Here is a 144179-nt window from a genome sequence, read left to right as displayed (position 1 = left end):
CCCAGCTAGTTTTTCTCTTTTTAGGGGAGAAAGGGTCTCACTCTTGGCCAGGCTAGCCTTTAACTACTGAGCTCAAGCAATCTACCCACCTTGGCCTCCCAAATGCTAGGATTACCACACATGGCCTATATCTGAAATTTAAAAAAGGGAGAAAAACCTACATGTATCAGAATGGCTAAATCTCAGAAACATAATTGAGTAAAAAAAGTTTTTTAATAATATACTATTTATGTATATTAATAAAGTTATAGTATACATTGTTTATAAAGGCATACATGTACATGGGAAAGACATACAAATTTCAGGTTAATGGTTACTTCTAGGGAGGAAGATAAGGGGAAGGGAAGGAAAGAGGTAGGTATAAAGGAAGAAAGGGGAAAAGATAGAGGAACAAGGTTACAGCTGTTTCTGTGACATTTTATTAAAGAGTTTAAAGCAAATAGGCAAAATGATTTTTTAAAAAAAATAGCTTTTTAAGAGGTGAAGAACCAAACTCCTGCCCCTCCCAAAGCCAAAGGAAAGGCTTTGATGAAGGCCATGAAGGCAGTACAGAAAGAAGTCCACAGCCACGAAAAAAAGGTCTGCAGTTCACCCAACTTCTGGTGGCCCAGGACTCTGAGACCCTGGAGGCCACCCCAATATCCTCAGAAGAACGCTCCCTGGAGAAATAGGCTTGACCACTATGCCGCCATCACATTCCTCTGACCATTGAGTCCACCATGAAGAAGATAGAAGACAACATACTTGTGTTCACTGTGGATGTCAGAGTTAGCAGGCATGGGATTAAACAGCTTGTGAAGAAGCTCTGTGACATTGATGTGGTCAAGGTCAGCACCCTGCTCAGGCCTGATGGAGAGAAGAAGGTGTATGAGTTCAATTATCTACTGATTATGCTTTAGATTCGCCAACAAAATTGGGATCACTTCTCAGCTACTCAGGAGGCTGAGGCAAGAAAATCACTTCAGCCCAAGAGTTTGAGGTTGCTGTGAGCTGTACGCCATAGCACTCTACCGAGGGTGACATAGTGAGATTCTGTCTCAAAAAATAAAATGAAATAGGGCAGCATCTGTTGTTCAGTGAGTAGGGTGCTGGTCCCATATACTGAGGGTGGTGGGTTCAAACCCAGCCCTGGCCAAACTGCAACAAAAAAATAGCCGGGTGTTGTGGCAGGCGCCTGTAGTCCCAGCTACTTGGGAGGCTGAGGCAAGAGAATCACCTAAGCCCAAGAGCTGGAGGTTGCTGTGAGCTGTGTGACGCCACAACACTCTACCCAGGGTGACAAAGTGAGACTCAGTCTCTAAAAAATAAATGAATAAATAAAATAGCTGATTAGTTAATCACAGCACATTTGTCCAGCAAAGAGAGGGGAAGAAGAAAGCTCAGCAAGCATAAAAATATAAACAGAAACTAAGTATTATATCTACATGGACCTTATTTAAAAACAGGAAAGAAACACTCAGTGTGTATGTGGATCTTATTATTCCTCTTCTGACAAGAAGCTGGAAGATGGATTGTTGGGCCCTTCTGCATGCAGGGAACCACCTACTCCCACCCATCTGTTAAGCTAGCTCCATATGTTCTATAAAATCAATGTAATTTTTTCGTGAAAATTTCTCCAATTAAGAAGAGCATGCTTTCAACCCAATTTTTCTGCAAACTCATTGTAAACACTTTTATGATTATATTTGTAATATTTAATGTGTTGTAAACCATATGCAAATTAATATTGACTAATCTTAATAATTCTTTTCTATATAATAAGTTGACATTAACATAAAGTCAGAAACAATAAGCCCCTCCTGTTTGCTAGGTGTTAATAATACACAGCTGAAGAAGACATGTTTGGGATTGAGCTTTTTAAAGATTTTCCACATTTAGACTGAAATAGATTTTTGCTATCATTTTTTGATACCTTCCTGTATTTCCTATAGAATTTTGAAGGAATACATGTTTTTAGAAGAAGATGAAGCATGTGATTCTTTAAATAATAGATTACTGGGAAAATGTTCAATAACTAGTTGTCTTGAAAGAACATTATTATTACATTTTTCTGAATTATTTAAAAAAAAGAATTGATCAAATTAAATGATACTTGACTTAAACTTCAACAAATATTATGACATCATCTACTGATAAAAGCAGGAATAAGATTTAAGAAACGATCTTCAGAAGGAACAGAGAGCACCATTTCTGGGCTAAAATACCATTTTCGTATAAGAACTATAAATGAAGGATATAACAGGATTCTGATTTCATAATTCCTAAAATGTGAGAATCATATAAAAGAAGAAAACAGTGCTAAAATGAGGACCAAAATTTAACTGTAAATAATAACCGTTCTGCAAAGTGGGTGTCATTCCAACGTGCTTTTTGTATATGACTGAATATGCACCTTTATTAATTTGCAGCCAGCAAATCTATTGGCATCAATTTTAGTGTAAAAAACAAGTACTCTAGAAAAAACTTGGAGAAACTCCGTATACTTGTGGAGAATTAGTTATTTCTTAAACAAATTCTATTACCAAGAAAATACATGTTAACATATGATTATACAAAACTCAGTTTCCTCAAAAATGTGCAGAAATAAATGAGTTATTTAAAGAATTGGCAGGATAAGGATTTATGACTCACGTCTAAGAGACCGTCCACTTCAGCTGTTAGGAGCCATGCCTGCCTCTCTGTTGACACATGGTGAGCTCACCACTGTGTCTCTGCAAGAGTTTGTAAGGAGAGAAAGTGACATTTTCCTTTGTACTAAAGATGGAATTTCAGTGGTGAAATTTCAGGGGTGCCTCACTTTGGAGCAAACTTAATATAAAAATTACAAACTTATGGGGCAGCGCCTGTGGCTCAATGGAGTGGGGCGCTGGCCCCATATGCCAGAGGTAGCGGGTTCAAACCCAGCCCTGGCCAAAACTGCAAAAAAAAAAAAGTAAAAAAATTCCAAACTTATGAAATAAATATGTTTGGGAATAGTTTCTCATTCAAGGTAAATCACCAGAGCTATAAATGTAGATACTTTGTATTATGTGCATAAGTATCGATTATAAATACGAACTCAATACACAAATTTTCACATTCATACCCATGATTTAGGATTTGGACTTGGGGTCAGACATGAGATTATTGTCACAACTGGCTGTGTGACTCTACAATTCAGTTATAGGACATTATTTCCCAAACTATACAGTAAGAGGAATTAGCTTAAAGACTCTTTTAAGTCTAAAATTGTATGATTGTCTGATTTCTTCCTCTATGATAAGCACTCTGGTGCATTAATTAGGTTAAAAGTTCATAGTTTCCTTATATATTTTTTCCCCAAATGTCCTATTTTGAAAAGCTATTTGGCCAAAGCTCTAGGAATTATACGAATAGTGGGCTTTCCATGGTTCTGGAACTGTGACAACCTTATGTCTGGATTTTTGGGGACATAGAAATAAAATAATAAAATAAACTTTCAGTCTCCAAACACCAGCACAGAATTGTCCTTAAGTACAAAAGTATACTACAGCTAAAATGTAATATTTGTTGTCTTTTCTAAAATCTTTGAGAAAATAAGTTAATACATATAATTTTCCCAATTTCTTGTGTTTCTCCTATGTAATTTCTTAAATTTCTAATGCCTATTACCACTTGTGTAGGAGTGAGGGTCACACTGTAAACATGTAGAAAATTAACATATCTGGATAAACATAAAAGACCACTTCTATGTCTTGCCAGTCCAAAACTTAGACAATTAGAGATAATACTTAAGTATGAATGAAACACAGTCAAAATGTAAACTCCACAAGTGGTACTGACAGTTATCTTGTTATTGGAAAAGGGGAAGATGAAGTTAGTCTCGTTCACCATTTTGAATCTGGCTTATCGTGACTCACAGAAAACTATCTTTTCTAACTCCTTTTCCTTTTAGTCACTGCTGTTTATAACTTCGCTTTAATTCCTTCGTCTCTCTTCACCAAGTATTCCTATGACTCAGAAGGGTCTCTTTTGCACTTGAGGCAGATTATTTCAGAACACTTAATGTCTGATGTTCCCAAAATTAATGTTCAGATGTGTTATTGAGTACTTACGAATCTTGAAATTTTCCTTGCAAGGAAATAGTTTTCCTATAATGTCTTTTAACAGTGAAGCACTTTCTTTTTTCTTTTTTTTTTTTGTAGAGACAGAGTCTCGCTTTATTGACCTCAGTAGAGTGCTGTGGCATCACACAGCTCACAGCAACCTCCAACTCCTGGACGAAGCACTCTCTTTATATAATAAAGGGAGTAGTACATATTGTAAAATAGAGGAAAATACTATTTGGGAGAGACAAAGCCTCAATTGATTGCCAGGGTAGGCAATAATTAATAGGCATGTCCTACAGAAAGCAGTGCAAATTTCCCCCCCCCCTTAACAAATAACGGGAGGGAGAGTGAAAGTACAGAAGGTCACTGACAGTTGTCAGGTGACTTCCTTTGCCATAATTATGATAAAGTTCCCAAACTCGGCAAGATCTGGGGCATTGACAAATTGGAAGCAGACCACGACTAGTCATGATTTTCACATTAATTCTCATCAATATTAAGTGCAAACTTTGTACCGTTAAGTGATGAGGGAAGACTAGGTGGGCTGTGAATCATGTGAGCCACTTGCTTTAGCTCCTTCTTCTGATAATGATCTTCCACCTGACTGACTGAACACCTTGGGGGTGAGAGAAGGAAGGAGTGGGGATAGGATATTATCTCCCGTTTGGTCTATTTACTTTTTGTTAGAAGTACCAAGAGAAGGGAACAGAGGTTGAAATTAATGAGGTGGAAATGAGATTTGGAATTATCAGTGCATTTCAATGATCTCTGCTCACCCTTGCAGGTTGACTGCACTCAATTTCCTTTTGACTTCCCTAGATAGAGAGTTCTATGCTTCCGAGCAAGAATTACCTCTCTCTGCTGGAAGTTCTGTTATTATTCCTCTATTATTTTTAAGGAAGATTTTAAAACATAGGGATGTCTAAGAAAAAGAATTTCCACTATTTGTTACAAAAGCCCCTTTAAGACAATGTTTTTGCTAATAGGGAAAGGGTTTTCTCTAGTGTCTTTTGAGCATGTTTCTGAAAAGTCTCTCTGTGTTGTTTCTCTGCATATGATGCCCAGAGGACAGCCATGTAAGTAACATAATCTATACTGTGTGTACTGATTCATTCCTCAGTCAGCCTGTCCTTGCCGAAGAAATAGCTTCCATTCTTTTGAATTGCTTTTAAATTCTAACATCCAAGAACTGCAAAAACCAAATATGAGCTTAGGTTGATGTGCAGTGGATTGAGAAGTTGAAATAACATACTGCCTGGATGCAACAGCAGTGAAAAGTCCATCAGTTATGTTTGGGTACAGTAAACAGTGATGAAAGTCAGGCAAAGAATTCATAACATTATTAATTTTTTCTTTAGGAAAAAGAAAAGCATAGCCAGGAAAGAAAAGGCTTTTGTCTGTAGTTGTCCAGCTAGCTCAACTTTTCTATAAGAAATAGTAAAAAAAAAAAAAAAAAAGATGGAGACTTTCTTTTGTATTTACCCATGTATGCAACACTAAGTTGAAACTAATAGATGAACAACTACAGGCCCACTTGAGAGAAAAACATAATTAAATTCAAGAAGGGGGGAAGGGAAAGGAGGTTAGGTAAGCTCCCTCCTAACTGTACAATGTATAGGTAGATGGCACACCTCCTGGGTGAAGGACACAACTGCCACTCAGACTTTACCTTACAAATGCAGACAATATAACCCAATCCTATATACCCTGGTATTAATCCAGGAAAAAAAAAAGGAAACAGTGAAAATTGTAGCAACTGAGTGATGGCATACAGAAAGGAAAGGGTCACGGGAGTTGAGATCTTTTATAGAGATGAGGCTATTTGAAGACTCTGGGGCTAGGCCTGGAAGAGGTACAGGGCTGGATTCAAGAGAGGAGAGAGAAAATTCCAAGATGAGTTTGAAAGAAGCACGGAAGTCAGCATGAGTACAGTGGTGGTGGGGCAGCCAGGGAACTGAGGAAGACTCAGAAGGTTCAGGCAGGGAACTGCCATGCCCAAAGGAGGGATGGCCTCAGCGGAGATGGATATAAGTCTTCTCTGAGGGAGGGTCAGCAACAGGCCTCAGCGTGACTGGGTAGTGGCCTGCACTGGTTCTGTTTGGCTGAATGCCTTCTTTAAGAACTTTTGAACTGCTAAGGAAATTAGTCCCCAATTCAGCCAAATTAAAATTCAGTCTTTCTTTTTTCTTAATCCCCTGTGTCCACTTAAAGAGTCTGTCCTTTTACCATAAGATCTTTAAAGTTGCTGGACTACACTTATACACTCTGAGAAATACATCATAAAAATAAACAAATAAAAGGTGAAAAATGCTGGACTAATGGGCCAGGCAAGAAAAGGTTAATACTTTTTCCTAAACAATTTGTGCATGCTATTTGAATAACTACTGTTCTAATACTCTCTTAATTTGTTTTGCACTTAAATTTGAAAGGAGACTCATAGCTACTCCAAACAAGGACATATTTTGGAATCCTTTCTCTCTCTTTCTTTCTCTCTCTCTCTCTCTCTCTACACAAACAAACACACACACACAGTCAAAGTTATAACCTATCTTCGTCACCTACAGTTTCTAGTAGGTTCTGACCTGAGGCCCATTTAATATAGCTCTATATGGTGAAGGCAGTGTAGAATACCTGGCTCATACTAAACATATGGCCATGTATATAAGCTGCAAACGAAAAAAGAGAATTATCATATTACTTGGACACCCCCCCCCAGCTATTTTCTCCAGGAAAAAAAAATAATCAGCGCCGGTTCAAAAATCATACCATCTTCTTCCTTCTTTTCCTCTTCCTCTCTTCCCCCATCCTCTCCTCCTTTTTTTTTTCAATTTTTGGCTGGGGCTGGTTTTGAACCTGCCACCTCTGGTATATGGAGCCAGTGCCCCACTCCTTTGAGCCACAGGCACAACCCTCCTCCACTTCTTTTCTTAATTCCTGAAATTTACCTAGACTACCCCAGGGAATGTCTAAGGTTTTCCAAGTTTGGTTCTTGGTTATTCTGAGACACTCCCTTTCTGGGATACACACAGGCTGTGGATCTTTGTTAGATATGATCTTAGCTCTAGCTCTTCCTGCTCTGTTATCTTCAAGTGAAATCCAAATCTCTCAGAGAAATTTTTTTTTTTTTTAATAACACCTGGCCTGGCACTCAGAACCTTAAGGGCTGAAAGCCATGGCACATTGTCCAACTATAAGAATCAAACCATTCATTGTCTGGCCTTGGGGCCTGCCAGCCAAGAAGGAACAGGAAGTTCGCTTGTGAGTTGCAGGAGTATGGAATGAAAAACTCCAAGCAGTTACTTGCTGTGGTTTTAAGTGTTGTCCTGGAAGCTAAGAACAATGTGAACCTCTCTTCCAAATTTCCAAATAGCATTCTAGTCAATAAATACCCACTTGGCACCTAAAGTCTTTGAACTCATTGTAGTGTGGACCTTTTACATAATATTTTAACACCATATTAGTTTTTCAAGCAAATCTAATATGGGAACCAATGGACAAATTGCCCAGATTGCCTGGCTGATGAGGTTGCTATTTAAGACTGAGCAGATCAAATATCCTCTCTAAAAATTCTTAGTAGGCATTTTAGTGCTTTATGTATACCTCAGCCAGCTACAGGACGTTTCTCATGGGTCACATTGGATTTATAGTTTACCGGTTTGTACAGGGGCATGGGTGGGGTGGCATTTGGAGTGGAAGGGTCTGAGTTTCCCATGAATAACACATAGGTGCGTTTAGACTATATGCTTGCTGGCGATCCAATTTACTAGCTCATTTTCAAATCCTTTCTTGGAAAAGGAATTCAGATTACATAATCATGAAAAACAAACCTGCTGCCACCCAGCAAGAGCCAACACGTTACAGTACTTTATGGCCTAAGGTTATTCAGCCAGCACCCAGTCTCATGTGCCAGAGTGAAGATTAGAAAAATAAAAATCTGCTAGATTTGTTAGAATTGTGCCACTTTGTAGAAATGGCAATAGACAATTCACTTTTCCTTGAGTTAGCTCACAATACCTTCAGAGACTTTAGGTTGATTAAATAGGGGCTTGTTTACTGCTAATTAGGGCTGTATGATCATTAGCAACTTGAACGCCTATTAGAGCACTTACTTAGATTCATTCTCTGTAAATAAGTGGTAGGGAGACCTGTTGGCTGTTCCTGGTTATCCTCAAGATTCCCAGCAAATGTGCTTTCTGCTGCAAAGCTTTCCTGGACCCGGCAGCGCAGGATGAGTGAAGTAATGAACTCTGATCTGGCCTAACTGCCACAAACACAAATTGCCTGTTGATTCATCTGGAAGAATTCTTATGCTCTGGGTTTTGTAATTTCTTGCTTTAGGAGGGCTTTGACTTAAGAGAGCCTGAGTTAAAATCTAATCTATACTGCCTGGTTTAAGAGTTATACACAGTTTCTGTCCTAAAACACCTGTTAGATTCACAAAAGAAATTTGTTATCATCAGCTGTGGGACTGGATAGGTGGCCGGAGAATAAAGGGCCTGTTTCATTTTAGACAGGTAACCAAATAAGAAGGCTTTTCTGCCTCAGGCAAAACATTGACCTAAATTTCTATTTTCAACACAGAAGTGAAAAAGGAAAACAATCTAACTCATCAACTCAAGCAACAACCAACCCAGCCTATAATCTTCCCTGTGGTTAATAAACCTTATAAACTTACCGTGAGGTGTAAAAGTCACATTCATTTTTCCAGTAGAAATTACAGGTGATTAGATGACCCAACCTATCCAGAGCAGAAGGACCAATACCTGTTTTTTGTGTACTCACCAGGTGATGTTGTGTTGAGAGTCTTTTACATAATCCTCATAACAGCCCTATTAGGTGGATAAGGGTGAAAAGAAGTTGAATAATTTGCCCAACATCTCACAGCTGGTTAAGTTGTAGCGTTGAGAGCTTTTCCTGGGTTTGACTTCCATACCCAGGTACGCTTCCTCCTGGATATCAGACTATACAGGGATCCAGAAAGTAAGAAAAGCTGTGGTTAACAGGTCACCTTTACGTATCCTCAATACATACTCTGCTATATTTGATTTTTTCATAAAATAATACCTTTTCTCTTGGTGACTAAAAAATCACACACAAATCTAAAAAGTGTCCCTGTTTTCTGTTTCTAGAATCCGCACTGCAAATCCTCCCCAAATGAGACATAAGGGATAATTTATAACCTTTTTTTCTCAGGGATCTGGCCAGCTGACACCAACCTCTTAAAAGAGAAAAGCTAGGTTCCTTCAGTAATTCCTCCCCCAACTTCCAACCTGCAAAAGAGACAGAAATCAAGTTTTCCTCAGTTTATTTGTGACTCATTGGTCCTTGACCTTGTCCAGGGCTCCTGGATGGGGCAAAAAGGGAAATGGTTATTATTCAACCTTTTCTTCCTCCTCCTCCCGCGACAACTTACTTTCACCAGATAGCTGAGAGAGTAGAGTTGGATGATTTTCCAATATTTGAGGGCCTTTGATCTAGCATTCACAAATTCTGCATGATGTTTTTGAAAACTCACTGTGTGCCCAGTGTGCGAGTGGGTGCCAAGTTTCGGAGCGCAGCTTTTTTGACGGGTACACTGAGAGATGGTAGCCCTGAAGTCATGCAGGCCCCAGATGCTGTTCCAATATTGCATCTACGCTGAAAAGCAGGGCTAGTTTTAGGGTCAGAAGGGTGAAGAAGCTGGAGTCAGTATCTTCCTGAAAACAAAGGAGAAAGAAGTGAATGACGGTAAGATATTTGTCTAGGGTTCTTCTGGTTTGAGTAGTGAGGACTGGAATATGGAGTCATAAAAGTTACTAAAGGCAATGAGCACCTTTTCTGAAATCATAGCTTGGAGGTGTAGTACTCATGACATTCCTTCTCCACAGCCAACTTTTTTTTTGCAGTTTTTGGCTGGGGCCAGATTTGAAGCTGTCACCTTCTGTATATGGGGCCGGCACCCTGCTCCATTGAGCCATAGGCGCCTCTCCTTATTCTTTTGTTATTTTAGGGTATAGGACATTGAAAAAATAACCAGAGAATGTAACATTTTAAATCCATCTCAGGTGATTCTAAGCAAAATATAGCCCTTCACATCAAGGTTGCACAGGAGTAACTAGTTAAATTTTAAGGAGCAGTTAGAGTGACTGATGTGACATATATGCTCAGGACGGAGAGGTTTCGGGGGATGTGAGACTTCCAGTGCCAAAACGGAGAAAGTTCCAGACAAGTCAGGAATGATGGTCTCCGTCCATCTCCTACTTGAATTCCACTCCCCATCTGTTTAGGACGGTCCCAGTTGGCTGTGGAGAAGGAATATCATGAGCACTGCACCTCCAAGCTATGGTTTCAGAAAAGGTGCTCAAAATGCCATGAAGGCTATGTTAACAAGTTCGATGAAAATATTTCAAATTGTATATAAAACCAGCAAATTGTATGCCATGATTGCATTAATCATGACACAGCTATGATTTAATAAAAAAATTTATAGTTTATGACATTTATTAACCAACAGAATTTTATATTGTTAGATCTATAAAATACTTCCATTAAAAACCACTTCAAAAATGCAAATTTTTCTTTAAAACATATGATCCATATATGTATATTAAAGCAAAATTGTGAAATAATTACATTGATTATCTGAATATAAAAACATAATAGAATAATTGTTGTTGGTATATATTCATGTACTTTTGATTCAGTTTCTTCGCTGTAACTTTTTTTGGCCCATACTTTGTTATTGAGATATTTTTATAGAGTATATTCTTTCAGTATGGTCTTATTGTTTTAATATTTTTTTTATAAACTTTCCAGAATTTTTTTCAATTGACTCTACTCTGTAGCTCCCAGTATTTTTAGCTGAGAAATTATTCTTTCTTCAGGTGGTAAGACTCAGGGAAGAAATTCTCAATACTGTTCTTTTGATTTTAAATATTTCATTGTAAGTATTTTCACAGATACCTCCTCATTCAGAGGAGATTTCTTTAATGAATCTTTTTCTTTTGTTTTGTTTGTTTGTTTTTGAGACGGAGTCTCACTATGTCACCTTGGGTAGAGTGCTGTGGCGTCACAGCTCACAGCAACCTCAAACTCTTGGGCTTAAGCAATTCTCTTGCCTTACACTCCCAAGTAGCTGGGACTATAGGCACATGCCACAACGCCCAGCTATTTTTTTTTTTGTAGTTGTCATTGTTTAGCTGGCCCAAGCTGGGTTTGAACCTGCCAGCTTCTGTGAATGTGGCCGTCGCCATAACCACTGTACTACAAGCACCAAGCCATTTAACAAATAGTTTAACAAGACAAAACTTGTCAGTGAGTTGTCTTTCTTTATACTTCATTAACATATTTTGTAAATAGATGCCTCACAATTGTTAGTGTTAGTAATTTCATTCCATTCTGGAACAGAATATAAATTTATGAAATAAAAACAGGGAACTTCATCAAAAATTACAAGTCTAGATATTCTAAGGCACAGTTATAGAATTACAAAATTATGTATTCTAAATTGATTAAGCTCTCCATATTTAATTTATCCAATTTTATGGGTTAAATTTTAACATATCCTGTTTCCAAGTTTTGTTTTTAATAATTGCAATTCTCTCAAAGCTTCTAGAACATTTCTGCTTTATAAGCTTCTTATCTGGCAAGAAATTTATTGACTAGAAATGTAATGTACGGTAAATGGTAAATGGTAGATGTATGTACCATCAGAATCTGTAGTCACACATTCCCCACAAAACAAATAATTTTCTATTCAATGTCTGAATAGACAGTTGTGACTGAATTAGCAATAACAGTCATGATAAGGTCAGATGAACTTTCAAAGGCTTTGAGTCCATGAATTTTATAAAAAAAACAATTATTGGAATTAATTTTTAATTTGAAGCATCTGGTGACACATAAAACAGGACTCATTAGTTGTCTGCAGAGATCCGGTAATTAAACTAAGCACAGTAACAGTGATTGCTTCATATTTCAGACCTAAGAAAATCTTAAAGTAACATCCAAGGTTTAAAGTAAATTCTTGAGCCTCCTTAGCATACTTATGTCCCCTAATTTTCATTACTACAGACCCCAAGGGGGATAGTAAATGTCAGCAAATATTTCATGCATGTTATATGTTCATCATCAACTTTATGAGAAATGAAACTTCTGTCTTTAATTTTTCATTAAACATGGTTTTCATTTTTGTTTTTGTTTCTCGAGCTCTTTGCTGCTGAGAGAGTTCATTGCAAAATTTTTGAAAAGTATTACCAAACAGTAAGGTAAATAGTTGATGTGCCCTGTCTAGTAGATGACAAAACTGTTTTAGCTGGATTGTTCACCCCACTTTATGTAAGTTTTATGGTAGGCGTGCTTAACCTTTATTTCACATTTACAGAATTTCTAATATCCCACTTTTCATGCTGACCCCACTACTGGCAGACTGGCAGTCTTGTGCTTCATCATCTTGCAACCCCCATCTGGGACCAAGGCACAACTCATGCACCAGCTAGCAAGCAGGGGCAGCAGCAACAAACATTTCTCCCATGTCCCTTAGAAGCAGAAGTTAGTTGTTTCAAGCCACTGCACTTTGTTTTTTTCAGCTTATGTGCTGTAGCTATCCTTAAAATGAAGGTGTTGGTTACTTGTGTCAAGAAAGATTTAGCAGAAGTGAAAGGAGTTCTCTCACTGATAGTTCAGATTTACCCACTTGTTAAAAGTTGAACTCTGTTTACTACACATGTACCTCACACACTACTTGAGAAAACTATGGTACAATATGGAAGTACAAAGTGATCTACTGAACCTGTCCTGGCTTATTTTAAAGTAATGATTTCCTTCCTTCCTTCCTTCCTTCCCTCCCTCCCTCCCTCCCTCCTTCCTTCCTTCCTTCCTAAAATAATATTTTGTTAAAACAACACAGCAACAGGGCGGCGCCTGTGGCTCAGTTGGTAAGGCGCCGGCCCCATATACCGAGGGTGGCGGGTTCAAACCCAGCCCCGGCCAAACTGCAACCAAAAAATAGCTGGGCGTTGTGGCGGGCGCCTATAGTCCCAGCTACTCGGGAGGCTGAGGCAAGAGAATCACTTAAGCCCAGGAGTTGGAGGTTGCTGTGAGCTGTGTGATGCCATGGCACTCTACTGAGGGCCATAAAGTGAGACTGTCTCTACAAAAAAAAAAAAAAATAATAAATAAAAAAAATAAAAAAAAATAAAATGTTAAAAAAACAACAACACAGCAACAACTTTAGGACACATGTTCAAAAAAAGTGGTGTCAGGAAAATAGAGTTCAACTAGGCAGTAAGTATATATTACCTATTCACTACACAGGTGCTTCAAAAATGGATTTCCATAATCTACCCCAAACCTACCAGAGTTAGGGATAGCCTTAAATTAAGCATTTAAGAAGTATTTCTACATTATTCTTAGGAATACTAAAGTTTTATTTCTTGGTTTAGGGAATTCTTTCACCTTTATTCCAAGATGTCAAGCCACTTGGTCGCAGAGGTGAGGATAATCATACATTTGACTCTGTGGTTGATCTAATGCCTGGATCAAAACTATTGCTGAAAATTACAGAGAGACAAATTGATCTTTAACTCAGTCATGTAATGATAAAGACTGTTATCTCCTTGAGAAAACTTGTCTTGCCAGTTGAGAGGTTTGTTTTTGGCTGTATCATTGTCTTTTTGGAATCTTGGACTGGCATAAGACACTGCCTTTGAGGATCAAATTTCCAACCAAGGAAGGGAAAAATATAATAAACAATGATTTTAACACTTTGGAAGAAAGAAGCACTAGCTAAGTATTTTTTCCCTAAGAAATGCTAGTGATATTTTAACAAATACATCAATTATTTTACTTCATTCATAAAAATTACTGTTGCAAGAATTATAAAAATGTGTTTTAAATTTCTCTGATTCCAGAACAATGATGTCTTCTCTTTTTATTCATTTAATTATTTTGCCATTGACTGGTGGTGTGACTTTTTAGAAATACAATTGATGCTTGAACAAAACAAGTTTGTATTATGCTAGCTCACTTATTCATGGATTTTTTTCAATAAATATATAGAAAAAGTTTTTGGAGATTTGTGACAATTTGAAAAAATACAAACCATGTAGCCTAGAAAAATTTAAAAAAGAAAATATATTTTATGAATGCATAAAACATATGTAGGTAACTAGTCTATTTTATCATTTGGTAATATAAAATACATGTGACTTTATTATAAAAAGTTAAAATGTATTAAAACTTATGCACACAAGTACAGCCTGACTGTACATGGTATCATTCCCAGTCAAGAGAAATGTAAACCAATGTAAAGATGCCATTTTACATCAGAACTGCAAAAAATTAACGGGAGGATAGGCTGTACTGCTGTAATACTTTTGTAGACATTTCTTGTCCCTATTGCAGTGGGCTCAAGTGTTTCCAGTAACTGCTTAAAATGGCATGTGATGCTAACTGTCTCTGAGTGAGCAGTTCTTCTCCCCAGTAAATTGTGCCTCACAGTAGAAGGTGATCTCTCATAGTTCTCGTGTATGTTCTGTACAATACCATAAGCCTTGAATAACACTACAGGACCCAGATCCATGCCTGTAGCTCAGTGGCTAAGGCAATAGCCACACACACCAGAGCTGGTGGGTTCGAATCCAGCCTGGGCCTGCCAAACAACAATGACAACTACAACCAAAAACTAGCCGGGCATTGTGGTGGGCGCCTGAGAGTCCCAGCTACTTGGGAGGCTGAAGCAAGAGAACCGCTTAAGCCCAGGAGTTGGAGGTTGCTGTGAGCTGTGATGCCATGGCACTCTACCCAGGGTGACAGCTTGAGGCTCTGTCTCAAAAAAACAAAACAAAACTACAGGACCCTACAAAGTGCCGCTAATGATGCCAGAAGTGCAAAGTCATGACATTACAAAAAGTTGAATTGCTTGATATGTGCCATAGATTGGAGTCTGCATCTGTGATTTCCCGCCATTTCAGATAGATGATTCATCTTGTACAGATGACATATGCTTACAGTATCAGCAAATGCAATACAGTGCTGTAAATGTATTTTCTCTTCCTAATGATTTTCTTAGTATTTTTTCTAGCTTACTTTATTAGAAGTATATAATATACTACATATAATTCTATAGCATATAAAATATGTGTCGATTGTTTATGCTGCTGGTAAGGCTTCCAGTCAACAGTAGTATATTAATAGTTAAGTTTGGGGTAACTCAAAAGTTACATGAAAATTTTCAACTGCACGGGGATTGGTGCCTCTAACACCTCCTGTTGTTACATGTCGGCTGTATCTTAGTCTCACTGGCTTCAGCTAGACTAGGAGATGTCCAATGTTTATTTCAATCTCCCATATTTATCTTTTATGTCTTTTTAAGTGTTTGGAATTTCTTATATGTATTATTATTTCATGATCTTTTTAATAAGAAAGATTATATAAGTAGATTATGTAAGTAAGATTATGGGCCATTGTTTTTCCTACTTTAAACAAGCAAACATTATTCTAAACTGAGAATGGACAAGAACATTAGATACACTGAAGGAAAAGACAAAAAGATAAAAAGAAGAGAAAATGCAGTGGAGGTTATTTTCAAAGACTTTCTTGGGTATAGAGAATCACCTAGTGGTGGGAACAGAAAAAACTTGTTAAAAGCTGAAGATCCTTTTCTTATGCTTTGGTTCCTCTCTGAGTACTACTTGTATGGTATGGTTTGTCATCAATTTATTTGAAGCATACCAAGATATTGAATATTATCTTTGTAATCAGATTGATTTCAATTACATTAACATGTTGAATTTTTTTTTTCATTGTACAAAATGAATGTTAATTTTATTTCGTGTTTCTTTTTTTTTTTTTCATGTTATGTATTTTCTTTCTTTTTTTTTTTTTATTGTTGGGGATTCATTGAGGGTACAATAAGCCAGGTTACACTGATTGCAATTGTTAGGTAAAGTCCCTCTTGCAATCATGTCTTGCCCCCATAAAGTGTTGAATTTTTAATATTTATCTCTAAGACTCTCTTTCCTGGAGGGACTCAAAATCCCCCAATGTCAAGCTTTGAAAATTAATTCTTGTCTCCAAGAATGTGTTAAAGTCATTATTCTATAATCAACAGAAGTGCAAATATGTACAAAACAAGCTTAAAAACACGGCCATTATTGGCTCGACACCTGTAGCTCAGCGGCTAGGGTGCCAGCCACATAATACCGGAGCTGGCGGGTTTGAACCCAGCCCGGGCCTGCCAAACAACCATGACAACTACAACCAAAAAATAGCTGGACGTTGTGGTGGGTGCCTGTAGTCCCAGCTACTTGGGAGGCTGAGGCAAGAGAATTGCTTAAGCCCAAGAGTTTGAGGTTGCTGTGAGCTGTGATGCTACAGCATTCTACTGGGGGCAACATAGTGAAACTGTCTCAAAAAAAAAAAAAAAAAGGCCATTATGTAACAGAAACTCCTGGTCTGGAACCACCAGTGCTAGACAAATCTCATTATGATTACCCTTTTTTTTTTTTTTTTGTAGGTTTTGGCTGGGGCCAGGTTTGAACCTGCCACCTCCTGTATATGGGGCTGGTGCCCTACTCCTTGAGCTACAGGTGCTGCCCATGTGATTACTCTTTTAATTTCACAGATATGGTAACTGAGGTTGCATCTTCATAATAGAAGATTTTTTAATATTTGGGATATCAAGATGGATTTTTCACTTGTCAAAAATTATACGTCATGTATATTATATAGCACTTTTCATTAAATTTGGGTTCTTTCAGGAGCAAAGATGCAGATAGACTCAGTGGATGTGGTTTGTTTGGTAGTTTATTTGAGTGATGCTTCCAGGAAGCAAAGTGGTGAGGGAAAGGGAGAGCGAGGCATCTGTCACAGTAGGTGCCAGGGGCTTGATTCCATGGGATCCCGCAGAATTGCCCAGGTGAAGGATGGAACCCTGGGGCATTAATTCACCCATTTGTTGAAGATTGCCCTTGGAAGCTGCAACTGTCCCCACACTTCCAGGCTGTGGCTGTGTGCTTGCTAAGCAGGCTTTCCTTATCTTCAGAGAAAGTCCTGGAGCAGAGACACTAAGAAACCCGTGATCACACTGAAGGCAGAGAGAGTCTGAGCCTATGGTCTGCCATGCAGATGTTGTAAAGTCTTTGCTAGTTTACTTCTTACCCTGCTCAGATCAACTTGTTCCCAATGACTTGTTCTACTCTTACGTTTTATTTTCATGTGGAGGCCATAACCTCTATAAAAGACTTTACACAGGAGAATTGGTGGGATAAGCAGTGGTCCTTGCTACCATAACTGGTCCGAAGGCTCTGCCTGCTGTTTATCAGCTCTCTTCCACTATCCCATCCTTGACCAGCATTAGTTGCTGTAATTTATTTGCCCAGGTAGGGAATCCCAGAACTTCCTCCCAGAGGGTCTGGTCTTGGTTGCCTTGCCCTTGTTGGACTGTGATGGCTGAATTTGCTTGTTCACTGTTTTCACCAGACATGAAAGCATATAGAAACACCCTCCGGGAATATCCTGAGTTCCAGACATATTCTTCCCTGTTGCTATATGTAGCAGTAAGCTCAGCTTCTCATGATAATCAGGGTTGATTGACTTCATTAGCATTATATGATAACACCTTTCTTTACCAGCTGGTCCACCCACATAAGGAAACCAAAGAGACTAATTATAGCACCAGGTTTTGTGGAACCCTCTGTGTCACTAGGGATAGTGTCCACACATTCCACTTGACCAGGTAGAGCCTAAGATAGAAGGAATGGGAAACACAAGTAGGCTATTTGGAGTGTTGGTGAGAAGGGCAAATTCTTCTTCCATTTCTTGACTTCTGAACTTGTATAGTTTAGCTACTGGGGACACAGCTCTCTATATTGGTTCAATGCTGCTAGTGCATTTTGGAGAACAGTTACCCCATTCTACAAGCTGAACTTGTGCCTTGGGTAAGCTATTAATATGCTATTCCAACAGGTTATCTATATTACTATATTAGTTTCTGAGGGCTGCCATAACAAAGTACCAAAAAGTGAGTGGCTTAAAACAACATGAATTTATTGTCTCATGGTTCTGGAGGCCAGAAGTCTGAAACCAAAGTGCTGACAGAATTGGGCTGTGAGGAAGAGGAATGACTCTTCTAGTTTCTGGTGGTTCACCAGCAATCTTTGATGTCCTTTGCTTGTGGCAGCATAATTCTATCATGTTCTCCCTGTGGTTCTGCTTCTGAGTTCACACTAAATCTCATTTTAACTTAACCAATTACATCTGCAGCTACCTTGTTTCCAATTAAGGTCACATTCTGAGTTGCTGGGGATTATGACTTCAAAATACTAAGAATTCAGAATATGAAGTTATTAGGGACACAATTCAACCCGTAACAGTGGTACATCAACTACTTTCAAGAAATAGGTAGTATATGGTAGAACCAGCAGATCTCATGGTCATGTACACCTTTCTCATTAACTATGTCCATTGGTCCAAAGCATTCTTATGCAGGATACCATAAGAATGACATAAGACACAAGACCCACACTCTTTGTTCTCATTCTCAAAAGGCCTGTCCCTACTCCTCATCTCTAAATCTCTGTCTCCAATAATTTAATCCTGCCCCTTCCAGGTCTCTGATGTATAAGTTGAACCAATTTTCCAGGAGTATGTCCTGAACTTGCACCAACTTGTAGTGGTTAATTTCTATTTTTTTTTCTATGTAGGAATAAGAAATAGATAATCAACTGTTCTGCTCTCAGGTCTGCCCACTGGAATCCCCCCATAGTGTGATGTAGGGAGTGGCAGTCTATTTTCAGAACACACCAACACATTAAGCCAACCCATCTGTGAACAAGAATCTGGTATTTTTCTCCTCTGTGGGTTAATTTTGGGGAGCCCATCAAGGCTAAGTCCTGGGTGAAACAGAGTAGATGGCATATGGCCACCAGGTGACTTATTTGTGACTTTTGGAGCTGCTCAGTCTTCACGTTAGAATTGTTTGCTGTTGTATTTACTAGAACCTCTGACTTTCTAGATCTGATAATACTCAGTGATGGACTGTTCTAGTTATATAACTGATGTTCCAAGGTTAGGTGCTCAGTCTCTACAAAGGGTCAGTAGCACCATAGGAACTGCTTTTCAATGGCAAGTCATTTTCTAGTGGAGACAACATAGCCTTGTTCAGAATGTTAGAGATTCTGTGTAATGAATCTCTCACTGAGGTTTGCCAGAGGGTGGGCCTTATTTGCCATGGTTATTGCTACCATTGTTAGATCTGCCAGCTGATACAGCCAAGTGCAAGACGCTCACTTATTTTGTATTATCGTAGCTCTTAGCTTTCTGTGGGGCTAATACAAGAGTTTTTTTCGGTTATCTAAATCGAGCAAAACCAAGTGTGTTAGCCATCTATCTCTCACCCAAGAACATAGTAGTCTATCAGTCATGGCTACAGATACCCAAATTCTGGTTTCTACTCCAGCTGTGCTGTTCATTGTAGCAATTACTTTCACCTTGCCATTGACAAAGTGGTTAATTTCTGGCCCTGGCCTAGGCCATTCTGGAAACCCATACTCCATACCAATGCTGTGGATCCCTGTTCCACAGTAGCATCTCCTGATATTAGCCCTGGCCCACAGAGGCCACCTACCACTGACCTTCTTGAAGATGCCAGTGTCCCCTATCTAAAAAATTATTTATTATCTCAGAGAGGCAATATCCTCTGGATCCTTCTAAAAATGAAAATCTGGTAGTAGTCTTATATAATAAGTCCATTCTAACTCTCTCATAGTCTTAAGACTTCTAATCCTATCCTCAATACTTGTAAGGATGGTTCTGTCATATCAGTCTCACTAAAGGCTGTCATATTCAAACTTCAGGGAGCCATCTTGGTAGTACCTGCTCCAGATGTTCTTGCCAGGATGTTAAATCCTGAATCATGAACAAGTGTTCTAAGCCCTGGCAGTCTCAGCCTTATATTCTGTAAGCCCTCTCCTCCCAGCCTCCCCAAGATCTACTCCCAAAGAATGTTTGCCTGGTCTCTGCTGGTACATATTAGCCAAGTTCTGCAATTATTTTGGTGAGGAAACTATTTCCCCAAGAGTAGGAAGAGATGTGGAGACAATTAGGGGAGGTGGAGGTGGGGGCAGCGGGGTCTTGACAGGGAAATTATCATGCAAGTTCTCCCTTAGGTGGACCCATGTGAATATCCTTTTTTTTTGACAGAGAGAGTCTCACTCTGTCACCCTGGGTAGAGTGGTGTGGCATCATGATAGCTCACAGCAACCTTAGTGTCTTTGGCTCAAGAGATCCTCTTGCATCAACCCGAGTAGTCCCGAGTACTACAGTCCTGAGTAGCTGGGACTACAGGCACCTGCCACAAGGACTGGCTGGTTATTTTTTCTAGTTTTTAGTAGAGACAGGGTCTCGCTCTTGCTCCGGTTGGTCAGGCGGTACACCCACCTCAGACTCCCAGAGTACTAGGATTGCAGGCATGAGCCACTGCACCAGACCTGAATATCCTCATCTTATCTCTCAGAGTTCCATCAAAGCTCAAACTCTTTTTTTTTTTTTTTGCAGTTTTTGTCCAGGGCTGGGTTTGGTATATGGGGCCTGCGCCCTACTCCTTGAGCCACAGGTGCTGCCCTCAAAGCACAAACTTTTGCAAGGAAACTTCTGCTGTGAGACCACATAGGAAGCTGTTGCGGTAATGAAGGCAAGAACTGATGGTAGGCAGGACTAAGTGTTGGTCAATGAGAATGAAGAGCATGAGACAAATTTGGGAAATGTTTGTGGGAGTTAGAATTGATAGTATATAGAGGAAGGAGTCAAGGCCAGGAGCTAGAGCAAGACTCTAAGGTTTCCAGCTTGGGCATTTGAGTGAATGGGGATATTATTTACTGAAATGGGGAAGTAGAAAGATGAGCAAGTGTGGAAGGAATTCTTATTAAAAATGCTGAGTCTGAAGGTTCCTTGAAGTATTCATATAAAGATATCCAGGAAACAGTTGAATACACACATATAATGTGAGGAAGAGAGAAGTTACAGAGACAGATTTGAGAATTAAGTTTCTCGACGGTTATTTAGATTACAGGTGTGAGATGACCAAAGGACAGGACACAGAAATCAGAATTTGGAGGAGGCTCAGGAAACTAAAATTTATAGAAAAGGAGGACCAGAGATCAAATTCAAGAAATCTCATGTTGGTCTCCTTTAGTCTTTGAGTATCTAATTCATAAGGTGAAACCACATGAGATTGGGAAAAAAGTGGAGCTGTAAGTCAAACAATTCTCAGAGCTTTTCCAGGGCCCTAAATTGTCTGATTTCCCATAAAGCAGAGTGGAAAAACAATGCAGAATACATGGGGAATTCTGCAGAGACCTAGAAGGAGCATGCCTGATAGTTTAGGGACTAAACTATCTCTGGAAGAAAGACTAGCCCTAGAGCAAGTTGTTCTCAACCTTCCTAATGCCGCGACCCTTTAATACAGTTTCTGTGGGTCGCGACCCACAGGTTGGGAATCACTGCCCTAGAGTATTTTCCATAAAACTCAGTAACAATCCACAGAACAATCAGACTGAACCATAAGTAACATAACTGCTTGACAGAATTATGTGTAATACTCTCGCAAGCAATACAACAAAATAAAAATGTAAAATTTACAATGACTGGCATCTATATACATAGGAAAACCCAGGACATGTGACCTATAAATTAGAAGAAAATCATCCAATAGAAACAGACCTAGAAATGAGAGTTATGATGAATTTATCAGACATAGACTTTAAAACAGCTTCTGATCAGGCATGGTGATAAATGCCTGTAGTCTTAGCTACTTGGGAATCTGAGGTGGCAGGACAGCTTGAGCACAGGAGTTCAAGTCAGTCTAGGCAACACAATGAGACTCTGAAAACAACCCCTGGAACCCCCTAATTAGGAGCATGACAACTAAATGTAACAGATGATTCTTGATTGCATTCAGGATAAAAAACCCCTAGCTCTTATAATGTTCAACATACTGAAAATTCAATAGAAAACATGCCATTTTGAGAAAAAAAAAAGGGAAATATAAAAGAGAACCAAAAATTGCTGGAGATAAAACATGTAATAGCTGAAATTAAAATTCACTGGACATGTTTAAGAGTAGTTAGATGTTACAGAAAAGATCAGTAAATTTGAAGATGCAGCAAACAGGTTCTATCTAAAATGAAATACAGAGAGAAAAAAAGAAGGCTGGAAAAATAAATATAGCCTCAGTGACCCAAAAACCACATTAAATAGTCTTAAAGAGACATGCAGTGGAGTACCAGAAGCAGAAGAGAGAGTGGGAGACAAAAAATATTTTTGGACACTATTTAAATAATGTTCAAAAATTTTACAAATTTGACAAAAACTAAAAATGTCCCTCTTGAAGAAACTCAACTAGCTTCAACCAGTATAAATACAAATAAAACCACATTAAAACATATATTTAAAAACAGGATAAAGAGAAAAACTAATGCAGTCAAAGTAAAATAGCATGTTATGTAGGAAGGAATAAAAGTATGAAAAGTACAGATCTCTCATCAGAAATGATATAAGCTAGAAGAAAATGAATGACATCTTTAAAGTATGGAAGACACAAACAAACCACTGTCAACACAGAATTCTTAGCGTAAATACCTTTCAAAAATGAGGACAAGAAGGATTTCAGACAAGCAAAAGCAGAGGAAATTTATTTCCAGATAAAAGAATTTCTTTAAGCAAAAGTAAAATAATAGATTGAAATTTGAAATGAAGTTTTCCAGACATGGCAAACATTTAGGTTAACATGACACTTAGTTTCTTGTAATTTTAAAATTTTTCTTTAAAAGATACTTAACTGTTTACATAAAAAATAATAACAGCATATTATGGAATTGATAATATATGAGAAATAAAAGCTAAATCACAGTGAAATAACATCCACCTTGATTAGAACGGCATACACTGTAAAGACTGAGGATACCAAGCCTTGGTGAGGATGTGATTCAGCTGGACTACTCAGGCATCAAGGTTATGTAAGATACACAACCAATTTGGAAAAGATTTGGACATTTCTTAAAAAGTTACCTATCCATTTACTATTTGAGCAGCACTCTTCATTGTTTCCCAAAATAATTGGAAACCTTTGTCCATGCAAAGACTTGCATATAAAACTCTACAAGCTTTTTTCATAATAGTCCCAAACTGGAAATGACACAAATGTCAATCAGCAGGTTGATGTATATTATATCTTCATGCAAAGAATTCCTTCATTGCTAAGGAATTAGAAAAGAATAAACATAGTCATGTACCCAATAAGGATGCATCTCTGAAACACACTGAGTGAAAGAAGCAAACACAAAAGAAAGCATACTATGCAATTCTTGTTAGATGAAACTCAAGGAAAATATAAATGTAATGCATAGTTACAGAAAAGATACCAGCATCTGCCTGTGTCTGGGAGTTTTTGAGGTGAATAACTGAGAAGGGGCACAAGGATACCTTTTGTTGTCAAAAAAACGTTTATACCCTTATTTTGGTGGCACATACAGAGGTATATATATTTCAGATTTCATTGCACCATACACCTAAAATGGGTGTTTTTATTTTATGTAAGTTATATCTTTGTAAATCTTTGTAAGTTTTTTAAAGCTAGAGATTCAAAAAATGGGATAAAAACAAAATAAAATCATGTATTGTTTATGAGAGAAGCAGAGACACAGAAATGTTGGAAATAAGATGGAAACATATATTTCATCTAATACTAGCAACAAGAGTTGATTCCAAATCAAACCCAAACAAACCAAAAAACACCTACCACTGCCCAAATAGATTTTTTTCTTCATGTAACTGACATTACATTGGAAAAGACAATCTCATAATTATATAGACACATGTATAATTATATGTTTTAAGTTCTAATATTGCTGAAAAATAAATATGAAATGAAAAATAAACTGCTGCCTAAAATAAGTTATATAGCCTTCATGATTCAGTAATAGAAATGTCTTTCATTTGCCGCGCGCGGTGGCTCATGCCTGTAATCCCAGCACTGTGGGAGGCTGAGGAGGGAGAATCGCTTGAGCTCAGGAGTTCGAGACTCGCCTGAGCGACAGTGAGACCCCGACTCGTGAAAAAAATGGAAAAACCCAGCCGGGTGCCGTGGTGAGCACCTGTAATCCCAGCGGCTTCCGGAGGCTGAGGCAGCGGGGTGCCCGCAGCCCGAGTCTGAGGTTGTGGTGATCTACCATGCCCACTGCTCAGGGGCATAGGGTGGGACCCTGTCTCAACAAAAAAAAAAAAAAAAAAAAAATGTCTTTCATTTATAGAAAATACTCTTATGGAGTTTTTTGGGAGAAGAAGAATTGATTAAAAGGAGTATGGCAACTTAGTCAAATTTAAAAAGGGAGTAGGATGTGAGGAGAAATATGATGATTGCTGGAGAGGAATGTGGGATTGAGAAAGTGTTTCTGTTTTTAGGGAATGATTTGAGCAGTTTAAGTGCTTCTACAAAGACTCGTGGATGTAGGAGCAGTTAAAAATTCTTGCTTGCAAGTTCATAATTCAGAGAATGAAGTTCCTGAAAAACTGGGTACTCCAGAATATAAAGTGGTAGGCTGGTGTGGTGGCTGCTCACACCTGTGATCCTAGCAGACTGGGAGGCTGAGGCTGATAGATCTCCTGAGATGAGGAGTCCAGACCAGCCTAAGCAAGACTGAGACCCATCTCTACTAAAAGTACAAAAACCAGCCAGGTATTGTGGTGGGCGCCTGTAGTCCCAGCTGCTCAGGAGCCTGAGGCAAGAGGATTGCTTGAACCCAAGAGTCTAAGGTTGCTGCGGGCTATGGTGATGCTCCCACAGCATTCTACCCAGGGCAACAGAGTGAGATTCTGTCTCAAAAAAATAAAGCAGTTGTTCAGTCTTAGGTGTAGTCAGAAACACGTTTCTCATGGTTGTAACAGGAAAAAGAGAGGAAGAATTGGTATGGATTTTGCCAAGTTTGTACAGTTGGGTGGCAGTGATACAGGGCAAGTGAGTCCCAGCCAGCTGTGTGGAGCTGGGGTCGGGGGACTGTCAGTGCCATTGTGGCACCCGTCACTCTGCAAATAAAACAGCCCAGACACAGATTAGAAGTACATGCTTGCAAGAAGTGGGCTTCCTGTTGGTGCAGGAAAAGCCCCGAGTAACCTTGGCAGTGGCCTTTTATTGAAGCATTATACAACAGGTGTGAGGGACCCACGCACAAGGATTGCCAGCTCTTTCCCCATGGGCTCGACTCCCACCCTGTTGCACCACAAATGTCCAAGGTTCAACACCTGCTTGGTAAGGAGCCACCAATTTTGTCTCATTAACACATGCAGTTGTTTGAGGGCTTGTCTCTAGGCTGCAAAACATTTCCATGCTAGCTAGTCCCACAAGGCCCTCGGTAGTTACATTTAGTTACATTTAGCGTGTCTGGAACAGTTTGTCTGGAACATGTCTGGGTCATGTCTGGGACATTGTGTCTGGGACATCGTGTCTGGGACATGTCTGGGACAGGTGACTGGGACATCGTGTCTGGGACATTTCTGGGTCACGTCTGGGTTGTGTCTGGCTACAATCCCTTTTATTCCCAGGCCTAGGAAATGGGGCCCCCTTGTCTACTCTCCAGCCCGCTGGTTCCACTGCTCGCTGCCACCGCACCAACCAACGTTGCTAACAAGGAAGCCGGTCAGTGCCCCCTAGCTCCACGAGCTGGCTGGGATGCCACTTGTCCTGTATCAGCAGCATCTGGCATAAGTTTTTCTTCCCTACCTGCTCCCTTCCCTCCCCTTGGGAATTTAAGAATATTAGAGAATAAGGCCTTTCTCCAGATGGCAGTTTTACCTTCCGAGATGATCTGGTTTTTAAATTATTATATATAGAGTTACTAGGGATGTGAAGATGAATTGAAACAGATTTTAGCGTAAAGAAATTTCTGAGTCTGATGGAGAGATCCAGATGGAGATAAATACAAGATATGGCAAAAATCCTAAAAGTGAAGTATAAACCAAGTTCTAGGAAAGATACAGGAAATAATTATTTTTAAAGGGTGGAGAGTAATAGGGAGGTTTTATGGAGACGTGGCATTTGAATTGGGTGTTGATGGATGAGTAGAATTTCAGTGAAGGTAAGTGTCAGTAGGCCGCAGGAATAGTCTAATGAAAGGTAAAGCGAGGGGTCTGAAAGTTTGGTGCCTGTAGAGAGGGAACATGTCCTTAGAGATTTATTACTTTAACAATTCATAGCTTTGTTCCAGCCTTTAGAAGCTTATTTATAATTGAACAACAAAAATAAGGAGTATATAAAATATCTACAAAACTAGTAGGCTTCATAAAAAGAAGAGATTATACCCACTTTGGAAGAGTTTTCTGAAATTTTGAGTCTGATGCAGTTTCCTCCCCTTGATTCCCAGCCAGTAAGTGTTCAGAATCACCTCCTCAAAGTATGATCAATAGAGACAGCACTTAAGAGTGACATCTTGCATTGCCTGGAAGCACTTTTTTTTTGAAGACAGAGTCTCACTTTGTTGCCCTCGGTAGAGTGCTGTGGCTTCATAGCTCACAGAAACCTCAAACTCTTGGGCTTAATGGATTCTCTTGCCTCACTGTTGTCATTTTTTTTTTTTTTTTTTGAGACAGAGCCTCAAGCTGTTGCCCTGGGTAGAGTGCAGTGGCATCACAGCTCACAGCAACCTCCAACTCCTGGGCTCAAGCGATTGTCCTGCCTCAGCCTCCCAAGTAGCTGGGACTACAGGCACCCACCACAACGCCCGACTATTTTTTTTCTTTTTTTTTTTTGGTTGCAGCTGTCATTGTTGTTTGGCGGCCCGGGCTGGATTTGAACCTGACAGCTCAGGTGTGTGTGGTTGGCGCCTTAGACGCTTGAGCCACAGGCGCCCAGCCACCGTTGTCATTCTTAACAATTCTTTGAAGAAAGTATTATCTTCACTTTATTTAAAAATTAACTGAGACACATAAAAGCTAAGTCTTTTTTTCTTTTTATTTCCTTACTTTTTTCCTTTTCCTTTTTTTCTTTTTTTTGTCCTGACAGGGTCCCACCCTATGCCCTGAGCAGGGTGCAATGGTGTCATAGCTCCCTGGAACCTCAGACTCAGCTGTGGGCATCCTGCTGCCTCAGCCTCCCAGAGCCGCTGTGATTACAGGCATGAGCCACAATGCCTGGCCTTCTTATTTAAGTATAGTTAATTTAAAAGGGCATCCAGGCCGGGCACAGCTGCCTGTAATCCCAGCACTTGGGAGACAGAGGCGGGCGGACTGACTGAGCTCACAGGTTCGAGACCAGCTTGAGCCAGAGCAAGACACCCCCCCCCCAAAAAAAAATAGCCGGGCGTTGTGGCGCGCTCCTGTAGTCTCAGCTACTTGGGAGGCTGAGGCGTGAGAATAGCTGGAACCCCAGAGTTTGAGGTTGCTGTGAGCTGTGACATCAGAGCACTCAACCCGAGGCCGATGGAGATTGTCTCAAATGAAAATAAATACAAAAACCCTTAGCTTCTATGTGTGTCAGTTAATTTTTACATAAAGTGAAGATAATACTTTCTTCAAAGAATAGTTACGGATGACAACGGATGAAGAATGCATGACGAGCACAGCATTTAGAATCTTCGTCCTAAATCATGTACTTAATAAGTAAGTAGATTTGTGTGTGCAGTTAAGTGCGCAGCCTGCAGCGCCCTGCCCCTCGCGGTGGGCGATGAACCACAGCCGCAGTCAGCGGGCCAGTTGCCCGGGCTTTTGGGAAAACAGCGCTCCAAACCCTGTCTCTCTCCAGCGACAGCCCCCGGGCCCGCTTCCTAGCAACAGAAAAGTCCAGAAACCCAGGCGCTGGCACCTTCATAGGCGGCTTGTTTTAAAATCTTTCCAAAAGGGCCAATCAAGGGCGGCAGTCGAGTGAGGGACGCGGATTGGCCCTCAGCCGCTCGCAGGCACCAATAGGCGCAGACGTGAGTTGAGTCGCGCTCGGAGGCGGGCGAAAGGGTCCCGGGCGGCGGCCGCGGGCCGTTTGGATTGGAATCTGAGGTGGCGTGCGAGCCGGACTCTCTCAGAGGCTTTTCCCCCTTGTCTGGCGGCGGCGAGGGAGCGAGGTGAGCGTCCTGCCGGGGGCGCGGCTGTGGCGGCGGTTGGCGGAGAGCCGCTGGCTTTCTGCCCGCGGGTGCGGGGCGGGAAGCCTCTCGGCCGTCGCTCCGGGACGCTGTCGGTGCCGGGGACCTCCGCTCCCGACTGGAGACCCTGCCCGGGCGTGAGGTTGGTCGGCACCGGAGACCCTGCCCGGTCACAGACTCGCGTTTGGGGATCTCTTTACTCCGCCGCAAGGCGAAAGAATCGGAGGTGACCGGGTTTCTCCCCGGACCTTGCGAGTCGGGGGTCTAGCCGGCCCTCTTTGACATGCGGACCCTGGGCTTTTGTTTGAGGAAATGCAAGCTTGGCTTTTGAACTCGGCGACAGAGTGGCGTCTCCGCTGTTGGTCTGAAGCGCATTTCGCTCTCTCCTGGGTTCTTTTCCCGTCCCCGTTTCTTTGGTGGGCCGGTGTGCGCCCTGCCTTTGAGGAGCGCGGTCTGAGGAGGAGGCGGGGGTATCATTCTCAGCGCAGTCGTGGCACAGCAGGCGGGGACTGGGGATTTTGGGTGGAGGAGGGATTCAGTCTAAACAGGTTGGACACCAGCCTGAGCCTGAGCGAGACCCGGTCTCTAAAATAGCCGGGCGCTGTGGCGGGGGCCTGTACGCCCAGCGACTTGGGAGGCTGAGGCGGGAGGATCGCTTGAGCCCAGGAGTTGGAGGTTGCTGTGATCTGTGACGCCACGGCAGTCTGCTGAGGGCGGCAAAGTGAGCTCTGTCTCAAAAAAAAAGGAAAGCGTGCAAATGGGGGACAGTAGTGCAAGTGAGGGATCGTGCAGGAGCTGCCGTGGCGGACTTTAAGGGGTTGGATGGTTCACATATGAAGAGTGTACTCCACATATTTTAGATAGGAAGATAGAACATTTTCTGAAAAGGACACCAGTTTTGCAAATCCATCTTGCAGGAGCTTTTGCATCCAGGGCTTTTCTTCACATCACCTCACCCCATTCCCTGTCCCTTAAGTCTTTCTTTTGAGGCTTACCTCCTTTGTTCTTTTGCCCCAGTGGCCCAGTAGGATGGCTGATCGCTGATCCCTTAATGTGTCATAATCTTTAATCACAATTAGCTTGAGTCTGGTTAATTGCTTTAAATCTAGCTATCTTAGACTTTGAAATGGAAAAGCTTTCAACTTGCTGTTCCTTCTGTTTATTTCCTTTATTTTATCCTCTTTCTAAATTGGTGTTTTAAATATTTTGTTGGCTATGGCACCTTGATGAAATGATTTTGATGGCTGCCTGAATTGTTAGGAAAGTTACAGCTGTTAGTATAGATTATGGTAGTCCGACTCCTGAACAAACAAGCTAGATGGGAATGGAGGGTATGATCCATTGGGACAGGATAGGTTGTCCTTTGTTTTTGAGAGGTATGAAACTTCTTTTAGTAGTTTGGGGGGCAAATGGGAATTGAGTTTAAGATGTGCTGTTCCAAGAACTGAGATCTATAAAAAGAAAATTAAACTGGCAGTGAAAACAGCTTGCTAAGGTTCTGATATTTAACCTATATATTGTCCAAGATCTTTGCTTCTCTCCCTTAATTAAAAAATCTTTTAGTATCATAGTTACTTGGGAGACTGAGGCAGAAGGATCACTTGAACCTAGGAATTTGAGATTGTAGTGAGCTATGATAATATATCATTGTATTGTAGCTTGGGCAATAGAGCTAGACCTGTATCAAAAAAATCTCCACCAAACTGGGGCCTGGTGGCTCATGCCTGAAATCCTACCACTTAGGGAGGCTGAGTTGGGTAGATTGCTTGAGCTCAGGAGTTTGAGACCACCTGATCTCAAGCAAGTCTGTTTAGTAAAGATCCAGTCTCTCCTAAAAAATAGAAAAACTAGCCAGGTTTTGTGGCTTGGAGCCTGTAGTCCCAACTACTTGGGAAGTTGGGGCGAGAGGATGGCTTGAGCCCAAGAATAGGTTACTGTGAGCTATGACGCTATGGCACTCTATCCAGGGTGATAGAATAAGACTCTATCTATAAAACAAACAAAGAAAAAAACCTATCAAAACAGCCCAACAACTTTTTATTCTTAGAATTTTCATGAGCTGTTTATGAGTTGTTTTGATAAATATTTCATGGATAAAGTTGATTGAAACATAGCACTAAAATGGTTGTAAACTTCATTTAGTAAGAAATTCTTACCTTCTTCCCAAAATAATTGGAACATGAATGATTTTTCTTTCATTTACATTTTGAGGGCTAAAATAATGATTGCCATACTTTTCTCCCAGCTGATATATATTTCTTATGATGTGACTGAGAAGGAGGTAGGTCATTTTGCTCTTTGTAAGCTGACATACGTAAATGAAAGTGTTTTCAGAAACTTATACGTGTGTGATAACTAGCTTATACGTGTGTAATAACTAATACGTATAGAAAGCTTACCAGGAGAATCTGTACTAAGGTCTTAAGAAGTTGTTGTCAGGGTGGTGATGGAGTAGGGCGCCTACCCCATATATTGGAAGCAGCAGGTTCAAACCCTACCCTGGCCAAAAACTGGAAAAAAAAAAAAAAGTTGTCATCCTTATTGTCCTCATTTTACAAATGAGGAAACCAAGACACCCAACAGTTAAATAAAATAATTTGTTGAAAGTCACATATCTTGTAAGTGGCTGAGATGGGTTTGAATCTCTTTTGAATTACTAAGGCTGAACTGTGTACTTCTTTCTTGGTCGAGGTCTGTCTGGTGCATGACTTTACCACCTTATGGAATAATTCTAGTACTAATAATGGCATTCACTCTTCATTCATGCATTAATTCAACAAATGATAATTGCTTAGAAGGAGAGAGGATATCGGTACTGTGAGAAGCTGTGTCAGAGAGCTATGGACCAGCTGGGGATCTTAGAAAAGATTTTCTAGAGGAAGATGGGCCAAGTATGGGTGGTGATTAGGGCTGTGAAGAGGGAGAGAAGAAAAATTTGCAAAATAACGTGTCATACATTTTGTTTATAGACCCTATTTCATCTGGAACCCTTATAGTAAAATATTCATGTTTTATATAATGAATACACACAGTGAGCAGTAGAAAGCAGGTAGCTGTGTAAGAAATCAAAACTGAGAAATAAGAAAAACAGAAAGCAAGGGGAAAGCAAACACCATATCATATACTTCATAATCAATTATTTGGTAGTTGCTTTTCAGAGGATGAAAAATATAGATATTGGTTATCTTTTGTAATGTGATATTTTGAAGCTTGGTTCTTAGAGGTGGTTAGGTAGACTCATTAGTCTCTGAAATTGTTTACTTTTACTGTAGTAAGACCAACAGTCTGGTTATTCTCTTCAGTTTATTTACAAATGCTGGTATAATAAAGAAGAGAGAACAAGATGAGCTGGGCTTTGGAAGAATGGAAAGAAGGCCTGCCTACAAGAGCTCTTCAGAAAATTCAAGAGCTTGAAGGACAGCTGGACAAACTGAAGAAGGAAAAGCAGCAAAGACAGTTTCAGCTGGATACTCTGGAGGCTGCACTGCAGAAGCAAAAACAGAAGGTACCCCTAAACCTCTGGTATTTCTAACTATTCACTCATCACTGAACTGCTGGTATTTAAAACAGTTCACTTATTCTTCAATTAATTCTATTACCTTCTGTAAATGTAGAGAAAAGTGGTTTTGCTGTCTTCAAGTGATAATCCTCTGCCCCTTGTTTGAGTCATTTTTATTTTAATTGCCTGTAATTTTCTCCATCCTTTGTCCTCACTTGTGCTTACCTGCTAATGTTGAGGGCTTCTAAGTTCCATTTAAACTTTTTTGGGACTAAGAATTAGGAAATGCTTTTACATTGAACAGTAACAAGGTCAAAAGTCCTTGAATCTGGGGATAGCGTTAGAGGTTTGGCTTTCTGAGAGAGGACATTTTATCTTTGTTGTCCTGAACCTCTTCAGGACTAATAAACAACAACTTAAATAGTACTTCCTCGTTACCTCTGCATCAGCCAACCATGTAATGATATACTCACTACTTCTAAAATATTTTTTGCTTTTGGCAGAATTTCTGTTTCTTTTCATAGCTAACTTTACTAGCCAAACTTGAAAATAAATTGCTAAGGGATATTTATAGATTTGTTTTTGATATTTTAATTCTTGAAAGGATATTAAAGCCTTCCTTTCTAGGATAAGTATTTGTAGCATTGACTCATGATGTAATGCATAACTTTGAGGAACTAGTTCCTATCTATAGTCTATCTATAGTCTTCAAAATGTGGTCATTTAAAATTTCTGTGTTTATAAAGCACAGATTTCTAGCTTATTATAACCATATCTCAGAAAATTAGTCCGTATTGGATTTAGGTCTGCAAGTAATGGTTGGTAAATTTCTGAAATAAGGGGTCTGTTTCCTTCTCAACAATTCTCATTAGGTTGAAAATGAAAAAACTGAGGGGACAAACCTGAAAAGGGAGAATCAAAGATTGATGGAAATATGTGAAAATCTGGACAAAACTAAGCAGAAGATTTCTCATGAACTTCAAGTCAAGGAGTCACAGGTGAACTTTCAGGAAGGACAACTGAATTCAGCCAAAAAACAAATAGAAAAACTGGAGCAGGAAATTAAAAGGTAATTTTTCTAGTGGTAATTATATGGATGTTGTTTGTGTGTTTTCATCAGATGCATTTATTGTTTCTTTTAACAATGCAATTATTATATCATAAATTGTATATATTTTTTTCCTGGTGGCGAAAGCAATGATTCAATTCTATCATTGCTTGGCTCAGGACTACATAAGTGCATCAAATGGTTGCTTGCTTATTCATTTATTTACTCAATATGTTTAGTAAGCTGTTCTGTGTGCCAGACACTGTGTTCGTTACTGGGTGATAAATTAATAAATGGTACTAAAACTATTGACAGTGGTTACTGAAAATATGGAAGGAAGTTGAAACATACTGATAGTCATATTTTCTCTGGGTGGACAAGCTGTTGTAGAGAATGAGAGGTAGAACTGGAGAAATATAGACTGATCAAGGAATACTGAGGGCACAGTTGTAACTGGAGACAAAGAATTTACAGTAGGACCGATGTGTAGGGTTGTATGATTTTTATTTTAGAATTTTTTTCCTTTAACATTTGGGATGTAGAATGCTGATAAAAGTGAACAGGTGGGTTGATTTAGGTTGTTTTTGGCCAGGATAAGGGGCAGGATACTGTAGAATAATTGAGGATACTGAGAAGACAGTGGCTGAAGGAAGGTGCCAAGAGGCTGAGGCAGGAGGATCACTTGAGGCTAAGAGTTCTAGACCTGTCTGGGCAACACAGCAAGACCCTGTCTCTCTATATAAAAAAAAAAATGGCCAGGTATTGTACAGGGTTATAGTCTCAGCTCCTTAGGAGGCTGAGATGAGAGGAGTGCTTGAGGCCAGAAGTGGAAGATAGATTGAGATATGATCCAGCCACTGTACTGCAGCCTGGGTGACAGAATAAGACCCTGTCTTGCAGGGGAAAAAAAAGAAATAAAAAGCAGTTCCCACACAGATCCCTGTCTGAGATCCCCATCTTACACTTTAACCATTATGAAAATCAGCCTATTTCTTTGCCATATTTAAACAATAAAGAAGTTGTTTATTACTACTACTGTCTATTAAACAAATAACCCAGACAGAGGTGTTAATCAAAATAAATTTAATGGGGTCTAAACATTGCTAGCTTATAAATGATATCTCCTGTTCTAACCATGGGATTTTGTTAAAGTAACCAGGAGTGATAGCTAAAAGGACTTCAGCAAATTGCCCTGTTGTTGAATCCACAAATGTTACACCCCAAAATTATAAAAGACCTTTTTATTTTGAAATGACTTTAGATTTGTAGAAAAGTTGGCAGACATGCTATCAAGAGTTCTTATATGTCTTTTGTTCAGATTCTTCAGTTGTTAATATCTTATGTACAAAAGACCAAACCAGGACTGTTCAGATTCCATGTCACCTTCCTTCAATCACCTGCCACCAAACCAAATCAGTACTGTTACTAAATTATAGACTTTATTAGAAATTTACTGGTTTTTCCAGTAATGTCTTTTTTCTGTTCCAGAATCTGAGGGAAGATTCCACGTTGCATTTGGTTGATGTTTTCTTCTAAGCTATCTTTTGTGACCTTAACCTTTTAGAAGAATACTGGTCAGTTAATTTGTAGAATTGCCCCAACCTTGGTTTTGGCTGATGTTTTTCCTCTGATTAGATCAGTGTTTCTCACACTTACACCATTGACATTTTGGGCTGTATTATTTTTTGTTACTGAAAGCTTGATTTCTGTATTGTAGAGTACTTAACAGCTTTCCTGGTTTGTAACAGGATGCCAGTAGTATCCACCTTACCCCAAAGTTGATGACAATCAAAAATGTCTTCAGACATTGTCAAGTGTCTATTGGGAGGGAAAAATTGTCTCTGGTTGAGCTCTCTGGGTCATATTGGAGTTACTAAGTTTTGGCAAGAATACTGCCAAAGAAATGTTGTTCTTAGTGCATTGTCTCAGCGGGTACATGATTTAATATGACGTATAACCTTAATCACTTAGTTTACGTTGCTCTACTATAAGTTGTTTCCTCTACTGTGAAGGTCTTAAGTTTCTCCGCTATAAATGCCTATTTTTCCTTTTGTAATTAATACAGCTTTTTTCCTCTCTTTTTTTTTTTTTTGTTTTTTGAGACAGAGTCTCACTTTGTCATCATCCTCGGTAGAGTACTATGGCGTCATAGCTCACAGCAACCTCATACTCTTGTGCTCAAGCAGTTCTCTTGCCTCAGCCTCCCAAGTAGCTGGGACTATAGTCACTTGCCACAATGCCTGGCTAGTTTTTAGAGACAGGGTCTCATTCTTGCTCAGGCCGGTTTTAAACTTGTGAGCTCAGGCATTCTACCTGGCTCAGCCTCTTGGAGTGCAGGGAGTACAGGCGTGAGCCACTGTGCACTGCCAAGCCATTTTGAAATTACTCCTATTTGTCTTTCTATGAACATGATAATTTATATGCCTAGAAATCTTTTTCTCATTTTGTTTGCATGTAGGAATGCAGCTATCTATAAGTAGTATATTACAATAAATAAACTTATATCTTGTTGAGTTTTTTATGTTGATGTTTATTATCTGCCATCCCAAGTTCCAGAACAGGGACCTTGTCTTTCTTGTTTATCATTGTATCTATAGTACCGAGTAATTGTAGGCCCTTAGATTATAGTTTTGGAAACCAGGTGCTAGGAAAGTAGGAAGCTCATCGAGTGTGCTGGAATAATTATTTCTTTGGAAAGCACCTTTTAGGTGCAGGTTTTAGAAATACTGGTTCTAATAATTTAGGCAGAAATGTTTGTATTTTTGTAACATTTCAGGAAAGATAATTTTGTATATATGTCTGTATTTCACTGAAGAGTGCCATGTGATAACAAAACCTGCAGATATAGAGTACCTAGGACTGTACAAGACACATAGCGACAGTTAAATGTTAGCTTTCTTATTCTATTGTTATCAATTATTATTAGTTGTATTTGTCATCATCATAGGGCTAAGATACCCTCCATAGTACATTATGTTTGAAAATGTTCTTGCCGAGATGGTGCCACACGCTGGTAGTCATGGCTATTTGGGGAGATAAGGCTGGAGGATCGCTTGAGCCCAGGAGTTTCTTGCTGCAGTGAGAAGATCATGCCACTGCGCTCCAGCCTGGGTGGCAGAGCAAGGCCCCATCTCTTAAAAAAATTTAATAATACAATAATATTAATTATGTATATATTCTCATCTGTGATATGTATAATACACATTTATAAAAGTTTGTAAACTCTAGACTACAAAAATGACTGAATATGGTTTTAAAATTCTCACCAGTAACTTTCAAATGCAGTGTATATAGAAAGTTGTGTTCTCCATTAATGGTCACTGATTAGGTTTCAGAAAGGTCTCAACAAGGTAGGTTGAACCATTTGGAATGTTTCCAAATTGCCGATTTGGGAAATTTCTCTCTTTCTCTCTCTTTTTTTTTTTTTTGCAGTTTTGGCCAGGGCCGGGCTTGAACCCACGACCCCTGGTATATGGGGGCTGGCGCCCTACTCCTTGAGCCACAGGCACCACCTGGAAATCTCATAGTTCAACCTAGAAGACAGCTTTTAGCTTTTAATGCTTTTTGTTTTTGATGGTGGTGTTTTGTGTTTTTCTTCCTTGGGGGAGAAACAAAAGCAGGGTATATTTTAATGTTTAAAATCAGTATTTTTTTTTTTTTTTTTAAGAAAGGAAAGGGAAAAGGGATAAGATGTGAATTTAAGAGGGAAAGGAAACACAGTTTTGCAATGTTTTTTAAAATTCACATCATTAGAATCACCAGTCTTATTACACCTCTGGCAGTCTGTAGACATGCACTTTCTTTTCTTGTTTTTTTTTTTTTTTTTTTTTAGTTGTTAAATCATAGCTGTGTACATTTGTGTAATCAAGGGGTACAATGTGCTGGTTCCATATACATTCCAAAATATTATCATCAAACTGTTCAACGTAGCCTTCATGGCATTTTCTTAGTTATTGTATGTAGACATTTGTATTCTGCCTTTAGTAAGTTTCGCCTGTACCCATTCTAAGATGCACCGCAGGTATGGCCCCACTCATTACCCTCTCTCCACCCTAACTTTCCCCCTCCCTTCCCCTTCCTTGGCCCTTTCCCCATAGTCTTGTGCTGTAGTTGGGTTATAGCCTTCATGTGAAAGCTATAATTTAGCTTCATAGTAGGGCTGAGTACATTGGATACTTTTTCTTCCATTCCTGAGATACTTTGCTAAGAATATATTCCGGCTCTATCCACGTAAACATGAAAGAGGTAAAGTCTCCATCTTTCTTTAAGGATGCATAATATTCCATGGTATACATGTACCACAATTTGTTGGTTCATTCGTGGGTCCGTGGGCACTTGGGCTTCTTCCATGACTTAGCAATTGTGAATTGGGATGCAATAAACATTCTGGTACAGATGTCTTCGTTATATTGTGATTTTTGGTCTTCTGGGTATAAACCTAGTAAAGGAATGAATAGGATCGAATGGCAGGTCTATTTTTAGGTCCCTAAGTATTCTCCAAACATCCTTCCAGAAGGAACGTATTAGTGTGCATTCCCACCAGCTGTGTAGAAGTGTGCCCTTTGCTCCACATCCACACCAACATCTCTGGTTTTGGGATTTTGTTATGTGGGCTACTCTTACTGGGGTTAGGTGATATCTCAAAGTAGTTTTGATTTGCATTTCTCTGATGATTAAGGATGATGAGCTTTTTTTCATGTGTTTGTAGATCATGCGTCTGTCTTCCTTAGAGAAGTTTCTCTTCAAGTCCCTTGCCCACCCTGAGACGGGATCATGTGTTCTTTTCTTTCTAATACCTTTGAGTTCTCTGTGGATTCTGGTTATTAAACCTTTATCGGAGATATAACCTGCAAATATTTTCTCCCATTTTGAGGTCTGTCTGTTTGCTTTATTTACTATGTTCTTGGCTATGCAGAAGCTTTTTAGTTTGATCAGGTCCCAGTAATGTATTTTTGATACTGCTTTAATTGCCTGGGGAGTCCTCCTCATAAAATATTCACCTAGGCCGATTTCTTCAAGTATTTTTATAGTTTCATGTCTTAAGTTTAAATCTTTAATCCAGTGAGAGTCTATCTTAGTTAATGGTGAAAGGCGTGGGTCCAGTTTCAGTCTTTTACAGATCGCCATCCAGTTCACCCAGCACCATTTGTTAAATGGGGAATCTTTACCCCACTGAATGTTTTTAATTGACTTGTCAAAGATCAAATAACGGTAAGTAGCTAGATCCATCTCTTGGTTCTCTATTCTGTTCCAGACATCTACTTCTCTGCTTTTGTGCCAGTACCATGCTGTTTTGATCACTATGGATTTATAGTACAGTCTCAGGTTTGCTAGCGTGATTCCTCCTGCTTTGTTTTTATTGCTGAGTAATGTTTTGGCTATTCGAGGTTTTTTCTGATTCCATATAAAACGAAGTATTATTTTTTCAAGATCTTTAAAATATGACAATGGTGCTTTGATAGGAATTACATTAAGATTATATATTGCTCTGGGTAGTATAGACATTTTAAGAATGTTGATTCTTCCCAGCATGAGCATAGTATGTTTTTCCATTTTTTTTAATCTTCAGCTATTTCTTTTATTAAAGTTTCATAGTTCTCTTTGTAGAGATCTTTCATGTCCTTTGTTAGGTATACTCCCAAATATGTCATCTTCTTTGGCAGTACTGTGAAAGGAATAGAGTCCTTTACTGTTTTTTTTTGGCTTGGTTATTGCTGGTATATTTAGGCTACAGATTTATGGGTGTTGATTTTGTAGCCTGAGACATTGCTGTATTCCTTGATCACTTCTAAAAGTTTCATAGTAGAGTCCCTAATGTTTTCCAGATACACGATCATATCGTCTGCAAAGAGTGAAAGTTTGATCTCTTCTGACCCTATGTGCATACCCTTGATCGCCTTTTCTTCCCTAATTGCAGTGGCTAAAACTTCCATTACAATGTTAAAGAGCAATGGAGACAATGGGCAACCTTGCCTGGTTCCTGATCTAAGTGGAAATGATGTCAATTTAACTCCATTCAGTGTGATATTGGCTGTGGGTTTGCTGTAGATGGCCTCTATTAGTTTAAGAAATGTCCCTTCTATACCAATTTTAAGTGTTCTGATTATGAAGGGATGCTGGATATTATCATAAGCTTTTTCTGCATCAATTGAAAGAATCATATGGTTCTTATTTTTTAGTTTGCTTATGTGCTGAATGGCATTTATAGATTTACGTATATTGAACCAGCCTTGAGACCCTGGGATAAATCCCACTTGGTCGTGGTATATAATTTTTTTGATGTGTTGTTGGATTCTGTTTGTTAGGATCTTATTGAGTATTTTAGCATCAATATTCATTAGTGATACTGGTCTATAATTTTCTTTTCTTGTTGGGTCTTTCCTTGCTTTGGGGATCAAGGTGATGTTTGCTTTGTAGACTGTGTTGGGTAGTATTCCTTCTTTTTCTGTATTTTGGAAGAGGTTTAGTAATATAGGTACTAGTTCTGCTTTAAAGGTTTGGTAGAATTCTGATGTAAAGTCATCTGGTCCTGGGCTTTTCTTTTTAGGGAGATTTAGTATAGTTGATGGTATTTCAGAACTTGATATAGGCCTGTTCAACATTTCTATTTCGTCTGGCTAAGTCTTGGTAGGTGGCATACTTCCAGATATTGGTCAATTTCTTTCAGATATTCATATTTCTGAGAGTAGAGTTTCTTGTGTATTTGTTAAGGATTTTTTTAATTTCTGAGAGGTCTGTTGTTATTTTATCGTTACCATTTGTGATTGATGAAATTAGGGATTTTACTCTTTTTTTCCTGGTTAGGTTGGCCAAAGGTTTATCTATTTTATTGATCTTTTGAAAAACCAACTTTTGGATGTATTGATCTGTTGTATAATTCTTTTGTTTTCAGTTGCATTTAATTCTGCTCTGATTTTGGTTGTTTCTTTTCTTCTGGGTTTGGGTTTGGAATGTTCTTCGTTCTCCAGTTGCTTGAGATGTCCCAATAAGTTATTAACTTCCTCTCTTTCCATTTTCTTGAGGAAGGCCTGCAGTACCATAAATTTCCCTCTTAGGATTGCCTTTGCAGTATCCCAGAGGTTCTGCTAATTCGTGTCTTGATTGTTGTTTTGTTCCAAAAATATGGTGATTTCCTTCTTAATCTCGTCTATAACCCATCTATCCTTCAGCATAAGGTTGTTTAGCTTCCATGTTTTTGTATGGGTATGCAGGTTCCTGTTGTTATTGAGTTCAACTTTTATTCCATGATGGTCTGAGAAGATGCAAGGAATAATTTCTATTTTTTAAAATTTTCTGAGGTTAGATTTGTGGCCCAGGATGTGGTCGATTTTGGAGTATGTTCTGTGGGCTGATGAGAAGAATGTGTATTCAGTTTTGTTGGTATGAAATGTTTTGTAGATGTCTGTTGAGTCCAGATGTTGAATTGTTAAGTTTAAATCTAAAATTAATTTGCTGAGCTTCTTTTTGGAGGATCTACCCTATTTCCCCGAAAATAAGACATTCTCCGAAAGTAAGACCTACTTACAGGAAAGATAAGACGCCCCCTGAAAATAAGACCTAGCGCATCTTTGGGAGCACACCTTAAAATAAGACACTGTCTTATTTTCGGGGAAACAGGGTATTCCAGCACTGCTAAAGGGGTGTTGAAATCTCCATCTACTATGGAACTGGAGGAAATCAAGTTGCTCATGTCTGTTAGAGTTTCTCTTATAAATTGAGGTGTGTTCTGGTTGGGTGCATAAATATTAATAATTGAAATCTCATCATACTGAGTATTACCTTTAACAAATATGAAGTGTCCATCCTTATCCTTCCTTATTTCAGTTGGTTTAAAGCCTATTGCGTGTGCGAATAGGATCGCAATGCCTGCTTTTTTCTGCTTTCCATTTGCCTGGAGTATAGATGACCATCCCTTCACCTTGAGTCTATATTTGTCTTTTAATGTAAGATGCGATTCTTGGATGCAGCAGATATCTGGCTTGAGTTTTTGTATCCAGTCAGCCAACCTTTGCCTCTTTCGAGGACAATTTAAACCATTCACGTTAATTGAGAGTATTGATAAGCCTTTCGAGAGTGCAGTGGACATTTTTAATCCTTTTGCGACTGTGGAAGTTGGAATTTGATCAAAATTTTCTGGGTGGGTTTACTTTTGTGGTGGAGGGTTGCGCTCATCTTTATGAAGGATAGGTCTGAGGATATCCTGGAGAGGTGGTTTAGTTATGGCAAATTTCTTCAACATGTGAATGTCATTGAACTACTTAGTTTCTCCATCATAAATGAAGCTCAGTTTAGCTGGGTACAGGAGCCTAGGTTGAAAGTTATTTTGTTTTAGGAGATTAAAAGTCGATGACCATGCTCTTCTAGCTTGAAAGGTTTCAGCAGAGAGATCTGCAGTTATTCTAATATTCTTGCCCTTGTAGTTGATAGTTTTCTTTCATCTGGCTGCTTTCAGAATTTTCTCCTTCAAATTAACTTTAGTGAAATTGATTGTGATGTGTCTGGGGGATGTCTTATTTGGGTTGAGTCGTGCTGGAGTTCTGAAACTGACTGCTATCTGAATTTCAGAATTTCTTGGCATGTCTGGAAAGTTCTTCATAATCTCATGGAGAAGAGACTCTGTGCCTTCTGAAGCCACTTTGTCACTTTTGGGGATCCCTATAAAACCAATATTGGTTTTCTTTGAATTATCCCAGAGCTCTCTGAGAGAGTGATCTGTTTTTGCCCTCCATTTTTCTCCCTCTTTGAGAGTTCGGGAGCGTTCGAAAGCTTTATCTTCAGTGTCAGAAATCCTTACTTCTGCTTGCTCCATTCTGTTACTGAGGGATTCTGCTGTGTTTTTCAGATCTTTGAGGGCTGCAACTTATTGTCTCAGTGTGTCAAAATCTTTGGTCATTTCGTCTTTGAATTCGTTGAATTCTTGAGATATCTTTTGTGTTACTGCTTGGAATTCTAATTCGATCTTATTTGCTATCCAGATTCTGAATTTGATGTCTGACATCTCAGCTATTTGTGCGTGGGATCTTGTGCTGTGTCTGCCCCATTGATCCTTGGGGGAGTTGATCTACTCTGATTATTCATATTGCCAGAGTTTTTCTATTGATTTCGCCTCATGATTATTTTTCACCATTGCCTCTGGCGGTCCTCAGAGTTGGGGAGGTGACTCTCTAAGATTAGACCCTAGTGGGATCACTCTATTGTTGCTGGATCTTTGTAGGGAGTGACCCTGTGTGGTTCGTCTGGGGCTACCCCAGCCAAGGAGTTCTGGTTGTGGATGCAGCTCCGGAGTGTGACACACCTGGATCCAGCAACAGGGCGGGGGTTCGTGCACACGATTCTGGGAGTGCCTGGTGCCCAGTGACTTTGGCACAGAAAGCCCAAGGCTCCAGCAGTCTTTGGCCAGGGGAAGGGCTCTGCACAGAGGCAGGGAGGGCTCCGCGGCTACCAGAGTCCCTGGCCAGATGAGCGGGCGGTGTGGAGGCAGGGAGGGTACAGGAGGGAGGACGCAGGATTGTGCGACTCCTGCAGTGCCTGAGCAGTTCCTGGTTAGGGGTCGTGGCGCGGCTCTTACAGAGGTCTGGGCCGGAGCCAATCAAGGTCGCTGCACAGCGGGAGCCCAGACATACACTTTCTACATCACTAGTCACTGGTTCCATGGGGTTATTGAGTACTTAAAATGTGGCTGGTACTAACTGAGATGAACTGTAAGTACATTAACAGATTGTAAAGATTTAATACAAAAGAAATTATTTCATTAATCATTTTTTATTATAAATTGTAATAATAATATCTTGCATGTAGTTAAATAAAATATTAAAGTTGATTTTGCTGTTTCTTTTTGGTGTTTTTAATATTTGCAGAACATTTTTTTCTCCCTTTTTTTTGAGACAGAGTTTAACTCTGTCGTCTAGGCTAGAGTGCCATGGTGCAATTGTAGCTCACAGCAACCTTAAACACTGGGGTTCAAGTGATCCCCTTGCCTTGCCTCTGAGTAGCTGGGACTACAGGCGTGAGCCACCATGTCTGGCTGTTTTTTCTTTGCTATTTTTAGTAGAGATGGGGTCTTGTCTTTGCTTGGGCTGGTCTTGAATTCCTAAGCACAAGGAATCTACCTGCATGGGCCTCCCAGAATGTTAGGATTATAGGTATGAGCCACCACGCTTGGCTAGGACATTTCTTTTTTTTTTTATTGTTGGGGATTCATTGAGGGTACAATAAGCCAGGTTACACTGATTGCAATTGTTAGGTAAAGTCCCTCTTTCAATCATGTCTTGCCCCCAGAAAGTGTGACACACACCAAGGCCCCACCCCCCTCCCTCTATCCCTCTTTCTGCTTCCCCTCCCATAACCTTAATTTTCATTAATTGTCCTCATATAAAAATTGAGTACATAGGATTCATGCTTCTCCATTCTTGTGATGCTTTACTAAGAATAATGTCTTCTACTTCCATCCAGGTTAATAAAAAGGATGTAAAGTCTCCATTTTTTTTAATGGCTGAATAGTATTCCATGGTATTATATACCACAGCTTGTTAATCCATTCCTGGGTTGGTGGGCATTTAGGCTGTTTCCACATTTTGGCGATTGTAAATTGAGCTGCCATAAACAGTCTAGTACAAGTGTCCTTATGATAAAAGGATTTTTTTCCTTCTGGGTAGATGCCCAGTAATGGGATTGCAGGATCAAATGGGAGGTCTAGCTTGAGTGCTTTGAGGTTTCTCCATACTTCCTTCCAGAAAGGTTGTACTAGTTTGCCGTCCCACCAGCAGTGTAAAAGTGTTCCCTTCTCTCCACATCCACGCCAGCATCTGCAGTTTTGAGATTTTGTGATGTGGGCCATTCTCACTGGGGTTAGATGATGTCTCAGGGTTGTTTTGATTTGCATTTCTCTAATATATAGAGATGATGAACATTTTTTCATGTGTTTGTTAGCCATTCGTCTGTCATCTTTAGAGAAAGTTCTATTCATGTCTCTTGCCCATTGATCTATGGGATTGTTGGCTTTTTTTCATGTGGATTAATTTGAGTTCTCTATAGATCCTGGTTATCAAGCTTTTGTCTGATTGAAAATATGCAAATATCCTTTCCCATTGTGTGGGTTGTCTCTTTGCTTTGGTTATTGTCTCCTCAGCTGTACAGAAGCTTTTCAGTTTAATGAAGTCCCATTTGTTTATTTTTGTTGTTGTTGCAATTGCCATGGCAGTCTTCTTCATGAAGTCTTTCCCCAGGCCAATATCTTCCAGTGTTTTTCCTATGCTTTCTTGGAGGATTTTTATTGTTTCATGCCTTAAATTTAAGTCCTTTATCCATCTTGAATCAATTTTTGTGAGTGGGGAAAGGTGTGGGTCCAGTTTCAGTCTTTTACATGTAGACATCCAGTTCTCCCAACCCCATTTATTGAATTAGGGAGTCTTTCCTCCAAGGTATGTTCTTGTTTGGTTTATCAAAGATTAGGTGGTTATAAAATGTTAGTTTCATTTCTTGGTTTTCAATTCGATTCCAGCTGTCTATGTCTCTGTTTTTGTGCCAGTACCATGCTGTCTTGACCATTATGACTTTGTAGTACAGACTAAAATCTGGTATGCTGATGCCCCCAGCTTTATTTTTATTACTAAGAACTGCCTTAGCTATACGGGGTTTTTTCCGGTTCCATACAAAACGCAGAATCATTTTTTCCAAATCTTGAAAGTACGGTGTTGGTATTTTGATAGGAATGGCATTGAATAGGTAGATTGCTTTGGGAAGTATAGACATTTTAACAATGTTGATTCTTCCCATCCATGAGCATGGTATGTTCTTCCATTTGTTAATATCCTCTGCTATTTCCTTTCTGAGGATTTCATAGTTTTCTTCATAGAGGTCCTTCACCTCCTTCGTTAGGTATATTCCTAGGTATTTCATTTTCTTTGAAACTATGGTGAAGGGAGTTGTGTCCTTAATTAGCTTCTCATCTTGACTGTTATTGGTGTATACAAAGGCTACTGACTTGTGGACATTGATTTTGTATTCTGAAACATTACTGTATTTTTTGATGATTTCTAGGAGTCTTGTGGTTGAGTCTTTGGGGTTCTCTAAGTATAAGATCATGTCGTCAGCAAAGAGGGAGAGTTTGACCTCCTCTGCTCCCATTTGGATTCCCTTTATTTCCTTGTCTTGCCTAATTGTATTGGCTAGAACTTCCAGCACTCTGTTGAATAGTAAAAGTGACAGAGGACAACCTTGTCTGGTTCCAGTTCTAAGAGGAAAAGCTTTCAGTTTTACTCCATTCAGTAAAATATTAGCTGTGGGTTTGTCATAGATAGCTTCAGTCAGTTTTAGAAATGTGCCACCTATGCCTATACTCTTCAGTGTTCTAATTAGAAAAGGATGCTGGATTTTATCAAATGCTTTTTCTGCATCTATTGAGAGGATCCTGTGATCTTTATTTTTGCCTCTGTTAATGTGGTGGATAACGTTTATGGACTTGCGTATGTTAAACCAGCCTTGCATCCCTGGGATGAAGCCTACTTGATCATGATGAATGACTTTTTTGATGATAAGCTGTAATCTATTGGCTAGGATTTTGTTGAGAATTTTTCCATCTATATTCATGAGTGAGATTGGTCTGAAATTCTCCTTTTCGTTTGGGTCTTTTCCTGGTTTTGGTATCAGGGTGATGTTTGCTTCATAAAATGTGTTGGGGGAGATTCCTTCTTCCTCAATTTTTTGGAATAATTTCTGCAGTACAGGAATAAGCTCTTCCTTGAAGGTTTGATAGAATTCTCGAGTTGAGCCAACTGGAGCAGGGCATTTTTTGGTTGGAAGATTTTTTATTGTTTCTTTGATCTCAGTGCTTGAAATTGGTCTGTTCAGGAGCTCTATTTCTTCCTGGCTGGGTGTAGGGAGAGGGTGTGATTCCAAATATTTATCCAGTTCCTTCACATTGTCACATTTCTGGGCATAGAGTTTTCGGTTGTATTCAGAGATTATCTCTTGTATCTCTGGGATCAGTTGTTATTTCCCCTTTATCATTTCTGATTGAGGTTACTAGAGATTTTACTTTTCTATTCCTCATTAGTCTGGCCAATGGTTTATCTATTTTATTTATTTTTTCAAAAAACCAACTTCTTGTTTCATTAATTTTCTGAATGATTCTTTTGTTTTCAATTTCATTGATCTCTGATTTGATTTTGGATATTTATTTTCTTCTACTGATTTTAGGCTTAGATTGTTCTTCTTTTTCCAATTCCATAAGATCTCTTGTGAGATTGTTGATGTGCTCTCTTTCTGTTTTTTGAATGTAGGCATCTAAAGCAATGAATTTTCCTCTCAAAACTGCTTTTGCAGTATCCCACAGGTTTTGGGGCTAGGACATTTCTATATATTGCTGGTTCTTTGTGTAAGCTCAAGTGTGATGATTAGGTTTGTTATTATTGTTAGCTCACACATTGTCTCTTTCTTCCCAGATTGAATTTGGAGTTGGTTGGAACTAAGGGCACTGAGTTACTTTCTTCACTCCCTCTTTTGAATAATATGCCCATGACACAGAGACTAGTGCATACCCTCAGCCATTCTAATGGAGTATTTATCTTATATTAAGTTCAAATCCAAGATATTAGAGACTTGCAATAATTGAACCCTATTTTAATGTGTATTTGGTTGTGAAAGGTGTTTAGAACTTTCTTGAATGATATGTTGTTTATTATATATACATTATCTGTATATATGTATATGTAACTTATTTTCTCCATTTGAGTAATTGAACCCTATTTTAATGTGTGTTTGGTTGTGAAAGGTGTTTAGAACTTTCTTGAATGATATGTTATTTATCATATGTACATTACCTGTGTATATGTATATATAACTTATTTTATCCATTTTTTCTTAATTGTTTCCAGCCATATCTTTTCTAGATATATTGTATTAACTTAATCTTTTTTTAAATGTCGTATAATTCATGATCAGTATATCAAGTCTGTGTTTTTGTAATGACTAAATAAGGAATGTGATTAGCAATTATGAATTGCTAATGAATTAGCCATTAAATACTAATCCTTTGGTTTGTCCATTCTCATGATTTGAGCCCATGCTTCAGTGGCATTACTTTCCTTCCATTTCTGAAGTTCTAGGTTCTTCTGTATCTCTGGGCCTTTGAGTCAGCATATGTTTGCTTGGAATATATCTCTAACCCCTGAATTTTTTGCTGTTTTAGTAATAATTATAGATCTTCATTATAGCCTTAATAACATGGTAATTAGTAGCTTCTATTTCTGTTTCTCTAACTAGACTGAGTTTCTTTGAAGGCAGGGGATGCATTTATAACCTGGCACATAGCTCTTACTAAATGCTGCTGGATAAATGAAATGGTTAAGAGTTCTTAGAGGATGATTTCCTTTGTAAGTTTATTTTCTGGGAATGTATGGCGTTGGTATTCTGTAGCCTTTGTTCTAACTTATTTGTCTTCCTCTTGGGTCCTTTCTGACAGGTGTAAATCTGAACTTGAAAGAACCCAACAAGCTGCACAGTCCGCAGATGTCTCTCTGAATCCATGCAATACACCACAAAAAATTTTTACAACTTCGCTAACACCAAGTCATTGTTACAGCGGTAAAGATTTTTTTTTTCTTGGTATAAATAGCTCTTTTATTGAGATTTTTAATTCTCTGAAAGAAATGAATTAATTCAACTTTGAATTAAACTTTTAATTTGGGTGTTTGCTAAGTATCCATTTGCATATATGTTGAATTATGTTGAGCCGCTGGCCTAAGCGTTTAAGCTTTTCAGTTTATCCTTCTATGGTGTTTGAAAAGAAGTTCAGTTTTTAAATATTCAAAACACCTGTATTTCCTTGTATTTTTATATTTGAGCAACTTGATCAGTATTGTAATATATTTCCCTATCCAAAATGTTCTATTTGGTGTAATATTTTTAGCCTAGCCTTAATCCTTTTGATTTGTGAATTCCGTCATTAAATCAGTGATTTATATAAAACTGTATTGTATTGTTTGTTTTAGGCTCTAAGTATGAAGATCTAAAGGACAAGTATAATAAAGAAGTTGAAGAACGAAAAAGATTAGAGGCAGAGGTTAAAGCCTTGCAGGCAAAAGTAAGTTAACTATGAGGGCGGCGCCTGTGGCTCAGTGAGTAGGGCACCGGCCCCATATGCCGAGGGTGGCGGGTTCAAACCCAGCCCCGGCCAAACTGCAACAAAAAAATAGCCGGGTGTTGTGGCGGGCGCCTGTAGTCCCAGCTGCTCGGGAGGCTGAGGCAGGAGAATTGCGTAACACAGCAGAGTTAGAGGTTGCTGTGAGCCATGTGACGCCACGGTACCCTACCGGAGGGCGGTACAGTGAGACTCTGTCTCTACAAAAAAAAAAGTAAGTAAACTATGGACTTTATAATGCAGTATGCAGTTACAGAAGTACTTTGATGTAAGATACAATAGGTTAGAGAAAAATCTGTTTTACCTAGATTTATTTTTCTTATCCTGAGAAAAAGTTCCTGGTTCATTGTGGATGATTATTTTTTAGTTTTAATAATAGGTAGGAGTAAGTAAAGTGGGGTGGTTCATTTATCCTCAGTGTTCATGGAATTCTACAGAAACAATTGCCACGCAATTATTTCCCTTTTAAGATCTAATGATAAAGAGCATGTTTGAAGAGGGTGAGACCAGAGAATTCCTGAGGCTCACTGGCTGGCTCTGCACTGGAAGCAACTGCTTCTAATGCAGTCCTTCAGATGGAAAATGGTGATTACTACTGGGGATGTGGGCTTTGCGGGGGATCTTCTTCTTTTTTTTTTTTTTTAAGTGAAATGTTTATTTCAGAGGAGAATATTACCAACAACATAATTTCTTCAATTCTTTTAAATAAAGTGCTGCCTGGGCACCATGGCTCATGCCTATGATCCTGGCATTCTGGGAGCCTGAGGTAGGTGGATTGCTTAAGAGCAGCCTGAGGAAGAGGCCCTGTCTCTACTAAAAATAGAAAAACTAGCCAGCCTTGGTGGTGGGTGCCTGTAGTCCCAGCTATGCAGGAGCCTGAGGCAAGAGAATTGGTCAAGCCTAGGAGTTTGAGGTTGCTGTGAGCTATGACACCCTGGTGCTCTACCCAGGTTGGCAGAGTGAGACTCTGTCTCAAAAATAAATAAATAAATAAATAAATAAATAAACTGCTGATGTGGGTTTTAAACTCCATATTGATATGATAAATAAACAGAAAGGCAGAGGTGGAAAGATTTGTTTAATGTCAACAAACTGAACAAAAATGCAGGTTTCTACATCCCAAGTGTCTAGTTCAGGGAATTGTCCTGAAAATAGCTGTTATCTATTGAATTTTATGTCAACTGTTTCTGTTTATATGGTGTTATTTGCTAAAAAAACAAAAAAAACAAAAAAAAAAACCCCACTTTGGCACTTAATAGTGCCTTCCCACTGAACTAAGGCCAGGCATGGTGTCTCACACCTGTAATCCTAGCACTCTGGGAGACCAAAGCAGGTGGATTATCTGAGTTCACAGGTTTGAGACCAGCCTGACCCAGCTTGAGACCTCTTCTCTAAAAATGACCGGGCATTGTGGCGAGTGCCTGTAGTCCCAGCTACCTGGGAGGCTGAGGCAAGAGAATCACTTAAGCCCAAGAGTTTGAGGTTGCTGTGAGCTGTGATGCCATAAGCACTCTACAGAGGGTGACAAAGTGAGATTCTATCTCAAAAAGCAGAACAAAACAAAAACATAATTATTCGGCAAACAATTTAAGGCTGATGGGGCAGTGCCTATGGCTCAGTGAGTAGGCTCACCCATATACATAGGGTGGTGGGTTCCAACCCCACCATGGCCAAACTACAACAAAAAAATAGCCAGGCATTGTGGCAGGCGCCTGTAGTCCCAGCTACTGGGAGGCTGAGGCAAGAGAATTGCCTAAGCCCAAGAGCTGGAGGTTGCTGTGAACTGTGACACCACCCTCAGTGGAGTGCTGTGGCATCACAGTTCACAGTAACCTCAAACTCTTGGACTCCAGTGATTCTCTTGCCTTAGCCACCCAAGGGACTACAGACACCTGCCACAATGCCCTTTTAGAGACAAGGTCTTGTTCTGGCTCTGTCTGGTCTTGAACCTGTGAGCTCAGGCTCTGGTCTTGAACACCTGCCTTGACCTCCCAGAGTGTGAGGAGTATAGATGTGAGCCACCATACTTGGCAATATCATGGGCTTTGTCACCTAGCTCAGTCATTTGTACCATTTCTGCCTCTGACATTGGTTCTCAGAGTTATTTTATAGAGAATGTAAGTCTCTGTAAACATGAAACTTCTACTTATGGGAAGAAAAGTGCTTGCTCTAAAGAAATTTAATGTGACATCTACACCCAAGTCTTGATACTTTTCAGAATGGGAACACAGAGAACAGATTATCTAATACAAAGCAATAGAAAATCCACAAATGTATGTTATGTGAGATACCTAAGAAATATATGACCTTTTTAGGAGTAGTAGTATGGTAGAAAGTGAGGTTATTGAAGTAATTCATTAGGCTAATATTTAATTTTTAATTCTTTTTTTGCAAAGCTAGAGGGGTGGTGACCAAGAACAGGCAAAGTAAAGCCAATTTTAGAATTTCAAAATTATAGTGAATATTCACATATGTTTAATGGATTACAGAGGGATACAGAATAAATACCAAGATTTAGCCCTGTTTAAATAGGTTGAGTCTTGGATGGTAGTAGCTTATCTCTTCAGTTCTGAGAAGTCTGACCATTAGGGAATTTCTTCACTGGGACTTGGGACTTCTGGTTTCCTTAACTTGGCATACAGTGCAAGTGTTAAGTTCTTGGTAGTATGGCTTTATGTTCTGTCTAAAAATAAATAGCCTTGAGCATTGAGATTTCCAAAGGGCTCTAAAGATTTCTATTTATACAGAAAGTGAGCCAGACTCTTCCCCAAACCACCATGAACCACCGAGACATTGCTCGACATCAGGCTTCATCATCTGTGTTCTCATGGCAAAAAGAGAGGACCCCAAGTCATCTTTCTTCTAATTCTCAAAAAACTCCAGTGAGGAGAGATTTCTCTACATCTTATTTTTCTGGAGAACAAGAGGTGACCCCGAGTCAATCAACTTTGCAAATAGGGAAAAGAGATAGCAGTTTCTGCGATAATTCTAGCAGTTCTCATCTTTTGGATCAATTAAAAGCACAGAATCAAGGTAACTTCTTGAGCTAAATTTAAGTTAACTTCTCCTGAGATAATTTCTCAGGTGATTCCCCATATTTTTAATCCCAGAAAGTATGTATGTGTTTTATTAGACACATCAGTGTTCAGCATCTCAGGCTGGTTGTATGAAAAACTGCCTTTTTCATGATGGTAAAAGATACGACAGTTTTGGAATGTATTGAAATGCTTGTGTCCTGAAACTTTTGAAAGTAGGTTGAGGGACTTTGACTTACCTTTCCAGAAACAGAGTGAGTAGATTGGTTTTAGTTTGTACTCCCCCCCCCGCTTCTCATCTGGCTCTTTTTATGGCCTATAGAACAAGCCTGTGATCTGACTGGCTTTGGCCAGAGGTTATGCTTGTATCTGCAGAATAGCTTTGTTCTGCACTGCCAGGTTGTCCATATGGGAGCAAACCTGTAACCTTGGCTGCTGTGCTGTGCTACATCTGACAGCCAAGGGTACCAGGTGGTGTTTTGGAATCTGCTCTGTAGAATATGATAATTTCCAGTGCTATGATATATTGAAAATCATCATCAGTGTTCACTGGTGAGAGCTGTCACAGTGCCAATGCCATTGGTATCAGTGTCAAGTGTATGTGGGAAAAAAAAAAAAAAACATTGTTAATTTTGGCAGTATAGTAGGTTCACACTGTCTTGATTTTTACTGGAGGTAAAGCTACCAGAGGATACAGGAGGGTGAACTTTTCACTACTTAGCCCTAATTTGTATGGATATGGGCATGGAACAAATACTAAATTTGCCAGTTTGTAAAACCAAGAGGTAATTTTAATGAATTTGGTGTTATATTTGATGTACTTTTTGTAGCCCCAATAATGTAGTATTCTTGATTTTAGAAAAACATTTTCTCTACCAGGTTTCTTTGTGAAAATATTAGAAAATCTATTTCTCCTGCCCTATTGAACTGTGGTTTTTGTTTGTTGTTTAAGACCTAAGAAGCAAGATTGGTGAGTTGGAACTGTGTCTACAAGGACAAGAAAAAGAAATGAAAGGCCAAGTGAATAAATTTCAAGAAACCCAGCTTCAACTGGAGAAAGCAAAAGTGGAATTAATTGACAAAGAGAAAGTTTTGAACAAAAGTAGGGATGAACTAGTGAGAACAACAGCACAATACGACCAGGCATCAACCAAGGTATTTGACTTTTCGTGAATTATTAAGAAATCCCCATCTTTTCATACAGTTCTCTGAAAAAGGTATTTTATGCTTAAGTATATTGAAATAAATGTTCGTAATGATCTTTGTTAATACATGGTAGCACTGTTGATGGGCTTGAACTAGAAAGCTGTTTTAGAGTTGGGCAGATCTGGGATTAATCCTGGCACCACACTTTACCACTAAGTGACTTTGGTCAAATTATTGATCTCTTGTATCTTAGGAGGTATTGGAGAATAAAGAAAATGTATATATAGCATCTGGTATGGTATATGGCACATAGAATAGACACTTAAGGTAAAAGTTTCAGGACATATGATAGGATTTAATTGATATATTCTTAGATTCAATATGTTAAATATATACATTGGCTCTCTATCTATATGTTCTGCATTTGTGGATTCAACTAGTTGTGGATTGAAAGTATTTAGAAAACAGGGCGGCGCCTGTGGCTCAGTGAGTAGGGCGCCAGCCCCATATGCCGAGGGTGGCAGGTTCAAACCCAGCCCCGGCCAAACTGCAACCAAAAAATAGCTGGGCGTTGTGGCGGGCGCCTGTAGTCCCAGCTGCTCGGGAGGCTGAGGCAAGAGAATTGCTTAAGCCCAAGAGTTAGAGGTTGCTGTGAGCCGTGTGACGCCACGGCACTCTACCGAGGGCGGTACAGCGAGACTCTGTCTCTACAAAAAAAAAAAAAAAAAAAAGAAAGTATTTAGAAAACAAATGGATGATTGCATCTGTACAGAACATGTACAGATTTTTTTCTTATTATTCCCTAAACAATAAAGTCTGACAACTATTTATTAAGCATTTACATTGTATTGGGAATTATATGTAATCAAAAGATGACTTAAAGATTATAGTAGAGTGTGTAGGTTATATGCAAATATTACACCATTTTATATAAGGGACTTGACCAACTGCAAATTTTAGTATCCTGGGGGGTGGAGGGGTTCCTGGAATTAACCCTCCATGGGTAATGAGGGACAACTGTAGTCCTCCCATTGAATCTTCTAAGGATCCACCTGAGGTCAAGCTTCGTAGCCAGTCACCTGAGTGGCCTAAGCCTACCTCTCTAGTCTTTTATTCTCTTGTGTTTTAGCATTCACTCCTTCACTGATTCATTTCAGTTTACAGATATTTACTGCTGTCTGCAATATATCAGGCATTATTCTAGGACTAGGGCTGGAACAGTGATAAACAAAAATCATTGCCCTATGGAGCTTTGCTTTAATAAGAGGAGGCAGAAAATAACAAAAATAAGTAACATAGATAGATAGTATGGTATGAGGTAACTAATATTTCAGAGAAAAAAGAATCATCTTTTAAGACCAACCATGAGGATTTGGTGTTTCCCGAATTTAATCTTTCCCTGGGCCCAGTGTTTTTTAATAAACTCTTTTACTATCTGTTTTTTAAATCCGTATATTTAGGCCATTTATATTTACTGTAGTTATTGATATCATGACTTAAGCCTGACATTTAGTTTTTTTTATTTTTTTAATTTTTTTGTGGGTTTTTTTTTGGCCGGGGCTGGGTTTGAACCCGCCACCTCCGGCATATAGGACCGGCGCCCTGCTCCTTGAGCCACAGGCGCCACCGCCTGACATTTAGTTTTTAATTTTTTTGTTTATTTTTTTCATTTTTGTTTTCTTTTTTCCTGCCTTTGTGAGTTACTTGAAACATTTTTTTAGAATTCCCTTTTTATTTATCTATACTACCCCGTTTCCCTGAAAATAAGACATCCTCCGAAAATAAGACCTACTTACAGGAAAGATAAGATGTCCCCTGAAAATAAGACCTAGCGCATCTTTGGGAGCACACCTTAAAATAAGACACTGTTTTATTTTCGGGGAAACAAGGTATTTTTGAATGAGTATCTTTGTAGAACTTCTGTAGTGATTGTTCCAGATATTACATACTTAATGTACAGTTTATCACAATCTGTTGGTGTCTTCATTTTACCAGCTCTAATGAATTTTATTAACCATTTTTCTTTTTTTATCCTTTTACCCTCTCCCATAAATAATTGTCCTAAATGTATTTCTGCACATACATTTAGAACTGTTTTGCTTAACCATTGAATGCATTTTTAAAAGCTGAAGAAGAAAAAGAAAGTCCTTTATAAATATACCTTAGAAATGTAACATATTACCATATAAATATAACAAGTGGCTTACCTTGTTCTTCCTCCCTTCTTAGGTTCTTGCCAAAGTTTCTTCTTTCATCATTTCTTTTCCACTTAGAAAACTTTCTTTAGTGATTCTTTTAGACTAGGTCTGCTGGCCATAAATTCTGTTACTTTTGCTTCAGTTGAGAATATCTTGATTTCCTCTTCATTCTGAAAGGATTTTTCTGCTAGGTATATCAGATCATTTTTATGTTTTAATATAATTTTCAGAATTTTTTATTTGTTCTTGGGAGGAATAGAGAAGTCAGATTCATTTTTATATATTCCCCAAGTGCAGTGAAATTTGGAGAAATACTGATTAGGTGTATGAAGGAGCTTTGAAGTGTCAATGAAGCTATGACCTCCCTTGATCCATATATTAATTTCGTCATGTAGTCTCAGTTTGCAATGGTAATTTGATCTTCTGAGGTGGAAGGACTTGGATTTGTACCGTGGCTCTGCTACATCCCAGTTGTGTGGCTTTTGGAGCTATTCAATGAACTTCAGAGCCTCAGTTGCCTAATCAGTAAAATGGTGTTAATAATAATGCCTGGGCTCGGCACCCGTAGTTCAGTGGTTAGAGCACTGGCCACATACACCGGGGCTGGCAGGTTCAAACCTGGCCTGAACCTGCAAAAAATCCCAACAATGACAACAACAGCAACAACAACAACAACAACAAAAATAGCTGAGTGTTGTGGCGGGCACCTGTAGTCCTAGCTACTTGGGAGGCTGAGGCATGAGAATTGCTTAAGCCCAAGAGTTTAAGGTTGCTGTGAGCTGTCATGCTACGGTACTCCACCGAGGGTGACATAGTTGAGACTTTGTCAAAAAAAAAAAAAAAAATAATAATAATAATGCCTGTATCAGAGGGTTGTTGTAAAGACTGAGATAATTTTTAGCTTACTACCTGACACATGGTCAACTTATTATAATAGCAGCCGTTATTATCATGGCTTATTTTTGAGTTCCTAGTCAACTAAGCTAATTTTTAATCTCTAAGCTAGGACTTCTTATGTCTAAGAAATTAAAAAAAAAGAAGATAAAAAGAATTACATTTATCTTTTTATATTTTACCTTATTGGTTTTGGTATGACAAGCTCACCAAATCCTTGTTCCATCTGACATATTTGGTGAGTTTTCTTCTCATCAGATCATGAATTAAATTTTTTGATTGGGACAATGCCGAGAATACACCCCTGGCTTTCTTTTTATTAGAGACTTACCTCTAGGTTGTTAGGATTTGTTTGTCCTGTGCTTTTTGGATTCCTCTTTTCCAGTGAGCTACAAATCCACCTAACTGAAAATTCTGTCTGCCTTTCTCTGTCTTATTCTTCAGGATAATTTGACTTTGTCAGATATGTTGCTGAAATAAAATTGAGCTATATCTGTGCTGTTTCGTGATCTGCCATTAGAATTACCTGTTAAAAAATTGAAGTTACTGTAACAAAAATTAATACCATGTTCTTCTTTTTTTTTTTACTAAATCATAACTGTATACATTGATATGATCATGGGACATATTCACTCGCTTCATAGACCATTTGACACATTTTCATCACAATGGCTAACATAGCCTTCCTGGCATTATCTCAGTTACTGTGCCAAAACATTTACATTCTACATTTACCAAGTTTCGCAAACACCCCTGTAAGATGCACCACAGGTATGATCCCACTGATCCCCCTCCCTCCCCTCCCTTTCCCACTTTCCCCTATTGTTAGGTTGTAACTGGGTTATAGCTTTCATGTGAGAGCCCCAAATTAGTTTCATAGTAGGGCTGAGTACATTGGGTACTTTTTCTTCCATTCTTGAGATACTTTATTAAGAAGAATATGTTCCAGCTCCATCCATGTAAACATGAAAGAGGTAAAGTCTCCATCTTTCTTTAAGGCTGCATAATATTCCATGGTGTACATATACCACAATTTATTAATCCATTCGTGGATCGATGGGCACTTGGGCTTTTTCCATGACTTAGCTGTTATGAATTGGGCTGCAATAAACATTCTGGTACAAATATCTTTGTTATGTTGTGATTTTTGGTCTTCTGGGTATATGCCCAGCAGAGGAATTATAGGATTGAATGGCAGATCTATTTTTAGATCTCTGAGTGTTCTCCATATATCTTTCCAAAAGGAATGCATTAATTTGCATTCCCACCAGCAGTGCAGAAGTGTTCCCTTTTCTCCACATCCACGCCAACATCTCTGGTCTTGAGATTTTGTGATATAGGCTAGTCTCACTGGAGTTAGATGATATCTCAAAGTAGTTTTGATTTGCATTTCTCTGATGATTAAAGATGATGAGCATTTTTTCGTATGTCTGAAGGCCGTGCGCCTGTCTTCTTCAGAGAAGTTTCTCTTCAAATCCCTTGCCCAGCCTGCGATGGGATCCCTTGTTTTTTTCTTGCTGATGCGTTTGAGTTCTCTGTGGATTCTGGTTATTAAACCTTTGTCAGAGATATACCCTGCAAATATCTTCTCCCATTCTGAGGGCTGTTTGTTTGCTTTACTTACTGTGTTCTTGGCTGTGCAGAAACTTTTTAGTTTGATCAAGTCCCAGTAGTGTATTTTTGAAGCTGCTTCAATTGCCCGTGGGGTCCTCCTCATAAAATACTCGCCCAGACCAATTTCTTCAAGGGTTTTCCCTGCACTCTCCTCTAGTATTTTTATAGTTTCATGTCTTAAGTTTAAATCTTTAATCCATTTTCTTCAAGGGATTGGTCTGGGTGAGTATTTCATGAGGAGAACCCCCCGGGCAATTGAAGCAGCTTCAAAAATACACTACTGGGACTTGATCAAACTAAAAAGCTTCTGCACAGCTAAGAACACAGTAAGGAGAGCAAGCAGACAGCCCTCAGAATGGGAGAAGATATTTGCAGGGTATATCTCTGGCAAAGGTTTAATAACCAGAATCCACAGAGAACTCAAACGCATCAGCAAGAAAAAAACAAGGGATCCCATCGCAGGCTGGGCAAGGGATTTGAAGAGAAACTTCTCTGAAGAAGACAGGCGCACGGCCTTCAGACATATCAAAAAATGCTCATCATCTTTAATCATCAGAGAAATGCAAATCAAAACTACTTTGAGATATCATCTAACTCCAATGAGACTAGCCTATATCACAAAATCTCAAGACCAGAGATGTTGGCGTGGATGCGGAGAAAAGGGAACACTTCTGCACTGCTGGTGGGAATGCAAATTAATACATTCCTTTTGGAAAGATATATGGAGAACACTCAGAGATCTAAAAATAGATCTGCCATTCAATCCTGTAATTCCTCTGCTGGGCATATACCCAGAAGACCAAAAATCACAACATAACAAAGATATTTGTACCAGAATGTTTATTGCAGCCCAATTCATAATAGCTAAGTCATGGAAAAAGCCCAAGTGCCCATCGATCCACGAATGGATTAATAAATTGTGGTATATGTACACCATGGAATACTATGCAGCCTTAAAGAAAGATGGAGACTTTACCTCTTTCATGTTTACATGGATGGAGCTGGAACATATTCTTCTTAGTAAAGTATCTCAAGAATGGAAGAAAAAGTACCCAATGTACACAGCCCTACTATGAAACTAATTTGGGACTCTCACATGAAAGCTATAACCCAGCTACAACTTAACAATAGGGGGAAGTGGGAAAAGGGGGGGGTGGGTAGAGGGAGGGGGATCGGTGGGATCACACCTGTGGTGCATCTTACAGGGGTATTTGCAAAACTTGGTAAATGTAGAATGTAAATGTTTTGGCACAGTAACTGAGATAACGCCGGAAAGGCTATGTTAACCACTGTGATAAAAATGTGTCAAATGGTTTATGAAGCGAGTGTATGATGCCCCATGATCATATCAATGTATACAGTTATGATTTAATAAATCTTTAATCCAGTGAGAGTCTATCTTAGTTAATGGTGAAAGGTGTGGGTCCAGTTTCAGTCTTCTGCAGGTTGCCAGCCAGTTCACTCAGCACCATTTGTTAAATAGGGAATCTTTTCCCCACTGAATGTTTTTAATTGGCTTGTCAAAGATCAAATAGCGGTAAGTAGCTGGATTCATCTCTTGGTTCTCTATTCTGTTCCAGATATCTACTTCTCTGTTTTTGTGCCAGTACCATGCTGTTTTGATCACTATCAATTTGTAGTAAAGTCTGAGGTCTGGTAGTGTGATTCCTCCTGTTTTGTTTTTATTTCTGAGTAATGTCTTGGCTATTCAAGGTTTTTTCTGATTCCATATAAAACGAAGTAATGTTTTTTCAAGATCTTTAAAATATGACAGTGGAGCTTTAATAGGGAGTGCATTGAAATTATATATTGCTTTGGGTAGTATGGACATTTTGATAATGTTGATTCTTCCCAGCCATGAGCATGGTATGTTTTTCCATTTGTTAACATTTTCAACTATTAATACCATGTTGTTAAGTGCACATATGCTGTTTATGTAGTCTTTTCCAAGTATTTAAAAACGACATTGTTTACCAGGCTTGAATTCATGTAGAAACAGAGGGTTGAGCTGGCAGCAGACCTGGAGTTCAGCCCTCATGCTTCACAGATGAAAAGCTCAGGCCAGGGAGCTTAAGGGAGTGTGAGTATCCAAGGTGATATGCTGCATATTTTCAAGGTCTTGAACTCCAGATAATACACTGTTTTAGAGTATTAATGGAGCATTCATAATACCTAGTGGTCTGCTACTCTTACATGAATCATACATCTTTGATAATGATTTTTTCAAAATTCTAAATAAAATGCAAATACCTTTTAAAGACTCTCAACCAACTGTGTCTCTCCAGGAAAGGACTGCAGACTCTGAGATCCTACTGGGATGTATTGCAGTTGGAAGGAGTGCCGTTAGAGGGAGCCAAGGGTTCTTTCATTTACTCCACACTGTGAGGTGTTGCCGCCCCCTACAGTTTGTCAGCCATCAGAATTTTTTTTTTTTTTGAGACAGAGTCTCTTGCTGTCACCCTAGGTAGAGTACTGTGGCATCACAGCTCACAACCTCAACTCTTGGGCTTAAGTGATTCTCTTGCCTCAGCCTCCCAAGTAGCCAGGACTACAGGTGCCTGCCACAATGCCCGGCTATTTTTTGGTTGTAGTTGTGATTGTTGTTTGGCAGGCCTGGGCTGGGTTTGAACCCACCAGCTCTGGTGTATGTGGCTGGTGCCCTAGCCGCTGAGCTACAGGCGCTGAGCCAGCCATCAGAATTTTGGACCATCTTTTGGACAGTGATTGTTGTCTGTATTGCTTATTGTTGTACCCTCAGTGCCTAAAACAGTGCTTGACATATAGCTGGTTCTCAGTAAATATTTGTGGGATTTACATTTATTGTTATAAATAATCTCTAATACTTTTCCTTGGGTATTTAAAAATTTAGAGACAATAAAGATAATGACAAAGATGTCTTAATGTCCAACTGATTGGATTAATTTGAACTACTGGCTGAAAATTTTACCTTTTGAATTCAGAATTTTTAAAGTTCTGATATTTGCAGCATTAGTTAGTTATTAATGACCAAGTGGCCCTTTTTATCTGTGATTAGTTAATAATTGGTAACCAACTGGTCTTCCAGCAAAGTATTATGTAGTATTGTTTCTTTTCCTCTGAATTCTCAGTTTAATTTCTAATATTTCTCACAGTTTTGGGAGTGGGGAATTCTTTTCCACCAATATGGAGTTGTCTTACTGTTCCCTGTGTCTTTTGAGTTGTTTTACAGGACATTTTAAGCATTTGAGTCCATAAGGAGGATTTAGAGGGATGGGTTTTAGTACGTGAAGAATTAAGACCATTTTGTTCCAATCTAATTGTAGAAGAGTATTCTAAATTTTCATGTAGTTCATGTTTTAAATATTATTTCAGGGATTACTGACTATGTGAAAAGGCAGTAGAATGTTCTTTGTGTTTCTTATGGTAGCCTGATTAAAAACCAGTTGTGATATTCTCTGGAGTGCCATCAACCTCCAGAAATTTAAAGTGGCATAGCGGGAACATTGTGGAAAGAAGCATTTTAATATTTAAAATTTCTCACAAAATCCATTATTTTTGAACTAGATTATCATCTGTGGGTAATGGTCACCCTCTGATTGTTATACAGCCTTTAAATTACATAGGTTAATACCACTGCATTTTAACCTCTCATCTCCCGTGCAACAACAAAATATTAGATGAATCATAAGACATGCTGATTTCTTTATGCATGGCACAAATTATGGACTGTTTATTTAAATGGACTAATAATGCCTTACATTCTTGCTAATATTCCCCAAATATAAATTGTGTTTGAAAATAATTATAGTAGCTTTTTGGTATAGTGGTATTTGGTATTCACCTTCTATGAAATAAAAATATCAAAGTACTGGTAAGTTTAAAATAGATCTTGGGATTCATTTTTCTGCACCACAAAATATTTGCTTCTTAACTTGAATCATTTCCATTTTGTCTTGAACATTTTTATTTGTTGTTAGTGTACTGCATTGGAACAAAAATTGAAAAAATTGACTGAAGATTTGAATTGTCAGCGACAAAATGCAGAAAGTGCCAGATGTTCCCTGGAACAGAAAATCAAGGAAAAAGAAAAGGAATTTCAAGAGGTGAAGTACATGGCTCTTTATGGGCTTCACATAATTTAATCATTCGGAAAGGGAACTGTTTATTATAATTTTGGAAATTTTATTACTAGCATATAATAATTAGCAAATGTTATGTGCTTTGTGACCTAAAAGTTCACTTTACTTTCCTTTACACTTTTTTTTTTTTGGAGGTTGAGTCTCAGTTGCCCTAGGTAGAGTGCTATGGCATCATGACTCACAGCCATCTCAAATTCTTGGGCTCAAGCCATCCTCCTGCCTCAGGTTCCTAAATTCCTGGGACTACAAGTACCGACCACAATGCCTGGCTAGTTTTTCTGTTTTTAGTAGAGACTAGGTCTCTACTAAACTTCGAAAAGTCTCTACTAGACTTTGGTCAGACTGGTCTTGAACGCCTGAGCTCAGGCTGTCCATCTGCCTTGGCTTCCCATAGTGCTAGGATTATAGGAGTGAACCACTGTGCCTAGCCCTTGATACATGGTTTTTAATGTTTTAAATGTTGTTTTTGAGTGTGTTTGATTCTCAGCTGAGTTGTGACCATTGCAGCTTAGCTCATCTCTCTTGCTCCCTATCCTTTAAGACAGTGGTTCTCAACCTTCCTAATGCTGTGGCCCTTTAATAAAGTTCCTATGGGTCACTATTCAGGTTGAGAACCGCTGCTTTTAAGACATGATAAATTTAAAAGTGGGGCTGAAACAGAAACAGACTAGTTTCCATGTGGTCAACTGATGGACTACTTTCATCAGTTGGAATTTGATTACTGGGCCCAGTGTTGAAGATGATTATGTTTATCACTAAGGGGAAGGTCATCTTGGCTCCCTGATGTCTCCTGCACTCTCAGGGCAGCATTGCCTGTTAGGATGTTTGTGTCTCACTCTGGAATCTTCCTTGCCAGCCATTGTCATGCTGATGTGCATGCCCTTTGTTTTTTAGGAGCTCTCTCGACAGCAACGTTCTTTCCAAACACTGGACCAAGAGTGCACTCAGATGAAAGCCAGACTTACCCAGGAGTTACAGCAAGCCAAGAACACACACAACATCCTGCAGGCTGACCTGGATAAAGTAGGGTGCCCGTAATCCTTCCTTTTCCTCAGACATGTTATTCTCTTTCATGCTGACATGTGATACTTATAGAGGAAACATGTTCTGTCATCACTTCCCTTACCAAAGTGGAGAGCAAACAGAACCTTCTGGCTCTCAGTTTTCTCGTCCAGAGGGTGATGAATTAGGATTTCAGATCTGAAGGTCTTTAGAAATCTCTGATACTCTGGTGGCTCTTGATGTGAGCTGTCCTAAGCAGTTTATGTCTCCAAATAGTTAAAGCCCTGAAAATGATAACCAATTTGCTGACTTAAGACTCATTCCAAAAGTGGTGTCATCCAGTTTTCTGGGCTTACATATCTATATGATGATGATTTTACATCCATTTTATATCCCTAGCCTAGGTGACCACTCTGGACTGAAGTCTTATCCCACTTGTATATCTAATAGACATTTCACATACTCATGATTGAACTCCAGCTATTATTTTTTCAAACCTGCTCTTCTTTGAGTCTTTTTTAGCCTAGAAACGAGCAGTTCCATTCTCCACATTGCTCAGGCCAAAACCTCTATGTCATCTTCAGTTCTTTTTTTTCAAGGCAGAGTCTCACTTTGTCAAATTTGGTAGAGTGCTGTGGCATCAATAGCTCACAGCAACTTCATACTCTTGGGCTTAAGTGATTCTCTTGCTGTAGCCTCCCCAGTAGCTGGGAATACAGGCACCTGCCATAATGCCCAGCTATTTTTAGAGATGGGGTCTTGCTCTTGCTCCAGGCTGGTACTGACTATCTTTTTGTTTTCAATCACACACACAAACACACACACACAAGTGTTTGTATATCTACGTGTATATATCTGTATGCATGTGTATATTTATCTGTGTGTATATGTAGCATACCTAAACTTTTTTGCGTTGAAATACGAAATCTATATAGATGGAATAAATGTATACTTGCTGGCATGCTCTCTTATAACCATTCCCTATGTCAGGAGGTAGAATCTTGTCAGATAGCCCAGATATCTTTCTACCTTCCTGCTAAGAACGAGCCTGACTTTTATGTCTCTCTTTATGTTTGTATTGACAGCGACTGTTTTTCACCTTATCTGGTGCCACCCCTGGTTTAAGCTAGCATCCTTGCTCTCCCCTGGGTTGCTTTCCCAGCCTCCTCACTGGTCTTCCTGCCCCTGTGCTTTCCCCGTGTGATTTGTTCCCAGCGTCAGCCGAGTGAGCCTTTTAAAGTCATATCATGGAATTCCTCTGATCAAAACCCTGTGATCACTTCCTGTTTTTCTCAGATAAAAGCTGGGCTCTTCCACAGGCTGGCAGGACCCTAGGCACCCTACCCTTACCTTGCTGGTGGATCTCCTCTCCTGCTCAGCTCTTCTGTCAATGCTCTTTCTCCAGATAGATCTGCAGGGCAGCGTGCTCCAGGCTCCTTCTCTTCCTTGAGGTTTCTGCTAAGATGTCATCTTTCCAATGAAATTGTCTCTGGTCACTACTTAGATCCCTGACTTCAAATACTTTCTGTTTTTTTACTTGCTTCATTTTTCTGCATTGTGTATATCCTCAGGCATATACTATGGTTATGTGCTTATATTGTCTTCCTTCTTTCACTCGAATCTTTCCATGAGAATGAGGTTCTGGCTTCAGGGCCTGTGGGACAGTGTTTACGGTGCCAGCCACATACACCGAAGTTGGTGGGTTCGAACCCAGCCCGGGGCAGCTAACCAACAATAAAAACTGCAACAATAAGAAAAATAGCTGGGTGTTGCGCCTGTAGTCCTGGCTACTTGGTAGGCTGAGGCAAGAGAATCACTTGAGCCCAAGAGTTTTCAGTTGCTATGAGCTGTAGCACTCTACCCAGGGCGACATAGTGAGACTCTGCCTTAAAAAAAAAAAAAAAGAAAGAATAAGGTTCTGTCTGTTCAGTTTGCTATTCTTTCCACAGCCCTTACGCACTGAATGTCTGCAGCTTTAGAAGGCAGAGCATGTAAAGCACAGTAGCTCATTCTTTTCTTGAACCACTTTGCTGGAGAGCAACACATTTTACACTGGATATATTCACCTGCTGTTAGACTTAAATTCTTTTTCCTAGTGTTTACTTCTTTGTTTAGTTTCTAAAGTTGAGGATTTGCCATATAAGTAGAGTCTCTTTTACTTTATGGAAAATGCAGCTTAAAATTCTTAAATTTAAGGTATAACAGAGGTAGAACATGTTGATTCCTCTTAGTAGAGGAATCAGAAATGGGGAAGTGCAGCTGTGATGGTGAGAGCTAATAACGTTAATTGACTTCTCTAATATTTGAAGAGCTATGTGATATGCTCATAATATGACACGTCTGTCTATCCCACTATCCAAGTTTGGTAAAAAGAAGAATGGATCCTCTTTCCCTTTCCCCTACCCAGGACAAATTGTTACTAATAGTTTAATGGGTGTTCTCCAAGACTTACTTTCTTTCTTTCTTTTTTTTCATAAAAAGCTATACATTTACCCATGTATAGTTGGAGTTTTTGTTTTTATTATAACTAAAAGGGAACATTCTGTTATTATTATCTGAGCCTGGCTTTTACTGGATTTTGTAGTTACTTCAGTCATTCCTTCACTGATGGATATTTAGGTTTTCAGCATCTTCACTGGAGCTCTGTTTATATTACTGGGCACCTGTATCTGTGTGTATGTGTGCTGGTATTTATATAGGACAGGTTTCTGGATGTGAAATTGATAGTTTGAAGGGCATATGTGTTCTAATATTTAGTAGAGTCTGCTATATTGCCCTTCAAAAAAGTTGTAGTAGTTTACTCTCCCACTTTTGTTATTTTGATAAATAACAAAAGCATAATCATGATGGATGAAGAATTTCTTGATTTAAAATTTTTATAAAAACATGAAGTAATTGTAGATAAGAAAGGGCCTATTTCTTCTCATCCTTGGAGAAAATTTTTCAATTTAAAATTTTGCAAACTAAGGAGTGAAAAATGTTTTATTGTTTTTGTTTGTTTGTTTGAGACACAGTGTTACTTTGTCACTTTTGGTAGAGTGCTATAGTGTCATAGCTCACAGCAGCCTCAAACTCTTGGGCTCAAGTGATCCCATGGTCTCAGCCTCCCAAGTTGCTGGGACTCCAGGCACCTGCCACAATGCTTGGCTATTTTTAGAGGTGGGATCTCATTCTTGTTCAGGCTGGTCTCGAACTCATGAGCTCAGGTGATCCAACCACCTTGGCCTCCCAGAGTCCTAGGATTACAGGTGTGACCCATTATTCCTGGCTTTATTTTTGTTTTAATTCACATTTTCTTCATTACCATTGAAATTATTTCTTTCAGTAAACACTAGTACTTTTTATAAAAATTTTCTGTTGCTATCCATTGCCCTTTTTTAAAAACTATTTCATCTTTTTAAAATTGAATAATAGATGTACTTTGTATGTTGTATTATGTAATCTTTTTATTCTGTAAAATAATTGAAAATACATTTTCCTATTCTGTTTCTTATCTCAACTTTTTTTTTTTGGTTGTTGTTTATTATAATCTAGTTTTAATTTTTTGTGGTTAGAGTTTTTTTCCTTTGTAAGTGATGTTACAGTTTCACATTATGGTACCTTAAATTATACATTTAGCTGTGACTCGTATTTTGCATCAAAATAGATGGCATCAATTCTTATACTCCATAACCTTTGTATTAAGAATAAATGAATATTGGAAAAGTAAAGAACATAAAAATGACATTTTGCCATTCTCTTTCCCTCTTTATAGGTCACATTAGTAAAGCAACATCTAGAGAACAATTTGGAAGAGTTTAAGCAAAAGCTCTTCAGAACTGAACAGGCATTCCAGGCAAGTCAGAACAAGGAGAATGAGCAGAAGAGAAGTGTCGAGGTGAGTGAAAGGGAGAGCTGAGTATTAATTTCTGTGAAGGACCAAGTGCAAGGAGAAAAGAGAATTTCTCTACTAGTTGTCAGTAACTTATCTTGATGGCATTGTTTTTCTTTTCTGTTTGCCAGAAGTAAGGATTTTACTGTTATGTACATCACTTAGGCAGAATATGAATGTTAATTTTTCTACTCTCCATTCCTACATATATACTCATATACATCTAGCAATTATAGGAAAATATGACTTGGGTTACAAACATGTACTTGTTTTTAAAAGATTGTTTTGTTTTGTTTTTTAAGACTTTTTTTTTTTTTTAAATCTTTCAAGGTTTCCTTTGCCAATGAACTTACTACAGAATCCTATCTCCTTAGTGATAATCTTAGATCCTCAATATTAATTAGGATTTATTTATTTTTTAACCTACCCATGTATACCCTTCTATTAATCTGAAGTTTAAAAAATAATAAAAACAACAAAAGAAAACCAAAAGTAGTTACTTAAATCTTTAACAAATATTATCACTTCCTTAAAAATCATTTATGTCTATACAATTGGTAACTTTTTTTTTTTTTTTACTAAATCATAGCTGTGTACATTAATGCGATCATAGGGCACCATACACTGGTTTTATAGACTGTTTGACACATCATCACACTGGTTAACATAGCCTTCCTGGTATTTTCTTAGTTGTTGTGTTAAGACATTTACATTCTACATTTACTAAGTTTCACATATACCCTTCTAAGATGCACCGCAGGTGTAATCCCACCAATCACCCTCCCTCCGTCCCCCTCCTCCCTCCCTCTCCTCCTTTTCCCCCTTCCTCCTATTCTTAGGTTATAACTGGGTTATAGCTTTCATGTGAAAGCCATAAATTAGTTTCATAGTAGGACTGAGTACATTGGATACTTTTTCTTTCATTCTTGAGATACTAAGAGAATTACTAAGAAGAATATGTTCCAGCTCTATCCATGTAAACATGAAACAGGTAAAGTCTCCATCTTTCTTTAAGGCTGCATAATATTGCACAGTGCACATATACCACAATTTATTAATCCATTCATAGATCGATGGGCACTTGGGCTTTTTCCGTGACTTAGCAATTATGAATTGGGCTGCAATAAACATTGTGGTACAAAAATCTTTGTTATAATGTGATTTTTGGTCTGCTGAGTATATGCCTAATAGAGGAATTATAGGATTGAATGGCAGATCTATTTTTAGATCTCTAAGTGTTCTCCAAACATCTTTCCAAAAGGAATGTATTAATTTGCATTCCCACCAGCAGTGTAGAAGTATTCCCTTTTCTCCAAATCCACGCTAACATCTCCGGTCTTGGGATTTTGTGATATGGGCTAATCTTACTGAAGTTAGATGATATCTCAAAGTAGTTTTGATTTGCATTTCTCTGATAATTAAAGATGATGAGCATTTTTTCATATGTCTGTAGGCCCTGCGCCTGTCTTCTTCAGAGAAATTTCTCTTCAAGTCCAAGCCTGCGATGGGATCACTTGTTCTTTTCTTGCTTATACAGTTTCTCTGTGGATTCTGGTTATTAAACCTTTGTTGGAGACATAACCTGCAAATATCTTCTCCCATGCTGAAGGCTGTTTGCTTGCTGTACTTACTGTGTTCGTGGCTGTGCAGAAGCTTTTTCGTTTGATCAGGTCCCAGTAGTGTGTTTTTGAAGCTGCTTCAATTGCCTGGGGGGACCTCTTCATAAAATACTCGCCCAGACTGATTTCTTCAAGGGTTTTCCCTGCGCTCTCCTCTAGTATTTTTATAGTTTCATGTCTTAAGTTTAAATCTTTAATCCAGTGAGAGTCTATCTTAGTTAATGGTGAAAGGTGTGGGTCCAGTTTCAGTCTTCTACAGGATGCCAGCCAGTTCACCCAGCACCATTTGTTAAATAGGGTATCTTTTCCCCACTGAATGTTTTTAATTGGCTTGTCAAAGATCAAATAACGGTAAGTAGCTAGGTTCATCTCTTGGTTCTCTATTCTGTTCCAGACATCTATGTCTCTGTTTTAGTGCCAGTACCATGCTGTTTTGATCACTGTCGATTTACAGTATAGTCTGAGGTTAGGTGGCGTGGTTCCTCCTGCTTTATTTTTATTTCTGAGTAATGTCTCGGCTATTCAAGGTTTTTTCTGATTCCATATAAAACGAAGTATTATTTTTTCAAGATCATTAAAGTATGACAGTGGAGCTTTAATAGGGATTGCATTAAAATTGTATATTGCTTTGGGTAGTATGGACATTTTAACAATGTTGATTCTTCCCAGCCATGAGCATGGTGTTTTTCCATTTGTTAAAATTTTCAGGTATTTCTTTTCTTAGTGTTTCATAGTTCTCTTTATAGAGATCTTTCACGTCCTTTGTTAGATAAACTCCCAAATATTTCATCTTCTTTGGCACTACTGTGAATGGAATAAAGTCCTTAACTGTTTTTTTGGCTTGACTATTGTTGGTATATATAAAGGTTACCGATTTATGAATGTTGATTTTGTAGCCTGAGATGCTGCTGTATTTCTTGATCACTTCTAAGAGTTTTGTAGTAGAATCCCTGGTGTTTTCCAGGTATACAATCATATCACAATCATATCATCTGCGAGGAACGAAAGTTTGATCTCTTCTGACCCTATACGGCTACCCTTGATCGCCTTTTCTTCCCTAGTTGCGATGGCTAAAACTTCCATTACAATGTTAAAGAGCAGTGGAGACAATGGGCAGCCTTTTCTGGTTCCTGATCTGAGTGGAAATGATTTCAGTTTAACTCCAGTCAATACGATATCGATATCGGCTGTGGGTTTGCTGTAGATGGCCTCTATCAGTTTTAAGAAATGTCCCTTCTATACTAATTTCCTTAAGTGTTCTGATCATGAAGGGATGCTGGATGTTATCAAAAGCTTTTTCTGCATCAATTGAGAGAATCATATGGTCTTTGGTTTTTTAATTTGTTTATGTGCTGAATTATAGTTGTAGATTTACGTATATTGAACCAGCCTTGAGTCCCTGGGATAAAACCGATGTGGTCATGATGTATAATTTGTTTGATGTGTTGCTGGGTTCTGTTTGTTAGGATCTTGTTGAATATTTTTGCATCATATTCATTAGTGATATTGGTCTATAGTTTTCTTTTCTTGTTGGGTCTTTTCCTCATTTGGGGATCAGGATGATGTTTGCTTCAAAGAACGTGTTGGGTAGTCTTCCTTCTTTTTCTACATTTTGGATCAGGTTTTGTAGTATAGGTACTGATTCTTCTTTAAAGGTTTGGTAGAATTCTGATGTGAAACCATCTGGTCCCCGGCTTTTCTTTTTAGGGACATTTTGTATGGTTGATGCTACTTCAGAACTTGATATGGGCCTGTTCAACAGTTCCACTTGATTCTGGCTAAGTCTTGGAAGGTGACATGCTTCCAGGTATTGGTCAATTTCCTTCAGATTTTCATATTTCTGAGAATATAGTTTCTTGTATATTCTAAGGATTTTTTTGAATTTCGGAGGAGTCTGTTGTTATTTTGTCTTTGTCGTTTCTGATTCATGAGATTAGAGATTTTACTCTTTTTTTCCTGGTTAGGTTAGCCAAAAGGCTTATATATTTTATTGACCTTTTCAAAAAACCAACTTTTGGATTTATTGATCTGTTGTATAATTCTTTTGATTTCAATTTCATTTAATTCTGCTCTAATTTTGGTTATTTCTTTTCTTCTACTGGGTTTGGGGTTGGAATTTTCTTCCTTTTCCCGTTGCTTGAGATTTCTCATTAAGTTGTTAACTTCCTTTCTTTCTGTTCTCTTGAAGAAGTCTTTCAGTGCTATAAATTTCCCTCTCAGGACTGCCTTTGCGGTATCCCAGAGATTATGATAATTCGTGTCTTCATTATCATTGTGTTCCAAAAATTTGACAGTTTCCTTCTTAATCTCATCTCTGACCCAGCTGTCATTCAGCATAAGGTTATTTAACTTCCATGTTTTTGTATGAGTATGCAGATTCCTGTTCTTACTGAGTTCAACATTTATTCCATGGTGGTCCGAGAAGATGCAAGGAATAATTTCTATTCCTTTAAATTTACTGAGGTTAGACTTATGACCTAAGATGTGATCGATTTTGGAGTATGTTCCGTGGGCTGATGAGAAGTATGTGTATTCAGTTTTCTTGGGATGAAATATTCTGTAGATGTCTGCTAAATCCAAATGTTGGATGGTTAGGTTTAAATCTAAAATTTCTTTGCTCAGCTTCTTATTGGAGGATCAATCCAACACTGCCAAAGGAGTGTTGAAATCTCCAACTGTTATGGAGCTAGAGGAAATCAAGTTGCTCATGTTTGTTAGAGTCTCTTATAAATTGAGGTGCATTCTGGTTGGGTGCATAGATATTATGTAATTGAAATTCAACATATTGAGTATTACCCTTAACAAATATGAAGTGACCATTCTTATCCATCCTTACTTTTGTTGGTTTAAAGCCTATTGTATCTGCAAATAGAATTGCAACACCTACTTTTTTCTGATTACCATTTGCCTGAAATATGGACGACCATCCTTTCACCCTGTGTCTATATTTATCTTTTAAGGTAGGATGTGACTCTTGTATGCAGCAAATATCTGGCCTGAGTTTTTATATCCAGCCTCTTTAGAGGACAATTTAAGCTGTTCACATTAATGGAGAATATTGATAAGTCTGGTAAAATTTTTGGTATTGAGTTTTTTGAAAGTCCAGTGGACATTTTTAATCCTTTTGCCACTGTGGAAGTTGGAGTTTCATCAAAAGTTTCTAAGTGAGTTTACTTTTGTGGTAGAAGATTGGGCTGGTCATTATGGAGGATGGGTCTGAGAATATCCTGAAGAGCTGGTTTGGTTATGGCAAATTTCTTCAACATATGAATGTCATTAAAGTATTTGATTTCTTTATCATAAGTGAATCCCAGTTTGGCTGGATATAGGATCCGGGGTTGAAACTTATTTTGCTTTAGGAGATTAAAAGTTGATGACCACCCACTTCTGGCTTGAAAAGTTTCAGCAGAGAGATCTGCAGTCATTCTAACATTCTTCCCTTTGTAGGTAATGGATTTCTTTTGTCTGGCTGCTTTCAGAATTTTCTCCTTCATATTAGCGTTAGGGAAGTTAATTATGATATACCTAGGGGATGTCTTATTGGGATTGAGTTGTGCTGGGGTTCTGAAACTGTCTGCTATCTGAATTTCAGAATTTCTTGGCATGTCTGGAAAATTCTCTTTCAGAATTTCATGGAGAATGGCCTCTGTGCCTAGCGAGGCCCCTTCATCACTTTCAGGGATTCCAATGAGGCGGATATTAGCCTTCTTCGAATTATCCCAGAGCTCTCTGAGAGAATGATCTGTTTTTGCTCTCCATTTCTCTTCCTCTTTGAGAGTTTGGGAGTATTCAAAGTCTTTGTCTTCAGTGTCAGAAATACTTTCTTCTGCTTGCTGCACTCTGTTACTGATGGACTCTACTTATTTTTCAGATGTTTGAGGGCTGCAATTCTTGCTTCAGTGCGTCAAAATCTTTGGTGGTTTTGTCTTAAATTTGTTAAATTCTTGAGACAACTTTTGAATTTCTCCTCGAATTTCTATTATTCCGACTTTTGAATTGCTATTTGAATTTCTAATTCCAAATTTTCCTCCATTCTATTAATCTTGTTTGCTATCCAAATTCTGAATTCGATTTCTGACATCTCAGCCAGTTGTTTATGAATGAGATCTTCAGTTACTTCTGCCATATCTTTCCTTGGGGGTTGATCTATTCTGGTTATTCATGTTACTAGAATTTTTCCATTGATTCCGCCCCATGATTGTTTTACACCGTTTGATTTTTTCCCCTGGAGGTTTGTCGAGGACCCGTACAGTACTATGGCCTGAGAAACTTGGGCCCTGTTTGGTGTGGTGGGGCTAAGTGGTTCTGTCTTGTTTTCATCTGGTCTCCGTTCAGCACTAGTGAAACAGTTACTCTTGGTTGAAGTCTCAGTTGTGGAGAAATACCAGCAATTAAGTCATCCTGCACCCCACAGGCAACAATTGGAAAAGGAAAATCAGACCTTCCTACAGCCACACACCCAGGGCACCACCTGAATAGTTCTCGGGCGATTGGCTCAGTTCAAAAAGTCCAAATCAATTGTGTCAGTCAGCACCTGTCTCAGCACCACTCTCAGGTGGGAGAGTTTAAAAGGTCTCTGGCAACTGGATCGCAGGGGTTTGGTGACTACTCAGATATGGCTTGCTCTGGTGCTGCCTGGCATCAGGAGGACCCACCCAGCAAATAGATCAGTCTGGGAAGGTTGATGCCTCCTGCCACACCTTGTAGCTCTGTCACACCGAGTCATTGATAGTCCCTCAGGGCTTTGATCCAGTTGCCTGTAGTGAACAGATACTCTAGGGGTTTGCATCTGCTTGAATCACAACGAAATCTGTTTATGCTCAGCCAGGCCACTGCGCTCTGCCTCTATCCAGCAGGGGGAGGTGAGGCCTGACAATCTCGGGCCTTTGATAGAGGCCGGGGTGTGTTCACTCAGTTCCGGCTCCGCCCCTGATTGATGTTAGTGACAGGACAGATCAGAACAACTTTGCGGGAATTTTTTTCTGTCGTCCCTGCTAAATTCCCCTGCAGAAGAGAAGCTGTTTTGAGTTCTCAGAACCTGCACCTCAGGCCCTGTCTTTGCTCCTGCAGGTTTGTATTTGGTTAGCTATCAGTTCTATCCTCCTGCCTTCCTTTGTCTATAGGCTGACGATCCCCTGAGGGCCGGGTGCATCTTAGGCTCAGTAAAGCGGTCCTCTGGGTCAGCCCTGCCCTGGGAATTTCTTGGCTGTGCTCATGCATTTTCTAGTCCCTGTGCTCCACCCAGGCCAGTACTACCTCAGGTAAATCCTTTACTCACAAGGCCTGTGTTTTTGTCCCAGATCTGTTCCGTGGTGGTTGACACCTGAGTAGATGCCTGGCATCCTCTGGTTGCCTAGGGAGACAGGTGGTGTGGCTTTGGAATATCCAGGAATGAGCCCTATTGTTGCGAAAAGACGGCTGCTGCTCTGCGCCTCGGGCCACTGTTGCTCCGGTGTGGTTCCCTTTCAGCCGACCGTCCTCTCCTCACTCCCGTGCCCCAGATTCTGCACTGACCAGCTGCAGTTTAGGCCCTGTCCACACCCCTCGAGAAATCACCCAAGTATCTGGACTCCTGGGGGACAGGCCTCCAGACCTCAGAGTGAGAGTAGAGGGTAGTGCTGGGAGCTCAAAGTTGCAGGTAGAGAATATATACAGTTTTCTACAGTTTTATGCCTGTGGGAGAACGCTGTGGCACCCTAGTAGGGGAAGTAGGTCCAGTTTTTAGAGGGTCTCTCCCGTGGAGTGTAGTGGGAGGACCTTTCAACTCTGCTCATTTGTTTGTGGGGCACTCCAAGCCGTTCTCATGGGGGAGGGGACTCCTGTCTGCTTGGTGATAGATTTTGTACCTTTTGTTTGTATCCTTGGGGTTGCAGCTCGCCTCAGCGTTGAAGGTTGATGTGCATTCTTCAACCTTCTCTCTTGGTGCAGCTCTAATCCACCAGGTTACTTGCTAAATTTCTGTCCTTTAAGTTTCCTTCTGGAGGGGAGCTTCTGTGGAAAGCTGGCTTCAGTCAGCCATCTTGTCTCCGCCCCAGGAAGGCAAATAGAAAGTACATAAAGAGGAAGATGAACTGCGGCAAAGCCTTTGTCATATGATAGTGACCTTTCAGGCTCGCTGGGCGTGAGGGCGTGTGTGTGGCTCACCCTCAGCGGCCAGGTAGGGTTTCTCTATGGGAAAGTGGAGAGGAGCTTGCGGAGCCGCTCTGCCTCAACTCACTGTACCTTAAAGATTGTTTTGGGGGCAGCACCTGTGGCTCAAAGGAGTAGGGCACCAGCCCCATATGCGGGAGGTGGTGGGTTCAAACCCAGCCCTGTCCAAAAACTTAAAAAAAAAAAGAAAAAAGATTGTTTGGGACACCTGAGAGGTGTAACGATGAAAAAAAGGAAGGGATTTTCTTGGAAGAAACAAAATTGTTTATCAAAAACATTAACTAAGTCTTTTTTTCTGAGGGTTGGCTTTTGGGTCATCCAATACTAAAAACCTATCAAAAGTCTTAGATTTAAATAAACAGTGAGTGCAGTGGCTCATGCCTATAATCCTAGCACCTTGAGGGGCCAAGGTGAGAGGATCAGTTGAGGTCAGGAGTTCCAGACCAGCTTGGGCAACATAGTGAAATCTGTTCCTACAAAAAAGAAAAAAAAAATTTAGGTGGGCATGGTTGCATGGTTGCACACACTGTAGTCCCAGCTACTTGGGGAGACAAGTGGGAGAATCACTTGAGTGTTAAAGGCTGCAGTGAGCTATGATGATGCCACTGTACTCCAGGTTGTATATGACCCTATCTTAAGAAATAAGAAAAGTAAATAGATAAATAACAAAAGCATAGTTGTGATGGATGAAGAATTTCTTGATTTAAAATTTTTAAATTTTAAATGACAAACATCAAGTCATTGCAGATTATATTACTCTGGCTTTAAAAGTGAACACTATCCTTAAAGTTCAGCATATGCAAGCAGCAGGGGATAGTGTCTTCGGAGACCATGTTTATTCTACAAGAGTTTCTACATGATGGGGATCTGATGAGTATCTCTGTGTTTCTACTGATGGGGTTTTATTCATACATACTTGAATTTGGCTTCTCTCTGAATTTATTTAGTGGCCTGAAGTTTATTTTAAAGGCTTAATTAAGAGCCATTTAGCAACAGTTTATAGGCTGAAACAATTTGAATAGAGCCATAAATCAACATAGTAATTTTTGGGAAGAGGAACACCACAAGAATAATAGAAGTTTCGTCTTCATCCAACCTTCCTAGGAAGGAATGTTTTTCTGTTTACTCTTTAAGTGTTCTGTGACCAGTTTTTAGGCTGTAACGGTTTAAAAAAAATTCTCTATACACAAGAGTTGCTTATTGAGGTGAGGAAAATCTAAATGTATTTATCCCCACAGCTTTGCTGAGTGTATTACCATGGTAAAATCAGAACATCTGTTGGGAGCAAAGAGGAGACTGTTAAATCAGCTCGCCTCAAAGGGATAATACTGCTGGAGACAGGGGGGCCCTAGCCCAGCCACCCAAGTGGAAGAAAACTTCACATCCAATGATAGTTTCATCAGCAAACGTTTTCAAATGGAAGTGTTTATTTCAGCAAAACAAATGTTTGCCTTTTGGCCAGTGGGGACCAACCAACAGATGCTTCTGCTAACATTTCCACAGGCAGACTGGCATCGAACTTTTCCCTCTGTGAGCTTCCTTTTCAGCCAGGAACTCTCCCGCGACTCCACTGGCTGCCTGGTGGAAACATTTTGTAAAAGCAATCATCTGGTTAAGAGGGTCCAAACACTTTTCAAACTGCGTGCTTAGCCAAGTCACAGTAGTGGGCTGGACATTGTCTTGCAGGTGTTTCTGAAGACTTGTTCATCATCCCAAGGTCTGGCCTGTCAGCTGTAGAGCTGTTCTAGATTAACCCTGGCCTGCACTGAGACATATGCATATATCATGTTCCGTAGTATTTCATTGATTTCTTTGTTAAATCATTGGGCACTACTGGCTGCCTAGGAAATAAGGCTGCCTTATTCTCAGGGCCTAGGAATATAGTGTTTATCTTAATTTATGTTCATGTTTGTGTTTGTGTCTTCTTTTGAGGATGACATGAAGAATTCAAAGGGTTTGGCTGGCTCTTGCATTTTACACTGGTATTGGGATCAGATGGATGATTTACCCAGTGAGAGAGGAAGTGTACCTCGTAGGAAACAATGGTGGGTTTAGAGCAATGCAATTGTGAAATTGCATTGCTTTTCTGCCACCTTACTGCTATGTGACCTTGAGACAATGGCTTCTTTCTGAGTCTGGCATTCTTCATCTTCATGTGGGAATAAATATTACATCTTCCTTTTCAAGGCTGTGGTCATGTTTAAATGAAATAAGTGCTAGCCCAGTGCCCAGCTCAGTCAGTCATTGCATGCTACCTGCTCATTGCTTTGGTCGTCATATCTGTAGTGAGTTTTTTGTTCAAAATAGTTTCACTCTGTTGCCTTGGGTAGAGTACCATGGTGGCATAATTCATAGCAACCTCAAACTCTTGGGTTCAGGAGTTCCTCTTGCTTCAGCCTTCCAAATAGCTGGGACCACAGGTACCTTCCGCAATGCCCAGCTAATTTTTCTGTTTTTAGTAGAGACAGGGTCTCACTCTTTCTCAGGCTGGTCTCAAACTGCTGAACTCAAGCAGTCTACCTGCCTCATCTCCCAAAGTGCTAGGATTACAGGTGTGAGCCAACACACCCAGCTATTGTTGTGACCCTTTGATGTTAGCAATGTTTGCTGTCACCTACGGGCACAGAAAGTATGACCAGGGGAAAGTACATTTGAGACTTCATAGTTAAGATTTTGCTAGTTTTATTATTATATCACTCCGGGTATCTTTTCTGTATTTAATTATAAATAAGTTTAGTATGTTTATAGGTTTTGGATGCTAAAATAATGTGACAGTTGTACTGAAATTTTCTTCGTCCATATTTGGTAAACATGCTGTTCAGATCGAGAAATTATCAGTAGTGGAAATGTGCTCTAATGGCTCAATCAAGGGTAAAGCTAACAGTTTGTATCGAAGTGAATGGAGGGTTTAGAGAAGCTGCTTGTCCAGCATCCAGCGCCAGGCCCCATAGCACTGAGGTTGGGCGATAAAATACCATCATTTGACAGCCAAGATGAGGGAACACTTGCTTGGGGACCTCTCCAAGCATAGGGATCTGTATTGCACTAGGTCCTTGGAGGAGCTTGGTCTGGCAGGCAGGAGTGATTAAGTGGAAAGGGAAAAATACATTCTATGTATCTGTCCCTTATTCACATACATAGATGTTGCCCCAGCAGGAGCTGTTTTAAACTATATTCCTGGATGGGATCATGAAATGCCACACAATAACTGAAATTTGTTTTGTCTGGCCCTAGGAAATAATGGTTCCCTTGCTGCTTCTAAATCGAAGTTGATCTGGGTGGAAATACTTGTTAAACTCTAATGCTGGCTTGTGGTTATGGGGATTTTGTGTTGTGTTTTTCCAGAGTAGTGCCCAATTTTGCAAATCATGTGAGGATGCAAGAGATGCCTAGGAGAGTATATCTTTGTATGCTTAACTCATTGTTGATAATAAGCTACCAAATCAAGTCTTAAGTGGCTGCAGTCTCGTAGAAGACTAATTGCTGAGGGATGCCAGCCTGCACATCCATTTTCAGATGTTCATTTTCTAAATTCTGGCCTTCTAAAATTCTTGTTTTGGTCATAGCCATAGTATTGTAAGCCTGATGGGTCCCAGGATTGGCTGAACATTTCTTCATTTGAAGCAAATATTTATGGAGTTAATGCCAGAATAGAGAAAAGCGTGTTAAACTCTCCATTGAGTTTACTATTCATTTAAATGTCTCCAGTTGTGGACAGAGACGGATTGAGACCAATAAACACACAAACACAAACTTTCTCTTCTTTCTCTGTTGCTCTTTCTAACTTCTCTCTTTTTTTCTTTCCTTGCTTTGTTCCTATTGGGATATTTCCAGTTTTGCACATAATATCTTTCCAGCTTTCTTGTTAAGGTTCCAGATACAGGTGTCATTTGATTTAATTTTTTTGGAGTAAGAAAATACTTTCAAAATATTGAAACAAAAATTCTATGTCAACTCAAGTGGTTACATTCTATTGTTATAGTTTCTCTTTAAGTTGATCTAATTTAGCTAATCTTAGCATTGGTCACAGAGATCCGGATACTGTTGGTTAAACTTTAGGAAGAAATAGGTAGTATTACTAATAATGCTTCATTACACTTGTCAAAGTGCTGTATGGTGTTTTTCCTTTCACATCTGTGATCTCATTTGTGGGGTGGTTATTCTGAGTCTGAAGAACAAACAAGTAATTATAGGTTCTATAGTTTAATGATGCTAATTTTAATCAACATTCTTGCACTGTAATGATCATTTTTTGCAAAAATTAACATTGTCTGGTGTGTATGTTAGACTCTCAGTCTTGAGATCAGTGGAACTGCCCTTTAGTTCTGATTGCTGTCTTAATTTGATAGAGTATCTGTCAACTAGTAAAAAGGAAACTGCATTAGGAGACAGGAAGGGTATAATAACCACAGCAGGTTCTGTCTTATTTTAATGATAAAATGAACGCATATACATGAACAGAGGGTCTGCCAGCAAGTTTTCAAGTACTTTCTACTAGCCAGATTCTCCCTCTTCTTGAATTTGGCTTTGCTACATCGGTACCCATCTGCTGGTAGTAACCAGACTGATAATTGAAGGCAGCCTTCCAACACAGTATTGCCAGGGCCATCTGTTTTCTAACAGTGCAGTAGGGTTTTGGAGGATGGGTCTTAATTGTTTCTTTAAGATTCAAATTTCTCCTCTGCGTCTCAGAGGGATATTTTTGGTATTTTTGAAATGCAAACTTAGCCTTATGAATTTTTTTCCCTTTGAGGCACTTGGGTCTGTCACTTTGTCAAGATACATGCCACTACCCTGTAGCCCAGTTATGTATCAGCTATAACAATCACTGAATTTCAAATATGAATAGAATATAATGTTTATTATGTGAGCCTTATATGGTTAATAAGCTATAGTTTTTTTTATTTGGCATGTATATGTTTGGTTTTAAGATTTAGAGCAGCAAACATGTCTCCTTGGGAAATAGAATAGAACTATGTATGTGTCTCTGCTACTTTTTTATACATCGATGTGTGGATACTAAGGCACCCAAAGAACTTATTTTCATTGTGCAAGCTTAGTTTTCACCTACCTACAATTAATTCTTCTTGTGTTCTAGCCCTGTGATTTCCCACAGCACATTCAGTGTCTCTAGTTTTCAGCCCATCCTGGTATGTATTAAATGATTGGTATCACATCTTCCCTCCACCTGCCCTGAGGGCAGTAACTGTCTTATTTATATTTACATTTGTCACTCGGCACATTCCAGCATTTTGAACATTGTACGTATTCTCAACAAACATTTATGTAAGATAATCTTATACATAAAGACATTTCTATAACAGTGAACCTTAAGTTGGTTTGGTAGTGAAAAGTAAAAATTTGTCATGTGAGTTTTTTTGTTCATTAACACATCAAATCCTTGCAAAGATATATTTGGTCATTCAGGTGTAATAGGAACTTGGAGCTTTTGTCTTTGAGGATATTGTAAATAGGATTTTCCTTAGGAACTACCTCTCCAATGGCTGTATGAACAGCCAGAAAGTTCAAAGAAATAACATTTCTTGAAGAAAAGAAATCGTCATATTTATGTTATGTGCTTTTGTTTTGACTTCTATTCATAATGTTATTTGATAGCAGAAAGGCTATCTAACTTCATTTGGTACTCAGAGGGAAAGTGTGATTCTTCCCCTAGTGATGTATATGAGACAGTTCTGCTAGGGCCTTTATTAAGGCAGAAGTATTTGAATACTTGATTATAATCAAACACACCAATGTGTGTTTTAGGAAATAAAGAAAGAAAACAATCTCCTTAAGAGTCAGTCTGAGCAAAAAGCCAGAGAAGTCTGCCACCTGGAGGAAGAACTCAAGAAAGTCAAACACTGTTTAAACCAGAGCCAGAATTTTGCAGAAGAAATTAAAGGTAAGTAAACGTAATATTTTAGAGTAATTTTTCTAAGCTATTATTTTCATGAGGGAGGATAAACAATGTTAATACATTAGTGAACTTCTTTGGATTTTACCATATATTCACTTTAAAAGATGTGTGTAGTTGATAGGAAGGAAGAGTTTTCCCTCTTTCACTTTTTAGTTTCCAGAGTGACAGTTGGACATTTTTAAATTGGAACATACTGAGTCCCCAAATGCCTGATGTTCAGCATTTTGAAACTAGAAGGGTAAATATTTTCCATGTAAAGCTAAATTGTCAGTGTTGTCTTTCACCCCAGAGAACTATTCTTTGTGTCTCAAGTGTGCTTATTAGATATATCCATCCAGACAGCTCATCTGACTCACTGCTATTTCCGTGATAATGGGAAAACCCTACGTTAAATGCATGTTTTCCAGGCCTGTAATAACCATTGTTTTTTGATGACTCACTTGGGTGAATGGTTTTATTTCCTTATTTTAAAGCCAGAGAATTAAGCTGTACACATCAAAGGAATCCACCATTCATTTTATATAAAACAGTTGAACCTCCATAGTTGACCACCTCCATGCATTGACCACTTCCTTAAGTTGACCTAATTTTCATAGACCAGATATGCACCACACATACATGTCTATACAGTAGGCCTAGTTCCTTATGTTGACCACTTCTGTATGTTTACCAGTTGGTTACACTGAGTTGGGTGGCCAACTCAGAGGAGTTCTACTGTAATTTTTTTGTGTCATAGGTCTTTTACTTCCATTTATTTTCTCACTTGGGGCATTTGCATATCTAGGATTTCTTTTAACTCTGACCTGTGGAATGTGTGTCATATTTCTTCGCGATTATTTCCTTTTTTAAATTGCGTTCTCCCCAAGATAGCTTTCAGCTTTTTCACAGTAGCAGGTAGAAATGTCAGTCTTCAGTTTTCTTTCTTTTTTTTTTTTTTTTTTTTAACAGTTTTATTTATTTATTTATTATAGAGTCTCATGCTGTCACCCTGGGTAGAGTGCTGTGGCATCATAGCTCACAGCAACCTCCAACTTGGGCTCAAGCGATCCTCTTGCCTCAGTTTTTTCTATTTTTAGTAGAGATGGGGTCTCTCTTTTGCTCAGGCTGGTTTCCAACTTGTAATCCTCAGCCTTCCAGAGTGCTAGGATTACAGGTGTGAGCCACTGTGCCTGGCCAGTCTTCAGCTTTCTTGAAGGTAAATTGTAGGAAAAGAAATAGTCAAGGAATTTTTCAATATAGGTCACCAGTGTCATTGAGGTTCTCACAAGCAAAATAAATTGAAGCCCTGTGGCACTGTCTCCACATACCATTGACTCTTAGTTGGTGAGTGAGATCGGCAGATTAGAAGTCTGCATTGTATCCCACTTAGTGTAACCCCTGATATTATGTTATATGCTGCTTTCATTATTTACTGTGGAAATTCTCAACTTTTATTCTCCCCCAACATACTTGAGAAACAAGAAACCATTTTATCACTGTTTAATGATATTGTGGTTATTCCCATCTAGGAGGGCTCTGTTGGTATAGGTGAGTCAGGGATAGAAAGTAAGGCAGTAGTGGATAAAGAAGCTTCCAGATGTTTTTTATATTCATAGACATCACTCTTACTGTGAAGGGCTGGGAGATAGGTGATATTGTTCTTAAGCACACTCACATTTGGGCTTTGAGCAGGGTCCTCAAACTTTTTTTTTTTTTTTTTGGCCGGGGCTGGGTTTGAACCCACCACCTCCGGCATATGGGACCAGCGCCCTACTCCTTGAGCCACAGGCGCCACCCAGGGTCCTCAAACTTTTTAAACAGGGGGCCAGTTTACTGTCCCTCAGACCGTTGGAGGGCCAGACTATAGTTCAAAAAAAAAAAAAACTCTGAACAAATTCCTATGCACACTACACATACCTTATTTTGAAGTAAAAAAACAAAACAGGAACAAATACAATCACACTGCCTCGTGTGGCCCGCGGGCCGCAGTTTGAGGACTCCTGATAGAGAGCATCATTTGCTCTTTTCTACTTAAGCCTAGTCTTATGAATTTTTGGCTAAAACGTTAGAATAGTGTTTTCTGTTCTGGGACATCAGAATCAATCCACATTGGAGTGGGGTATTCCTATTTTAGTGCTGTTCTCGTCCCAGTTTTCTCTCTTTGAATAAGTATTTCAAAAGGCTGGAAGAATACACACACACATACAAACACTAACAAAGAGAAAGCAGAAAAGAAAGTTTCCAGTGCTTAGGATAACAACATGCTATACAACTGCTAGAGAAAAGATTAACAAATGTTATTAGTATCCTTAAAATGACTGTTTTTCTTATTGTCTTTATATAAGCTTAGTTGATTATCAGATGATTCCATTGTCCAGCAAGTACCCAGGCACTAAGGCCAGTTTGTAGCTCTTAATTTGTTTGGATTTTTTTTTGGAGTTTGGAGTTCATGTGGAATAAATATTACAAACAATGATAGCTTTTTTTTTTATACATATATATAGCGAAGAATACCTCTCAGGAAGCCATGCTAAAAGATCTTCAAGAAAAAATAAATCAGCAAGAAAACTCCTTGATGTTAGAGAAGCTGAAGCTTGTTGTGGCTGACCTGGAAAAGCAGCGAGATTGTTCTCAAGACCTTTTGAAGAAAAGAGAACATCACATTGAACAACTGAATGATAAGTTAAGCAAGACAGAGAAAGAGTCCAAAGCTTTATTGAGTGCTTTGGAGTTAAAAAAGAAAGAATATGAAGAACTGAAAGAAGAGAAAACTCTGTTTTCTTGTTGGAAAAGTGAAAATGAAAATCTTTTAAGTCAGATGGAATCAGAGAAGGAAAGCTTGCAGAGTAAAATTAATCACTTGGAAAGTTGTCTCAAGATGCAACAAATAAAAAGTCATGAATACAATGAGAGAGTAAGAACTCTGGAAATGGAAAGAGAAAACCTAAATGTTGAGATCAGAAACCTTCACAATATAATAGACAGCAAGTCAGTAGAGATAGAGACACAGAAACAAGCTTATGTAGCTCTACAGCAGGAAGCCGAGTTCTCAGATCAAAAACATAAGAAGGAAATGGAAAATATGTGTTTGAAAACTTCTCAGCTTACTGGGCAAGTGGAAGCTCTGGAACACAAACTTCAGTTGCTATCAACTGAAAAAATGGACAAAGACCAGTGTTACCAAGACTTACATACTGAATATGAGAGCCTCAGGGCTCTGCTGAAATCCAAAGAGTCTTCTTTGGTGACAAATGAGAATCATCAGAAAAGTCTTTTGCCTTTTGAACAGCAGCCTAATGTGAATAATTCCTTTCTAAATATAATTAGAGAACAAGAAAGTGTGCCTTCAGAAAGGAGCAAGTCCCATTTAGAAGCAGACCAAAGTCCAATAAACTCAGCTGTACTGCAAAATAGAGTTGATTCACTTGAATTTTCATTACAGTCTCAAAAGCAGATGAACTCAGATCTCCAAAAGCAGTGTGAAGAGTTGGTGCAAATCAGAGGAGAAATAGAAGAAAATCTCATTAAAGCAGAACAGATGCATCAAAGTTTTGTGACTGAAACAAGTCAACGCATTACTAAGTTGCAAGAAGATGCTTCTACTCATCAGAATGTGGTTGCTGAAACTTTAGTTTCTCTTGAGAACAAAGAAAAAGAGTTGCAACTTTTGAAAGAAAAATTAGAAACTGAGCAAGCAGAGATTCAAGAATTAAAAAAGAGCAACCATCTACTCAAAGACTCTGTAAGGGAGCTGCAAGTTCTATGTGAAACCCTGAGCTCAGAGAAAAAGGAAATGGGTGCTGTAATTTCTCTGAATAAAAGGCAAATTGAAGAGCTGATGCAAGAGAATGAGACTCTTAAGGACACAAATACAACCTTAAATCAAGAGAAAATGAACCTACTCCAAAAAAGTGAGAGTTTTTCACACTGTTTAGATGGTAAGGAGAAAAGCATTTCAGAGTTATCCGATCAGTGTAAGCAAGACAGAATTGCTCTATTACAAAAATGTGAAGAAGCCAGATATGCATTTGAGGATCTTAGTGAAAAATACAAAGCAGCTCAAGAAAAGAACTCTACACCAGAAGGTTTGCTGAGTGAATGCACCAGTGTTTGTGAAAATAGAAAAAATGAGTTGGAACAGCTAAAGCAAACATTTGCAAAGGAACATCAAGACTTTTTAACAAAACTAGCATTTGTTGAAGAAAGAAACCAGACTCTAATATTGCAGTTGGGTACAGTGCAGCAAGATCTGAGATCTGAGATTGCAGATACCCAGAACAATTCCAAGAGTGAGGTTGATGTTTTAAAGCAAGAAATGACTTTAAAGGAAGATCAAAATAAGATGGAAGTTAATGACTTACTACAAGAAAATGAGCAGCTGATGAAGTTAATGAAGACAAAACATGAATGTCAAAACCTAGAATTGGAACCAATTAGGGACTGTGGGAAAGAAAGAGAGAGTGAGATAAATAAATACAACTTGCAACATCAGATGAACAGTTACAGTACACAACTGGTACAGTTAGAAACAATGATAAGAAATACGGAATTAAAACTTCAGGACAGTGAGAAGGAGAAGGAGTATCTACAGCATGAACTACAGACAGTTAAAGCAGAATTAGAAACCAGAAGTTTGCAAGGTATTTTGTCACAGGAAATTAGTGGCCTTAAAGACTATGATATGGATGCAGAAGAAAAGTATATTTCAGTGCTTCATGAGTTGTCAACAAGTCAAAATGACAATGCACACCTGCAGTGCTCTCTCCAGACAGCAATGAGCAAACTGAACGAGTTAGAGAAAATATGTGAAATATTGAAGGCTGATAAGTGTGAACTCATGTCTGAGCTGAATGATTCCAGATCAGAGTGTATTACAGCTACTAGTAAGATGACAGAAGAGGTAGAGAAACTAGTAAATGAAGTTAAAATATTGAACCATGAAAATGGTCTTCTCCATGGTGACTTAGTGAAAGAAATGCCAGAAGGGGATTTCACTGAAAAGCAAAATGAACTGCAGTCTGTGTCCTTGAATCCTTTGGACGATAGTAATTCCTATGAACATTTGACATTATCAAACAAAGAAGTTCAAAGGCACTTTGCTGAATTGCAGGAGAAATTCTCATCTTTGCAAAGTGAGCACAAAATTTTACATGATCAGCACTGTCAAGTGAGCTCCAAGATGTCAGAGCTCCAGACTTACATTAATTCATTAAAGGCTGAAAATTTACTCTTGTCAGCAAATCTCAGAAATTTTCAAAGTGACCTGATGAAGGAGACTAAGTTGGATTCTGGAGAAGGGCAGGTTCCATCACCATCATTCTCTTGTGTGCCCGACAGTCCTAGTCTTAACAGTTTTGGAGAATCCTCTTTTTACAAAGCTCTTTTAGAACAGACTGAGGAAACATCTCTTTTGAGTAGCTTAGAAGATGTTTCCAAAGATGAGTTTCATGTGGATGAACTATCTAATAGCAGTCTGGAGGAGGAGAGTCTGACCAAGAAAGAAATCCAATCTGCCCCAATGAGGAGTGTGGAAGAACTCGAGACCCTCTGTCAGATGTACTTGCAGTCCCTCAAGAACCTAGAAGAGAAAATGGAAAGTCAAGGGATTATGAAAAATAAGGAAATTCAAGAGCTTGAACAGTTATTAAGTACTGAAAGGCAAGCCCTCGACTGCCTTAGGAAGCAGTATTTGTCAGAAAATGAACAGTGGCAACAGAAGCTGACAAGCGTGACTATGGAGATGGAGTCCAAGTTGGCAGCAGAAAAGAAACAGACAGAACAACTGTCACTTGAGCTTGAGGTAGCCAGGCTGCAGCTGCAAGGTCTGGACTTAAGTTCTCGGTCTTTGCTGAGCACTGATATAGAAGATGTAAGTACCTATGGTTTACATGTTGTTTTTCTCTTTATGTGACCAGTAACCACTCAATAATTTGTGTGTGTGCGTGTTGAAGTCTATGTTAAGTGTAAATTAAATTATTTTTAGGACTCCTGGAAATAAAAATACAGCTTAAGTTTTTGAAAACAAACCAGAACTTTAGGGAAACGAGTAAACCTTATTTGCAGAATAAATTTCTATAGTGACTAGATTTAAATACTATGTATGGGAACTTACTAAAGGTGTTTTTCAAGTCTGAAGAAAATTATATTATGGAATCAGAAGGTCTTTAAGTGCTTATGTGTTTTCACTTTTTGCAAGTTAATGAAGTATATTTGAATATTAAGACCTTATAAGTGGTAATGTGATATGGATTTTTAACCTCATGTCCTTTAAAGACTGTTTTTAATGTTAGAACCTTATAGTCAGGAAACTAAATATAGGAAATCCTTTATATATTAATGAGTAATTTCCCTCTAACAGTTTGGTATGTTACAAAAATGTGATTTAGTATTAGTTACTTAAAGAGACATTATTCTATTTAATGTCTAGAGGTAGAGAAACTAGTAAATGAAGTTAAAGTATTGACAACTCATGAAGCACTGAATGTGAATTGTTTATAACTTTGTTCTTTCTAGTCTACCAGCTTTACTAGTAATGCTGTTCACAAATACTGAGTCTCACCCGTTCTCTACCTTTGAGCTAGGGAGGGGTAGGCCATGGTGAGCTGGCTGCATAATAGTTAGGAGAGCAGATTCCCAAGTGAGGCTTAAGAACGTATAATTATCTAAGAATGTACATAGTAAGTATGGAATTGGTGATTAAGTCCTTACATTGAGACTATATCATGAAACATTACTGCTTTCTCTTTTGAAAAAATACCGTAAATATTTATAATAAGTACTTAATTGCAAAGAGAAATTTTATATATTCTTAGCAAGGAAGATAATATGAAATTTAAATACATTGGAATTCAGTTGATAAAATAACTGAGCTGGAGTCTTTATCTTGATGATAAATACCTTACCTGCTGCCTTGCCCATTGGGACCACCTCCTGATGTTTAATTGTGTTGAATATTTGGATAGAGAGAGGAGGGTATGGTAGGAGATAAGTTTAGCAGAGGTTAGATGCCAGTTCCTAAAAAGTAATAATTAAGTCTATTTATTCTATTTCAACGACTCGTGAAAAATAAAATGCATCTTGTTATATGTTATAAATATAGGCTATTCAGAACCAAAATGAGAGCTGTGATGTAAAAGAATCAGAAGGATATACTCCAGAAACAATAGGACGAACACCAAAGAATGACAATCATCAGATTTGCGATAAAGATGTTCAGCAGGACCTTGGGAAACTAGGAGAAATAACAGAGACTGGTGCAGTCAGACTTACAGAAGAGTGTTGTAGGGAGCAATCCCCAGAAGTTGGTCATGAAACATCAGGGGAAGAAAAAACCCAGGGCTGTTCAGAACGCATTTCTGAATTGTCGTTTTCTGATCCTAATGCTTTGGGACCCATGGATTTTCTGGTGAATCAGGTAACCATCCAGAATCTTCAAATGCAGGTAAAAAAGACATCAGATGAGAATCTGAGATTACTTCGTGTGATAAAGGACCGTGACAAAAAAGTTGAAAATTTGCTAAATGAAATTAAAGAATTAGACTCAAAATTTGTTTTACAGGAAGTACAAATGAAGACCAAGATTGAAGCATATGTAGAACTGGAAAAAATATTTGAGGAACTTAAGAAAGCAAACTCTGATTTAAGTGAAAAATTGGAATCCTTTTCTTGTGATAATCTGGAAGTACACCAGAGAATAGAAACTGCTGAAGTCCTCAATTCTAATTTAGAAATGGGCACAGATAAATTGTCACTCGAACACATTGAAGCCAAGATAAATGACAACTGGAAGGAGAGATTTCTTGATGTGGAAAATGAGTTGAATAGGATCAAATCTGAGAAGGCTAGCATGGAGCATCATGCCCTCTCTGTGAAAGCTGATTTAGAGATAGTTCAAACAGAGAAGCTAAATTTAGAAATAGACAATGAAAATAAGCAGAAAGTTATTGTCAGTCTTGAAGAAGAACTCTCCATAGTCACAAGTGAAAGAAACCGGCTTCATGGACAATTAGGTATAGTGTCAAAAGAAAACAAAGAACTGGATTGGCTGTCTGAAAATATGAAGGAGAAAACACAAGAGCTGGAGGCTTATCAAGGTGAGTGTCTCCGTCACATGCAGGTGGTGGAGGCAGAGGTAAAGGATAAAAGAGAACAACTTCAGACTTTGTCCTCTGATGTCAGCCAGCTGCTAAAAGATAAAACTCATCTCCAGGAGCAGGTACAGAGTTTGGAAAAGGACTCACAGGCACTGTCCTTGGTAAAATGTGAGCTGGAAATTCAAATGGGACAGTTGAATAAAGAGAAAGAATTGCTTCTCAAGGAATCTGAAAGTCTGCAGGCCAAACTGAGAGAATCAGAACGTGAAAAGCTCAATGTTTCCAAGGCCCTGGAGGCTGCACTGGCGGAGAAGGGTGAGTTTGCAGAGAGACTGAGCTCCACGCAAGAGGAAGCGCATCAGCTGAGAAGAGGCATTGAGAAACTGAGAGTCCGTATTGAGGCTGATGAAAAGAAGCAGCTCCACGTGGCAGAGAAACTGAAAGAACACGAACGGGAGAATGATTTACTTAAGGACAAAGTTGAGAGCCTTGAAAGGGAATTACAGATGTCAGAAGAAAACCAAGAGCTGGTGATTGTTGATGCTGAGAATTCGAAAGCAGAAATTGAGACTCTAAAATCACAAGTGGAGGAGATGGCTGAAAGCCTGAAAGTTTTAGAATTAGACCTTGACATGGTAAGGTCTGAAAAAGAAAATCTGACAAAAGAACTACAAGAAAAACAAAGTCAAGTGTCAGAATTAGACAAGCTGTGCTCTTCGTATCAAAGTCTGTTAGAAAAAAAGGAGCAAGTGACAATACAGATCAAAGAAGAATCTAAGACTGTGGTAGACATGCTTCAGAATCAATTGAAAGTGCTAAATGAGGAAGTTATAGCCCTGTGTAATGACCAAGAAACCTGGAAGGGCAGAGAACAGAGTCTGGACTCCCCAGTGGAGGAAGTACAACAGCTGAGGAGTAGCATTGAAAGGTTGAAAGTATGCATAGAAACTGATGGCAAGAAGCAGCTCCATGTTTTAGAACAACTGAAGGAAAGTGAGCATCATGCTGATTTACTTAAAGGAAGAGCTGAGAATCTTGAAAGAGAGCTAGAGATAGTGGGAAAAAACCAAGAGCATGTGATTCTTGAGGCAGAGAATGCCAAAGCAGAGGTAGAGACCCTAAAAGGAAAAATAGAAGGGATGGCCTCAAACCTGAGAGATCTAGAATTAGATTTTATTAACATAAAGTCAGAAAAAGAAAATCTGACCAAAGAATTACAAAAGGAGCAAGAGCGAGTATCTGAATTAGAAATATTGAATTCTTCATTTGAAAATCTACTATTAGAAAAAGAGCAAGAATTAGTACACATAAAAGAAGAAACTAACACTGCAATAGACATGCTTCAGTTACAATTGAATGAGCTCAATGAGAAACTAACCGACCTATGCAGTGATCTTGAGTGCTATAAGGCTAAAGAACAGAAGCTAAGCAGACAAGTAGATTGTCTTAAACTTGAAAAGGGTCAGTTGGCACTAGAACTTGATGAGACCAGAAGTAATTATGTTACTTTGCAATCTTCTGTGAATGGCCTCATTCAAGAAGTAGAAGATGGCAAGTATCTACAAGAGAGGAAGGATGAAGAAATCAGTAGACTTCAAAGTCAAATTCAAGACCAAGAGCAGCTGGCCTCCAAACTGTTCCAGGTGGAAGGAGAGCAGCAACTTTGGAAGAAAGAAAAAGTAGAACTGGGAAATCTGACAGTGGAATTGGAGCAGAAGATCCAAGTATTACAATCCAAAAATGACACTCTCCAGGGTACCTTTGAAGCACTGCAGAATTCTTACAAGGATATGGAGAATGAACTTGAATTGGCAAAAATGGAGAAAATGTCTTTTGTTGAAAAAGTAAGTGGCTTTATCTATTTATCTATATGATCATGAGGAAGGGAAACCACTTTGTGAATATTTCCTTCTAGATAGCATCTGCCATATTGGATCAAACTTTGTAAAGGCTTTATGTTTGTTGAGTTTTGGACTGAGGGAACAATGAGTTGACTCTGGCAGTAATGACTACTTTGACACATTCTTATCTGACATTTTTATGAATTAGACCAAGTTGGTGTTTTTTTTTTTGGTCTGTCCTCCTTCCTTCTTTCCTTTCTTTCTCTCTCTTTTCTTTTTTTGGGTGTCTCACTCTCTCACCTAGGTTGGAATACAGTGGCATGATCTTAACTCACTGCGGTTTCAAACTCCTGGGCTTAGCCTCTGGGTAGCTAGGACTACAGGTATAAGCCACCATGCCTAGGTAATTTTTTAACCTGTTGTAGAGACAGGTCTTGTTATGTTGCCCAGGGTGGTGTTGAAATCCTGGCCTCAAGCCGTCCTCCTGCCTTGGCCTCCCAGACAGAGTGCTGGGATTAAAGGCATAAGCCACCATGCCCAACCTGGATCAGGTTTATAATGTGGCACCTCCACATCAGACAACTTTGGGCTGTACACAGTTCTGGATTCTAATTACATTTTCCTATTTACACATAAAATAGAGGCCTCCCTATACCCAGTTGAGAATCACTACTGTAGAAAGTATAACAGATATTCATCAGGATCAGAAAGGATCTTCCCATTGGACCCTCTGTTTTTCCCTTTTTAGAGAAAGAACGTTGGAAAATACTAATATAATAGTAATCAGCAGAGTGCTCATGGTTCCCAGGACTTGTCCTTTGGATTTTGTGCTTTCAGTTCCCTCTTTTTTACCTTCTCTTTGTGCAGTTTCCTCTTTTGTGAGCTGGTGATTAAAGGGAAGATTTGCCAACAAGAAGCTCAATTATTAAAGAAAAATTAAGTTTTGGTCCAATATACTAATTTACTGATCTAGGAAAGTGATTTCTGCAAATTAAATTTTCACTGAATAAATAGTAAAGAAGAAAAGAGTATTGAATAAATGCAATTTACTATCACTGTGTATTTTCCAAGAATTTCAGGGTTTTGTACACCTTGCAAGGGGTAGCAGTTAGAATGGAGATGATGAAACAAACCAAACCAGGCTGTTTAAGCTTCAAGGGGCAAATGCAAATAGTAGCTCTGTAACCAGTTTTAACTAATCATAGGCATGTTTCTTGCTAGATTAGTATAGCATTGGAGGATTAGCAGAGATCCGAGAACTGATAAACTAAGACATTGCTTCAAACAACATTCTCATGAGGTTTAAGTTTAATTCAAATTAATGCTTTTATGAGGGACTTTAAGACTTAGGAATATTATCTTGTCATTCCTTTCCTTTTTGCTGTCTTTTATTAAATCTTTGCTGAAAAGAAAAGGTGAACATAACATTAGGTTTCAGGAATGTTGTTGAGTGGATTAGTAAATGGGGATTAGCCCAATTACATTTTATTATTGAAGGCTGAAGTAAGTGGCACGAATATGTTATATCAGAGTGATTAATTGTTCAAAACAGACAACCTAAAACAGGCCCTAACAAAAGGTTCGATTTCAGGTAAACACAATGATTGCAAAGGAAACTAAGCTGCAGAGAGAAGTGTATGAGATGATGCAGAAAACAGTGGAGCAGAAAGAAGACTTTGGTAGAGAGAAAAATAGGCTAACTGAAGAATTAAATTTACTGTCAGAAGAAATAGAGAACAGCAAAGTAAGTTTCTGTGTGACAGATTTATTATGACCTGATAATTCAGCATGTATACTCTACTTGTTGGTTTCTGCAAGAGTTTCTATAATGTACCAGTTTTTTTTTTAGCTTTTGAAAAAACCTTGTACTTCTGTCACGATCAGAAATAGGTAATTACCACCATCCAGCATGGTCATGAGCCCCGAGGGAGTCATTTGAAGCCTCTCAACAGGTGACAGTACCTGTCTTGGAACCCAAATCCATTTTCACAGAAGAGGACCCTTGTACCACATTAGCTCACATCAGAGATAGATTTCGTGCAGCTTTCAACAGGTTTATTTGCTTTCCTAGCCTGTCACATGTGACAAACTGGAATATTGCTGGAGATACATGCATTGATCTGTTAAGAACTCATAATGAAAGAAAGGAAGGGAAAGTCACAGTAAAATGCAAGGTTAGAAGAGTCTTGGGGGATGTTTTAGGGCAGGGTTAATATGGCACATCTTAACATTTGGGCTACCACTTGCTGCCGTCACCATAGACATTGTTTTTTTTTTTTTTTTTGGCCGGGGCTAGGTTTGAACCCGCCACCTCCGGCATATGGGACCGGCGCCCTACTCCTTAAGCCACAGGCGCTGCCCCATTGTTAATTGATGTTCCCTCCCACCTCCCCCAGGGTGTCTTGAGTATCTGCTACTGTGTTGGCAAATGAAACCTATTTGCCAAACCTAGTTAAATTGTAAACATTCCTATAACCCTGTAGTCCTTATGTGATTGTATTTCTAAGTAGTCCTTAGAAAAAAATAGCAAATTGTGATAGTCATGATTGTGACCCTGAATCATCCCCCACAAGTTGAAATGAAATGCTATATGTAGTATCCTATATAAGTATTTGGGGAAATTTGCACTTAAAAAAAAATATACTGTTTAGTCTATGAAAACTTGAGAAGTTTTGGCATTTAATCTCAGCAGTCGACTTAGAGAATTTTCTGGTAATGCCACATGGAAGGAGTTCCTATGAGTGATAATTTTTGTAGAGCATCTGCTGAGGTCTCTTGGTACTGAGCAGCTTGAGAGTCTCACAAGCATGTTATTGTATTTCATGTATAGTATAGGCACTACTAAGAGAAAAAGCTGGATATTTGACCTCTGGTCCATACATACCAGTATGTTAGTTTGCGTTGGATTTATTCATTCTATAAACAATAGTGCAGGCTAGGTGTGGTGGCTCACACCTGTAATCCTAGCATTCTGGAAGACTAAGGTAGGTGGATTGATTGCCTGATTGCAGGAGTTGAGACCAGCCTGTCTCTACTAAGAATAGGAAAATTAGCAGCTGGGCATGGTGGTACATGCCTGTAGTCAAAGCTACTCGAGAGGCTTTGGGGTTGCTGTGAAGTATGATGCCCTCTACCCAGGGCGACAGTGAGACTGTATCTCACTCTCAGACAGACAAACAAAAAGTAAGTGCAAGTGAGGCCGGGGGTAGATTTTTTTGAGCCCTACCTTTCCTGTGGTTCCTGCATTTACATAGCTTATGGTCTTGACACAAAAAGTGATGAAATGGGAAATATATAACATAATAAACTGATAAGTACTATAAAGGAAACAAATAAGATTCTTTAAGGTAGAATCGTCAAAGAGAACTGAGGGTGTGGGGGAAGGGAATAAAGTAATTTAGGGAGAGTGGTCAGAGGATGTTACTTGCAGGACAAGAAGTCAGCCATGCAAAGACTAGGCAGAGCCTTTGACATCTATAGAGCAGTATGCTGAAAGCTCTGAGGTTAGAAAGATCTTTGTATTTTTTAGAAATTGAAACCATTGTGGCTGGAGCCAAAGGTAAATGACCTGAAAAAAGATTGGATAGGTATGAAGGCTATAGAAGGTTTAGGGCAGGAAAATTAATGACGCTAGTTCCACACTGAGGGAGTATTAGAGATGACGGGAATAGTAGAAGCACTCCCACACTGAGGGAGTATTAGAGATGACTGGAATAGTAATCCAGGTTCTTTATGATAAAAGCAGAGGAGAAGGTAGCTTGGGGCCGAGCCAGAGGGACTGCAGGACATATAGTGAGATGGAAGAAGAAGAGCCAGCTGAGAAAACTGAGACGTCTTGCTGGGGCCAACCTGGGGACTGTGGTGTCCTAGCAGTCAAGAGGAAGGAGTGTCTCAAGAAGGAAGGGGTGGTCAGAAGCACTACCTGGAGGTTGGGTTGAGATTAGTTCAGGAGAGTGTGAATTTGCAGCGTAGAGGTTGATGATGTCAGGGAAAGCTATTCTGGGGGAGCTGGGACAGAACTGATTGAAGTGGTATCAAGGGTACATTCTCACCCTGTGGGTACAATGCACACTATCTGGGTGATGGGCACACTTACAACTTTGACTTAAACTGTACAAAAGCAATTTGTGTAACCAAAACATTTAAACCCCTGTAGTATTCTGAAATACAAGTAAAATGAAACAATACAAAATTTAAAAAAAGGAAAAAGTGAAGGGAGATGAGGAAGTGGACTCTGCACCTGTCGAAACACTTGCAGAAACAGCTGTGTGGGTGTGTGGGTTCAGGTATGGAGAAGTTAGACACCTCCAGGGCTGGGTTTTGCAAGACCTTTACAGAAAAGAGGGGAGGGTGAAAGAGTTGAGGGCATTTGGAAGGAAATTCTTATAGTAATAGAATGTGAGCCTAAGCTGCTCAAGGAAGAAAATGTGGATCTGGAAGGGACTGAGTGTGAAGGTGGTGGCAGTTCAATTGAGGCGGTCAAGAAATTGTTACAGTGGAAGACCTTAAATAAATTAAGTTGGAAGCATAGGAAGGTATGGTACAAGAGTTGAGTTGAAACTGGGTTTTCAGAAAGATCTTGTGGTATCTGTGGATGTGACCTTGGGAATGTTTGGGCTGGTGCAGAGGAAAAGTCCCACTGGAGGGAAAGTCAAAATTTAAAGTTAATCTTTTGCTAAGGATTATAGCATTATATAGGTTTTGTCTTACCCATAAATGATTTTTTCCCCCCGCAGTATTCCTTATTTCCTATAGCCAGATCCTTTATAATAAAAAGCACAATTATGATTTTACTACTTTTCTGTTTAGGGTCAATTGAAGGAGCTTGTGCTAGAAAACAGTGAATTGAAGAAGAGTTTGGATTGCATACACAAAGACCAGGTGGATAAAGACAGGAAAATGAGAGAAGAAATAGCAGAATATCAGCTACAGCTTCAGGAAGCTGAGAAGAAACACCAGGCTTTGCTTTTGGACACAAACAAACAGGTAAAATGTAGGGTTTTGTTACTTTGGGAGCTGGAGAATGTGTATCGACCATGGTGATATGTCCATTTTTTGCAGGAAGGTGAATGCATCATTACTGTGCTATATGACCCCCCTTATGAAGGATCTCACATTAACTTCACTATCTTTTTTTTTTTTGGAGTAGAAATAATAGAGTTGCAAAAACTCTTTGAAAATGGTCCTTGAAACAACAGGGTTTTTTATTGTTTGTTTTTTTTTTTTTGTTTTGTTTTTCTTGTAATTCTCTTTAGCTATGCCTCCTTGCATAAGTAATTTTTTTTTAACCCTAGCATGAAATAGAAATCCAGACATACCAAGAGAAATTGATGTCAAAAGAAGAATATCTCAGCTCACAGAAGTTGGAGATGGACCTCTTAAAGTCTAATAAAGAAGAACTCAGTAATTCTCTGAAAGCTACCACTCAGACTTTAGAAGAATTGAAGAAAACCAAGGTATGTTCACTTTTCATTGCTTCATGACATAGAATGAATGGTTCATATAGGTAGTAGTGGTTTTAATGGCTTAGCATTAAGTTCTTTCATTTTAATTTTATGAAATTTTTTATAGTAAAAAATGATAGCATTCATCAATTCTCTGCTGAGTTATTTTTAAAAATCAATAGATGTACTCTCGTAACTTAAGTAAACTTTACCTCTTGTTCCATGAATACTCTCAAGCTAGAGGAATTCAAAAACTTCTTTAGGTAGATATGAAGACCAAGCCACATAGCAGATTAAGGCAGCTCTCTTCAGCTGTATAGCAAACAGTTTGGTGGGCGATTGCAAAATCTTGAATGATCTGTCTTTAAGTTCACTATATCACACCCACTTTCCTATGATGTATGGAAAAGGTGTGGAAAAGCACCCTGGTCATATCCTCCTTTTCTTCTCCATACAAGAATCATAAAACATTTTTTAGGAAAAATGGAGATGAATCCTAGTCTCCATATTGTTAGTCTGAAGATGATTTTGCAATAATTTTTTTTTTTCACCATACAGTGGTTTTATATACCATTTGACAAATTTTCATCACACTGGTTAACATAACCTTCCTGGCATTTTCTTAGTTATTGTGTTCAGACATTTATATTCTACATTTAGTAAGTTTCAGATGTACCCTTGTAGCATGAATATGGTATTCAGGTTTTTCTCTTCCTCCTGCTGCTGCTGTTTGGTCTTCCTTTCTATGTTCATGATTTCTTATCTGATTGTTTTAGAATCATCATTGTTAAAAGATATTACATACTACAATGAAATGCCTCATATTACCTGATACCCAGTGGAGCCTGGGATGATATCTCATAGATTCATATTTCTATTGCAAAATGTGTGGGTAGTCTCACAAGGTGTGTTCAGGACAGGTTTTGCCTTTAAATCATTTCCATAGCTGTTTTTTGAATTTTGGAATTGTGGATAAGAAACTGTGAACTTATACCACTGAGAAGTGTATGGCACAATTCTCCGACCTTTGTATTCAGTTTTTTTTGGGGGGTGGGGGGTGACAGTCTTACTCTGTCACCTTTGGTAGATTGCTGTGGTGTCATAGCTCGCAACCTCAAACTTTTGAGCTCAAGCAATCCTCTTGCCTCACCCTCCCAAGTAGGTGGGACTACAGGCACCTGCCACAACCCCTGGCTATTTTTAGAGGCTGGATCTGGTTCTTGCTCAGGCTGGTCTCTGAAGTCCTGAGCTCAGGCAATCTACCCGCCTCCGTGTCCCATAGTGCTAGGATATAGGGATGAGCCACTGTGCCCGGCCCACTGTATTCACTTTCCACTTGAGCCATTATAAAATTTACATTGGTATAGTGAGCTATATCATTTGGCCTTCACTTGAAATGACTAAAACAAGTGCTGTCCTAGGTATTGAAATTATGTTTGCAAATGAAAACATAGTTCAGTCACTGAGAATTTCGTACTTACAGGGAAGGTGTCTGTGAACTAATTAGCAATCCAGGATGATTCCCATTGCATAGATAGACTCATAAAGGGCACTTAATAGGGTACTATCTTAAGAACCATGATTTATGCTTGTGAAACCAAGGAAGAGAATTATAAAACCACATTTTCAATGGGTGAGACTTAGGAAACTGAGAAGAGAAGGTGAATTGCTTTGTGCCATCTTTAGATATTTTGTTTCAAGTCTAATAATTCTTAAATTTACAATATGTGATTCTTAGTTATATTTCCTAATTGTTTCTCCATATGCTTATAAAAAGAAATTCAAGGCTTTAGATGGAATTACTTTTGTGTTCCCAGATGGACAATCTAAAATACGTAAATAAGCTAAAGAAGGAAAATGAGCATGCCCAGGGGAAAATAAAGTTGTTGATCAAATCCTGTAAACAGCTGGAAGAGGAAAAAGAAATGTTGCAGAAAAAACTTTCTCAATTTGAAGCTGCACAGGAGAAGCAGAAAACAGGTGGGTATTAACTGGGGCACATCAGTTAGCCCAAATTTTTTTCTGATGTTGAAATAATACTTATGGTGTATGTGCTTTACTATATTACTGAGTGCAGATATTTCAGCAATTACCTATTTTACAATTTCTGGGATTATTGTAGTATTTAGAATGAAGCCTTTATTTTGAAATTGAATCATTATATCTCATGTCCTATAAAACGTGAAAAACTGGTTGTTCATTTTACTAATGAGCCATTTTTTTTAGATATTTATTTTTAAATTTTTGTTAATTTTTTTTTTTTTTTGGTGGGGGGGACAGAGTCTCACTATATCGTCCTTGGTAGAGTGCTGTGGCATCACAGCTCACAGCAACCTCAAACTCATGGGCTCAAGTGATTCTCTTGCTTTAGCCTCCCAAGTAGCTGGGACTACAGGTGCCCTACACAGCGCCTGGCTATTTTATTGTTGTTGTTGTTGTAGTTGTCATTGTTGTTTGGCAGGCCTGGGCTGGGTTTGAACCCACCATCTCCGGTGCATGTGGCTGGCGCCCTTGCTGCTAAGCTACATGTGCCAAGCCTTTTGTTAATATTTTTTGAGACAGTCTCACCCTGTCACCTGGGTAGAGTACTGTAGTGTCATCATCGCTCCCAGCAACCCCAAACTCTTGGGCTCAAGTGATTTTTTTTCCTTCCTCAACCTCCTGAGTGGCTAGGACTAGAGGCGTGCACCACTACGCCTGGCTAATTTTCTATGGAAACGGATTCTCATTCTTGCTCTGGCTAGTCTCCAAACTCTTGAACTAATGCAATCCACCTACCTCAGCTTCCCACAATGCTAGGATTATAGCCATGAGCCATGGTGCCTGGCCTTAATGAGCCGTTCTAAGAAGAGTTTTTCATGTTGATGTCCAGTTTCTCTGTCAAAGGCAGATAGGCATCTGAGTTGGCATTGGTAATTTATAAATAGCTGATTCTGGTTGTCCTTGGTTCATCCTTGAGGGTTAACTGAAAAGGGATGGGGTAGGGGTGCTATATTTTTAGGAATGCAGGCAAAATAAATAGCAAAGGAATGATAATTCTCCTTGTCACTTTCTCCACTTTTGCCCCTGGAGTGGCATCGGTTATGAGTGATTTCTGTGTACTATCGCTTGGCAGGGCAGTCTTTCCCATAGGGAAGAGTGCTTAAAGTAGATTGGAGTTATAGGGAGTTTTTGTAATGGTTTCAATCCCACCTGTGGCAGCTACAAGTTGAAAGACACCCATCTTTATAGTGTTCCCCAAACTCTTATCCATCAGACCCCCATTTATTCCAATTGGTTTCAGAGGTTTTTTTTTTTTTTGTCACTGGCTCCATCCTTTTTCCCAAAGCCATATGACAGAGCCCTGTTAAGCTTTACTGATTTTTATTGTTCATTCACTTATGATGGAGAGAATGGACTGGGGAAAATAGGGTACCTAAAAAATTAATTCATTTGATGTCATGTAAGTAGTGCTATAAGAAAGTTTAATAGGTTGGCTGAAATACGAATTTGAGATTTTGGTGGATTTTATTTAAGCTATCCCAATAAAAATCATGCATTTATGAGAAATGTACCTTAATAGGATACCTCCCAAACAAGAGTTTGAACTGTAAGGACATATATGGGCAAATCTCCCCCTACGTCTCGAAAAATCAAAGAACACATCTGTATCACGATTCATTTTACATATGACGTATCACTTTCTTTTGGCAGATACTGTTGTGAATGGTAAGGGAGATGAATTAATTTCTGAGATGAAAGAACTGAAAGAAACTCTGGAAGAAAAAACCAGGGAAGCAGATGAATACTTAGATAAGTACTGTTCCCTACTCATAAGCCATGAAAAACTAGAGAAAGCTAATGAGATGTTAGAAACACAAGTTGCTCGTCTTTGTTCGCAGCAATCTAAACATGACCTCCAGCGGTCTCCTTTGCTAAGTCCACTTGTTGCAGCACCATCTCCAGTCCCTTCTCTTACTGAAAAGAAGTTATCATCTGGCCAAAATAAAGCTTCTGGCAAGAGGCAGAGGTCCAGTGGGATATGGGAGAATGGTGGAGGATCAGCACTTCCTACCCCAGAGATGTTTTCTAAAAGAAGCAGGAAAGCAGTGAAAAATTGTATTCAGTCTGTAGAGGACATAGAAGATACTGAATTTGAGCCAGAGGGACTTCCAGAAGTTGTAAAGAAAGGTAGGCATAATTCAAAAATAAAATTTGTGTTCTTTTGAAATTCCATATAAAGATTCACCTATAAAAAGACAGAAGCTTTTACTTTTTACATTATTGTGTAGCAATCCTAATTGACCTTCACAATAGTCTGCTTTTAAATTGGATATGTATTAGAATAATTAGATATTATTCTAATTAGAATTATTCTAATAATATTAGAGTTTGATTTTTTTTTTTTTTTTTTTTGAGACGGAGTCTCACTCTCTCTTTTTTTTTTTTTTGCAGTTTTTGGCCAGGGCTGGGTTTGAACCCGCCACCTCCGGCATGTGGGGCCGTCGTCCAACCCCTTTGAGCCACAGGTGCTGCCCGGGAGTCTCACTCTTTCACCCTGGGTAGAATTCTGTGGTGTCATAGCTCACAACCACCTCAAACTCTTGGACTCAAGTGATCCTCTTGTTTCACCCTCCTGAATAGTTGAGACTACAGGTGCCCATCACAGTGCCCAGCTAGTTTTTCTACTTTTAGTAGACATGGTGTCTTGCTTTGCTCAGACTGGTCTCAAAACTCTTGACCTTACGCAATTCACCTGGTTCGCCCTCCCAGAGTGCTATGACAACAGGTGTGAGTCACTGTGCCCAGCTTCAGAATTTGGTATTTTTTAGGCTGACAAATTCCCAGTGCCCTTCAAGAGTTTCTACCTTTGATCATGTCTTATTTAGCAGGTGAGCTGGAGAGTGGCTCTGTGATGCCGGCTAGCCACTCACCACACTTCGTTGTTGCTTTTTTTCTTAAGAAAACTTAGTGCTGGCTCAGCACCCGTAGCACAGTGGTTATGGCGCTGACCATGTGCACCGAGGCTGGTGGGTTCGAACCCAGCCCTGGCCAGCTAAACACCAATGATAACTGCAACAAAAAATTAGCCAGACATTGTGGCAGGCGTCTGTAGTCCCAGCTACTTGGGAGGCTGAGGCAAGACAAAACCTTAGTGCTCTCCCAAGCCTGGCCCAGGGACCAGTGCTAGTATAGGAACTATTTGTTATTGGTAAAAATAAATAAATAAATACATAAATAAATAAATAAATGTGCAGAAATTGAGAGTAAGAGCTTAGAAATTTTAATAACAATTTGACATTGTCACAACATCCAAGCATTATCCTACTACCCTCCCTCTCCCCCACATCAAAACAAATTCTTTGCCATAGATAGCTTAAGAAGCATTGTTCTGAGTAACTCTGGCCCAAACATAGTTAGTGATTTTTATTTGTAGTTAAAAGTTTAAAAACAAATGCTGCTTTAGTTAGCCCTGAATGCCATTCTGAAATATGTGCGATAAGCTCTCTTTTAGTGTGCTTGGATTTGGCTTCTCTTCTTGGTCATTAAAAGCCCTTAAATTCAAGAACGGGGGAGTGGCCAAAGGGCTCAATAAGCTCCCACCTAATGGGTACAACGTAGGGGTATAGGATACACCTCCTGGGTGAAGGATTCAACTAGAACTTGGACTTTTCCTAACAAACAATATAACCTAAGTTGTGTCAGTTCCCTTCTATGGAAGGATTCAGTGTGAGCAAGTGTGAAATTACTTGTGGGAAGGTCTGTCTCAACTCCTACCTTGTATCCACTTGAAGGTGGTCTCCTCTAGTACCTGTTACCATTTTACATATTCCCCTTTAAACAAGAGCTGTCCTTTTTATTTTTATTTTCCATTTTACCTTCTTTTTCTTCCAGTCCAAATTCTACAATAAGACCTGTTGGTGTTCTTCAGATCTTAGAAAACACAGAGTAAAACATCCACATAAATGAAGAAAAAGCAGAAAAGAATATTTTCTGTGTGATGTTATTTCCCCCTCTCCTCCCATTATAGTTTTTTATGTTTCTAATAAAAGAAAACCTATTAGTCATTGATTCAATTTGGTGACTTCCAGGGTAGCTGTGAAGCTTAGTCCATTATCCATTGTGGCTTGGAGAAAGTATTTTTTGGAGTTACCTTTATCTTTGTTAAAACTTTGCCTAATGAATATCATTTCTGTTGTAAGATAGGTTTGGACCAGCAGTGTTGACAGTCAGCTTTTTTTGCCCTTAGGGTTTGCTGACATTCCAACAGGCAAAACTAGCCCCTATATCCTGCGGAGAACAACCATGGCAACCCGGACCAGCCCTCGCCTGGCTGCGCAGAAGTTAGCACTATCCCCTCTAAGTCTAGGCAAGGAAAATCTTGCAGAATCCTCCAAACCAACAGCTGGTGGCAGCAGATCACAAAAGGTAAACTGTTGTCAACATTCCTCTACTGTTTGAAAAATGGCAATGTTGTCTGGACAAAGGTTGGATGTGGGTTATCCTGAGTCACTGGATCCATTTGAAGTCTGACCTTTTCAATATGGTATAAGTCACTCAGCAGTGAACAAGGCAGAGGATGAGCATTACAGTATCCAGTTGCACCATTTCATCCCTGACTCAGTAGACATTTTTACATAGCCTGATGGGAAATGTCATTGTTGCATCAGAATTAGAATAGATTTATAAGTAAGTTTCAAGCATTACTGTTGAAGGATTTGAATAGGTAGGTTGTTTTTTTATTTTTTGTCACAGGTATTGGTCATTGTTTATTTTAAACATTTCATTCTCCTCATCTTGCCCTAGCTGCAGATTCTTTATGGTTTAATTAATCCTTTACTTTTTTTTAAAATACATATTTCAATAGATGTCTAAAGAAAGGAGCTTTGTTTAGGGGGGTTTTCTCTATTTTGATTGTTAGATAGGAACAGGTCTTAGTGACCTCTCAGTACCTTACAAACAGCACTAAAAAAATTTAAAGCTCAATATTCCATGGTGTACAAAACTAATTTATGGCTTTCACATGAAAGCTATAACCCAGTTACAACCTAAGAATAGGGAGAAAGGGGAAAGGGAGGGGAGGGAAGGGGGAGGTGGGCAGAGGGAGGGGCATTGGTGGGATTACACCTGCGGTGCATCTTACAAGGGTATATGTGAAACTTAGTAAATGTGGAATGTAAATGTCTTAGCACAATAACTAAGAAAATGCCAGGAAGGCTATGTTAACAAGTGTGATGAAAATGTGTCAAACAGTCTATGAAACCAGTGTATGTTGCCCCATGATCACATTAATATACACAGCTATGATTTAATAAAAAAAGAAAAAAATTAAAGCACAGAGGATATTTGCTTAACAGATTTTTATTCCTACTACTATAATCCATACCAGCAGGTACTATTTGTGTATGCAAAGTATATACACTTTATTTTACCCTCATATTTTATTTTCTCATTTTATTGAACTCTCATGGCAGGTGGTATTGTGGAAGAATGAAGAAAATGAGACTCAAAGATTTAATTCCCCAGTGTTAACTAACCTTACTGTCTTTCAACTCCATAGTTTTGTTCTTTCCATGATACCAGTATGTCTCAAACTAGAGACCATGAGAATTTTGTTGGAGGTTGCTAGAACAGCTTCAAATGGTTTAAAAATTTTGTTATTTTACTTTGATGATTCATTTGTCAAGGTTAGATTAAGTATGCAGTATGACACATAGCAGCAACCAAGCAGCAAACAATGCTTTGAAAGTATGGTAATCCCTTCTGTGTAATGCAATAATTCTTAAAGAAGCAAGTATGCTTGCTCCTGGTTAGAAATTTAGATGCCAAAAAATGAAAACCTTTGTGATTAGCTACATCTAAACAATAGTAGATTTGTAAAATTGGTTTTTGTTGATGTTTAAGAGCTATAAACATGAAAGAATTATACCTACTAATAAGTTTGTTCATAATTTTACATTATAATAAAAATATATTAATTCCTAGGCAAAGAAGAAAGGTCTGAGATTTTCTTTTACTCACTGAAATGGACCCACCTTTTACTTAGATTAGAAATATTCTACCATTTTCTCAAAATATTTTCTTCCTCCCCTACCAAATTTTCACACACACACACACACACACACACACACACACACACACACACGTTAAACTTTTACTTTTGGATGCTGCCAATAGCAAAACACTGAAGAATTCTTAAAGCAACTAGAGCCCTTAAAGCAGTGTTCTCAATCTTCCTAATGCCGTGATGTATTTTCATTGTTACTGAGGGGTCATGACCCACAGGTTGAGAACTGCTGCCTTAAAGAGTGAGCCTACTAAGCTTGACCAAGACTACCCTGTTTCCCCGAAAATAAGACAGTGTCTTATTTTAAGGTGTGTTCCCAAAGATGCACTAGGTCTTATTTTCAGGGGACGCCTTATCTTTCCTGTAAGTAGGTCTTATTTTCGGAGGATGTCTTATTTTCGGGGAAACAGGGTATTAATCGTAAGATACCCACTGAATGTGGAATACAGGTACAGTCAAGCTTATGGTCCTGGTAGAGGCTGTGCCATTTCCTTAGAAGGGTGACTAGGAGTCATCTCTCACCCCTGAGGACAAAGTATTATAATATCCATTCCTAGCTGTCTCATACTTAGAAAGTGCAAATGAAGAATTTGTCTGGCTGTTTTAGAACAAAACCATGGCATAAAGCTAGTACTCTGTACCTCCACTGTCTTAAGGCAGCTTACTCTACTGTAATTACTTAAATATCTGTCTTCTCATTTGCAACCTGAGTTCTGTGAGGCTACTGATTATATCTGGTTTACGTGTGCCCTGTCCTCATAGCTAATGTAATGTCTGATGCTCAGCAAATATCTGCTGAATGAATAGAATTGTGACTGTTGTGCTGAAGTGAATGCAATAGATGTTTATAAAGATGTTAGGAAATCGTCTTATGAAATCCCTATACAAGTTATTCTTTTTTACTTTTATGAGGAATTGATGGTAAAAGCAGTTTGCATTAGCGTTCAGAATTATTACCTAGGAAAGAAGAGCTTTCCACACTAGGGGGCCTGTTCTCCACGCTGCTGTTGAATCTGCTGAGTAGGGAGTAGTAACCATGGCTTCCTGCAGATTTGTGTTGAGTGCATTATCTATATGCAGTTCAGTAGGCACCAGCAGTTGTGAATTGCTAAGCAATTTAGTGTACTTGTAAATGAATAAGGAGGGGAGTCTTTTTGAGAGGAGGCTATAGGAGACCTTATAATTAGATTCGGATTCTACAAAACGTAGCCTAGGAATTTTTAATTTAATTCAGCATTTTCTGAATTGCCCTGTGAAATACTTGCCTCATTTGTTAAGCACATTTCATCATTTAGTTTTAAAAATTTAGAACAAGGTATTATTTCCTAAAGCAGTTCTTAAAAACTCTTCCCTGAGAGGTGACTGGCTAAGTTTTGAGAGAGGCGATTCTCTAGCTCATTAAAGAAGACCCTTAGAGACATCTGATAAGTTCAAAGCGGGGGGGTGGGGGGAGGCGGGAAAGGGGTGAGATACATATTAGGTGAGGCTTATTCTCTTACGTCTCTGGGACACATGAGCCCAGGATCATGTACTAGTTGCTGGGAACAAGGGACTCTAATTATAAACTTGACCTCTTGAACCTGGACTTGGCAGTCAGTGCTAAAGGACTGTCCTCTAAACTGTAAAGCCCACCATGGATGGTGGTGGTGTTGTCAGTGCAGCTTTGCCAGTTTAGCATGTGGAGATGGGCCTTGCATTCTTGGTCTACTGGTGAGGTTCATTTTCAGTGAGTTATCTACATATTTATCCTTTCTTAGTTATGGCTGCAGAATCATTTGTAAGAGAAGTAGGGTATAGAGGCACTATCTTTTTTTTGAAAGCTTATTGTGTTTTTATTTATTTTTGTTATTTTTTCCAGTTGAATTTAAATTTTATATATTTTTTATTAAACCATAAACACATAGATCATTTGTACATAATGCATTTATGGGGTACAGTGTGCTGGTTTCATATAGAATTAGGAATGCTTTCATCACACTGATTAATATATACCTCATCTCCTTTACCTAATTATTGTGTTAAGACATTTATACTCTATACTTAATAGATCCAGCATGTACCCTTGCATTATGCACCATAGGTGTGATCTCACCATTCACCCTCCCTCAATCTGACCTACCCCCTTCCATACCCCCCCTCCCTCCTTCATCCTGGGCCATAGTTGTGATCTATTCTTCATGTGAAAGTGTGAGTGATTGTAAATTGGTTTCATAATAGTACTGAGTACATTGGATATTTTTTCTTCCATTCGTGAGATGTTTTACTAAGTAGGATATGTTCCAGTTCCATCCATGTAAACGTAAAAGAGGTAAAGTCTCCATCTTTTTTTAAGGCTGCATAATATTCCATGGTATACATCTACCACAATTTATTAATCCATTCATGGTTAATGGGCACTTTGGCTTCTTCCATGACTTGTCTATTGAATGAATTGAGCTGCAATGAACAATCTGATGCAAATATCTTTGTTATAAAGTGATTTTTGGTCTTTTGGATATACACCTGGTAGAGGAATTGTAGGATCAAACGGCAGGTCTACTTTGAGATCCCTGAGTATTCTCCATACTTCTTTCCAAAAGGGACGTATTAGCTTGTACTTGCACCAGCAGTGCAGAAGTGTTCCCTTTTTTCCACATCCACTCCAACATCTTTGGGGTTTTTGTTATGTGAGCCACTTTTACTGGAGTTAGATGATATCTCAAAGTGGTTTTGATTTGCATTCTCTGATGATTAAAGATGATGAGCATTTTTTCATATGTCTGTAGGCCATGTGCCTATCTTCATAGAAGCTTCTGTTCAAGTCCCTTGCCCACAATGAAATGGGATTACTTGTTCTTTTCTTATTTGTAAGTTTGAGTTCTCTGGATTCTGGTTATCAAACCTTTGTTAGACGCATAACCTGCAAATATCCTCTTCCATTCTGAGGGCTGTCTGCTTGCTTTACTTACTATGTTCTTGGCTGTGCAGAAGCTTTTTAGCTTGATCAGATCCCAGTAATGTATTATTGGTGTTGCTTCAGTTGCCCAGGGGGTCCTCCTCATAAAGTATTCTCCCAGGCCAATTTCTTCAAGAGTTTTTCCTGCATTCTTTCCAAGAAACTTTATAGCTTCATGTCTTAAGTTTAAATCTTTATCCAGTGAGAGTCAATTTTTGTTATTGGTGAAAGGTGTGGGTCCCGTTTCAGTCTTCTATAAGTCAGCAGCCAATTCTCCTAGCACCATTTGTTAAATAGGGAATCTTTCCCCCAATTTATATTTTTGATGGGCTTATCAAAGGTCAAATGATGATAAGTGTCTAGATTCATCTCTTGGTTCTCAATTCTGTTCCATACATCTACCTCTGTATTTTTGTGCCAATGCTGTTTTGATCACTATAGATTTATAGTATAGTTTGAAGTCTAGTAAAGTGATTCCTCCTCATTTGTTTTTATTTCTGAGTAATGTCTTGGCTATGTGAGGTTTTTTCTGGGTCCATATAAAACGAAATACTATTTTTTCCAGATCTTTAAAGTATGACAGTGGTGCTTTGATAGGGATTGCATTAAATTTGAAATTGCTTTGGGTAATATGTACATTTTAACAATGTTGATTATTCCTAGCCATGAGCATGGTATGTTTTTCCATTTGTTAACATCTTTAGCTATTTCTTTTCTCGGAGTTTCAAAATTCTCTTTATAGTGATCTTTCACGTCCTTTGTTAGGCAAATTCCCAGATATTTCATCTTCTTTGGCACAACTGTAAAGGGAATAGAGTCCTTGACTGTTTTTTCAGCTTGACTATTATTGGCGTATATAAAAGGTACTGATTTATGAGTATTGATTTTGTATCCTGAGACACTGCTGTATTCCTTGATGAATTCTAAGAGTTTTATAGTTGAGTCCCTGGGGTTTTCCAGGTATAAAATCATATCATCTGCAAAGAGTGAAAGTTTGATCTCCTCTGACCCTATTTTTATACCCTTGATTGCGTTCTCTTGCCTGATTGTGATGGCTAAGACTTCCAATAGCAGTAGAGACAATGGGCAACCTTGTCTGGTTCCTGATCTGAGTGGAAATGTTTTTAATTTTACTTCATTCAATATCATATTGGTTGTGAGTTTGCTGTAGATAGCTTCTATCAGTTTAAGAAAAGTCCCTTTTATACCTGTTTTCTTAAGTGTTCTGATCATGAAAGGATGCTGGATATTATCAAAAGCTTTTTCTGCATCTATTGAGAGAATCATATGGTCTTTGTTTTTTAGTTTGTTTATGTGATGTATCACTTATAGATTTATGTATATTGAACCAACCTTGAGAACTGGGATAAAACCCATTTGGTCCTGCAAGTGGAGGAGGAGGTCCTGCATATTCATTTGATATGTTGCTGGATTCTGTTTGCTAGGAATCTTACTGAATATTTTTGCATCTATGTTCATTGAAGATATTGGTCTATAATTTTCTTCTTGAGTCTTTTCCTAGTTTGGGGATCAAGGTGATATTTGCTTCATAGAATGTGTTGGGAAGTATTCCTTCCTTTTTGATGTTTTGGAAAAGGTTATGTAATATAGGTACTAGTTTCTCTTTAAGGTTTGATAGAATTCAGATGTGAAGCCATCTGGTCCCGGACTCTTCTTTTTTGGGAGACTTCATATAGTTGATTCTATTCAGTACTTGATATAGGTCTGTTCAGCGTTCCTAATTCTTTCTGATTAAGTCTAGGAAGTTGGTGTGCTTCCAAGTATTGGTCAATTTCTTTCAGATTTTTATATTTCTGAGAATAAAGTATTATTTGAATTTCTGAGATGTCTGTTATTTCGCTGTTGTCATTTCCGATTGATGATTAGGGACTTTTAATTTTCTATGTTTGGTTAGGTTGGCCAAAGGTTTATCAATTTTGTTGAATTTTTCAAAAAAACCAACTTTTTGATTCATTGATCTTTTGAATAATTCTTTTGTTTTCGATTTCATTTGATTCTGCCCTAATTTTATTTATTTCTTTTCTTCTGCTGGATTTGGGGTTGGAATGTTCTTCCTTTTCCAATTGCTTACGATGTCCCATTAACTTATTGACTTCCTCTCTTTCCATTCTCTTGAGGAAGGCTTGCAATGCTATAAATTTCCCTCATAGGACTGCCTTTGCAGTATCCCACAGGTTCTGATAATTTGTGTCTTCATTATTGTTTTGTTCCAAAAATTTGGCAATTTCCTTTTTTTTTTTTTGGAGACAGAGCCTCAAGCTGTCACCCTGGGTAGAGTGCTGTGGGATCACAGCTCACAGTAACCTCCAACTCCTGGCTTAAGCGATTCTCTTGCCTCAGTCTCCCAAGTAGCTGGGACTACAGGTGCCTGCCACAATGCCCAGCTATTTTTTTATTATAGTTGTCATTGTTGTTTGGCAGGCCTGGGCTGGATTCGAAGCCACCAGTTCTGGTTTATGTGGCTGGCGCCTTAGCCGCTCCAACTACAGGCTCCCAGCTGGCAGTTTCCTTCTTAATCTCATCTATGACCCAGCTATCTTTCAGCATAAGGTTATTTAGTTTACATGTCTTTGTATGGGTATGCAGATAACCTGTTATTGGTGAGATCAACTTTTATTGTGTGATGATCTGAGAAAATACAAGGAATAATTTCTGTACTTTTAAGTTTGCTGAGGTTAGACTTATGACCAAAGATGTGATCAATTTTGGAAGATGTTCCATGGGCTGATGAGAAGAATGTGTATTCAGTTTTGTTAGGATAAAATGTTCTGTAGATGTCTGTTAAATCCAATTGCTGAATGGTTAAGTCTAAAATTTATTTGCTTAGTTTCTTATTGGAGTATCTATGCAACACTGCCAAAGAGGTGTTAAAATGTCCGACTCTTATGGTGCTGGAGGAAATCAAGTTGCTCATGTCTGTTAGAGTCTGTCTTATAAATTGAGGCATATTCTGGTAGACGCACTATCTTTTTTTTTTTTTTTTTTTTTAAATCATAGCTGCGTACATTAATGCAATCATGGGGCACCATACTAGACGCACTATGTTAAGAGATTAAATACTTGGTGAGTTTGACCTGGTTTAGTTTTGGGCCATTTTTTAGGCTAGCCTAATGAAGGTCAAATCTACAGTTTAAATTCTGATCTATAATTTCCTTAATTCAGTATCACAGAAGTTGAGCCTAGGGAAGCAACCGAGGAAAGCAGAGTTAAGGCCATTTAATTGGAATTAAGAAAGAGGCTTATGGGGCTCAGATTCTCTATCAGATGTTTCTCTTTCTCAGTCTCTTTTAATGATTAGTCTAAACACTTGACTGTCCTGCATTTGTTGATTCAAGGGAAGCACTTGTCTTTTCTGTCAGTATTTCTCTTGAATGGTAGCAATAAAGCTCTGTTTTTTTCCTTCTACTTCCTGTGGATGGTAATTTTCCACTAAGACCTGACCCTTCGAGGCTGCTTCTTTTCAGTGTCCTATATGTGATCTGAGATAGAAGCAAACGTTTGTTCTGGGGAGTTGATCTCTTGGCCAGATTTATTAGATAGTTCTGTAATGAAGTGTATTTAACTGCCTTTTAGAACCATGTACTTTCTATGGAAAGAATATACATGGGAAAAAAATTTCCATTCTCTTTTCTTACATCAGAAGAGATCCCTGGAAATCATTGGATCAAGGAGTGTATGTCACATAGTTACTTTTTAACACCTGTACCTGGTACCTCTTTTTCTTTTAAGGTACCTCTTTTTCTTTTAAAGATCATCCTACTTCAATGTTCCATTCTTACCTTCAACTTTGGTTAAGTGAAGCTTTTCTATACTTCCATTTTCCTGCTGTTCTTTCTTTTTATTGTCACTATGTCTTTTTTCGCTACTCCATAAATCTCAAAAAGTCTGGGGCTCACCAGTTACCTCCTCCTCTCATTTACTGGAAGTCTTATTTCCTGAAATACCTTCTGCTGTAATCTAAATTCAATATGGAAACAAACAATAATATGAGGAGAATTCTTAGAATACGTGGAAACCATCCTAACTCTTTTAAATGTTAGGTAAAGCTTCCACCCTATGAAGGTAATACTACTAATTTGGATTATTCTTATTTTAAGTGACAGCAAAAGCTCAGGACAAATGGAGGCATATTTGGATTCTCACTTAGGAATTCATTGAACGTTTATCATGTAGTCACTCATGCTGTGGACTCTAAGGATATATAGGTACATAGGGCAATGTCTTTGTCCTCAAAGAGCTTTCCTTTTGGTCTGAAAATATCATGCTTGCCTTGAGCGCAATTCTCTTCCTATCAGAAGTGTCAAGGAAAGTTTGATGACTTATGGAAAGTTTGGTCTGACATCCTAACTTCTCTGTTAGGTAGGGACATACTTAAAGTTGTATACAACTCCTAGAGAAGAACTTAACTTAAAACTTGGTGACCTAGTTCTTTATTTTTCATGGTATAAGAAGATGTGAATGTGGTTTGAACCTGTAACTAATATGTTTTGTGTTGCAGGTCAAGATTGCTCAGCACAGCCCAGTGGATTCAGGTACTGCCTACAAAGAACCCACCACAAAATCTCTCTCAGTCAATAATCTTCCTGAAAAAAGTTCAGCAGATAGCCCTAGAGAGGGCCTGAGACCCAAGCGAGGCCGACTGGCCCCCAGTCCGGAAGCTGGAGCCGAGCCCTCCAAGGATGGCGAGAACTGTAAGGTCCAGTGAAGAGACTTGTGTGTCAATACCCCTGGAAGGTGGAGTAGTTGTCAGCCCACAGGGACTTTTCTTTAGTCAGGGAGCAGTTTATCAGTGAGGAGAAAACAGTTCCTTAGTAAATAAAAATATATTGTACTTTTTCTATCTTCCATGTATAAGTATTGAAAATGTTTGTAAGCAGTGATCATTTATTCACGCACTGGTATTCCATCTCTTATAATGTAAATAATACTGTATAAAGCTTTATGTTAGTAAGTTATAATTAAATGGCAAGCACTATCTAGCAACTTCTGTATGTGGATTTTATACTAAGAAAGTAAAAAACACATTTTATACTTCCAATTAACTGCTCGCAGGAAAATGGAAACTTTTGCTTTATGATATTTCCTGTCTATAGTGTTAGGCATGAAATAGATTTAGATCAGGAATTTCTTTGAGTTAAGTGAAATGAAGGAAAGCCCTGTTACCTGTTAAGGAAAACATACACACTTGTACATAGGTAGGTGTGTTTATCTGTCTTCCAATGTGACTTATAAATTTTTGCTTCTGTAACCTGTACATATGTGTGTGTGGGAGTAGTGGGGAGGTTATATGTTTATCTCCAGTCCTTCTGATGGCAGGTTCTTAGATGTGCATTTTCTGCCCTTGTGCTTTTTTCTTTTTTAAGATTATTTTCTTACAATTCTTTGGTGTGTGTTCTCATATCTTGTGTTGTATTAAAACATGACCTTTGTTTTCTAATAAAAAAAAACCTACCTTTGTTTTCTGTCAAAAATGCTTTCTAAATATAAAGGTATTATGAATATTGGCACTGTCCTGTTGCCACCATCTGTTCACAACCTCTTGTAAAACGTTTGAATAAATGATGATGTAGATCTTTAAACAAATGATGCTAGTGTATTTAGTGAACATATTCAGATATATTAAAAGACATAATTTAGAATGTGAGTCATAAGGATTATATGTGAATATGCTGTGTTCAGCTCAGTGCCTAGTACATTGTGTATACCCATTAAATCACATCAGGGTATAACTGTGTGGTATTTTTCAGTTCACTCATTGATATAGATTTGAAAATACACAGGCATTATGAGCCCCATCAAATCCAAAAACATTTGAATAAGCTCTTGCATCCTTGAATTGGGGTAAAAACATTTTTCAGGACATGAGCTAGTAAAAGATAATTTATTCTTGGCTTTCAGTTCAGATTGATACACAAACTTTGACAATCATCATGATTTATATTTTAAAATTGTCTTTGCAGGGTGGCCTCTCTTGTTGGACAGTAATATTAAGCTACTTAGTATTCATCAACCAAAAATGATATCCTGACTCTACTCATTTCGTTAGTTGGTCAGGGTTGTGGTCTGGTGCAATATCCTTACCATTAATCATCCCAAGGCTGCCATGTGCTCAAGGGCATGACCCAGAGTAGACATTGTTGGAATCAGGCCATCAGCTTTATTGGCAGTCTCTAAAGATTGGAAGATTCCACTCACTAGGCCTTGCTTTTTGAGTCCTTGAAAGCATCTTTATCTTTTCCTAGGTATGCTATAGCTGCCACTGTTGTAACGAGACGTACTTCCATTTTTATAAGCACAGCAAATTGTTCACACAGCAAGTTGTTCACAGTCTCAAAGACAGCCAGGATATTAAATATTCTTTTCCTTGCCCTAAGAACACTCTTATCATGAGCTGAGCTGCACAAGGGATGAAAAGTGAATATGTTATAGTCTCAACTCTCAAGTACCTTATAAACCAGTTGAGTCATAAATAAGATCCCAGCTGACAACTCATACTGGAAAATGGACCAAGTCCAAAGATCTGGGAATTAGATTGTCATCTGTACAATGGGGGCTTCGTTGAAATAATTCTTTTGCATTGAGTGTTCTGTAGGAACTAAAGTGGCCCTTTGTGTTATTGAGAGGTTTCCATGGTCCAAAGGGATTGCATCTTCAATAAGGGAATAAACACCAACATTTAAATGTAGCCTGGTTTTTTTTTTTTGTTGGGGATTCATTGAGGTAAATGTAGCCTGTTTTTGTTTGTTTGTTTTTTTTGCAGAGACAGTTTCACTTTATCACCCATGGTAGAGTACCATGGTGTCACACAGCTCACAGCAACCTTCAACTCCTGGGCTTAGACGATTCCCTTGCCTCAGCCTCTGGAGTAACTGGGACTATAGGCACCTGCCACAACGCCCGGCTATTTTCTTCTTGCAGTTTGGCCGGGGCCGGGTTTGAACCTGCCACTCTTGGTATATGAGGCCGGCACCCTGCCCACTGAGTCACAGGCGCTGCCCAAGCCTGATTACTTAAGAGGCACTTTTCCCCTCATCCCCTAACATGCTTTCTTTGAGACTTATTATGATATTTCTCATTTGATCCCAGTTTATTTTTGTTGGAACTGTAACATTTTCACAGATTCGTTTGCACTTGGAAAGATACTAGGTACTGCACCTGTAGCACAGTTGGTTACGGCGCTGGTCACATGCACCGAGGCTGGTGGTTTCGAACCCAGCCCAGGTCGGCTAAACAACGACAACCGCAACAAAAAAATAGCTGGGCATTGTGGTGAGCGCCTGTAATCCCAGCTACTTGGGAAGCTGAGGCAAGAGAATCACTTAAACCCAAGAGTTTGAGGTTGCTGTGATCTGTGATGCCATGGCACTCCACCAAGGGCGACATAGTAAGACTGTATCAAAGAAAAAAAAAAAAGTAGAGTTTCAGCCTCAGCTCTGAATACAGAGCCCATTCTCTTTCTTGTTTGTCTTGTTGCCTCTGTACAATCAGGCTTTCCAGAATAACTCTTAATAGTACATATTATATTGGATATAATAATTTACATCTTGGAGTTGTCATGATTAAATTAGTTAATTGCTTAATACTTTACACTTAGGAGTTTGCACTCAATAAAATGTTGGTTATTAACGGGGTGTGGTGGTGGGTGCCTGTAGTCCCAGCTACTTGGGAGGCTGAGGCAAGAGAATTGCTTGAACCCAAAAGTTTGAGGATTTTGTGAGCTATGATGCCATGGCACTCTACCGAGGGAGACAAAGTGAGACTCTGTCTCAAAAACAAAAACAATGTTAATTATTCTGTATATAAATAATTACACAGACAATTTCAAAACTATCATAACAGCTTAAAATAGTTACATAAACGTGTTCATCTAACATAATACATTAATTTCAGATCAAATTCTATACTACAGAATTCTCACTAATCTGAATACCACAAATGCTTGTTTTGCAGGTGAGTTTAATCACTATAGATTTGGACATGTCATTCAATTATTTATCTTGCAAGTGAACCATTACTGTTTTCGGTTTTTGTTTGGTTTATTAAGAATAACCAAAGAAAACAATTAACTGCAATTTTATTTACAAATGGGTTGTGCTTCAGAAGTTCAAATATAAATTGGTCGTTTGGAACTCAGAATACATTTCCTTTAGAAAAGCATTATTTTAGGAATAGAGTTGCCAGAGACTCATTTTTCTGTCCCTGAATCATTTCTCCAGTGTGTCCCATGATTCCCTTTCCATTTTATACTGGACAGGAATTGTCCAGTGATCTCAGGACAGGGAAATAGAGATGTAGACTCCTGCCTGCTGCATTTCTACAACAATGGCAGCTCCCAGTCTGAAAGGGAAAGTGAGAGTGTATATGTTGGTTCTGATTCTACTGGCAAGGTCGGTTTTGTGTAATGTTGGTGTGTTTGTGTGTGTAAATTTACGAGGTCTGTTCAACTGATAGTGTATCACAAGGAAACACATATCTCAAGCTTTGTACGTTTTTCTTGACTCGCAGGTTGAGTTCTGGCCCCCATATTCCCAGCAGTCTTCATTTCCCCAATTTGATGACTGTGGCAGATGGATAAGATTATTATACTTAGGTATTCCTTCTCCTCTAGGATGTCTTGTGGATGACCAGGGGGTAATGTGTAGAAACACTGTATTGCCAAACCAAATGCTTGCTGTTTCAAATGCTTTATCTCATTTGATATTTAATAATCTTGAGAAGTGGGTCCAATTTTACCATTCAAGAGGAAATTCAAAGAGGTTATTAAGTTTTCGACAAAGTAAAACAGGGTCCTAGTCAATATTCTAGTGCAAATCTCTTCATCTATTAACATGCAGCTCCCCAGAAGAGAATAAAGGGATCCCGTCAGCTAAGAAGCCAACTACCTGGCAGGTTCTTTTTAGAATCCCATTCTGAACCCAGTGGAGGAATTTTCCTTTTGTTAGGGCTTAGGACAACTCTGTACCCAAGGAAAATTTGCTTTATTTTATTTCACTTAGCTTTTTGATGTAGTTGAAGATTTGGTATTCATATTCCCCAGCAAAATTTATACTGTTGGAATAATAGGGAATTTCACTTCTCCCACTTTTGTTTTTCCCAACACTGCTTTTGCAAAGAGGTTAAAAAAAAAAAAATGAACAGCTTTCTACAGTTACAGACTTTCTGGTGAAACATTGGGATATTTTGAGTTTTAGATGTGAGCCATTCACTTGGTGTTGAAATCACAGCTGTGTTACCTAACAGAGCAGTTGCTGGCTGTGTACCCACTACCTCCTGCTAGACCTTAACCCCATGGGCAGTCCACATCAGGGTGTTATTTGTCCTGGACCTGCTTGTTTTGGTGGTCATCTTTTTGGGTATAAGCCAGTAGAGGGTCACAAGTGTGCCTCTGTTAGCCCACAATGGTTTATTCCCTCTGTGTTGTACATTGAATCCTTACACAGAGGCATGGTGGTCACTTTCCTTGGAACCATAAATGTGGGGAAGGAAAGAAGTGCCCTCGCTCTGATTTGTAAACGGTATAGTGTAGTGAATGTGAAACCATTTTCCTTCCTAAACAGCCAAGATGCAAGCATATTGATGAGCAACATCTGAACTCTGCCCCAAATAGTTCTTTCAGAAATTGAACTTTCTACCTACGAGATAATCAGAGGCTCCCTAATATGGAAATACCACATGTTCATGGATTTGCATATAATCTATTTTAATGTAGGACAAATAAGTGAAGGGAGAAGCATGAATCCTATGTACTCAATTTTGATATGAGGACAATTAATGACAATTAAGGTTATGGCGGGGGGAGGGAAAGCAGAAAGAGGGACGGATGGAGGAGGGTGGGGCCTTGGTGTGTGTCACACTTTATGGGGGCAAGACATGATTGCAAGAGGGACTTTACCTAACAATTGCAATCAGTGTAACCTGGCTTATTGTACCCTCAATGAATCCCCAACAATTAAAAAAAAAAAATTTAAAACAAGTTCTTTTTGAGAAGAGTTACTACAAATTTCACCTACCAATCTGTTGTTAAGAAAACCAGAAGTCTAAATTAGCATCCTGAATCTTGTTCCAATATGCGTAAGAAAATTAGATTACTTTCCCCCTTGAGGTTGTCCTAAACTCATTTGAGAAGTGAATATGTTAGTTTGGAAGTGTCTTACATAGATTTGTCAAATCTGGCATAATTACTTTCCCCCCTGAGGTTGTCATAAACTCATTTAAGAAGTGAATATGTGTTGGTTTGGAAGTGTCTTACATTGATTTCTCAAATCTGGTGTAGAATGTAGTCAATGAAGAGATGTTCTTTTAAACCAAGTTCAGCTGTTGTTGTTTTATCATCCATGGACAGAATTTTTAAATTTTATTACTGTGGCAGAGGTAGTGATTGTGTATCTACTTCCACTCTCTTTCTTGTCAATAGAATCCCACTTTTGTTCAGAGATTGGGCAGCAATTTGCTCAGGGAATATGGACTCATCCCCAGGGAAGGAAGGATAATTAGCATAAGCCAATTATAGTCATTCCATTACCTTTTGCCAGTGATTAGTTATGATGACCACCCTGCAGTAACTAATTTTGGGACCAGAAATGAGGCATTTCCACGACACTGAGGGATGCCAGATCAGAAAAATGAAAAGAGACTCTGTCCTTGATAATTTTGTTCAGCTTTTTGAACCAACCTTGGACTTGCCATGTCAAAAAAATTAAACATTTATTGTTTAAAGCAACTTCCAGTAAGAAATTCTGTTACTTCATTCATAAGCTTCCTGATATAATTGCAAAGCCTTTTTACAGATTTTTTTGTTAGTCAACATCTACGTTCTTTACACTTTGTTTGAGTTTGGCTTGACACCAAACAAGAGAGCACTTATGATCTTCCTTTCTCCAGGTCTGTCATGAAAAGCAATTCTGCTTAGTTTGATACAGGGCACCAATCTGAAACTTAATTTTAGCCTATGAAATGGACCAAGTTACACAGGAAAATAAATGAAGAAAGTATGTAATTTTCTAATGTCCCTTGATTCAAATCTTTAAAGTGATTGATTATTCAGCCTATTATGATTTTCCTAAACATCACATACTTTAAATTATAATCACCAAAATACCCAAATCAAATGACTTTTGAGATAGCCATAACTTTTATTATAACAATATTGTTTAATTACCTAAGTTTTCTTCGTCACTTTTAAGATGAAGAAATTGAGATTCAGAAAGGGAAATGGTTTTCTCTGGATCCCACACTGTCCCCTAAAATCCTAGAGTTCACCTACCTAGATTACTACTTAAAAAAAATAGAACATGTGGCCAACATGAATAATTACTTGCTCATTTTTTTTCTAGAAATGTCACTCATGGCATTGGAAAGAGTGGTAAATTTGAACTATATTGAGAAAATTGAATGGTGTATCCCTCCTCTGCCCTGGCTTAAAGACCGGAGATAGTGCTAGATAAAGCCAGCAGGGAAACCATGATGAGGGTGTCAGTTAAGAGGGATGTGTGTACATGCTCATGAGGTAGCCTTGGGGACCATCATGAGGCACCAACACCCAGTGTTGCTGTTAGCGGAATTATAGACCCTTTCCAATTCTATCCCCAGTGAAAGGCCACATTAAAATCCAGCCCTTTTTTGAGCCCAGGGCCTTTCGCTTAGTAACTCTGAAACTGCAATGTATGCCTTTTACACAGTTTGGACTTACAAAAAAAATTTTTGTTAAAATCTGTATTTTGAGATGAACAGTTTGTCATTTATCCTCCTTTGCTGACAAAGCAATAAATTTCCTTTTCCTTCCTCTGAAAAAAAAAATTTTAAAAAATCCTCAATATCTTGACAGAATTTTAAGTTTCCCTCTTTTCTTCTCTCAGACTCTTTTTTTTTGTACATACAACCCAATTGAATTAGATTCAACTAATGCAAACTAGAGCAAAATCAGAGGATGAGTATTGACATTCCCAAATGACTCCTTAGAATTCCCTGCTAAATTATTTTAGCGACAATGAGCCACTTGACAGATGGACTGGATTTAGGAGAGAGGGTCATACCCCACTGAAAATTAAGTAAAAATAAGACAAAGAGTCTTCAATAGTCCTTGAAAAGAAAAGTTACCTTTTATGTATACACGTAATACACACACAAAGTATGTATGTATATATATATATATATATAAATATAGTCAATACAATTTTCAGTGGAGAATTTGGAAAATAGAATTATTGTTTATAAGCCCACTCTAACACAAATATTGTTTTTTATATGCAATAGAGATATTGAGCACACATGTCTTCTTGTGTAGTTTTTAAGGACACAGCCATAGAGAAAAGGTATTTTTACCACACAGCCTCTTGAGATAGCTGTTTACCAGGGTTTCTTTCAGATTCTGTGATTTGTTTACTGTTAACTTTTTTTAAACAAGAAGTGTTGTTTTCTTGTTTCATATATTAAATCCCCACTTTAGCTGGTTCCTATTCTCCAAAATAAAATAAAAACAAAGTAAACAGACTAGGGAACTAAGATTGGTCAGCTTAGATACCATATCCATTTCTTTCTCTTTTTTTTTTGCAGTTTTTGGCCGGGGCAGGGTTTGAACCCGCCACCTCCCGCCTATGGGGCCGGCGCCCTACTCCTTTGAGCCACAGGCACCGCCCCATATCCATTTCACAAGTTATTGATAATGAATGTGCTGTGAATTGTGATGGGTCAGAAAGAGCTGAGAGATGCTCAGTTTGGGAAAAAACAACAAAAGTAAGGCGGGAGGAGGAGGGGGCATGGAATGGGGAAGGAAGGATTGCAAGGTTAATAAAGATACACCTATCCCAAATAAAGGGCCTTTTGCTCTGTTAAGTTTTCGGCTCAAGAACTGGAATTGTGATTGTCTTGTAGAGGACTGCAATTCCAGGCTGAAGAGGGAAGACCTAGCACTTCAATCTCATAGCTCTTCCTATGAAAGAAGACCCCTATTTTACCTCATCAAACACTAGGAAGCCATCACATGGCTCTTCTAGGTATTTTAGCTACTTCCACCTATTTTCTGGGTGCAGTCAACAAGCCTCAGCTTACTTTAAAAAATGTAGCCTTGAACTGGAAATCAGATGAATCTGACCCCAACTCTAGTTAAATTAATAGCTTTGATTTCTGCCACCATATTTGACCAGAGATGCTCTCTGGCATTGATTTGGGCTAGTCTGCGTTCCTCCACCCTGGTCCAGCTTAAGTTTCTAAAAGAGGTTTTTCTGTTTCTGTCTTCACTCAGGCTTTATTCTGTTCAATCTCCCGTAGGCTAGGAGATAATTAGGAGGAAAATCAAAAGATGTAGATAATTCCCCAAATGACTGAGAAAAGTGACAGTCACCTTAAAAAAATCACCTTAAAGTACAATTCATTATTTCTGTCTCCAATGGCTTCCTCTTTTGATTTCCCTATTTCCATCAATTATTTCACTCCTCTGCTACTTTTAGTCGTTTTTTTTTTTAAATAACCAAGACTGATGTACTTGAACCTCTGCTATTTTTCTGGGAAGAATTTTTCTGAGTTACTTTCAATTTCACTCTTCTATCCTACCCCGAACTCCTTTATAATTATTTAATACCTTTTATTTAAGTGCTCAAATAGATATTTTGTATAAAAAAGCTCATGTCAGTGATTGCTAGTTGTTGCCAATATTCACTTTTCTTCATTTTTTTTTCTTTCTTTTTCTTTTAACAGAACTCCACTTTCAGGGGAGCACATTGCTGCCTTCGTTAAAACTATTTTTCAGGGCCAGGCCTGATGGCTCCTGCCTGTAATCCTAGCACTCTGGCATGCTGAGGCGGGCGATTGCCCGAGCTTAGGAGTTCACGACCAGTGTGAGCAAGCAACACCGTCTCTAAAAATAGCCAGGCGTTGTGGTCCCAGCTACTTGGGAGGCTGAGGCAAGAGAATCACTTAAACCCAAGAGTTTGAGGTTGCTGTGAGTCAGGGCAGATCATCACCTGCATCCAGGAAGAGAGCATTAAGCCCAAGAACATTGTAGGGAAGATTGACCTTGACAGCATGTCCTGTATTCTGGCCTCCTCCTATTAACTGCAGGTGTTTAAAAAAGATATGTTGACTTAAAAAAAAATAAATTTCTATCTTGTTTTAAGATAATTTTGTTTTATTTTAAGGAGCCAGAAACTAATCTTCACTAATGCAAAGATTTATAATTCCTTTAGATGGTGCAGAAAATTAAGATCTTCACGTGGCTGTTATAGTCACCTATGAGCTTTTCTCTTCTGAAAAGAAAGCCAGTGTCTGGGAAGGCAAGTTTCATGTAAAAGTTGGACTCTGGAATGTGGCAGTTTTCCATGTACTTCATTTTAATTTCCCCAAGAAATTCTCTGAAGTCTGAAGAGCAGAACCAGCTATAAACTGGCTCTTGTGTCAACAGGAAGTGGCTCAGGTATCAAGGCTGCCTGAATGTGGCATTTGGACTCTTGTTCTGTTAGTCTCTGTTCTGTTCCCTTTTATTTTCCTTTTTCCTTACCCTGGACCCATGACACATATGTTCCTAACCAGGCTGACTTCTTTTTGTTGATCTCAGGTATGGCTTTGACTGTCTACCAAAAAAAAAAGAAAATGGACAAAAAACAAAACTTCTTTTTCTAATTATAAGATAGATCCATTATAAAATATATCTAATTTGTAGGCAAACTAGAAAATATTTTTAAAAATGCAAAAGTGAAAGAATTCACTAATCAATCCAACATGTAGTCACATCCCCCAAACCTGTTTAATTCCTTCATTCTACATACCAATATTTATTTTATTTTATTTTTTTATAAAATCATAACTGTATACATTGATATGATCATGGGGCATCATTCACTCGCTTCATAGACCATTTGACACATTTTCATCACAATGGTTAACATAGCCTTCCTGGCATTATCTCAGTTACTGTGCCAAAACATTTACATTCTACATTTACCAAGTTTCGCAAATACCCCTGTAAGATGCACCACAGGTATGATCCCACCGATCCCCCTCCCTCTACCCACCACCCCCCTCCCTCCCCTCCCTTTCCCACTTTCCCCTATTGTTAGGTTGTAACTGGGTTATAGCTTTCATGTGAGAACCCCAAATTAGTTTCATAGTAGGGCTGAGTACATTGGGTACTTTTTCTTCCATTCTTGAGATACTTTACTAAGAAGAATATGTTCCAGCTCCATCCATGTAAACATGAAAGAGGAAAAATCTCCATCTTTCCCTTTAAGGCTGCATAATATTCCATGGTGTACATATACCACAATTTATTAATCCATTCGTGGATCGATGGGCACTTGGGCTTTTTCCATGACTTAGCAATTATGAATTGGGCTGCAATAAACATTCTGGTACAAATATCTTTGTTATGTTGTGATTTTTGGTCTTCTGGGTATATATTCCTCTGGCCCAGCAGAGGAATTACAGGATTGAATGGCAGATCTATTTTTAGATCTCTGAGTGTTCTTCATATATCTTTCCAAAAGGAATGTATTAATTTGCATTCCCACCAGCAGTGCAGAAGTGTTCCCTTTTCGCCACATCCACGCCAACATCTCTGGCCTTGAGATTTTGTGATACAGGCTAGTCTCACTGGAGTTAGATGGTATCTCAAAGTAGTTTTGATTTGCATTTCTCTGATGATTAAAGATGATGAGCATTTTTTGATATGTTTGAAGGCCGTGCGCCTGTCTTCTTCAGAGAAGTTTCTCTTCAAATCCCTTGCCCAGCCTGCAATGGGATCCCTTGTTCTTTTCTTGCTGATGCGTTTGAGTTCTCTGTGGATTCTGGTTATTAAACCTTTGTCAGAGATATACCCTGCAAATATCTAATCCCATTCTGAGGGCTGTTTGCTTGCTTTACTTACTGTGTTCTTGGCTGTGCAGAAGCTTTTTAGTTTGATCAAGTCCCAGTAGTGTATTTTTGAAGCTGCTTCAATTGCCCGGGGGGTCCTCCTCATAAAATACTTGCCCAGACCAATTTCTTCAAGGGTTTTCCCTGCACTCTTCTCTAGTATTTTTATAGTTTCATGTCTTAAGTTTAAATCTTTAATCCAATGAGAGTCTATCTTAGTTAATGGTGAAAGGTGTGGGTCCAATTTCAGTCTTCTGCAGGTTGCCATCCAGTTCACCCAGCACCATTTGTTAAATAGGGAATATTTTCCCCACTGAATGTTTTTAATTGGCTTGTCAAAGATCAAATAGCGGTAAGTAGCTGGATTCATCTCTTGGTTCTCTATTCTGTTCCAGATATCTACTTCTCTGTTTTTGTGCCAATGCCATGCTGTTTTGATCACTACCGATTGTAGTAAAGTCTGAGGTCTGGTAGTGTGATTCCTCCTGTTTTGTTTTTATTTCTGAGTAATGTCTTGGCTATTCGAGGTTTTTTCTGATTCCATATAAAACGAAGTATTGTTTTTTCAAGATCTTTAAAATATGACAGTGGAGCTTTAATAGGGAGTGCATTGAAATTATATATTGCTTTGGGTAGTATGGACATTTTAATAATGTTGATTCTTCCCAGCCATGAGCATGGTAGGTTTTTCCATTTGTTAACATTTTCAGCTATTTCTTTTCTTAGAGTTTCATAGTTCTCTTTATACAGATCTTTCATGTCTTTTATTAGGTAAATTCCCAAATATTTCATCTTCTTTGGCACTACTGTGAATGGGATAGAGTCCTTAACTGCTTTTTCAACTTGACTGTTGTTGGTGTATATAAAGGCTACCGATTTATGGATGTTGATTTTGTAACCTGAGACGCTGCTGTATTCCTTGATCACTTCTAGGAGTTTTGTAGTAGAGTCCCTAGTGTTTTCCAGATACACAATCATATCATCTGCGAAGAGCGAGAGTTTGATCTCTTCTGACCCTATATGGATACCCTTGATCGCCTTTTCTTCCCTAATTGCGGTGGCTAAAACTTCCATTACAATGTTGAAAAGCAATGGAGACAATGGGCAGCCTTGTCTGGTTCCTGATCTGAGTGGAAATGATTCCAATTTAACTCCATTCAATATGATATTGGCTGTGGGTTTGCTGTAGATGGCCTCTATCAGTTTAAGGAAAGTCCCTTCTATACCAATTTTCTTGAGTGTTCTGATCATGAAGGGATGCTGGATATTATCAAAAGCTTTTTCTGCATCGATTGATAGAATCATATGGTCTTTATTTTTTAATTTGTTTATGTGCTGAATTACATTTCTAGATTTACGTATATTGAACCAGCCTTGAGACCCTGTGATAAAACCAACTTGGTCATGATGTATAATTTGTTTGATGTGTTGCTGGATTCTGTTTGTTAGGATCTTGTTGAATATTTTTGCATCTATATTCATTAGTGATATTGGTCTATAATTTTCTTTTCTTGTTGGGTCTTTTCCTGGTTTGGGGATCAGGGTGATGTTTGCTTCATAGAACGTGTTGGGTAGTCTTTCTTCTTTTTCTACCTTTTGGAACAGGTTGAGTAATATAGGTACTAATTCCTCTTTAAAGGTTTGGTAGAATTCTGACGTGAAACCATCTGGTCCCAGGCTTTTCTTTTTAGGGAGGTTTTGTATAGTCGATGCTATTTCTGAACTTGATATGGGTCTGTTCAACATTTCCACTTGATTCTGGTTAAGTCTTGGAAGGTGGCGTGCTTCCAAGTATCGGTCAATTTCCTTCAGATTTTCATATTTCTGAGAATAAAGTTTCTTGTAATATTCATTAATGATTTTTTTGATTTCTGACGAGTCTGTTGTTATTTCGTCTTTGTTGTTTCTGATTGATGATATTAGAGATTTTACTCTTTTTTTTCCTGATTAGGTTGGCCAGAGGTTTATCTATTTTATTGACCTTTTCAAAAAACCAGCTTTTTGATTTATTGATCTGTTGTATTATTCTTTTGTTTTCAATTTCATTTAATTCTGCTCTAATTTTGGTTATTTCTTTTCTTTTACTGGGTTTGGGGTTGGAATGTTCTTCCTTTTCCAGTTGCTTAAGATGTCCCATTAAGTTGTTAACTTCCTCTCTCTCTGTTCTCTTGAGGAAGGCTTGCAGTGCTATAAATTTTCCTCTTAGAACTGCCTTTGCGGTGTCCCAGAGGTTCTGATAGTTCGTGTCTTCATTGTCGTTTTGTTCCAAAAAATTGGCGATTTTGTTCTTAATCTCATCTCTGACCCAGCTATCATTCAGCATAAGGTTATTTAACTTCCATGTTTTTGTATGAGTATGCAGATTCCTGTTGTTACTCAATTCACGTTTTATTCCATGATGGTCCACAAGATGCAAGGAATAATTTCTATTCCTTTAAATTTACTGAGGTTAGACTTGTGACCTAAAATGTGGTCAATTTTGGAGTAAGTTCTGTGGGCTGATGAGAAGTATGTGTATTCAGTTTTGTTGGGATAAAATGTTCTGTAGATGTCTGCTAAATCTAAATATTGGACAGTTAGGTTTAAATCTAAGATTTCTTTGCTCAGCTTCTTGCTGGAGAATCGATCCAACACTGCCAAAGGAGTGTTGAAATCTCCGACGATTATGGAGCTGGAGGAAATCAAGTTACTCATGTCTGTTAGAGTTTCTCTTATAAATTGAGGTGCATTCTGGTTGGGTGCATAGATATTAATAATTGAGATCTCATTATATTGAGTATTACCCTTAACAAATATGAAGTGACCATTCTTGTCCTTCCTTACTTTTGATGGTTTAAAGCCTACTGTATCTGCAAATAAAATTGCAACACCTGCTTTTTTCTGATTACCATTTGCCTGAAATATGGATGACCATCCTTTCACCCTGAGTCTGTATTTGTCTTTTAGGTTAAGATGTGACTCTTGTATGCAACAAATATCTGGCTTGAGTTTTTGTATCCAGTCAGCTAACCTATGTCTCTTTAGAGGACAGTTTAAGCCATTCACATTAATGGAGAGTATTGATAAGTCCGGTGAAATTTTGGGTATCGAGTTTTTCACAGGTCCAGTGGACATTTTTAATCCTTTTGCCAGTGTGGAAGTTGGAGTTTGATCTGAAGTTTCTGAGTGAGTTTACTTTTGTGGTATAGGATTGGATTGGTCATTGTGGAGGATAGGTCTGAGAATATCCTGAAGAGCTGGTTTACTTATGGCAATTTTTTTCAACATATGACTGTCATTGAAGTATTTAATTTCTCCATCATAGATGAAACTCAGTTTAGCTGGATACAAGATCCTGGGTTGAAAGTTATTTTGCTTTAGGAGATTAAAAGTCGATGACCACCCTCTTCTGGCTTGAAAAGTTTCAGCAGAGAGATCTGCAGTTATTTTAATATTCTTTCCTTTGTACGTAATGGTTTTCTTTCGCCGGGCTGCTTTGAGAATCTTCTCTTTCATATTAACTTTAGTGAAGCTAATTATGATATGCCTGGGGGATGACTTATTGGGGTTGAATTGTGCTGGGGTTCTGAAGCTGTCTGCTATCTGAATTTCAGATTCTCTAGGCATGTCTGGAAAATTTTCTTTCATAATTTCATGGAGAAGGGCCTCTGTGCCCTTCGAGGCCACTTCATTATTCTCCGAAATCCCAATTATTTATGTATTGCTTTTCTTCAAATTATCCGAGAGTTCTGTGAGTGAGTGATCCGTTTTTGCTCTCCATTTCTCTTGTTCTTGGAGAGATTGGGAGCATTCGAAGACTTTATCTTCAATGTCAGAAATCCTTTCTTCTGCTTGCTCCATTCTGTTGCTGAGGGATTCTACTGTATTTTTCATATCTTTGAGGACTGTAAATTCTTGCTTCAGTGTGTCTAAGTCTTTGGTAGTTTTGTCTTTAAATTCGTTAAATTCTTGAGACAACTTTTGAATTTCTCCTCAAATTCCTAATTCCATTTTATTAATCTTGTCTGCAATCCAAATTCTGAATTCGATTTCTGACATCTCAGCCAGTTGTTTATGAATGGGATCTTCAATCACATCTGCCATATCTTTTGTTGGGGGGGTTGATCTATTCTGGTTACCAGAGTTTTTCTGCTGATTCCGCCCCATGGTTAATTTACTCCCTTTGATTTTTCCCCTGGGGCTTTATCGAGGGCCTGTACAGTGTTGTGGCCTGAGAAACTGGGGCCCTGTCTTGTGAGGTGGAGCTAAGTGGTTCTGTCTTGTTTTCAGTTGGTTTCTGTTCGATCCTATTGTAACATTTACTCTGGCTTGAAGTCTCAGCTTTTGTTTGCGTCACTGTGATCACAGCTTGCCCCAGCGGTGTTGATGTGTGTTCTTCAACCTTCTCCCTTGGTGCACCAGGATACTTACTAAATTCCTGTCCCTTAACTCTCCTTCTGGACATGAGCCTCTGTTGAAAGGTGGCTTCAGTCCGCCATCTTGTCTCTCCCCTCCAATTTTTTTTTTATTGTTAAATCATAGCTGTGTACATTAGTGCAATCGCCTGTACCCATTCTAAGATGCACCATAGATGTGGCCCCATGCATTACCCTCCATCCACCAAAACCTCCCCCCTCCCTTCCCATTCCTTGGCCCTTTCCTCATAGTCTTGTGCTATAGTTGGGTTATAGTCTTCATGTGAAAGCTATAATTGAGCTTCATAGTAGGGCTGAGTACATTGGATACTTTTTCTTCCATTCCTGAGATACTTTGCTAAGAAGAATATGTTCCAGCTCCATCCATGTAAACATGAAAGAGGTAAAGTCTCCGTCTTTCTTTAAGGCTGCATAGTATTCCATAGTATACATGTACCACAATTTGCTAGTCCATTCGTGGGTTGATGGGCACTTGGGCTTCTTCCATGACTTAGCAATTATGAATTGGGCTGCAATAAACATTCTGGTAAAGATGTCTTTGTTATATTGTGATTTTTGGTCTTCTGGGTATGAAACTAGTAAAGGAATTATAGGATCGAATGGCAGGTCTATTTTTAGGTCCCTAAGTATTCTCCAAACATCCTTCCAGAAGGAATGTATTAGTGGGCATTCCCACCAGCAGTGTAGAAGTGTGCCCTTTCCTCCACATCCATGCCAACATTTCTGGTTTTGGGATTTTGTTATGTGGGCTACTCTTACTGGGGAAAGGTGATATTTCAGAGTAGTTTTGATTTGCATTTCTCTGATGATTAAGGATGATGAGCTTTTTTTCATGTGCTTGTAGATCTTGCATCAGTCTTCTTTAGAGAAGTTTCTCTTCAAGTCCCTTGCCCACCCTGAGATGGGGTCACGTGTTCTTTTCTTGTTAATACGTTTGAGTTCTCTGTGGATTCTGGTTATTAGACCTTTACCGGAGGTATAACCTGCAAATATTTTCTCCCATTCTGAGGGCTGCCTGCTTGCTTTACTCACTATGCTCTTGGCTGTGCTGAAGCTTTTTAGTTTGATCAGGTTCGAGTAGTGTATTTTTGATACTGCTTCAATTGCCTGGGGAGTCATAAAATATTCACCCAGGCCGATTCCTTCAAAAGTTTTTCCTGCACTTTCTTAAGTATTTTTATAGTTTCATGTCTTAAGTTTAAATCTTTTATCCAGTGAGAGTCTATCTTATTTAATGGTGAAAGGTGTGGGTCCAGTTTCAATCTTCTACAGGTTGCCAGCCAGTTTACCCAGCACGATTTGTTACATAGGGAATCTTTTCCCCACTGAATGTTTTTAATTGGCTTGTCAAAGATCAAATAACGGTAAGTAGCTAGATCCATCTTTTGGTTCTCTATTCTGTTCCAGACATCTACTTCTCTGCTTTTGTGCCAGTACCATGCTGTTTTGATCACTATGGATTTATAGTACAGTCTCAGGTTTGCTAGCGTGATTCCTCCTGCTTTGTTTTTGTTGCTCAGTAATGTTTTGGCTATTTGAGGTTTTTTCTGATTCCATATAAAACGAAGTATTATTTTTTCAAGATCTTTAAAGTATGACAATGGAGCTTTAATAGGAATTGCATTAAAGTTATATATTGCTTTGGGTAGTATGGACATTTTAACAATGTTGATTCTTCCCAGCCATGAGCATGGTATGTTTTTCCATCTGTTAAAATCTTCAGCTATTTCTTTTCTTAGAGTTTCATAGTTCTCTTTATAGAAATCTTTCACGTCCTTTGTTAAGTATACTCCCAAATATTTCATCTTGTTTGGCACTACTGTGAAAGGAATAGAGTCCTTGACTGTTTGTTCAGCTTGGTTATTGTTGGTATATATAAAGGCTACATATTTATGGGTGTTGATGTTGTAGCCTGAGACATTGCTATATTCCTTGATCACTTCTAAAAGTTTTGTAGTAGAATCCCTAGTGTTTTCCAGATATACGATCATATCATCTGCGAAGAGTGTAAGTTTGATCTCTTCTGACCCTATGTGGATACACTTGATCGCCTTTTCTTCCCTAATTGCAGTGGCTAAAACTTCCATTACAATGTTAAAGAGCAATGGAGACAATGGGCAACCTTGCCAGGTTCCTGATCTACGTGGAAAAGATTTCAATTTAACTCCATTCAATACGATATTGGCTGTGGGTTTGCTGTAGATGGCCTCTATTAATTTAAGAAATGTCCCTTCTATTTTCTTAGCACCAATTTTCTTAAGTGCTCTGATCATGAAGGGATGCTGGATATTATCAAAAGCTTTTTCTGCATCAATTGAAAGAATCATATGGTCTTTATTATTAAGTTTGTTAATGTGTTGAATTTCATTTATAGATTTATGTATATTGAACCAGCCTTGAGACCCTGGGATAAATCCAACTTGGTCATGGTGTATAATTTTTTCGATGTGTTGTTGGATTCTGTTTGTTAGGATCTTATTGAGTATTTTAGCATCTATATTCATTAGTGATATTGGTCTATAATTTTCTTTTCTTATTGGGTCTTTCCCTGGTTTGGGGATCAAGGTATGTTTGCTTTGTAGAATGTGCTGAGTAATATTCCTTCTTTTTCTATATTTTGGAAGAGGTTTAGTAGTATAGGTACTAGTTCTTCTTTAAATGTTTGGTAGAATTCTGACGTAAAGCCATCTGGTCCTGGGCTTTTCTTTTTAGGGAGATTTTGTATAGTTGATCCTATTTCAGAACTTGATATAGGCCTGTTCAACATTTCCACTTCTTTCTGGCTAAGTCTTGGTAGGTGGCATGCTTCCAGGTATTGGTCGATTTCTTTCAGATTTTTGTATTTGTGAGAGTAGAGTTTCTTGTAGTATTCATTAAGGATTTTTTGAATTTCTGAGGGGTCTGTTGTTATTTCATCATTACCATTTCTGGTTGATGAAATTAGAGATTTTACTCTTTTTTTCCTGGTTAAGTTGGCCAAAGATTTATCTATTTTATTGATCTTTTCAAAAAACCAGCTTTTGGATTTATTGATCTGTTGTACAGTGCTTTTGTTTTCAATTTCATTTAATTCTGCTCTGATTTTGGTTATTTCTTTTCTTCTGCTGCGTTTGGGGTTGAAGTGTTCTTCCTTCTCCAGTTGCTTGAGATGTTCCATTAAGTTATTGACTTCGTCTCTTTCCATTTTCTTGAGGAAGGCTTGCAGTGCTATAAATTTCCCTCTTAGGACTGCCTTTGCAGTATCCCAGAGGTTCTGATAATTCGTGTCTTGATTGTTGTTTTGTTCCTAAAATTTGGCAATTTCCTTTTTAATCTCATCTATAACCTATGTATCCTTCAGCATAAGGTTGTTTAGCTTGCATGTTTTTGTATGGGTATGCAGGTTCCTGTTGTTATTGAGTTCAACTTTTATTCCATGACGGTCTGAGAAGATGCAAGGAATCATTTCTATTTTTTTAAATTTTCTGAGGTTAGATTTGTGGCCTAGGATGTCGTCGATTTTGGTGTATGTTCTGTGAGCTGATGAGAAGAATGCATATTCAGTTCTGTTGGGATGAAATGTTCTGTAGATGTCTGTTACTTCCAGATGTTGAATGGTTGAGTTTAAATCTAAAATTTCTTTGCTTAGCTTCTTTTCTTTTTTTTTTTTTTTTTTTTGTGATTTTTGGCTGGGGCTGGGTTTGAACCCGGCGCCCTACTCCTTCAGCCACAGGCGCTGCCCTGCTTAGCTTCTTTTTGGAGGATCTATCCAGGACTGCTAAAGGGGTGTTGAAATCTCCAACTACTATGGAAGTGGAGGAAATCAAGTTGCTCATGTCTGTTAGAGTTTTTCTTATAAATTGAGTTACGTTGTGGTTGGGTGCATAAATATTAATAATTGAGATCTCATCATATTGCGTATTACCTTTAACAAATATGAAGTGTCCATCCTTATCTTTAATTATTTTGGTTGATTTAAAGCCTATTGCATCTGCGAACAGGATTGCAACGCCTGCTTTTTTCTTCTTTCCATTTGCCTGGAATATAGATGACCATCCCTTCACCTTGAGTCTATATCTGTCTTTTAATGTAAGATGCGATTCTTGGATGCAACAGATATCTGGCTTGAGTTTTTGTATCCAGTCCACCAACCTGTGCCTCTTCAGTGGACAATTTAAACCATTCACATTAATTGAGAGTATTGATAAGCCTTTCGAGAGTCCAGTGGACATTTTTAATCCTTTTGCGACTGTGGAAGTTGGAATTTGATCAAAAATTTTTTGGGTTGGTTTACTTTTGTGGTGGAGAATTACGCTGGTCTTTATGGAGGACAGGTCTAAGAATGTCCTGGAGAGCTGGTTGAGTTGTGGCAAATGTCTTCAACATGTGAATGTCGTTGAAATATTTAATTTCTCCGTCATACATGAAGCTCAGTTTAGCTGGGTACAGGATCCTGGGTTGAAAGTTATTTTGTTTTAGGAGATTAAATGTCGATGACCATCCTCTTCTAGCTTGAAAGGTTTCAGCAGAGAGATCTGCAGTTATTCTGATATTCTTCCCCTTGTAGGTAATGATTTTCTTTGGTCTGGCAGCTTTCAGAATTTTCTCCTTCATATTAACTTTAGTGAAATTGATTATGATGTGTCTGGCGGATGTCTTCTTTGGGTTGAGTCATGCTGGAGTTCTGAAACTGTCTGCTATCTGAATTTCAGAATCTCTTGGCATGTCTGGAAAGTTCTCCTTCATAATCTCATGGAGAAGAGACTCTGTGCCTTGTGAAGCACTTCGTCACTTTCGGAGATCCCTATAAGACGAATATTGGTTTTCTTCAAATTATCTGAGAGCTCTCTGAGAGAGTGCTCTGTTTTTGCTCTCCATTTCTCTTCTTCTTTGAGGGTTTGGGAGCGTTCGAAAGCTTTGTCTTCAATGTCAGAAATCCTTTGTTCTGCTTGCTCCATTCTGTTACTGAGGGATTCTACTGTGTTTCTCAGATCTTTGAGGGATGCAACTTCTTGTCTCAATGTGTTGAAATATTTGGTCATTTGGTCTTTGAATCCATTGAATTCTTGAGATAACTTTTGGAATTCTAATTCCATCTTATTTGCTATCCAGATCCTGAATTCAATTTCTTTTTTTTTTTTTTTACACATTTAACCTAATTTTATTCATGCTTGCCTTGGGGTGGGGAATAGATTTTTCAGTAAAAACATACAGTAAAAACAGAAGATCTTACCATGTACAACTTTTAAACTACAATAATGATGTACCTTAATTACTTCCATGCACACAAGTCTAACAGTTTTTTAAAAATAAACACAATTAAGACTTCTAGGAGCATTTTATAATAAAGTAATTCCTAATTTTTCTTTGTAGATAGATCAAGCACCTCCAAAATACAAATTCCTATACACAGTGAGCACTTAAAATGAACACTTATGTAAATTAAGTACGTGGACAGCCTTAGGATAAGCTGACTTTATATATTCAGCTAGGTAGGCAACAAACCATAGTGCCAAATGGGAAAAGTATATTTGCAAATAAATTTTAAAAACTAAGTTAACTTTTAATCTTATTTAATCTTATTTCATCATCTTATTTATTGATTTGCTAAAATAAATAAGATGCGATGTATTAACACTTCACTATAAAGGATGCATAGCAGAACATTTATAAATGGTGAAGGAATCTTATTAAGAATAGTTTACTACAATAAACGCTGGCTACATAGAAGTGCATATCATGAAGCACTATGGGTGGTATATGCTCTGCCACATACTCTTGTTACCTTGAGGTAGATAACACATGTGTACCAAATTTGGCATTCATTTTCACTGAATTCAATTTCTGACATCTCAGCTATTTGTTTGTGCATGGGGTCTTGTGCTGTTTCTGCCCCATTGATCCTTGGGGGAGTTGATCTACTCTGATTATTCATATTGCCAGAGTTTTTCTGTTGATTTTGCCTCATGATTGTTTTTCACCATTGCCTCTGGCTGTCCTCAGAGTTGGGGAGGTGTCTCTCCAAGATTAGACCCCAGCGGGATCACTGTATTGTTGCTGCATCTTTGTAGGGAGTGACCCTGTGTAGTTCCTCTGGGGCTGCTCTAGCTAGGGAGTTCTGGTTGTGGAAGCAGCTCTGGTTCGTGACACACCCAGATCCAGCAACAGGGCTGGGGGTGGTGCGCACGGTTCTGGGAGTGCCAGGAGCCCAGTGACTTTGGCACAGAGAGCCCAAGGCTCCAGCAGTCTCTGGCCAGGAGAAGAGCTCTGCGCAGAGGCAGGGAGGGCTCCAAAGGGCATGCAGCTACCAGAGTCCCTGTCCAGATGAATGGGCTAGTGTGGCAGCTGGGAGGACACAGGAGGGAGGACGCAGGGTTGCGTGGCTCTCGCAGTTCCTGGTCAGGGAATGTGGAGGCCCGGTTGGTGTGGGTCACCGGTCGGGGTTCGCTGCACAGCTTTTATGGAGGTTGGGCGGTGCCAAGCCCAGGAGTTTGAGGTTGCTATGAGCTGTGACGTCACGGCACTCTACCCAGGGCAACAGCCCAAGGCTTCAGTGTGCCAATACCGTCTCACTCTGTCCTTAACGATTAAGGCTGTTAGGCAGCTCAGTCCCCCACTTTAGGCTGCTCAGTCAGTAGGTTACTTTGGCCTGCCCAATCCTTGCTCTGAGACCCTGAGGGTGGAGCTTGCTGGGGCAGTTCTTTCACAATGGCTTCCTGTGCCCAGTTCAGTGGCTCAGTCTGGGGCCCCAGACAATGTCCAAAGTTCTCCACACTCCTGCTCAAGCTGTCCCCAAGGCAGTTCAACTGAGTGCCAAGTCCAAGAACACAGAAACAGTTCACAGGTAAGGCCTTTCCGGTTTGCAGTGTCACTGCTGCTTGTACTTACGGTTGCCCGCGTGATTAGGTCGATCGAACACACGCAACCACTTGCCAGTTTTCCACTGTTTTTGTCCTCCTCTTGGGGTCCAGAAGTCCCTTGCTGGCTCCCTGTATCCTCAAAGGGATGGTTATAGGCAGATCCCACTGGCCAGAGACGTCTGGAGTCTTGTCTCCCCAGACTCGCTGTTCCCAGTTGCAGGGAAGCTGTTACTCGGCCGCCATCTTTAATCTAGAGAGATACCAATATTTCAAATATTATGAATGCTCCTTTTATTTTTTATTTTGTAAGTAATGAATGTTCAGCAGAGAAAATTTGAGAACTATAGAAAAATAAACAACAATTAAAAATAATCTCATCACCCTTCATTAAGGGGTGGTCTCCATCTGTAGTTTTGAGATTTTGTGATGTGGGCTACTCTTACTGGAGTTATATGGTATCTCAAAGTGGTTTTTATTTGCATTTCTGTGATGATTAAAGATGACGAGCATTTTTTCATGTGTCTGTAGGCCATGCGCCTGTCTTCTTCGGAGAGGCTTCTGTTCAGGTCTCTTGCCCATAGTGAAATGGGATCACTTGTTCTTTTCTTATTAATAAGTTTGAGTTCTCTGTGGATTCTGGTTATCAGACCTTTGTCAGAAACATAACCTGCAAATATCCTCTCCCATTCTGAGGGCTGTCTACTTGCTTTATTTACTGTGTTCTTGGCAGTGCATAAGCTTTCTAGTTTGATCAGATCCCAGTAATGTATTTTTGGTGTTGCTTCAATTGCCTTGGGGGTCCTTCTCATAAAGGCCAATTTCTTCAAGTGTTTTTCCTGCACTCTTTCCAAGAATCTTTATGGTTTCATGTCTTAGGTTTAAGTCTTTTATCCAGTGAGAGTCAATTTTTGTTAGAGGTGAAAGATGTGGGTCCAGTTTCAGTCTTCTACAAGTGGCCAGCCAATTCACCCAGCACCATTTGTTAAATAGGGAGTCTTTCTCCCAATTTAAGTTTTTGATAGGTTTATTGACGATAAAATGATGATAAGTGTCTGGATTTATCTCTTGGTTCTCAATTCTGTTCCATACATCTACCTCTCTATTTTTGTGCCAATACCATGCTGTTTTGATCACTATAGATTTATAATATAGTCTGAAGTCTGGTAGCATGATTCCACCTGATTAGTTTTTATTTCTGAGTAATGTCTTGGCTATTTGAGGTTTTTTCTGTTTCCATTTAAATGAAGTACTAGTTTTTCCAGATCTCTATAAAGTATGACAGGGTGGGAATGCAAACTAATACGTTCCTTTTGGAAAGAAGTTTGGAGAACACTCAGGGATCTAAAAATTGACCTGTCATTGGATCCTGCAATTCTTCTACTAGGAGTATATCCAAAAGACCAAAAATCACTTTGCAAAAAATATATTTGTACCAGATTATTCATTGCAGCTCAATTTTTAATAGCTAACTCATGGAAGAAGTCCAAGTGCTCATCAATCCATAAATGGATTAATAATGTGTGGTATATGTATACCATGGAATACTATGCAGCCTTAAAAAAAAAATGGAGCCTTTACCTCTTTTATGTATACATGGAAGGACCAGAACATAGTCTCCTGAGCAAAATATCTCAAGAATGGAGGGAAAAGTATCCAATGTACTCAGTACTTCTATGAAACCTACGTATATTTACTCATACTATGTTATGAAAGATAGAACACAACTATAGCCCAGAATGAAGGAGAGAAATGGAGTGGGAAGGGAGGAGCAGGGAGGAGGTTTGATAGAGGGAGGGTAAAAGATGGGACCACACCTATGGAGCATATTACAAGGGTACAAGTCAAATCTGTCAAGTGTAGTACATAAATATCTTAACACAATAATCAAGTAAATGAAGCGGAAGCTATGCTGATTGGTTTAATGTAACCACGTCATATTGTATAAAAAAAATCAACACATTGTATCCCACATATGCATAAATGTATTCGTGATCTATGTGTATTTGACTTAATAATAAAAAAAAGAGGTGGCCTCATTTTCCCTCCACTCTCCCCTCCTCTTCCTCTTCCAGTTGACTAAGATTTCCATCCATTCTTTGTCTTAAGCCTGAAACCTGAAAGACATAATCCTCTTCTCTTTCTCTGCCTCATACCCTGCCTCTTGGATTGCTCTCTGCACCAACTTCCTAATGGTTCTTCCTGTACCCCTTGGTTTGCTACCATCATGCACACCATCCTCCCCCCCTCAACAAGCCCCATTCTCTCTTCCTCTTCCTCTTCTTTTTCCTTCTCCTCTCTGGCACCATACTGGCTTATACTTAGTCCAAGACTAATGTATACTTGGTGGCAGTTACTTGAGTTGCAGACATGCTACCCACATTACAGTTTGTGTAGCAAAGCAGGCATCATAACATGTGTTACTTCTTCCCTATTTATCATGCTGCATTGCCTTAAACTTTATGGCTTATTTTATCATGCCCACTATCATTAAGTAAAACAGACTCTAACATTCTTTGTAGACTTGGTTATTCCTGGCACAGTGTCCTGCATAAGAAAAGCTTTATTAAGTAGCCATTAATCAATCTACAGACAAATGATTAATAAACTGAATTTGAAGTCTGAAGAGAGATTTTTTTTCCAACTGGAAAATCAAGAATTTAATTGTGGTCTTTTAGATTTTTATAAAAAGAAGAAAACTCCAGAGTTTAATCAGCTTCATTTTTAAAGCTGCAGTGGCCTTGCTTCTCAAAGCATTGCATTTCACTAAACCTTAGTACAAACATTTTCTCCAACCAAATTACATGGTTTATGCTTCCTAATCCACCTGTTTCTATTCCTGCCTCTATTCCTTGGACTACTGCCTGATTCCTTGTCCTAACTCCAATGCCCAGTATATAAGCCTTATCCTTGTAGCCTTCTCTGACCACCACCTGGTACTGCCCTTAATTTATTACTTCAGCCACAATATAACAGATACTATAATTGTATGATGTATATTCCTACCTCCTCATCTGAATTTAAAGACTCTTTGGAGTTAGTAGGGTGTGTTATACTTTTTATATCTCCAGTTCAAGAACAAGGCTCAGCTTGTAAATACCTATTGAGGTAAACCTCAGCCTGTCAACACCTAAAGTTTCCTTCTGTCTTTTTCCAAGCAAAAGAAAGGTGAGAAATTGACACAGATGTACTGACTTAGTAGCACCAGCTGGTAGTAAGAGCTATCAGGGTTTTTGTTAAAGCCAAACCAAATACAACTTAATAAACAACCAAACATTTTGCTATAGCTGTTTTCAACTGATGGATTGGGAGAACATCTCACAGAAAATCCTCACTTGAATAATCTCTGTTCCAGAATCCACAGAGCTAGTCTCATTACCAAAAAGGATGATACACAGAAAAGCATTTCCTTCCTACTTGTTTGGTAACTATTTCATTGCCATCCAGTACAACTGATTCTCACTTTAAGATACGTGGTACAGAGGGGTGGAGCAAGATGGCGTCCGAGTAACAGCTTCTCTGCAACTGGGCACGGTGAGTCTGGGGAGATAAGACTCCAGGCATCTCTGGCTGGTGGGATCTGCCTATAATCATCCCTTTGAGGATACAGGGAGTCAGCAAGGGACTTCTGGACCCCAAGAAGAGGACAAAAACAGTGGAAAACTGGCAAGTGGTTGCATGTGTTTGATCGAGCTACTCCTGCTAGCAGCCATAAGTACAAGCAGCAGTGAGACTGCAAACCGGAAAGGCCTTAACTGTGAACTGTTTCTGTGTTCTTGGACTTGGCACTCAGTTGAACTGCCTTGGGGAGAGCTTGAGCAGGAGTGTGGACAACTTTGGGCATTGTCTATAGCCCCAGACTGAGCCGCTGAGCCGGACGGAGCTAGTAGTGTTCAGTTGTGGGCCACAGGGAGCCATTGAGAGAGAACTGCAAGGATCGGGTGGGAGCTTGAAACCTACTGACTGAGCAGCCTAAAGGCGGGGACTGAGCTGCCTTACAGCCATAACCCTCAGGGGCAGAGTGAAATGGGTTTTGGCACAAAACCTCGGAGCCTCGGGCTGTGGCCCTGGGTAGAGTGCCGTGGTGTCACAGCTCATAGCAACCTCAAATTCCTGGGCTTGGTGCCACATGGACCTCCATAGGAGCTATGCCACGACCCCTGACATGTGACCTGCACCCGCTGGGCCTCCACATGCCCTGACCAAAAACTGCGGGAGCTGCACAACCCTGTGTCCTCCTTCCTGTACCCTCCCTACCTCCACACCAGCCTGCTCATCTGGCCAGGAACTCTGGTAGCCTTGTGCCCTCCAGTGCCCTCCTGCCTCTGCACAGAGCCCTTCTCCTGGCCAGAGACTGCTGGAGCCTTGGGCTCTCTGTGCCAAAGTCACTGGGCGCCAGGTACTTCCAGAACCATTAGCACCACCCAGCCCTGTTGCTGGATCTGGGTGTGTCACACTCTGAAGCTGCTTCCACAATCAGAACTCCCTGGCTGGGGCAGCCCCAGAGGAACTACAAAGGGTCACTCCCTGCAAAGATCCAGCAACGATAGGGTGATCCCGCTGGGGTCTAATCTTTGAAGGACACCTCTCCAACTCTGAGGATGGCCAGAGGCAATGGTGAAAAACAACCATGAGGCGAAATCAACAGAAAAACTCTGGCAATATGAATAATCATTGTAGATCTACTCCCCCAAGGATCAATGGGGCAGACACAGCACAAGATCCCATGCACAAACAAATAGCTAAGATGTCAGAAATCGAATTCAGAATCTGGATAGCAAATAAGATTGAATTAGAATTCCAAGCAGTAACACAAAAGATATCTAAAGAATTCAAAGAATTCAAAGACCAAATGACCAAAGATTTTGACACATTGAGACAAGAAGTTGCATCCCTCAAAGATCTGAGAAACACAGTAGGATCCCTCAGTAACAGAATGGAGCAAGCAGAACAAAGGATTTCTGACATTGAACACAAAGCTTTCGAACGCTCCGAAACTCTCAAAGAGGAAGAGAAATGGAGGGCAAAAACAGATCACTCTCTCAGAGAGCTCTGGGCTAATTCAAAGAAAACCAGTATTGGTCTTATAGGGATCCCTGAAAGTGATGAGTGACTTCACAAGGCACAGAGTCCCTTCTCCATGAGATTGTGCAGGAGAAATTACCAGACATGCCAAGAGACTCTGAAATTCAGATAGCAGACAGTTTCAGAACTCCAGCATGACTCAACCCAAATAAGACATCCCCCAGACACATCATAATCAATTTCACTAAAGTTAATGTGAAGGATAAAATTTGAAAGCAGCCAGATGAAAGAAAACCATCACCTACAAGGGCAAGAATATTAGAATATCTGCAGATCTCTCTGCTGAAACCTTTCAAGCTAGAAGAGGATGGTCATCGACTTTTAGTCTCCTAAAACAAAATAACTTTCAACTCAGGATCCTGTACCCAGCTAAACTGAGCTTCATTTATGATGGAGAAACTAAGTAGTTCAATGACATTCACATGTTGAAGAAAGTCGCCATAACTAAACCAGCTCTCCAGGATATTCTCAGACCTATCCTTCATAAAGAGCAGCATAACCCTCCACCACAAAAGTAAACCCACCCAGAAAATTTTGATCAAATTCCAACTTCCACAGTCGCAAAAGGATTAAAAATGTCCACTGCACTCCCGAAAGCCTTATCAATATTCTCAATTAACGTGATTGGTTTAAATTGTCCTCTAAAGAGGCACAGGTTGGCTGACTGGATACAAAAACTCAAGCCAGATATGTGCTGCTGCAAGAATCACATCTTACATTAAAAGACAAACATAGACTCAAGGTGAAGGGATGGTCATCTATACTCCAGGCAAATGGAAAGCAGAAAAAAGCAAGCATTGCAATCCTATTCGCAGATGCAATAGGCTTTAACCCAACCGAAATAGAGAAGGGTAAGAATGGACACTTCATATTTGTGAAAGGTAATACTCAATATGATGAGATTTCAAATATTAATATTTATACACCCAACCACAACACACCTTAATTTATAAGAGAAACTCTAACAGACACGAGCAACTTGATTTCCTCCAGTTCCATAGTAGTTGGAGATTTTAACATCCCTTTAGCAGTGATGGATAGATCCTCCAAAAAGAAGCTAAGCAAAGAAATTTTAGATTTAAACTTAACCATTCAACATCTGGACTTAACAGACATCTACAGAATATTTCATCCCAACAGAACTGAATATGCATTCTTCTCATCAGCCCACGGAACATACTCCAAAATCGACCACATCCTAGGCCACAAATCTAACCTCAGCAAATTTAAAAAAATTGAAATTATTCCTTGCATCTTCTCAGACCATCATGGAATAAAAGTTGAACTCAATAACAAGAACCTGCATACCCATACAAAAACATGGAAGCTAAACAACCTTATGCTGAAGGATACATGGGTTATAGATGAGATTAAGAAGGAAATCACCAAATTTTTGGAACAAAACAACAATCAAGATATGAATTATCAGAACCTCTGAGATACCGCAAAGGCAGTCCTAAGAGGGAAATTTTTAGCACTGCAAGCCTGCGAGGAAGTTAATAACTTAATGGGACATCTCAAGCAACTGGAGAAGGAAGAACACTCCAACCCCAAACGTAGCAGAAGAAAAGAAATAACCAAAATCAGAGCAGAATTAAATGAAATTGAAAACAAAAGAATTATACAACAGATCGATAAATCCAAAAGTTGATTTTTTGAAAAGATCAATAAAATAGATAAACCTTTGGCCAACCTAACCAGGAAAAAAAGAGTAAAATCTCTAATTTCCTCAATCAGAAATGGTAATGATGAAATCACAACAGACCCCTCAGAAATTCAAAAAATCCTTAACGAATACAAGAAACTCGACTCTCAGAAATATGAAAATCTGAACGAAATCGACCAATACCTGGAAGTACGCCACCTACCAAGACTTAGCGAGAATTAAGTGGAAATGTTGAACAGGCCTATATCAAGTTCTGAAATAGCATCAACTATTCAAAATCTCCCTAAAAAGAAAAGCCCAGAACCAGATGACTTTATGTCAGAATTCTACCAAATCTTTAAAGAAGAACTAGTACCTATATTACTAAACCTCTTCCAGAATATAGAAAAAGAAGGAATATTACCCCACACATTCTACAAAGCAAACATCACTTTGATCCCCAAACCAGGGAAAGACCCAACAAGAAAATAAAATTATAGACCAATATCACTAATGAATATTGATGCTAAAATACTCAATAAGATCCTAACAAACAGAATCCAACAATACATCAAAAAAATTATACACCACGACCAAGTGGGATTTATCCCAGGGTCTGAAGGCTGGTTCAATATACATAAATCTATAAATATAATTCAGCACATAAACAAACTAAAAAATAAGGACCATATGATTCTTTCAATTGATGCAGAAAAAGCTTTTGATAATATCCAGCATCCCTTCATAATCAGAACATTTAAGAAAATTGGTATAGGAGGGACATTTCTTAAACTAATAAAGGCCATCTACAGCAAACCCACAGCCAATATCATATTGAATGGACTTAAATTGAAATCCTTTCCACTTAGATCAGGAACCAGGCAAGGTTGCCCATTGTGTCTATTGCTCTTTAACATTGTAATGGAAGTTTTCGCCATTGCAATTAGGGAAGAAAAGGTGATTAAGAGTATCCACATAGGGTCAGAAGAGATCAAACTTTCACTCTTCACAGATGATTTGCTCGTATATCTGGAAAACACTAGAGATTCTACTACAAAACTTTTAGAAGTGATCAAGGAATATAGCAATGTCTCAGGCTACAAAATCAACACCCATAAATCTGTAGCCTTTATATATAACAACAATAACCAAGCTGAATAAACAGTGAAGGACTCTATTCCTTTCACAGTGGTGTCAAAGAAGATGAAATATTTGGGAGTATACCTAACAAAGGACGTGAAAGATCTCTACAAAGACAACTATGAAACTTTAAGAAAAGAAATAGCTGAAGATGTTAACAAATGGAAAAACATACTATGCTCATGGCTGGGAAGAATCAACATTTTTAAAATGTCTATACTACCCAAAGCAATGTATAATTTTAATGCAATTCCTATTAAAGCTCCATTGTCATATTTTAAAGATCTTGAAAAAATAATTCTTCATTTTATATGGAATCAGAAAAAACGTTGAATAGCCAAAACATTACTCAGCAATCAAAACACAGCAGGAGGAATCATGCTACCAGACCTGAGACTGTACTATAAATTGATAGTGATCAAAACAGCATGGTATTGGCACAAAAACAGAGAAGTGGATGTCTGGAGCAGAATAGAGAACCAAGAGATGAATCCAGCTACTTACTGTTATTTGATCTTTGACAAGCCAATTAAAAACATTCAGTGGGGAAAAGATTCCCTATTTAACAAATGGTGCTGGGTAAACTGGCTGGCAACCTGTAGAAGACTGAAACTGGATCCACACCTTTCACCATTAACTAAGATAGATTCTCACTGGATTAAAGATTTAAACTTAAGACATGAAACTATAAAAATACTTGAAGAAAGTGCAGGGAAAACTCTTGAAGGAATTGGCCTAGGTGAATATTTTATGAGTAGGACTCCCCAGGCAATTAAAGCAGTATCAAAAATATACTACTGGGACCTAATCAAACTAAAAAGCTTCTGCATAGCCAAGAGCATAGTAAGTAAAGCAAGCAGACAGCCCTCAGAATGGGAGAAAATATTTGCAGGTTATACCTCCGGTAAAGGTCTAATAACCAGAATCCACAGAGAACTCAAACATATTAGCAAGAAAAGAACATGTGATCCCATCTCAGGGTGGGCAAGGGACCTGAAGAGAAACTTCTCTAAAGAAGACAGACGCTTATGGGGGCAAGACATGATTGCAAGAGGGACTTTACCTAACAATTGCAATCAGCGTAACTGGCTTATTGTACCCTCAATGAATCCCCAACAATAAAAAAAAAAAAAAAAAAAAAGAAGACAGATGCACGATCTACAAACACATGAAAAAAAGCTCATCATCCTTAATCATCAGAGAAATGCAAATCAGAACTACTTTGAGATATCACCTAACCCCAGTAAGAGTAGCCCACATAACAAAAATCCCAAAACCAGAGATGTTGGTGTGGATGTTCAGAAAAGGGCACACTTCTACCCAGCTGGTGGGAATGCACAGTAATACGTTCCTTCTGGAAGGACATTTGGAGAATGCTTAGAGACCTAAAAATAGACCTGCCATTCGATCCTATAATTCCTTTACTAGTTTTATACCCAGAAGACCAAAAATCACAATATAACAAAGACATCTGTACCACAATGTTTATTGCAGCCCAATTCATAATTGCTAAGTCATGGAAGAAGCCCAAGTGCCCATCGACCCACGAATGGACTAGCAAATAGTGGTACATGTATACCATGGAATACTATGCAGCCTTAAAGAAAGATGGAGACTTTACCTCTTTCACGTTTACTTGGATGGAGCCAGAACATATTCTTCTTAGCAAAGTATCTCAGGAATGGAAGAAAAAGTATCCAATGTACTCAGCCGTACTATGAAGCTAAATTATAGCTTTCATATGAAGGCTATAACCCAACTATAGCACAAGACTATGAGGAAAGGGCCAAGGAAGGGGAAGGGAGGGGGGAGGTTTTAGTGGAGGGAGGGTAATGGGTGGGGCCACACCTACTGCCCACCTACCTTCGTACTGGGTACAGGCGAAACTTACTAAAGGCAGAATACAAATGTCTACATACAATAACTAAGAAAATGCCATGAAGGCTACGTTTAACAGTTTGATGAGAATATTTCGGATTGTATATGAAACCAGCACATTGTACCCCTTGATTCCACTAATGTACACAGGTATGATTTAACAATAAAAAAAAAGATACATGGTACATAGTTCAAGGATCTAATCTCAGAAAGGTCAAGAAGTTAAAGCCCAGGAAGTTTGCATGCACTTCACCTTTTCTCTTTTAATGAGATTACCTTATATAATTCTCCAAGTACAGTAGGACTTAATGTATCCATTCCTCATAAATGTGAAATTTTGTGAACATGTTCTAGACACCTTAGATGGATTACCATTAGTCTTTGCATTATCTAGGAAGAATAGATTTTCCAAATGAATTAAAAAAAATAACTAAGATCTTAGGAGAAATCCTCAAACTAGTCAATTTTTAGAATTTAAAAATTTTTTAATATTATTTGTTTTTTTCTTTCATCTATGATACTTTATTAAAAATTACCATTTATAAAGCTATTTTCTCTCTGCTTCAAATCTATTCTTCTATACCAGCTTTGTGAAAGAAGCCATATTACTGCTTTGTGATTTTGCTCTTGGCTTTCTCAGTAATTGGGTACTTGTGGGACATTGGAAGGCTAAAAGAAGGGATTATCTTCTCCCTGGCTTCACTTCTTTCTCTGCCTGAGAGAAGTTTATTTCAGTAGCAGCATCTGGATTTAGTTTGCAATTTTCCCAACAATCATCAGCCTCATTGCATTTCCTTTTTAAAACCAGCAATACTGAGGCTTTTTAAAAATATACATCTTAATAATTTTCACCTCCTCTCCTTTCTCCTTTGTATTAAGAACATTGCAAATGCTTATTGTATTAATAGCTGCAACTTCTCTGAATCTTTTTTTTTTTTTTTAAGAGACAGTCTCACTTTCTTGCTCTTGGTAGAATGCTATGGTGTCACAGCTCACGGCAACCTCCAGCTCTTGAGCTTAGGCAATTCTCTTGCCTCAGCCTCCTGAGCAGCTGGGACTACAGGTGCCCACCACAACGCCCAGCTATTTTTTGTTGCAGTTTGGCTGGGGCTGGGTTCGAACTCACCACCCTCAGTATATGGGGCTGGCACCCTACTCACTTGAGCCACAGGTGCTGCCCTCCCAAATCTTTTGAGTTCTTTTTTGTCTTTTTTGTTCTTCAACACCTTTCAACACTGAAAGAAGTTAGCAGTTCTTTCTACTAAATTTACTGTTTAAATAACTGGTATCATTTCTGTCTCTTGGACTATGATCGATATAGATTATGTAGGTTGCCTTATGTATTTGGAGTTAATAAAAGTATCACATATCTTATATAAATCCTTCACCTTTCCAAATTTCCAACAAATGTGTTGGAAATTAGTGACATGTTCTAGAAACTATTATTTTCTCCTCTATGGTACCCTACTTATCAGGCTTGTTGCTAATACTGTACTTCAAGACTTAAAACAAAAAAAGAACGCAACAACCCTCTCCCCCCAAAAAACTCCTAAACATCT

The 144179-nt window shown here is 38.8% G+C and overlaps 1 protein-coding gene across 1 annotated transcript; it reads left to right on the top strand.

The window, feature by feature from the left end:
• The first annotated feature begins 28047 nt into the window (after positions 1 to 28047).
• Positions 28048 to 111355, top strand: CENPF (centromere protein F). Its single transcript, XM_053607517.1, has 20 exons — positions 28048 to 28150; positions 31471 to 31673; positions 32540 to 32736; positions 47177 to 47298; positions 47706 to 47797; positions 50602 to 50887; positions 51842 to 52044; positions 60698 to 60823; positions 61754 to 61882; positions 65616 to 65738; positions 79268 to 79403; positions 81902 to 85266; positions 86497 to 89334; positions 90923 to 91075; positions 94141 to 94317; positions 94626 to 94787; positions 96593 to 96755; positions 98469 to 98945; positions 101005 to 101183; positions 110277 to 111355. Exons 2-20 carry the CDS (start codon positions 31512 to 31514, stop codon positions 110481 to 110483), a joined length of 9297 nt encoding a protein of 3098 aa, XP_053463492.1. The 5' UTR covers positions 28048 to 28150; positions 31471 to 31511; the 3' UTR covers positions 110484 to 111355.
• The last annotated feature ends 32824 nt before the right edge of the window (positions 111356 to 144179 follow it).

This window comes from Nycticebus coucang, chromosome 10 (genome assembly GCF_027406575.1).
Source record: "Nycticebus coucang isolate mNycCou1 chromosome 10, mNycCou1.pri, whole genome shotgun sequence".
Classification (NCBI taxonomy): Eukaryota; Metazoa; Chordata; class Mammalia; order Primates; family Lorisidae; genus Nycticebus; species Nycticebus coucang.
Note: the sequence above shows the minus strand (reverse complement) of the source record. Positions and strands in the feature narration are given on the sequence as shown.

Bases quoted from the DNA above. Each gene is read 5' to 3' on its own strand.
- CENPF (XM_053607517.1), top strand. From the start codon at position 31,512: ATGAGCTGGGCTTTGGAAGAATGGAAAGAAGGCCTGCCTACAAGAGCT. The intron at 61,883-65,615 runs GTAGGGTGCCCG...CCCTCTTTATAG, and splicing joins TGCAGGCTGACCTGGATAAA to GTCACATTAGTAAAGCAACA. The intron at 91,076-94,140 runs GTAAGTTTCTGT...TTTTCTGTTTAG, and splicing joins AAGAAATAGAGAACAGCAAA to GGTCAATTGAAGGAGCTTGT.